The sequence below is a fragment of the Dermacentor variabilis genome, chromosome 6 (genome assembly GCF_050947875.1).
Source record: "Dermacentor variabilis isolate Ectoservices chromosome 6, ASM5094787v1, whole genome shotgun sequence".
NCBI lineage: Eukaryota > Metazoa > Arthropoda > Arachnida > Ixodida > Ixodidae > Dermacentor > Dermacentor variabilis.
In genome coordinates this window covers 75,169,765-75,313,943 of record NC_134573.1, presented here as the reverse complement: position 1 = coordinate 75,313,943, position 144,179 = coordinate 75,169,765, and the positions used below count along the sequence as shown (strand labels likewise).

General features: G+C 47.8%; 4 protein-coding genes and 1 pseudogene across 5 annotated transcripts; 2 read left to right on the top strand and 3 right to left on the bottom strand.

Annotated features, from left to right (window-relative positions):
- Positions 1-41,330: 41,330 nt before the first annotated feature.
- Positions 41,331-45,824, bottom strand: LOC142584225 (uncharacterized). The gene is made up of 2 exons (XM_075694381.1): positions 45,761-45,824; positions 41,331-44,584 (listed from the first exon to the last, which is right to left on the bottom strand). Exon 2 carries the CDS (start codon positions 44,582-44,584, stop codon positions 41,906-41,908), a length of 2,679 nt encoding a protein of 892 aa, XP_075550496.1. The 5' UTR covers positions 45,761-45,824; the 3' UTR covers positions 41,331-41,905.
- An 11,515-nt stretch (positions 45,825-57,339) lies between these two features.
- On the bottom strand, positions 57,340-67,189 carry LOC142584875 (endothelin-converting enzyme 1-like). Its single transcript, XM_075695193.1, has 3 exons — positions 67,042-67,189; positions 66,561-66,718; positions 57,340-60,984 (listed from the first exon to the last, which is right to left on the bottom strand). Exons 2-3 carry the CDS (start codon positions 66,561-66,563, stop codon positions 58,360-58,362), a joined length of 2,628 nt encoding a protein of 875 aa, XP_075551308.1. The 5' UTR covers positions 66,564-66,718; positions 67,042-67,189; the 3' UTR covers positions 57,340-58,359.
- A 22,364-nt stretch (positions 67,190-89,553) lies between these two features.
- Positions 89,554-125,699, bottom strand: LOC142584876 (uncharacterized). 2 transcript variants are annotated; one of them, XM_075695195.1, is made up of 6 exons: positions 125,383-125,699; positions 121,138-121,485; positions 114,718-114,816; positions 102,822-102,969; positions 99,955-100,200; positions 89,554-94,074 (listed from the first exon to the last, which is right to left on the bottom strand). In XM_075695195.1, exons 2-6 carry the CDS (start codon positions 121,470-121,472, stop codon positions 93,736-93,738), a joined length of 1,167 nt encoding a protein of 388 aa, XP_075551310.1. In that variant the 5' UTR covers positions 121,473-121,485; positions 125,383-125,699; the 3' UTR covers positions 89,554-93,735. The 2 variants fall into 2 exon arrangements, with proteins under 2 accessions (XP_075551310.1, XP_075551309.1); XM_075695194.1 differs by lacking the exon at positions 125,383-125,699 and adding an exon at positions 125,169-125,263.
- Positions 125,700-125,791: 92 nt separating this feature from the next.
- Positions 125,792-143,499, top strand: mEFTs (elongation factor Ts, mitochondrial). The gene is made up of 7 exons (XM_075695196.1): positions 125,792-126,018; positions 128,569-128,722; positions 131,555-131,683; positions 132,741-132,863; positions 137,325-137,535; positions 138,897-139,183; positions 142,024-143,499. The coding sequence occupies exons 2-7, from the start codon at positions 128,570-128,572 to the stop codon at positions 142,183-142,185; spliced, it is 1,065 nt and encodes a 354-aa protein (XP_075551311.1). The 5' UTR covers positions 125,792-126,018; position 128,569; the 3' UTR covers positions 142,186-143,499.
- Positions 128,125-128,338, top strand: LOC142586478 (U2 spliceosomal RNA; annotated as a pseudogene).
- Positions 143,500-144,179: the final 680 nt, after the last annotated feature.

Genomic DNA, 144,179 nt, shown 5'->3' with positions numbered 1-144,179 from the left:
ATTCGCGCTCATGTCGTGGCGCGTAATTTTCACCCATGGTCATTTCAATGTTTATGAAGAGTTCCTCGATTCCTACTGCTTGGTTTTTTCTGCAAATAAACGCGTTATTTTTTTAGCCAGTAACTTCACGAAAAATATCCAACTCGCTTTAAATGAAATATGCTTCTCCTACTGTCTGAGGTTAGAACGACAGAAAGCTGAGCTAGTTGGTAAGAATTCATATTGCAAAGAAGGGGTAAGACGTGCAGACACGGACACAAGAGAAGATACACACTGCGTTCGTGTTGTCCACTTCTGTCCATGTCTGCACGCCTTACCCATTCTTTGCAATATGCCTGAGCTTGCTTTGTCCCTACTTGCGCTGCCTCTTTCGAACGCAGCCGTCGGACGCGTGTTCAGCGAGGTTTCGTTGACAAAGAATGATTTGAGAAACCGCATGTCGAATGAGACACTGCAAGATCTCCTTCGCGTTAAGTTTTTTCTGGTAGAGAGTGGGAACTGCTGCAGAGATTTTGAGCCCAATGAACAGTTTCTGTCGCGTTTCAACTCTGCAGTTCAATATGGTCCAAGTGGCACTGGAAATTAATTCAAATGGGGCTAGATTGTATATTTATTTCATTTGCGTAAATCCCCAGTGTGAGAAGTGTCAACTTGGACTCTGCGCAATGTCTTTTTTCGTTCTTTGTATTAGTCAAGCAGCTTTGTATTACATCAAAGCTGCGATTGTTTCATGGTACTTCTTGAACGTTGCATATTATTACGATAAAGGCTCTGTAAATATATAAAAACTATGTTCGTCGCCAATGACAACGCAATTGCTCACCAAAGATCGGCGAGTGATTGCCTTACAAACTTCAGGATGATATCGTCCGTTTTCGTACCCTACTGCTGCGACAATTCTTTTCCCTTTAAACTATGTGCGCAGGAGTAATTGCGATTATGGCATACTTTTTACATGCACGTACTTTATGATCATTGTAATTCCTCTTGGTTCGTCTTACTAGTCATTAAATTTATTTGCTCACGCGTATTTTTGAGCTGTGCAGCGAAAAAGAAACTGCGTTCGATATACATCGTAGGTGCTTGTGGTACTGTTAATTTGTCCATATTTTATTATTTTTGCACACATTGCAGTGTTGGTTGGGCAAAGAGTTCTTGCCAGTTTGTAAAGGTATATATAGCGTTCTACGGAATTACTACTCTAATATATAGTGCTTGAAATTGTTAGACGAAGCCGTTTATTTTGCACTTTATGGAAGCCATGTGCGACCCATATGAATTTACGTTAAGTGTTGCCTAGTGTAATTACATTTCTTAATCTTTTTTTCATATTGCACTGAAAGTAAGGTGAACAGACCCCCTCGGAAATTTCGCAACACACGCATTCCTGCCTGCATTTACAAAAACTTACGTACACGTTTTCATATTGGACGAATCTTGCCAGTGAATTCGTTTGATATCGCGCAGTTCAACCCTTTTTGATGGTAACGGCACCTGGATTATTGCCAACTCCGCAACCCAGGCAGCAATTAAAATTATAAACTTTAATTCAGCGCTTCTATTATGGACCAGCAGGTCGTTCTATTTGTTCCCACTCAAACGCGAATTGCAGCCACAACCGCTGCTTCTTCGCACGAGGAAAATGCGAGGATGTTTCAAGTTTGCCCCAGAGTCCAGTGTGCCTCCAAGCAGCAGCATTTGCTGCTTACAAGTGAAAGCTACTTACAAGTGAAAAATACAAAATAGAGAGAGAAATAGAGAGAGCGGGAGCGAAACGACATGTCTGTTTTATGAATCAAGCTTAGGAAAGGCATCCATATTCTAAAATGCCTTCAGTTCGGGCTGCCTATCGGGCACTACGTCGTGACCAACCAAAGCAGATCCTCGAGATTGGAGCTAGCAATATTTTTCCTTACTCTTATAGAAAAATGCCTCGTATAATTAAGCGAGGCCTGGACTAAAGTTAGCTGAGAACGTGTCTCAGTAAATAGCAATAGCGTAATGAGAAAATCGGAAAAGAAATCCTTCGGCTCATTCTAACCATAAGTGCTGTACAAATCCACGTCTGAATGGCAGCTCCCACTACAATTCTTTACGCAGATATTGACGCCAGTTTTGTGCTGGTTGCATGCGCCGGAAATTATTTTGGAGCCGCAAATACGCGGTGAGATTTGGACACCCTCCATAGGTCACCTGCAGAACATGAAACGTTTTGGCTATGTTTTTGGCCACTTTTCGCTCACGAAAAATTTGGGTCTGGCTAGTTTTGTGCTACATCTTGAAATCATTTGGCTATTTATTGTTGGGGTCATCTGGTAACCCTGGTCTCTCCGACTTCGCACTGGGACGGCCACTCATCGTTCGTTCTCCCGAGGAGCAGCTGGCCTACGAGCAGGAGCGAGAGATCTCGTTGGCGTCACGCCAATGCCTCTGCAGAAAATCGGGCCCACGAGGCGGATCGCAAGCGGCAATGTCGGCCGATCCGGTGGCTCGTGCGGCCAAGCTAGGTCGCGAAGAGAAGCTACAGCGGCAACGGTATGCTGCCGACGCCGCGGCCTAGCGAGATCGCCAACGGCGACGTCGGCTTGAGGTTTGAGCGGTTCGGGTCCGCGAAGCGGAGCAGCGACAACTTCGACGTCAGTAAGCACCGAAAAAGAAGACCATAAACATAAATAGCATACCTGACTAAATCAATCAAGCTAGGTTACTGCGTCACAGTCCCGTTTCAAAGAGAATGCCATGAAATCATCGTCATTATTGGCATCGTATTGTGCCATTTGTCACGCAACGTGACATGCGCGTCGCGTCACGTTGATACGTGCAAACTTTTCATTGCAATTTCGTTATATTCCACCAGGTTGCACCAGGTTGCAACTGCTTCTTGCACCAGGTTGCAAGAAGCTGTTGCATGTAGCAGTTGCATGCTGCAAGTAGCTAGACCTGGTTAACTCAAGCAGGCTAGATCACTACTTGTCGCCACCTCGTCTCGAAGGGAATGCCAATAAACCATCATCATCAACAGCAGTACAGCGTCGTGGCACGAGTCAAGAAAAGCGAGAGGTGTGCCACGCAGTCTGGATACCTGTGTTTACTCTTCCGTACACGTTATGGCCCCTCCTCGCAAGGTACGAACCACTGCTGAAGAACGAGCATCGCAGAGCTACTCGCGCAGGACCAGGCAACGTCGGGCTGCTCAGCAGACCGCTGTGCAGAGAGCAGCACAAGCCACAGCTCGCCGTCGACGCAGGGCCAGAATTTCAGAGCGTTCTCATGAAAGCGACACGAAGAGACTTCGCCGCGAAGACCCTGTAGAGTGTGGTGCCGAAATTGGAGCTCCTATGGAGCCGCTCATCCAGCTTACGATGCGACTATGCTGCGTTTGAAGGCAGGCCTGTGACTTTCTTTATTCGACGAGTTCTGCTACCCTACTTTAGGCTGTAAGCAGGAGAGGACACACAAATTTACATAGCATATTATATCAAGCATCAAGAATTTTTTTGAAGCGCGACATCGCGCAGCTAATTAGCAGAAGAAAAGAAAATACAGAAACTTCAAACGAACCAACGTAAAACGTAAACATAAACTGACAGCAAAAATTACCTGAATGGCGCAAGCAGCAATCAATTAGCATGAAAGCATTGCGCTTTCGTAAATACATGTTAAGGGCACGTGCGATGAACTAGATTGGGACCCTGAGATTTTAGGTTTAAAAATATCTAAGTCCGCGCGTTTACATAAGTCTCATCAGATATTTATCTCCAAATGCGTACATTCTTTGTATGCCTGATGACAAAAGCCACAGCGGTAAAAGTTTCACGCCAAGAGGGACGCTTCCAGGCCCATCTCGCCGAGGGCCGTACGCTTTGACAACACTGCCTGAGATTGTTGTCTTTATGTGGATGACTACTGCAGCTGTATAACACTTAATTTTGTTAATTTATATTCATGTAAAATCTAAATTGCTGCCTGCCGTATGCTCCAGGGTGTCCATTTCTACTTCACCCAGAAAAAACTTGCGCATGTGGACAAGTCGGTTACCACTGGGCGAAACGTCACCATAGGGAGGACAATGTGAACAGTGCTGAATCGATTTGTGAACCAGTTTATTGTTATACCAGTTCGTGAACTAGTATACAATTTTACAGCAAAGCTGTTAAGGGCTAGTTCCCCCAGGATCGTGTCCGCGTGTCGACACAAAACTCCAGCCTTCGCGGCGCGAATACGCCCCGTGATTGACGCCTCTCTGCTACAATAAAAGGTCATTAGGTGGGCCGATCCCGAAGATAGTGAAATAGTGGGCCGACCCGCGGCGGAGGTGCAGTTCGCCAGAAGGGGGCCCACAAACAGCTTTGCTGGTCATCCATTTTCACAGAGTGGAAAGGCCTCGATTCTTTTATGCGTCTCAACCGGAACTGAATAGGAACGACATCAGAGCTGATTGAACCTAAATCCTAGCCAGTGTTTCTCTTTTTTAGGTTCGACGCCTTGATTGTGACGCAAATTTCAAACAGCCACATGCCACGAGGTTGTACGCGTATCCCCCGCTAGTCCTGTTGCACCGGTAACTCAGTCGAACTTCGCGTCGTTTATATTCCAACACTGCGTTAGAAATGCGTGTTTTAGTCACTCTTTCTTGCTACATATGCCTCGCGGCAGATCTCCCAAACAATAAAAACACTGAAATAATAAAATGAAAGTGAAAAGAACTGCTTAGCTCGTCATCTCACCTGTGGGAGCAATTTCGTGCGGTCGTAACGACGCCGTATCACGTTCAGTGCCCTCCGCTAGACACGGCACGAGTACGCTGCACGGTTGCCGGCTTGGCCCTGGATCACGACATGATCCGCCAAGCGTCGCCGCGCCAAAAGGTAGTGACTACAAGGATCGCAAGAGCTTCACCACCATCCACTCTGTTTGGAGCATTCGCAGAGGCGGAAACCAATGGCTCACTCGGCAATATACACACTGCCGTAATACAAAAGTCATCACCCACTCGACTTTATTTCCCCGGAGGTTGTGGGTTAGACACAGCTTAAGAAAGCTGCGCCAAAAGAGGGGTTTAACGCAAATACATTTGAGTATTGAGATATTGCTGCATATTGAAGGAACCCCGGAGGTCGAAGTTACTTTCACAGCCCTCCAACACGTGTTTTACTGCTTCTGTTTTCCTTTGCGATGGTAGACCAATCAATCAATTTGCCTCGGGAGTCTGCGTGATGTCGCGGGGAAAGAGCAGAAAAAGCATCAAATTATTGTACTTGGGAAAAGCGAAAATCATGCTACCTCTTCCAGAGCCTTCTTGACGGTGAATTTCAATGGCAGATTCAAATAAGCAGTTCCGTTGCAACATTTGCAGCTGTATTTGGCGTGAGGCTGCTCCAATGACAGGCCAAGAGCGTGTTCCGGGAAAGACCTATAGAACAGCTTTGGAACATACATCCCTGAGGCCCAGCCTAGACTTCCTTCAGAAATGATAGAACCGACCGCTACTATCTCAATGACGTGTTTCCTTGGTGTGTGATATTTCTCTCCCTGCTCGTCTAGTGGCCGTGCGGAAGCCGTGGGTGTAACAATCGTGGACAACGCGTTTACGTAATACTGGAATCCCGCGTGCACCTTGGAGACCACGGGCATCTCAGCTGAACGTGTGCGCTTTGCTATCACATGCCACGACAAGCTCGGAACACTAATTCTGTTGTCGGATACTTGTCGCAATAGGGCAACCCGCTCACACCTGGAACAGTTTTGCGCAATGACGGGAACAGCAGCATTCTGTGCGCATCTCAGTGAAGGTTGTTGTAAGGTGCGGCAAGCTTTCCGCAATCATGTACCGGGCATCGTTACGCCAAAGTTGTTGAGAGGACTACACTATCGCACCCATCTGCCTGCCGCTGTCAGATCGGTGCCGACGGTAAAGGTGAGGCAAGATATTCTTGTCTAAGCTGTGGGGCCCAGTACAGGTGAGCTGCCTTTCAATACATGCAGCAGCGTCCAGACAGTGGTTACAAGTTTAATTTGTCCTTTTCCGCAACTCCCGTGTGTGCTAGGAATATGATGGTGGTTGTCGCATAACACGAAAGAAAATTCAGACACGGCATATCCAAGCTTTCCCTAATTTCGCGTGAATAATGTCTTGTACCTAACGTGTCAGTGAGGTGATCGGACCGGTCGGCCTTTGCAGTGACGTCATTCAGTGACGTCAGTACACAGCACTAACCCATTCTCACCGACAGAAAAATTGTGCTGTTTTTTGGGGAAGCTACAGTCTAGCAGCCAGTACACGGTGAGCGGGAACACGCCGTGCCGAAAGCGCATGACAATGCCGCAAAACTAGAGGATCACGCAGACAGTGAACAGCGAGACAAAGGTGATGCTGAAAACACTTTCAAGCCTACGAGTTCCATCGACGGCGCTTGCGTTTATAAACTTGGAGCCCTTGCTGTATTCCAGAACCAAGCGCTCACTCAGAGTTGGCTAACCACTTCGAACCTGCCACTTAATTTCACCCTCAGTTCTTTTTTTTTCTTGACTATGATGTTGTATGGGGTTTTGCAGTGCAAGGGCCTGTGATGGACAAAGAGCACTAAGAAGTGCTATGACGTAGTCGATGCTCCGGTCAGTAGCAAAGGGTATTTGTGACATGGCTGTTAGAGCCCTAAAGATATTCGCTGTAAATAGCGTAAAATATTATATATGTGCATTAAAACTATGACGAGGGCATGTGAGGTGTGATATTGACATAAAAGGTAAGCTATGAAGGATGATACACTAAAATATTAGCGCCAGTAGCGCGGCTGTCTTTAAACACAAAGGCGTGAGGCACGTGCTATATACCAAGTGGTGCTGTCGCATTCTATCGAAACACGGAGGGCCGTAAACCTGCCATCACGACTACTACACTTGTAAGGATTACGACCAGTCAACAAAAACTTGTAAGTACCATACGGATGCCCTATACTGAGTTGGAAGAATATTACATCGGTTTGTCGAGATTTTGTTGTGAAGGGTCAAAACTCATCCTTTCCTGCAAAGCGCCCCGTTTTCGTATTAGTAATTTATAGCCAACACATTATTTTTTTCACTTCTAGAACGGGGCTCCGAAAGGAAGCCAGAAAAACAGAACCTGTGTGATGGAGTAACTTTTACAGACCGGTTTCCCTCACATATGACCATTACTCCAGACATGAGAATTTTTTAACCACACGAGCTCCTCCCTACTTTCCAGATCACTATAAGCACCATGCCACAAAAGCGGCATGGCGCAGTATTACCGCACAATGCAGTTGCTGTGGACCGTATCTTTGTGGCAAGATCTATGGTCGACTCACCTGATTGCAGCAACACTCCGCGTGGAGACCTCTTCGGCCAACTTACTGGTGTCGCTGCTTCCGTGTTGCTTTAGCGCGTCCAGCAGTTGCTTCCGTTCACTGCGGAGTACGTTGGGTGAAATCATTATGCAGCTCGTAAGGAACAGGATGAGTGCAAAACTTATTTAGGGGGCGTCATCTCTGCCACTAGGTGAAAAAATGTTTTAGCAAAATTACAGGTTTTCAAAGCCCAAAAGCATTTTGTTACGACTAGTTGGTTCATACTGAGCAGGTAACGTATTGGACGAAATACGCGGAGGGAGGAAAGAAACAGGTCAGAGCGCACAGCCTGTGCTCTGCCCTCTCGATTTCCACCCCTGTTCGTGCATTTTATGCAGTTCGTTACCCGTTCAGTTTAAAACGTCCATTGCAAGGAAACGTGAAACCACGTCAACCATCTTGTTTCAAGTATTGTAGACCAAGCAGGAGCAGCCTCGATACAAAAAAATATAGGTTTCAAATAAATGTTTGGACACCATTAAAGCGGTAGAACCCATCTCATGATGCCTGCCGACGGTAATGCGTTAGCACTAAATCAATATAGTAACACAACGCATCACCGTCAAAACGAGTTATTTATAAGACACGGGCTGCCGCGGGGCTCATCTTTTGCGCTTGCCTAAGAACACGGCGACATCCAGCGCCGTCGCCTCGAAGCCTGCGCGTGTCCTCCGAAATGCGTGGCGCACCAGTGCATGCAAACGCTGAAACGCGTCAAGCCGCAACCGGGCTCCTCCTCCGCGCTTTTGTCCGGACACGCTGCGCCATCTAGTGGCTCTGCCGAGAGGTCCGCTCGTGGGCCCCGAGAAGAGAATCCTGGCGCGCCGGTTCATGCGAACGCTGAGAATCGTTCCCTCACTTTGAGCACACTCAATGCCACATACTCAGTGGCCCAAGTTGGCGAGATGTTCATCGAAGAACGACACACACCCAGTGCATTCATGGCGCCGCTCGCCGAGTGTTTGCGTGAAGGCGTTCATTGAAAGCGGCACATGTCCAGGACACTTGTGGCGTAGCCTGCTAATGCAATTGGATGCTGTCCTTGGGGAACCACTGCCACGTGGGTTCGATTTCGCTCAGCGCATCGGAGAAATTTAGGTGATCTCTGTCGTTATTGAAGAGTAGCCCATTCCCAGTGGCGCATACCTAGTTACCCAAGATGGCGTAATAGACGGTCATTGAAAAGCAGCCCGAACCATTCCACCGTGGACTACCCAGTGAGCCAGGTAGGTGGGAAAATGGCACATACCTCCCGGAAAAAGCGTGAATGCTAATGCATTAAAACCTCGTTAAAATCTTTGGTACCTAAACAAGAAAAAAACAATTAACCACTCGCCATGAACGATCCAGAACACGGGAAGTTAACCAGAACGGCTCGGCTTTATCTCCATCAGCGGGCGGTGCCCGTGGCGCAGCAAGCATCTCGGAGGACAAGGTCTGAGATTTGAGCCATGTCTCCTAGGCATCAGCTTAGGTCCTGGACGTCAGTCCATGACCTAAGCTTAGTCCTGGACGTCAGCTCAGGTACTATGTTGAAAAGCCACTAAGAATATGAACAAACTAGCTCTCCTGCGCCTTTACCAAGGTAGCCTCAATTCCCACCGTGTATCGTTTCCCTTTCCTTCATCATAGGGCAGCAAACCGGACGTGCCTGGTTGGCCTCCCCGCCAATCCTCTCCTCCACCGCATATACTACATATCTATATTTTTTTCAAAGTGAAAAGTTACTGTAGTTGTCCTATGAAGGAGTATTGATATATATTTTCAAATATAAACCCTAGCGCACAGTTCTCGCATATATGGCCATATTGCTTAGCGAATAGCGGATTTCGTCTGCTTTTTCGAATCTACACTGTTCAAATTTGTAAAGTCATCATGCATGTACCTATGTCCCATTGTTGGCGTACGCGTGTGTTGCGAGTGAAACAGAGTGCTAACACATGAGGGAAGACGTAGAAAAAACTTACGACGAAGTGCAGCGTTGGGATCTACCGCACTTAGACCACGTGTGCTCGTGACGTTGTCAAATAAGCATTGGCCTCGTGATTCTCAGAAGGTGTGCTCGCTGTGCTTGGGTCACGTGTGTAGAGTGGGTGCTCGGTAGGTATGGCTTGAGAAGATAGACGTGGAAAAGAGAGCGCGGCCATCATCCGATATCGAGATCATGTGCAACTGAAACCACTCAGGTCCCCACCGTTCTGGAGATAGCAACCAAAGCAGCCAACCGGGCATCGCTGAGCAGGAGTGAGATACGAGGTCGTCTAGCATTCGGGAGCTACCAGGAATCAGCAACCGAAATCCAGAGTAGCCATGCGAGCGACAACTGTAACACGCCACACGTGAGCATGTACGGGAGCCTGAGACGACCGTTAAGCAGCCCTGATCCGCGGCCGCAGTACACGTCAACGCCGCCTCAGTCTCCGCCACCTGCCACCCACATTACCTCAAGCTCTCCCTGGCACCACCATCGACAGCCAACAGCACAGGCCACACAGCACCTGCTCGTCTTAATCTACGTGAGCCGATACATCGTGGGTGCGTTGAGCCTTTGGACTCGTAGGCTACATGTCTAGCAGTCACGTATAAGAACTCGTAGAAATGCGCATTATGGCACAGTCCGTGTCGTTAGATCGTTGTACTAGGTTCATGGATATGTTTTAATCGTGCCATTTTATTTTATTACGCTGACAATGAGTGCCCTCTTTTGCGTCCTTCCCTCCACGCACCGCAACTCAGTAAAAGAACCTGGGCTAAACAAACCTATGCATTATGACGTCCTGCTACTTTTTCGACTGGTTGGCTCTCGCACTTGCTGCATCCACGTGCTATCCTACTGGCAGATTGTGACCACCAGCTACCGCAACATCACAGCGTATTGCAACCGTTGCATTGTGAATGGTAGCTGTATAGCTGGGAGCATGTTTTCGCAATTGAGGTACTTCCAAGGCCAGAGAAGCCTAGGATCGACATAAATTCTCAAAAAGCACACCACTCATCTTTAGAAGCATGGCGTTGTGCACGACTTCTGCGTTTTCTTTTTTTTTATTGAATAAAGCGCAGAAAACAAAGCAAACACGGGACCGCAGCATTATTTCTGATTTCGTTAAAAGCTGTAAATATTGCCTGCCGATGAGAATTGGCAAGCTGTACTACGAGGACATCGACAAGATAGAAAAGCTGGAAGTCGCACTGGCTTTTGATGCAGTGGTGGCGGCGCATACCCTTAGTTTATGCGGGTTTGATGGCTCAAAACCGAGTAAGGCCATGCTGTGCCAGCCACAAGATATAAAGAAATCACATTTTAAAGCAGCGAAAGCTCCGTTACTTTAGTCTGTGAAAAAAACCGGCATCTTCTAAAAAGCTCAATAAGTCAGTGAAGGCCACTAGCGGTGGAGGTGGTGAAAAGCTTTTATTGATGAGAAGGCCAAAAGTAAAAACCACTTAAAAAGCGGTGATCTGGGCTGTCTTCAGGCTGCCCGTTGTGGCGTCCAGGCCATGCCTAGTCGCGACGTTCTCCGCCCAGTTCACCAGCCGGAGTTGGATATCCGCCTCGGTGCTGGACAAAGCATCCTCCCACTACTGCGGATTGGTTAGGCGCCAAGGGGCTGGGGGCAAATGTGTTGAACAGGAGAATAGGACGTGAGCGTAATCGGCGCGGGAGCCATCACATAAGCGGCAAGCCGGTGAGTGCGTTCCTGGGTAGAAGAGGGCAAAACGTGCGGGAGTAAGATAGGTATGGGCCTGAAGATGGCGCCATAAGTGTTGGTGGGTCTGGGAAAGGGATTGGTGCGGAGGGGGAAGGTAAGACGAGAGAGGCGATAATGCGGCGTGATATCGCGGTACGTGAGGAGCGCGTCGCGCGTATCCATTCCTGGCGGGAGTGGGCTTGCTCGGTCAGTCGAATCTCGAGCGATGGAATTGGCCGCCGCGTTACCAGGATGCACCGCGTGAGCAGGCACCCAGATGATTTGGATGGGGCGAGAGGAAACGGCATCGGAACGCAAGATTCCGATGGCCGGGTGTGCCACCCGTTCAACCGCGTAGTTCTAGACTGCAGGTTTGGAGTCGCTGAAGATGTACTTCGCGGAGGTTTGCGTGATGACAAGGGCAATAGCTGCGTCCTCGGCCTCGACAGAGGTAGAAGTGTACAGTGAGGCAGTAAGAGTGGGTCGGAGAGAATTGTCAGTGACGGCAAGGGCATGTGCTGGGTAGCGGCGGGACGGGGCACCATCTGCGTAACGGTGCTGCGAACGGCAGGCCACGGTGACCTGCCGTTCGTATTGACACCAGAGTGCGGACGCTCGTGCTGCTCTACGGGAGAGGTGGTGTTCTGGATGCATATCTTTAGGCAGGGGATTAACGGCTAGGAGGGGGGAGACATGGGACGGGATGGGCAGTATGTGAGAAGAGGAATAAGAGGGGAGAGGTTAAGGGTGGAGAGAAGTGCGCGACCCGGGCGGGTGCGGGAGAGACGGAGGAGCTGGGCCGTGCGAAGGGCTTCCGTCAGCTCCGTAAGGGAGTTGTGGACGCCCATCGACAGTAAACGAGCCGTCGACGCAGATGTGGAAAGGGAAAAGGCTGACTTATAAGTCTGGCGATAGAGGCTGTTGACTTTGTCTTCCTCGGTACGTGAAAGGTAGAGGTACGGAAGAGAATAAATGAAGCGGCTGAGAACAAAGGCCTGGACTAGGCGGTGGAGGTCGCGTTCGCACATGCCGAGGTAGTGGCACATGCCGAGGTGGTGGTGGAAAGTGTGGTTATAGTGTTTGTGAGTCGAGTGACGAGGGTGGTGTGCTTGCCATTGAACTGAACAAAGGATGCGGAGCGTAGAGACGAGAGGAAACGGTGTGCCGTCAAGGTAGACGGTCAGTGGGGAAGGCGACAGGGGGGCCATCCGCCCAGGCCGAAGGAGCAAAAGCTCCGATTTGGTCGGGGAGCAGCTCAACCCGATGGCCCGGGCGTGAGTCGCAACCGCGTCCACACCTGACTGTAGAGTGGTCTCCATGTCGCCAAGATTGCCGGTGGTCACCCAGAGGGTGATGTCATCGGCGTCGAAAGCAAGACAGAGCTGGGATAGCTCGTAGAGCATGTGCCAGCGGGAAGGGGGTGATGTTGAACAGAAGAGGGGACAAGAGAGAGCCTTGGGGGGTACCCTTGTTGCCAAGGGAGAAGGAAGGAGAAGAAAGTGGGCCGTATGAGATTTCGGCTGTGCGGAGCGCGACGAACGCGGTGACGTAAGCATGGACATCTCCCTCCGTGTCGGGGTCCGACATGGAGGGAGGAGAGAGCGTCCAGGGTGGCGGTGTGGTGCACGTTGTCGAATGCTTTAGTAAGGTCCAGTGCCAGGATAGCTCGAGTGCATTTGTGGTGGGAGGGGTGCAGGACATCCTCGGAAAGTTGGAGCATGACATCTTGTGCGGACAGCTGGGGACGAAAATCGAACATGGAGTCCGGATTTAAGCCATGATCATCCGAATAGGTCTGGAGGCGGGCCAGGATAACAAGCTCGAACAGCTTGCCGAGACAGGAGGTGAGAAAGATGGGGCGGAGGTGTTCAAGCGCAGTAGGTTTGCGGGGTTTGGGGATGAATGAGACACGTGCATGTGTCCAGGAGGATGGAAGAGTGCCAGCCTGCCAATGTGTATTGAGGAGATCAGTAAGGGCTTCGAGGGAGGGCGTATCTAGGTTGTGGAGTGCCTTGTTAGTGATGAGGTTCGCCCCCGGAGCCGAGGTGGTACAGAGTGTGAGTAGCGCCGCCCGAACCTCGCCCACGGAAACGTCCGCCTCAAGATCAGGGTTTGGGGAGCCGGAGTAGGTGGGAAGCGGAGTACGTAGGTCGGTGCAAAGGTAGTGGTCCCGGACGGCCGCCAGGAAGTCAGTATCGGTGAGTGGGGAGGAATGAAGGAGATGGGAAATATCCTTGCGCTGGGAAACTTTAGGGAGTGTAGGATCTAGCAGCACCCTGAGAAGCGACCACGTGTCGCGGAGACCCAGGTTGCCTGCCATGCGGTCGCAGGTCTGGCCCCACTGTTGTCTAACGAGAGAGGCGCAGTGCTCCTCCATGTCTAACGCGAGTCGGGCGAAACGGAGGCGCAGGCGGCGATTGTATTTCTGAGCCTACCACCGGCGGTGGACAGCGTGATAGGCCTCCCAAAGGTGCAGCAGACGGCTCTCTGCCGTAGTGGAGTGTGGTGCTGTAGGGAGTGTGGATGTGGCAGTGTGGACGTCCGCCAAAAGGGTCTCGGTCCAGGCAGAGAGATCGGTGATGGGAACAGAGGAGGAAGTAGAGAGACGAGTGGAGCGAAAGCGGTCCCAATCGACTATCCGGGTCAGACGAGCAGAGGCGCGAGCAAGGGAGGGGAGTGGGAAAGTTGTGCAGAGGACGTAGTGATCGCTGCCGAGGAAGACCCCTGTGTTTGTCCAGGTCGGATTGGCGGCATCTTTGGCGAGGGTAAGGTCCGGATTGGTGTCTCGCCGAACACTAGATCCGATCCTGGTGGGGCAAGCGATGTCATTAAGGACCGAAAGGCACTCGTTGTGAATGAAAGTCCAGAGTGAGTGGCCTTTGCGAGTGTTCTGGGGGTAGCCCCAGCTGATATGTGGGGCACTGAAGTCGCCAAGAACGACCAGGGCGTTGCGGCCAGCGCAGGACAGCGCTCTGTGGAGGACGAGGAGGATAGAAGCTGAAGGGGCTGTGGGAGGACTGTACACATTGAGAACAAAGAGGCTTGTCTCAGTGCGACGGCGAGGAAGGATTTCAAGGAGGAGATAGGCACAGTCCGAAACGTCCAACTGGTGCTGCACGGCAGCAAGGTTGCCCTGCACCAGTGTGGCAACGTTTGGGTGGACCCCAGAAGAAGGATGGAAGGAGGTGTAGTCGCGGGAGTTAGGGGTTCCTGGTGTGCTAGGACGGAGGAGAGAGTATCGGGAGGGATGCTCTGGAGGTGAAGCTCCAGGGTGTTCCGCTTGCTGCGGAACCCCCGACAGTTCCACTGCCAGAAATTAAGGCGCGTGGGGTGTCTGGCCATGATAGATGGCGGAGTCCCCAGACAGAGTTGGGGTAGGTGCCGGGGTGAGTTGGGCAGGGAGCGACAGCTGTGCGACGGTGGCCTCAGTCGCGCTTTGGCGGGTCTCTAAGGCCGCGACCCTGGTGTCTAGGGCAGTAACGTGTGATTCGATGGCGGCCACACGGGTGTCGATACTGGCGACGCGCTCCTCAAGTCGCGCAAAGCGGGCCATGACGCGCTGCTCAAACGCCTCCAAGAAGGAGATTGTTTGGCGACTCACGTTACGCTCGGGCGTGACGGGGTCGGAGGAAGTGATCGGCGTTTGAGCGGGGGGCTGCGGTTGGGCGAGGAGGCGCGCGAAGATGCAGCCGAGGATGCCGTATTCATCGGCTCCACAGCTAGCGCCGGTGGCTGTGGAGGTGCGGGAGCTGGGGAAGTAGGAGGAGGGGCGGGGGAGGACAGACGCACTAGCGCGGCCTGCAGCTGGAGCGACAGCTCCTAAATTTGGGCTGGGCAGCGATAGTGGCCTCGAGGGCCACGGTTCGGGGGTCCGACGTGTGAGGCTGCGGTTTCCAGCTTACCGGTGATGTGGTGGTGGTGGCGGGGGCGTTGGACGCCTCGGACCTAGGCAGAGGCGAGAAGGAGACGGAGCGGTGGCGGCTGGCAGACTGGGCACCACGGGAGACAGAGTGGCGGCGGGGGCGGGAAGGCCGGGAGGTCTTCAGGATGGGCACGGTGGGTGGCGCTGGTGGGAGAGGCTGGTGCTTGGAAGTGGCCGGTGACGATGGCGGGCCATTCCGGTTGAACCGGAGCCCGCACGGGCGCGAGCCCGTGACGTGGGCTCTCTTGCACAGGATGCAGCAGGGGACGCAGGTCGGGGGCTCGACTGGCTTGTGGGCCTGGCCGCAGCGGTGACAGAGGGCGGACTTGGGTTTGGTGCAGACATCCGCTCGGTGGCCAGGAGCCCAGCAGTTCGTGCAGGCCTCGGCTCTCGGGGGGAACGGGTGGCAGCGGTAGACCCCGCAGTTGAAGACGATGGTGTGGGGAGGGTACAAGCACCGAGGAAGGTGATAAGGATTGATTGGGAGCGCCCCATCTGGCGTGCGTCAGCGATAGCGTAGGGGGTGTTCACGTTCATCGATTGGAGGTCTTTGACGATCTCGTCCTGGGTTTGGGAGTCTACTGCGTTGTGTGTGATGCCGCGGAGGGCGTTGTCGGGTGCGGCCATGTTGGCACGCAAGGGGTAAGACATGGCACCCAGGCGGAGTTCCGAGACCCGGAGGTAGAGGCGAGAGCGTGGCTCAGATGGGCTGCTGACAGTAAGGGAGTTGTACGGATTTATCCGTACACGGTCGGCGGTGCGTGTGGTGGTGTAGTAGATGGTGGCATGAGTGTATAGGATTTGGAGCAGGGCTCCGTTAGTGGTTGCGCGGAGGTCAAGCCCTCCTCCCGGTCTGAAGATGATATTGAAGTCATCCGCTGGGAGGCGAGGTAGGGGATCGTGACGACGGAGACTGTTAGTGCAGGGAGTCTTGGGTGATGGCGAGGCAGGCGGTGGCGAGACGATGGACTGGTGGGCCGCCGCTGCACGGTGTGCTTTCACGGCACGGACCCAGCGTGAGTCAGCTTCAAGCTCGGCAGGGCTGATGGAGGTGTCTGCGACTTGATATTCCATGTCGACGTGCGAGCTGTAGGCGGCGAAATCGGGCGGCGTCGACAGCAGGCGTTGCGCGGAACGCAGCTCCCGCGTAGGCAGAGTCCGATTCAAAAAGGCGGTCGGTGGGAAACGGCGAGAAGGCCGCTTCCCATATCCATAGAGCCCAGCGGCCTAATTGACTGCAGCGCACCAAGCCGCCGGCGTTAATACCTCAACCGCACTTCCGGTTTCGGTTTTGTGTGGCCGCTTCCCATACAACTCCCGACGATAGCGGCCCGGGCAAGGGCGGTCGGTGAAGGTCGCGTCGTCTCGGTGGTTGCGGAGCGCGCCGACTACAGGTGCGTTCACTTCGGCTGACGGATTGGAACTCCGCCACTAGCAGATCGTCTCCCAGTATTGAGGCGGGGTGTAAAGGCATGTGTAAGTTATAGAGATTCTGTAAAAGCTTCCGTCTCTGTGTTTCAGTATGTGGACATGTCATAATAATGCGCATTACTGTAAGTGGTTCATGGCACTTCTCGCAAGTTGGCGGGTTTTTTTGTTTTGAAGTAGAAAATTGAGTGTCAGGTGTGTGCCCAATTCAGAGTCTACATAGGCTCACCTCGTAGAAGCGTTACTGGTGACTGCACGACTTCCACTCGCCAAGCAGGGGTTTTATTGTGTGTAACTTGTTATTTATGCAAGACTTTAATGCCAGGGCCTTACAAATCGCTCGGATACTGTCTCTTTGCGGAAGTGTTGTTTGCGTTATGCATTCGTGTGCTGCCATGAACGCGCATCTATCTGCTGTTTCATTCCCTGGTATCCAAACATAGCTTGGGACCCAGCAGAATCATATGGTTCTTCCGCATTTATTATAGGCCACCATGTTTGGGATATCGCCAAGCAGGGGTTCAGACGCGGAGTTAAGGTTTAGAGCTTTGAGTGAGCTCAACGGATCGGTATATGTGATAACATTCATTTGCTTGTCGGTGGTAATTTTATTACTTCCGTCCATGTCGCATAAACTTCGGCGGTAAAGACTGAGGAAAAATTAGTTATCCGAATGCTATTTTCTAAATTTTTTGTTATGACTCCTACACCTACATATTCTTGTGTTTTAGAGCCGTCAATGTAAAATTCCAGCTAATCTTTATATTTTTCTTGAATAGCTCAGTACTCTTGTATTATGTGTTCTTGTGGAATGCCTTTCTTCTTTAGATGTGTTATTGTCCAGTCACATAGCTATGGAAAGTTGCACCATGGGGACAATCTTGGTGGCCTTTCAACAACCTGCAGGATCTCATGAGGAACATCATAAGTCTGACAATATTCTTCGTGTCGTAAGATAAGTGACCGAAACATGTTCGATTTGTCTGTGTAGTGCAACCATGATTTGCACTGTGTAACGATGCTATAGCATATATGTTGTGGTGAAGACTGAATTCTCAGTACATAGGAAAGTGTAAGTAGTGCTCTGCGGTGCTGTAAGAAAGGCTCAATGCAGTCAACATATAAACTTTGGACAAGCGATCTTCTGTAGGCACCGCTCGCCAGTTGTAGGCCGAGATTATGAAAACTGGATCATGTCGCTTGATGTATGACTGCCTAGCTGCACCATAAGCTACGCTACCGTAGTCGAGGATGCTACGTACAAGGAACGGTATATATGTAGTAGACAAGTTCAGTCAGATCCCCAGTGCTTGTGCGATAACACCTTGAGGATATTTAAAGCTTTATTTGCTTTAATTTTAGTTTTGTTAATGTGGGCCAGGAAGTTCAGCTTTGTGTCAAAAGTTACGCCTAAAAATTTGTGGTCTTTGACCGGCAACGTTGTACCATCTAATGTGAGAACTGGATTGCAGTGTAACCCTCGCTTCTGGGAGAAGAGAACTGTAACAGTTTTGTATGTTGAAAAACGGACTTCATTTTTGTCAGCCCAGTGTGTCAGATTATTTTTATTTGTAGTTGTCTTTCGCAAGTGGGTAGATTTGAGGCCCGGCAAGCCACTTGCAAGTCGTCGACATATACTGAGTGCATAACAGAGGATGGGATGATCTTATTAAGAGTTCATTTTGACTATGAAGAGTGTCCTGCTCAGAATGCAACCCTGTGCAACGCCTTGACTTGGTCAGTGACCGCAATTTCTTCATCATCATGTTACCTGACCTGACGAACTTTCGTCGAACTCTTGACGTCATCGCCATTTTCCTGTGTAAATGTGCGTGAAAGTATTGTGCCGAGACGCACCTGAAATATTCTCTTGGCCATAGAATCAGATAGACGGTTTAGCATTCTGCCACGAACTCCCAAGTCAGCCAGGTCTCTTAAAATTCCATACCACCACGTGGTATCATACGCTTTTTCTAAATAGAGGAAAACTGCGAGACAGTGTTGTTTGTGTAGAAACGCGTTACGTATTTCACGTTCTAGTCGTACGAGGTGATCAGTTGTCGAGCAGCCCTTTCTGTATCCGCACTGGTGCATGTCTATCAGGCTTCTTGATTCAAGGATGACTGTGAGGCTTATGTTTATGATACTCTCGTAGGATTTGGCTAGACAACTCGTTAGTGCAATGTACCTGTAGCTGCTTGGGGATGTTTCTGGCTTACCTCATTTCAAAGAAGGCACTACTACTGCATTTTTCCAATCTGTAGGCATTACTCCAGATTCCCATATCTTGTTGAAAATATTAAGAAGTGTTTCTACTGATGCTTGGGACAGGTGTGCCAGCATTGTGTAGTGGGCACGGTCAAGACCTGTTGCCGTTTTTTTTTACCGGCAGATAGAACTCTGTTCAATTCTTGCATTATGACGACGTTATTATAAGGTTCATTTGAAGCGCCAGTAATGGACAGTCTCTTTCTCTGCCGACTCTATATATTTAAAGAATGCAGAGTACTTTGCTGAGCTGGAGACGTTGTAAAAGTGTTCACCTTATAAACTGACCTGGTCCTGTAGTGTTGTTTGTGTGCCTGGACATGTAAGTGTATGATGTGTACTCTCCTGTGAATTTCCTCACCTGGTGCCACATTCGTTTTGATTTGACTGTACTATTGATTGAAGATATGTATTTTTGCCATGATGATTTCTCCGCCTTTCTTCTAATAAATCGTGCTTTGGCTTTGGTCTGTTCGAAATTTAAAAGGTTGCTATAATTCGGGTAACTCCGTAAGATTCCCCAGACCTTATTTCGTTTTTTTGGCTTCGGTACACTCGTTTGTCTACCAAGGATTTAGCTTTTTGCGCACAATACCGGATAACTGGGGTGCTGCCTTTTCTGCCGCTGAGATTATGACCTCAGTTATTTTTTTAAGTTCGTCAATGCTTAGTTCTAACGAGAAGACAACTTCCAGTTTCGCGTTCTTCATAAAAACCGGCCAGTCAGCGAGCTGCAATTTCCACCATCGTGGCCTAGTGACTAAAGTTGGTGGTGATGATAAAAGTTTGATGACTGCGGGCAAGTGATCACTACCATATGACCTGTTGAGGGCTTTCCATTTAAGATCATTAAAAAGAGATGGTGAGCGAAAAGCTAAATCTAAACAGTAAGTCTGAACTGAAGGGCGGTGCACCTGAAGTTAAAAGGCAGAAATCATTACACAGAATAAAATCTTCAACCAGCTGCCATCTTTAGTTACTTTTGACATTGCCCCAAAGAGTAGAGTGAACATTAAAATCTCATAATAAAACAAATGGCTCCGGTAATTAGCTTGGTAAATTTTTTGAGTGTTTAGTAGTAAAATGGGTGTGGGTTGGAATATACAGTGAACAAATGGTGATGGTTTTGTGAGCTAGAATGGTAACAGCAACGGCTTCCATGTGACTGTTAATGAGAACTTCTCTAGTTGCAATACCACCCTGCAGAACAATGGCTGCACCACCCGAAATCTGGTTTGTCTGAGTACGATCGCGCCGTACAACAGTGAAACCTTTTAAAATATGTTTGTGCTTTTCGCCTAGGTTTGTTTCCTCTAAACATAAGGGCACAAGAGAGACATTAAATAGCAGGTCTTTGATGTCACCTATGTTATGTAAGAGACCTCTACAATTCCAGTGGATAATAAAAGTCATTATTGAATAGGAGATAAGAAAGATGTTAGGTGACATAGATCTAAACAAGTCTGATACAAAGGAACGACAACCATTAGGTTATCGTTTTCCTATTTGGAGTGGTTATTGGGACCCTGTCCCTCTTTCCACGCTCGAGAGACCGCTTGTCCTTGGGCGTCGATGACCCCGGGGTTCTTATGTCGACCTTCCATCGCTCTCTCTGAAGCGCTGGAGGACCGAGAGTTGGGCGCCGAAGCACATGTCTCGGGCCTTGGGGTTCGTTTGATTTTAGGGCCCTGCGGAACTGGTGTTTGCAGACCCTTCGAAGAGGATGGAGCACCACTAGTTAATTCCTCCACGGGGGCGGGAGGGGTCACTACGGGACCACTGTGCCTGTGCTCGGTGGACTCCTGAGGCCTCTGACGCTGCCCCCATCTTCATCACATCGGCATAACTACGTCTCGAAAGGTATGATAGTCGCTTTCTGGCTTCAGCTTGTATTTAGTGTTCTGTGAGGTGAAATTGTCACGTCGCCAATGCTAGTAAGTTCCGAGAGCTGTTGCTCTTGATCTTTGTCATTTAGTTCTAGGACGAGGTCCCCCCTAGACATTTTTGAGGCTTTGTATGGCTGCCCGATCATGTCTATGAGGCACTTGGCCACCAAGAATGGGGAGAGCTTCCTTACTGGTATGTTGTTTTCACTGTGGACTACATAGTACTTGGGAAATGATGGGGCGTTGCTCCGTAAGGAGAAATGGAACGGTGCTTAGGTGCGGCATCTTTTCAGACTCCGATCCTAGACGACAGAAGTTTTCGCTGCCATAAGAAAATGTGTTTGTTCGGCCACCGCGCCGACCGCCCACCACGGAGCCCAACGAGAAGACGCGGCAGAGCTTGTGTACAAGCCCCCACGAGGCCAGCCGTGCGCCGTCACTATAACCGAATATGGTGTACCCAAGGTAGGAGAGCCACACCAGGTTAGCCCTTGCCGCCAAGGTGAAAGGAAGTAAATGGAAGAGAGAAGATAGGAAAGGTCAAAAGTGAAAGAGAAAGATGAAGATTTCAGGAGAGAGAGACAGGAAAAGGCGACTGCCGATTTCCCCCGGGTGGGTCAGTCCGTGGGTGCCGCCTAGGTGAAGCAGAGGCCAAAGAGGTGTGTTGCCTCTGCCGGGGGGCCTAAAAGGACCGAACACCCGGCATCGGCTCGACCCCCTGGATCCCCCTTTCCCCGAACACGGCTAAGCCGCGCACGGCTACACGCGGGACGGTCCAACCCTCGTGTGCTCGGGAACATGCTGTCGCAACGCACCAAACACCTGCTGACGCCCCTGCGGGTGCGGCGCATACTCTGATGAACGAGAGAATAAGAGACAACCGTCGAAGGGTTCCATGTTAGGCTAAGTTGACAGCAAGAAGCATGGGAAAGAAGGGCGTAGTACTCGCGTTTCTTTGTAGCAATTTGTTCAACGCGCTGCTGCGAAGGTTCCGTTATTGTGCGAAGTCACGATGACATAAAACACCAGTCACTAATATTTGGCGGCAAAGTGCAACATTGTTCGTGGGCTGAAGGTGACACAATAGTCTGGATTTGTCTGCTGGCACTGGTACCACCAGGCAAAAGGCTGTCAGATAAAGCGAACATGTGCAGACGGTGGTTTCGTTAGAGCATTCTGCAATGCCCCTCACCTTGCGGGCCATAAATATGCTCTTCTAAGCTCGCTCCCCTTTTCCTTCTCAATCATTTCAGAATTTCCCTCCCCCAAAGATAAGTGCAATCTGCATGGCATGTCGAAAAACGATCTTTCCTAGCATCCTTCCAGTGAACAATGTATCAAAAGGTTAAAAAGTTCTTGCACAAATAAACTTGTAAATAATATTGTTCTTAGACGTTATTATTTTTCTGGAAGTCTGCGCATGAGTGCTTACAAAACGTTCTCAGTTCTCAGCCTTCTGCGCACAACAGTGTGGCAGATTCAATTCTAGGCATGTCACCAGCGATTAAAAGAAAGACAACGCTTTGGAATGTCAACCGAGGTCGCCACTATAATTTAGCTACTTTCACCTGAATGAGAAAAAAATGCAATTAAAAATTGGGCAGATATAACGCACATCCTGAAATCAAAAGCAATTATTCACAGGCTATGAATATGCTCCACTCGTTCCTGCTGGCGCGTATGCATGTGCTTTCGTGCACCGGTGCAACGCAATGGGACACACGGGGAGGTCATCCGAAAGACCTAGTTGGTGTTCGCACGGTGTAAGTGTACGTACGACTGTGACCTGATGGCTAGAGCATCGGGCTGTTTGGCTGGGGGACCGAGGTTCGATCCTACCATCGGGCACGTAATTCATTTTTTTTAGAGCGCAGCTCTTTGGCGTCCGTTCCTGGGTTTCGCGTCGTCGTCGGCGTTGTCGTCGGCCTCGTAACCAGCTCCGCCCCCCTTTCATCCCCCCAGCGCTAGCAGCGACCGACTGATACCGCTGGATGCCGCTGACGCCGCTAGAGAGTCAAGATAACGTGACTGCATAGAACACCGTCGCCGCCATGCAGAAAGAGGAGGAAAGGGTCCCCCCCCCCTGTTCTTGTGTGGCGGATAGGGTGCTCTTCAGTTGCCGACGCGCCGGTTATTTCACGTAGGCCCCGGCACGTCGACGAATACGTGACCACCTTCCCACGGCTAGACCTGGTTCTTAGCGCTGCGGAAGCGAGGGTATCATATTGTTTGTGTCGGCATCGGCGGCGTTGTCCCTGAAACCAACTCCGCAGCTGGGGTTGACTCACTATCGGCGTCAGCGGCATCAGTCAGTCGCTGCTATCTCTTCCCTCCTCCCTTTATCGTGTTGTCCGCTTGCTGCGCGCGCTTCTGCCCCCATCGTTTGCCGCTGGGTGTACACGCCGCCCCCCTCCCCCCTCTTCCTGCGAGTCTCCGGTTGTCAAAGCGCCGGCTCGAACTTAATTCCTTTCTTCGCTCCTCCTCCAATGCAACCCCTGTGCGGTGGCAATCAGAGAGCCAGATCGGTGGCGGCGGATCTGTATATGTGCACCGCCCGAGCCGAAATTGCCGCTGCCGTTCGCCCTGTGCGGTGGCAATCAGAGAGCCAGATCGGTGGCGGCGGATCTGTATATGTGCACCGCCCGAGCCGAAATTGCCGCTGCCGTTCGCCACTGCGAAATTATCTGCCAGTTCTTTCTGAGCCATGAGCGAGACGACCGATGGAAGTCCTCCGTCTGCTGCTGCTGCTGCTGCTGCTGCTGCTGCTGCTGCTAAACGAGCTGCCAGAGCAGAGGCCCAGCGCCGTCGCCGTCAGAATCCAGAGGTGCGTGCCGCCGAAGCAGAAGCTTACCGTCGCCGCCGTCGAGATGATCCAGGAGTACGGGAAATATAAAAAAAAAATTCTGTGATAGCGCATACATGTGTTGCTCGATTTCTTTGCCTCAGTCTATCGAAAAGGTGAAACAGCTTATTTGCTGCGCTCAAATTTCGCATTAGGAAGTAACGTAATCGTCGGTAATTTTTTTCGGTGGACTATTCAGGGCTATTCAGCAAGACAAGCAGCAGCACCCACCAGTCACGGTCAGGAAAGTATAGGAGGCTTCGCAAAGTAACATTCGCTTTATAGAAATATACATCGCTAAATTCTGGCCACTGTTGCTAAGGGAATAAGCTATGATCGCCAGTATCGCATGCAGGAAAGCATCTCGCTCATGACAGGTCCTTTATTGATCGATGGCTGTCTGTGGATATTATGGACACTTAAGCTGCGTCAATCTGTTTGTTGTGACAACTTCAGTACTTATTTTTGATCATTGTAACCAGCCCGGCCTAATCCTGAAACATGCCCTTCCGTATGTCCCCACAGTACACGATCTACAGAAACCGTCAGCATGCCACTATAATTTGTCTATAGAAAACATTCGAAATAATTGGTCCCACTGGTCTAGTGGCGTACTAACGCGAAAGGTAAGGCAGCAGAAAGAAATATAGAATTGCTGCTGATGCATTAATAAATACTGGCCACGATGCATCCACCGATATATCTGTACCTATTCTGCCATTGTTACCCTAGTGCGAACGCTGGCTGCTTAACGATTTAGAGAATGAGTGACCAAACCAAGCCTTGTGACTGTTTGCTCACGTGTTTGTCCAAGGCGTGTCGTCGTCCTTGAGCCCGTCGCTCTTGAACCGGACGGGGAACTTCAGGTTCCGGCCTCGGCTTGAACGCAACACCGGCATGGCGGGTCGATGCTTGCTTTTCTTTTTGCGCTGCTTGGACTGCGGTGCATCCGGTTCGGCCGCAGATGGGCCGGGTGCATCGGGAGTGGCCTCATCCGGCGGTATGTCAAAGGAGAAGTCAAGTAGCTCGACTGGAAGATCGAATACCAGATCGTCTACACTGTCTGGTGTCACAGAGGCTGTTGCGGTGCTGGGCACACTGCTGAGGTGGGCCATCGCTTCGCCAGATCTGCAAAAGCCGGCCCGCCACCCACACTATCATCAGCCGCAGCAACAGATTACTTGTCCCCTCAATGACAATGACAGCTCCTAGCAATCTCCAGTTACCCCTGTTTTGAGCAAGCGCGCTACATCCTATGCCTGCGAACATCCTGGTCACATCACGTCACCGACTTCTGTGTCAGCCTCGACAGCATTCTTTTTTGGCGGCCACTGCGTTGCATTAATAGACAAACTGCCAAGTCCCCTATGCATAGACAACACTACAAGTTCTGTAGACGTGCACAACGCAACAAAACAAAATAAAAGATACATTATCCGGTTGTGCTGTTGTATTCGTTACAGATGGCACATGGGAAGGTGCAAGAGGAAGTGGTCAGCAAGCTCATTAACATGTCTGTTTAACATGTTACGAACGCTGACGCAAACAGACAATAAAGCCAGGGAAAGCATGGGTAAAATTAACCTATATTTAATTGGAATGCAGAAATAATAAGGCAAACGGAAATTAAACGAGAACTTGTCATGTACATATCCCACATTACGCTTGCAGTGCTTTACTAATAAAGCTACCACGGCAGCTCTTCTCCCATCAACTTGTTCATTTGTGTATGGGCACAATATAAGTATGGGAGTATTAGCCTAGCTGCAGCGTCACACGCAGCCATGAGCGCAACTGTAGAACATCCTCTAAACCGCAGCCATCATGTAATATTGGGGGGAAAGTTGAGTTGACGGCAGCACAGATGCCACAGAGTAGCTTAATCATAGAGCACAGCTTGCGTAAGCAAGGTGTGTTCGTCTCTCAAAAGCGGCTACTTGGCTTACCCTGCATTTTCTTGTTCCTATTTCTACATTTCTATTTTTGGGGCAGTTAATTACCACTATATGATTTTCCTGACATCCTTGCCTCTTGTCGTCATATGGTTAATAACATGGTTCTTATGGTTCTTATTCTTGTTCACTGTTTAACATCCGTGCTATATGTATTTAATAGCCCGACATTGAGGCACTGTGTTAAAGCTACGTCACGGTGTTAAAGGTAAGAAACGACTTAAGTGTCGTCAGGGTATATGAGTTCGTTTGTGCACGAACAATAAACACGATGTAATTCAAGTACGCAAGATTATTCGCAAGCACAGCGTGTAACACATTAAAAACCGAAACATATAGCGAGCCTAGAGATCGTATAGAACGAATAAGGGTAGTACATTTAAGATCGTAAACAGTTTCTTAGGGTCCTGTAGCAATGGCACGGACACTGAAAGGCGGGGTGAAGTATGGACGGCTACAGACGTCGATGGGGCAGCACCAAGATGTCACTGAGCAACCCGGAACAATCCACGCCATGACGACAGCTGTGGCGATGACGCCGGTGGAACGCAAGCCGGAAGCCCTACTGGTGTTCGCCAGCCGGAGCTTGGGCACAGCGCTGGAGACGCTGGGTTCACGCTGGGTTCATCTGCACACTAGGGAAAATAACACCCTTCTATATCGAAACACCATTTCTGCATCCCTACTTTTTCTTATAATTTCGAAAAGCAGCAAATCAGCCTTAGGGGATCCTCTCGTTATTTTCAAGTTGCTAAAAGGGTATATTGTGCCAAACATACACCTTACAGAATTTATGGGCGCAATGGCACATCACCATCCTCACTTACTAGAGTCTGGGTCTGAAGCGCTCCCGTTAAGCTAAGCGTCCCGTTCCGCCAGTTCTTTCTGCTCGTTAGCTCTGGTATAAATGCTGTACAAACCTGCAGAAAGGTCGAAGACACCTACCCGCCGTCCAGGTCGCCTGTTTTACGCGCGGCTCAGAACCTTATTGTTCTGGCAGCACGTCTTCCCACTCTTAGTATTTGCCCGGGAGCGAAAGTGTCGGCCTATATGCAAGCGATGGACAGAAGACGGTCGCTCAAAAGATGGCCAGAGGTAGGCAGACACGACAATAAGCGGACGGGTGTATCTTCGCGCGTACGCAACTCGGGGCTTCCCGGTAAGCGCTGAAATCTTTTTTTTTTCCTTTTAAAGCGAAAGCTTTACTTGCCGCGAACTTGCGATTTCGCCGTGGTGGTGCTTCAAGGAGGCATATGACGTCACAACGCGCGCCTCGCCGCGGATATTTCTCTCTCTCTCTCTCTCTCGCACCCTAGTCACTACTGCGCATGCGCCACTACTCCGCAGCACTACTGCGCAGCACCGAGCCACAGGTGTTCCGCCGCCGCCGTGTGGTATGGCGTCACACCGCGTTCCTCGCCGCTGCGCTCGCCTCCGCTCGCTTCGCCAGCTGCGTCGCATGTCTGATAGAATGTCGGGGGATTGAAAAGGAGAGATCGCTTGCGCCGCCGCTACAGTTGAGGAACGCGGATTCACCTCAACAGGCCTTCCTCTCAAAAAGCCCTGTTGCTGCAGCAAGATATTCAGACATGTGAGAAGAGATACAATTGTGGACAATAGTTCCGAAGATGTGTGAAACCATACAAAAAAGAAATTGGTCGATAATTCGACGCGAGGAGGAGGAGGAGAAACTTTATTATTGCAGAAACTGTTGCGCGGTTTATTCCTGGGTGGTTCCCTCTGACAGGGCTCCACTGGCGATCGCGGCTAGCCGGGCCTGGTCGAGGGTCGCCAGTTGGCTTCCCAGGTCCAGTTCGGAGAGTCTCGCCTCCCAAGACTACGTAGTGAGTGTGTGTGTTGTGACTCGTGGCGAAATTGCGTCGCCCGGACGGTCGGTGCATTCGTGTGTTATGTGCGCGAGTGTCGCTGTGTGGTTGCTACACCAGGGACATGTTCGGGACGTATAACTGTCTGGGTAGATTGCGTGTAGACGAGACAAGTGTGGGTATGTGATAGTTTGCAGGCGGCGCCAGTCCCTTGCCTGGAGTTTATTGAGAGCTTTGTGTGGGGGAGCGTATTGCGTTCTTCCGAGACGTTGGTCCTGTAGTATTTGTTGACCTGTCGTTAATAACTCGTGTGTCGCTCGTCGGTCTGTCGGGGGCTGAAGAGCGGTGTGGTCTGCCGCTCGGCTAGTGAGACCTCGAGCTGCGCAGTCCGCCTCTTCGTTGCCCCGCAGGCCTTCGTGCCCGGGGCACCAGACGATACCATGGGTCCATTGTAGTGTGCGACCCAGGATTCGAATGGCTTGTATAGGGAGTGTTCCATTCAGGTATAAACGACAAGCCGCTTGTGAGTCAGTAAGGACACGGGCAGACCTTCCCTTGTTCTCGGCGTCGCGAAGTGCGAGAGCGATTGCTGCTGCTTCTGCTGCTGCGCTGCATGTGGCGCGGATGGAGGCTGAGGCTACCAGGTTCCCCTGATTGACAACGGCGATGGTGTATTTGAGCCCGCAACGTGGCGACGAGGGATACGGGCTAGCGTCCGTGTAGTACGTATCCGGGTCTCTGAAACAACGTTTGTGCAACATGCGGGCACGCGCTGCTCTTCTCTCCTGATTGTGGGTGGGGTGCATGTTCTTGGGGATAGGGTCTACTACAATGTTCTCTCTAATGTGGTTAGGCAAGAGTTGTGTTTCTTCTTTGCAGTACTGAGGTGTCAGCGTGTACCCTAGCCGTTGAAGAAGGTGTCTTCCCTGTTGAGTCTTGTTGAGGCGCTCCCTCTGCGCTATGAGCGTGGCACTTGCTAGCTCCTCAAAGGTGTTGTATACGCCTAGCGCTAGTAATTTCTTTGTGCTTGTGCTTGACGGTAGCTGTAAGACCGTTTTGTACGCGGTTCTTATAAGAGTGTCCATGCGTTCTGTCTCGCTTTTGCGCTTGACTTGATACGGTAGCGCGTACGTGACACGGCTGACGACGAGGGCTTGTACCAGTCTTAAGGTTTCGTCCTCTGTGAAACCATCTTTGCTGCGCGCTACTCTGGCGATGAGTGATGCGGTGCTTCTTATAACGTGATTTAATTTCTCTGAGGCTAGCTTTATGCCGTTGTTCTCCTGGATGTGCATACCTAGTATGCGTGCGGTCGGGACGCGCTTTATAGGTTGCCCGGCAATCTCGAGATGTATTGGCGGGGCTCGATGTTCCTTAGTTTGCTTAGGCCGGAGTTGAAGGTACTCCGACTTGTGTGGGGCACACCTCATTCCTGCTGTGGTTAGGTATGACTCGATGTATCCGATAGCTGCGAGTAACGTGTTTTCTCTGTCGCCGTATGAACCCTTGGTTGCCCATAGAGTGATATCGTCGGCATAGAAGGCACATCCGAGTTTTGGGATGTTTTCCAGTTGTAAAGCAAGTTTTCGAAGTCCGATGTTGAAGAGGAAAGGAGATAATATTGACCCTTGCGGAGTACGCTTCTGCGGTAGATCATATATGTCCGATTGTACGCCTGCTATGCCGATGCGAGCTTTGCGGTGCCTGAGAAAAGCCACGACATAATGGCATACTCGCTCTCCGCATCCTATGGCGGCGAGGCCATCTAGGATGGTTTCGTGTGCTATATTATCTAATGCTTTTTCTACGTCGAGGGCTAGGAGTATGTTGTTGTTGCTGCCCGGTTGTGGGTTGAGGACCTCTTCCTTGAGGAGGAGGAAGACATCCTGTGATGACACGCCTTTCCGAAATCCGTACATGCAATTGGGGTGTAGACCATGTTCTTCCATGTGTTGTTCCATTCGAGTGAGTACAATTCGTTCGAGAAGCTTGCCTAGGCAAGACGTAAGCGAGATCGGTCGTAATTGATCGAGCCTGCGCGGTTTTCCAGGTTTGGGTATAAGGACTATGTGAGCTGTAGTCCATTCCTCGGGTAATGTGCCGCCCGGTGCCCATATTTCTTCGTTCAGCTGCTTTGTAAGGGCTCGCAGGGTTTCATCGCTTAGGTTTCTCAAGATGGCGTTGGTGATTCCGTCGGGACCCGGTGCCGTGTTTTTCTTGAAGCTCTGTGCTGCCGCGTATACCTCCGCATACGTGATGGGTGCATCAAGTATCTCGTTCGGAGCTCCCGGATATTGAGGGTATGGTTTCGGATGCCCGGTCCGGATTCCCGTGTACGTTTGCTGGAGTTCCTGTATGAGTTCATCCTCGGTTCCCGGATATTCGCCAACGAGTTTTTGTAGGGTTGTGTTTGTTTCTGTTTTGGTATTTGAAGGATCGATGATGCTGCGGAGTATGTTCCATGTCTTTTTGGTGCTTAGCGTGCCTTTAAGCGAATCGCAGAACGTGCGCCAATTGTCCCTGTGAACCTTCAGGGCATAATCGCTGGCCTGTTTAGTGACGTTTGAAATCCTAAGTCTAAGTTTGCGATTTAGCTTCTGTTTTCGCCATCTTCTTGTGAGGCCTCTGCATGCTTCCCATAAGTGTATTAGATGGTTGTCGATTGCCGGCGTGTCGGTATCGGTTTGGTACACTTTAGTGTTGGCGTCATATAGTTCTTGATGCGTTTGGCCCACTCCTTGATCGTGGTTAAGCGGCCTTGATGTTCCGGGAAGGGCAGACTTGTATCTAAATCGAGCTGTTGCCTCTCCCTAAACTTAGGCCAATTTGTAATTTTGGCCTTCCCTAGTGGTCGGCGTAGTTTGGCCGAGGCGCTGGTGATTTCGATAATGTAGTGATCACTACCCAGTGAGTCGTCTAGGACCCTCCAGCTTGTTCCCACGGTATCGTTGGTGATGGTGAGATCAGGGGTCGTGTCCCTGCTGGCACTGTTTCCTATTTGAGTAGGCGTACCTGGTACTGTAATTAGTGTGTATTCGCGGCGCTCTATGGCTTCTAAGAGCTTGGCGCCCTTGGTGTCTGCTTTCGAGTAGCCCCACGTGTTGTGCTTTGCATTGAAATCTCCGGTTATAATTAGGCGATCGCGGTGCTCCAGCATTCCCTGTAGGTGCCGGAACAATGACGCGAAGTCAGCCTTTCTGTCGCGGGGGGGGGGGGGGGGGCACTGTATACGTTGCATACGACTTGTTTAGGGCTTCCCTTCTTGACAGGCCATATCGTGGTGATGATATGTGGGATTTCCTCACCGGGGAGCACTGTGAGGGTTGTTGCCAAATCTTTGCGGACGAGCGTGGCCACCCTACGGTAGCTGGGGTCGTACTGTATTTTATACCCCATAATTGGCTTCGGTTGCTCTCCCGCCTCTTGCAAGCAGATAATATCCGAGGGTACTAGCACCGCCTGTACGTATAGCGAGAGGGATGCGTGCTTGCTTTTAATGTACCTACAGTTCCAAGACCAGATCGTGATGCTTTCGGTTTCTATTTGAGGTTTACGGGCCATGATGGGACTTAGAGGGTATTGTGCTGTCTGTGTCGGAAGTTAGCATGCTACCGTCATCTGTCTGAGAGGGTATTTCGCTACTTTTTCGTTTACGCTTGGGTTCCTTGGTTAGGGATTCGTTAACGTATTTCTTTAATTCTTGGAATTCCTTAAAGAACTGTTGAAATTGTTGCTGTATTTGTTGTATTATTTGTTGTTGTGATTGTTGCAGTGCTTGTTGCATTTGGTCCTGGGTTACCAGGTTGCTCTCAGACGGTGAGTGCGCCTGAGGCTGCTTTGGCTGTGTTGTTTGGGGGGAGGGGAGCAGTTGTGTTTGTAGTGGCGGATGTCCGGTGAGAGTGCTTAGCTGTGGTAATTGAGATTGTGGCGATCGCTCACAGGTCGCAGCGTGTGCCGATTCAAGCATGGCTACTCTTTTCATTAAAGTTTCGATTTTGTGCTCGTAGTGGATTAGACGCTGTTTTTGCTGTCTATTTTCCTCAATGACTCTCTGGTATTCTGGATTTTGTGCGATCGGTGTGGATGTGTTTCGTGGCTTGGGAGAGACGACTTCCGCCCAGCTTACCTCGTGTGAAGGCTTCTGCTTCCTTGCCAGAGGCGACGGGTTCCTTTTGGGTGTCGGTGGTGCCCGATGCTCGCGGCTCGCTGACCGGGAACGGGAGCGGGATTGGGAGCGGGAGCGTTCCTCAGTATTGACCGGCCGGCCGCGAGTGTCCGCCCTGTAGGTCTCTTCTTCGTCTTCCGAGGCGAACCATCGTGGGGCTTTCGACTTCATCGAGGCTGATGATGGTGTGGGTCGGGGTCGAACCGGTTTGAGTCGCTGCTTGCACGAAAGGTCACCGGTTGGGTGAGCCTCCCCGCACGAGGCGCAGTTTGTCTCGCATTTGTGTATAGGTACCTATACCTTGTGTATAGGTAGGACTACAGCTTGAATTTAATTATGGGGTTTTACGTGCCAAAACCACTTTCTGATTATAAGGCACGCCGTAGTGGAGGACTCCGGAAATTTCGACCACCTGGGGTTCTTTAACGTGCACCTAAATCTAAGTACACGGGTGTTTTCGCATTCCGCCCCCATCGTAATGCGACCGCCGTGGCCGGGATTCGATCCCGCGACCTCGTGCTCAGCAGCCCAACACCATAGCCACTGAGCAACCACGGCGGGTAGGACTACAGCTTCCTTTCACACCACTGGAAAGACACCAGTGCTTAAGGAGGCATTGAAAATAAAAGCCAACACTGCAGCAAACAAGCGGGCGCAGCCTTTAATAATAAAAGGAAGAATCTCATTGCGCCTAAATCAAATTTGGGTTTCACCTTAATAGCTGCGAGCATGTCAAATTAAGTTACGCTAAACAGAGCTAATTCATTCCAAACATTAGGTACGGCACACGAAAGTGTGACGTTTGAATGGCCGTAAGATGCAACGCCCTCCGTTGGGCCCTTAAGGTGAAAGGAACTGGCAGCATTCCTCTTCACTATGCCATTAACGTGTTATGCGATACAGGTACTACAAGATGGCGTAAGAACGGGCGCCGCATTAATTTGGACCATCGCAGTTTGGTTTGGTTTTCTTCAAGCGCATCACAAGGGTTTTGGCATTGAGTCCTAGTTGGTTTGCGGAGGCTGCAGTCAGGATATGGACATACGACATCGTGCTCACTAGCGCAGAACTTCATAGCCACTGGGACACCACGCGGGGTACCGTGGTAACGCAGGTAACTATAAGGAAGCATTTTACAACTGCGGAAATGCGAGCACCGCCCAGGACACTTACACTACACCTACCATGGTAACACCTACCATGGTAACGCCAGTAACTATAAGGACGCATTCTACAATTGCGGAAATGCGAGCACCGCCCAGGACATCTACACTACGCCTACCATGGTAACACCTACCATGGTAACGCCGGTAACTATAAAAACGCATTTTACAATTGCGGAAATTCGAGCACCGCCAAGGACACCTACACTACACCAGCAATCGTGACCTCGGCTCAACACAGCTTCGAAGCATTAGCCCCGTCAGTGACAGGCAGGGCAAAACACGGGATCTCTGAGCGCGTGGCAAACGGCATTCGTTGGCCCTTTAACGCGGCAAGCGCGTTCTGTCGAGCCATGTTTTCGTTCCTCCCCAGATGGTAACTGCCAAGTGGAGTTGTACGCTTGTAGAGGAAATAAAAGATGTTTACCACCACCACCTCATGACTGACTTGAACAATGCGCGCAAACGAGACACTTGCTTTGCACCTTATAAGCTTCGACTCACAGCGCAAAGAATGTGAACTAAGGGGCTCGGCAGCGTTTTGCTAGCTGGCGTATCGAAGAACGCATGACTTAACAACAACTAAGAAAAAACGTAACACGTTGCACTGATCGAACTAGGACCGCCATTGACGCACATGGTAGGGGGTTACACAAAAAAAAGCTGTAAAATCGCTTCTACGAGGAACGAAAATTTCGGCTTACTTGGAACCGCCGCAGGCTGCGAATGAATCAATGAGCTTGGTACGCTGTCGCTGTTGCGGCAGAGCACTACTCACCAAGCTGCTCAAACGGCGGCATTTGCTCTGCAGGACAACTCGGCCCTCGAAACGCGTGATCAAGTTAGTGCGCATGCCCAGCAAGAGAATTTGCTTGCTGAAACTCTATGGCTTACTGCGTGGACAACGTCACACAGGGGCAGATCATTCAACCTGTTCATTTTTTTTTAATCAGACCTGCTTAGTGAAATTGTATATAGATGCCCCAGGGTTTTATACGAGAGAGAGAGAGAAGGAGATTCTTGATGATGGGAAGGAAAGGTTGGGGTAAAGTGCAGCGCAGTAACTGTCTCTCAGCAGAGGACACCTCAACCGCGCTGCACAGGGGGTAGGGAATGAAAGTAGAGGGAGATCTTATGATGACGAAGGAAAGAATGGCGGTGGGGCAACGGACTATGAAGCGAATTGTTATGGGGAACCAGCGCTGGCAAGGAGACGCTACGCACCCCCCCCCCCCCCCGGTTTGAGTGCCCTACTATAATATGCTGACGCTGTCCGATAGGGACGGCCCGCAAATGCTGCGTCATTTTGAACGATGACAAGCGCATGCCCGTTTCAATGTTCGAGCCCACCGAGAGCGTCAGACCAAGCTCTGTCCGCGTAGCAATGAGTATGCCGGGCCGCACTTGCGCTTTTCCGTTCTAGTCCGTCCGTGCGCATTCAGGCGACGCGCTAGGCACAGGTGCCTCGACAGCCAAGTGTTCGATTTGCTCACGCGAAGTGGAAACATGTCCCGCTAAAAAAAAAGATCAGAGTTTCGAAATAAAGGTGACGCACTCAATACGATAGCAACATGCTAGAATATTAGACGAAGTGGAAGACTCGTAGCTGCAGTGTTAGTAGGAATTGAAGCAAACCTAAGCTGACTACGTAAAAACTAGGTGTTGTGCTAGGGGTCCTCTGTTTAAATCCTGCCATCGGACGATTTCATTCATGTGTATTCATTAAAATCAACGTATCTTTGGGCGACTTTACAACCACTTTTCCATATCGGCTGTTTCAGACTTCCTTCCTGGGCCGATCCCCGAGGTGTGAGCAGTCGCGCCAATAAAATTGCATCATTCTCAGGTTCGAGCTGTTATATTTTCGCACTTTTTATATTTACGTCTTAGAATATTTCAATTGAAAGACATGCCCTGTCGGTGTTTTCTTCCATGAAATTTATTTGTGGGCTGCCATTCTCAAAATTCTGAGGAATAATTTTGTCAAGAATTTAAGGCCTGGTATGAGCAACATTAGTGATAGAGCGGTGTGGCGATATAACCCGCATACACCGCACGTAATATAACACGGCGTGGCATATAGACTACACATACCTAAATATATACGTAACCTCATCGCGACGGCACCACGACGGAAATATTCGCTTCGAGTGTCCATATAAATTCTATCGCAACAAAATTACTCCGGAAGTCATCTCACGATGGCTGTCGACGGTAATTCGAATAGCAGTTGAGCAATATGCCAACACTCTGATTTCGTCCCACTTTGCTATGGCACTCGCTCGTCAAGGTCGTCCATCAGCATGGAGGCACGAAGACGACTGTATGACGCCGATCCAGTGACAATTGAATTACAAAGGAAAGATATTGGTCGAACGACAGAGGCGTGTAACGACGATGGCATGACGACAGTGAGATGTATATTCTTAAATTATGACAATAGGATAACGACGACAATGTGAGGACAATGACATGACGATCGCACGTCCAAGATGGCATGACGGCGACGGTACGACAGAGGATGCATGATAGCGTTTATGCAACGATGACACAAGGACGACGATGGCATGACAACGGCAGTATTATGATGATTGAATGACGACAGCATGATCACGGCAGAATGATGGACAAGGAAAGACGTCGATGGATGGACGAAAGTGGTATAACGACAACGACATTACGCCATGGAATGACCATACTGAAGCGGTGAAACGACAGTGCTACGATTATGGCATGACGACGACGGCAGGAAGAGAGTCACATGTCGAAGTTACAATGATCACTATGGAACGACCGCGTCGGCATCCCGATGACGGTATGACAACGAATGCACGACGACGACGACGACTGCATGAAGACGGTGAAAGGGCAACGATGGCATGACAAGGGCATGAAGACAATGGAATGGCGTTGCGTGACGATGTCTGCATCACGATACCCGTATGACAATGGCGTGACGACGACGACACGAGAGTCGGATAACGAAACTGGAGTGACAACAATGGCACGATCGCGATGCGACAACCGCGCGAATAAGTGGGAATGACGACGATAGCACGAAGACAGCATGACGACAACGGTATGACAAAGGATCCATAATAGCATTTATGCAACGATGACACAATGATGACGATGGCATGACAACGGCGGTATTATGACGATTGAATGACCACAGCATGATTACGATAGAATGATGAACAAGGAATGACGTCGATGAATCGACGAAAGTGATCTGACTATGATGGCGTGACGACAATGGGATGGCGGCATTGAAGTGATAAGAATAGTGTAATGATAGCATGACGACGATGATATGACGACATCGGTACGATGACAACGTCATGATGAGAGTCGGAGTCGAAGTTACAGTTATGACGATGGCATGACTTCGACGGCATCCCGACGACGCTATGACAATGACTGTATGCCGACGATGCAGTGACGGCGATGGCATGACAACAATGGGACGACGACGAGTGTAGGATGACAATGACGTGGCGGTGAATGTATCACAAAACCTGTACCACGAAAACCATATGACCACGATGGCGCCACGATGACAGCATAACGAGAGTTGGCTGATGAAGGCGCAGTGATGATGACGGCCCGACCACGACGGCATTGCGACGATGGTCTGACAGTGGATGCAGGATAGCGACTGTCTGATAACGAATACATCACAATGGCAGCATATTCAAGATTTAATGACCACAGTATGATTACGATACAATGACGAACATTGACATCGATGGAACGACAAAGCCGGCAAGACGACGACGGCATGACGACAATGAAATGACGTTAGTGAAGTGATGCCATTGATAAAACTATAGCGTGACGGCGACAGCATGACGACGATGGCGTGATGACGACAGCATGATGAAAGTCGGATGACAAGCCGGAAAGACGAAGATGCAACGACCACGATGGAATCACCGTCCCGAGCACTAGTTATGTCTCATAGCTAGTGGCCCTAGCTATGAGACAACTTAAACCAGTCGGTCGAATTAGAAGGCGTGACGACGACAGCCTGACGAAAGTCAGATCATGAAGCTGGAATGACGATCATTGAACGATCACGATGGCGTCACGTACTACGGCGGTGTCAACACGAATGCATGACGATTGTATGACCACAATGGTGTGGCGGTGATGTCATGGCGAGTGTCGGGTGACAAAGTTGAAATGGCGACGGTGTAAAGACCACGACAGCGTCACATCCACCAGTGATATTGATTGATTGAAACTTTTATTAGAAGGGATGGCCCGTGATAGTGGACAATTCGGTTGATACTCTTTAACATCAACAAATGGTGCATCACTCCGGGTACCACTAAGGTTCCCAGATATAAAACTTGTCTAGGGACCTTACGTGTCAGTAAAGCGAGTGGAACATCTTCAGAGTAGCGTAAATGTTGGAACTCCGCGGTAGGGGCTGCCATTACCCTTTTTATGCCACCGCGGTCACTCCCTTGAGAGATGAACACTCGCGGAAAAAACGAGCTTGTTAACTAATGTAGTGGGAGCTCCTTGCCGTGCTTGAAACGGATAATCTAGGAGAGTCCTAAAAAATTTTTTCGCCATCCTTACACACGTATTAAAGACACAGGGTCAGTTTCGTCATCATTGCGGCCAATAATATTGATGGGGCGATGTACATACCAAGGACAACTGATTTGACTAAGCTTCGATTCACATCTCATCAGAGTAGGTGCAGGAAACCGGCACCATTTATGTTTTAGGCAGTCTTCGCATTTGCGTGAGCCACGCAATTTTTATGACAGCCAGTAAAATCTCGCATAATTCTAGATGCCATCAACTGTTTTCTGCTATTGCACCTTGTTGCCGTACATACATATATATATATATATATATATATATATATATATATATAATTCCAGTTATCAATGAAATTTGATAGGTGTTCTACAGAAGTTATATATATATATATATATATATATATATATATATATATATATATATATATATATATATATATATATATATGTATATATAACTTCTGTAGAACACCTATCAAATTTCATTGATAACTGGAATTGTACTCCCGTCTATAGAGTAACGCAGTTGGCTTTTTGCCACGATTCGCATTATATTCCTGCGAAGCGGCGTGAGGCAAGGCCTTTCAGGCCCAAGGTGGGAACGGCCCGCCTCGGGCTAGAAAACTAGCGCGACATAATGGATCTCAAAAAAGTTTTCCCATCCATTCATTCATTCATATTTTCATTTGATTTTTCATTCCGTGATCTTTCCGGATGTAAGTTTAGCCGGCTAATACACAGGCGACTATGCAAGAACACTTCGATATGACCGATGACAGGGTTCGCCAACGAGACTACTTAATTAAGATAATTAAGCAGTTCGAAATATCCGGACGTTTACTGTAGCCTTTTTTTCTTTAGGTGCATCTTGACGAAGCCGACTATTACATACGCCGCTAATCCGCTTCAGTTACAAAGATACAGTTTCTTCTTGCTTGCACAAAGGATATGAACAAGGAGCTTCAATTTTGTGTTTCGTAGCAACATCGTATCGATCACAGCGCCACGTCAAGCGTGGCACAATACCTTCCAGCGAACGCCTGCCCGAGCTCCGCTTGGAAGGCTTTCCAATGACGAAAGATCATGTGAGCGACGGTCTCCATTCAGACATCCACGTCATAAGTCGGCGCGTCGGCGGTGCGCGGAAAAGCAGTAGGAACCTTGGGAAGCTTCCTAGTGGCTCAACGCATCGATATGGCCTCTATAGACGTTTTTATTGCGATAGCAATTCAATGAAAAATCCAGGCGCATTTCTGCCGTCGCTGTCGCCGTGATGTTCTGTATAATGTCCAAGGCCGTGTGCTGTACGTGCGAGTGAAAGCTTGAGAGGGTGAGCCGGTGACCGCGGCTCAATCTCACGCGCGCAAGCGAGCAAAGCGGTAAATAACTGGCTCGAAATGCGGAGGTTGTGGGTTCGGCTCCCACCTGCGGCAAGTTGCTTTTTCATCCACTTTAATTTCCATTAATTTATCGTTACCTTACTTCATTTATTAAGCACAAATAATTTCCCCTATGTTGTCCTTGGTGTTAGTGTTTGTTCGCTTCTCATGATATGGCTTTAAAGCCTGTTATATACTAAAGGCAATCCGTCCATGAGGCCGATGACGCGGCTCACCACAGCGGTCCCTGCGGTTGGTGATGGCATTGGCTATTCACCTTATAATTATAGTACAAATAGCCAATGCCAAAGCACCTATGTTGTATTTATCAAGCTGGTTTACCGACCGCAGAGATGGCTGTGTTGAGCCGCGTCATCGGCCTCATATAGGAGACTAACGTAGACACAAAAAAGTACACAGGCCGGTTGCAACCCTCCGGCCGTGACTTCTACGAGGACTTGCGGGCAGCCGTCCTTGCTCACTGCGCCATCTCGCTCAGCCACCGCTCAGTCACAACAGCTCTCGTCATTTGAATAGTCGATTCATTGCGCGTCTTGTCGCCCACATCGCCTGCGTCCACCCGTGCCGATCGTCAGCAGGTGCCGGCCCCGGCGCCAAACCTCTACTCGGTTCGTGATTTTCCTCCCCAACTCAAAGGCAGCTGGGCGACGACTCTCTTCAAGGAAGTCACTGGGCCAAACGAGAGCGCTTTCGGCTATCCTACGAACCGCCGGTCTCTTTCCTTGGACAGTGCCGCAAGCTGTCCGCTTCCTGTTCGGGGTCACCTCATTCATCATCGAGACAGAGGCTGTTCCACCGGCTCCACTAGGCATAAATTTTGCTCTCGCAGGCACGGCGACGCCACGAGCACAACCTTGGCGATTGCTTCGATCAGCGGCCACCGCAAACATGATGCTATCGGCAATTGACATTTCACCGCAAGCAGCAGCAGGCGATCCTCCCAATGTTCTGTGCCCGCAACTTGCGCGGATGCATGGCCTACCGAAATTCTGCAGGAGCAGCTCTGACATCTGGTTTCTTCAGCTCGAGAATCACTCTTACGTCAAGAACGTGAGTCATCAACACTTGTGCTATCACTACGCAAGCCGCGAGCTGTCAAACTGTTTTCTTTCGAAGCTCCGACATCTACTAGGCCCGCGCACCTACGAGAACCTGCAGCAGGTAGTGATTTAGCACTACGGCATTATTGTTGCTGCGCCTCGCTCACAACCAACGCTGCTGGTGCTCATTGGTACCTCTCTCTCGGAGTGCGTGAACCTGACACTACCAACGACGACAGCAACTGTTGCACCTCTCTGACCGAAGCCCTAGCAAATTACGCACCAAACGAGCTGTGGCCGGACTGACCACGCCGTCTCGAGACCAAGATCTTACTGGTATCACAATACGCCGCCCTGCACAACTGTACTCGCACCTGAAATGGTGACGCAGCATGACTCAGCAAGGGCAACAGGGCACCGCGACACTCGCACTTCTTTACTGCTGCCAGCATTGCACGGCGTTCGACGACACCGCCTTCAGCGTTGTTCCTCTTAATCGCCTGAACTATCGGCACGCGCCAAGAACCAGCCAACATGCCTAAACTCTGCTTGCACTGCACGGGACAGTGGGCGCACAGACGTCGACAACGCAGGACGACATCCCTCAACGCATAAGACAATGGGCCCTGTTTCCAGACACTCTCAGCTACGACTACCAGAGAGCTATCCGCGCCCTTCGCCGCAACACCGACTTTAGCTGGACGTCTTCAGCGACGCTACGAATTGCCGCTCATGTATATGGAATTGCAGTCTCTTCTTTCTGTACGCGCGCCGTTTTGCACATATTTCAATCGCGCACTACGAAGGGGACCACTGCGGCTAACTCTTCACGCCGCCTCCCACAATTAAGGCACTCAAGCCCTCGACCTTTGCTGGGAGTCGAACCCACGCCCTTGCGTTGTGGCACAATGCCTAAGCATCGCCTGATGGTCGCCATGCTTTCGCATTCATCCACGTAGAGTTAACAAAGTACCCTTCTATTTTTTTGATGGGTCGTTAGCATTTTACTAGGAACAGAAATGATACTCAGACCCATGTCATTCACGTGTATTTCACAAGCTCTTGAAAAAAAGACTCTGCCGAAGGGGTCACTGAAGTCTGCGTGTTTCTTGCAGGGTCAGAAAAGCACGCAAAGCAATTTGAAGCGACGTGAAGGTGCACAGCAACATGTTCATTCTCTAGGCATATGCTATCAATACCATTAGAAGTAATTGCTAGTTGGCTACCTAATTTTTTTTTAAAGGGGCCTTGAACGCTTTCGCCTGCTGTCGTCTGCAGGATCCCGGCATGCTGTGCATGGAACACTCCTGACGTCATACACAGTGTGGCCTGTAACTGAGGAGGAGTTAAGGTAAGGTGTTCGAGGCAATTAAATTCGTTTGCAAAAGAGCTGCAAAAACCAAGTTTTTTAGGACATGACGGAAATGGTCAGAGGAGTTTACCCAGCGAATTTCATCGACATCCGATGAAATCAAAAAATCGCCGGAGTTGCCCTTTAAGTCACGAATTACGATCGCTTGTCGATGAATGCCTGAAATTCACGTACTTTTATGTCAAGGTGCTGGAGACTTGATTCTAAACAAGTCATGGTGATAGAATGGCGTCTTGTGTATTTTATAACGAGTCATAATAAATAAAGTATATATTAATTTTAGTTATTCATGCCATGACGGAGAAAAGCTTCGTCATTGCTTATCGGAAGGTGGCACGTCACACACTCCGTCAAACGTGTTAGTGCCTTCAGCAAAATAGTTGTCTATAGCGATACATTGTACTCGGAAGAAAAATGAAGGTGTACTGCAGGTATGACAAATTTTCAAGTTACCATATGTTTATTGTTCGTGGTCTATTTCTTGCCATCAGTGCCCCGAAAGACCGCAAATAAGTCGCGTGCATAAATGTGTACGGCGCGACTGAGGGAGCCAGTTAACATCACGAGAAAGCTAGGAGACGACACAATCACATATAGCACTGAGAAATGGCAACAGCTCGTCTTCAGCACCATACAAAAGGTGGTCATAGTGCACGCTCACTCTAACTAAAATGCAACAGTACTGTAAAATGACTGCTGCACACCTGCGAAAAGCGACAAGAAAAGAAGAAACGCTTCCATGTAGAATTAAAAGCTCAGCATACTGACGGACACCTACTTCATGGAGGTGGAAGGAGAGTTGTGAATCCCGCTGGTGTGAGCCTACGTTAGCCTCGTTCCAACAGCTCCTTTTAAACTAAGATGGCACACAAGGGTTGTTTGTAGCCGAGTACACAGGGCAATGTTACGGTTTACGTAGAGCAACAATAAGCAGCCGTTATACAGTCCGTCTGCTGAAATCGGACACTAAACGTGGTAAGAAATCGGGGAAAAAAATGCACACTTAATGTCATGCAGGCAGCATGGATTCTAGAAGAAACTGCATTTGGTTTCAGGGTTCATGGGCGATCCGGGAGCGCAATTGAAGGCAGCCTGAAAATTGGCGCTATTCTTCACTGCTTCGTTGCAACCGGCTTCCGCCGCCTCGACGTTTTTTGACGCGTGCGGTGTGCAGAGGAGATAACAGACGAGAACGAAGAACGTCTGCAGCTCATCGAACATGTGCAGGCGCAGCCGGTCTGTGCTGCGCATACTGCGAAGCGCGTCGAGGGCTATGTCCACGGAGGCGGCGGTATGGAAGATCTCCAGCTCGTCCCTTCGGTACTCGGCCGACTGGGCAAAGCAGCGAAGCTTGTGCGCGACTTCTTCGCGCACCGGCGCATTGCCGGCGAACTTGGCGAGGAGCACGCGAAGCAAGGCCGTGGAGATGAGCGTTCCCACAGTGCCGTATTTGGCCGCGTCGTTCAGGTGTCTCCTGTACACTGGAAGCGTCGCGAGAAGTGGCTGCAGTGAGACTGTCCCGCTCAAGTCGTCTAACAAGTCGTACCACTGGTTCTGCAGGAGGTTTCTGACATGGGCTGTACGAATCTGATCTCCCAAGGATGCGTCAACTTTGTTTACGGCCGTGGCAACGTACATCCAATTGTTGAGGAGCGACGAGTTGTTTGTTATCTCCCATTTCTCGAGGACCTTGTCCAAGGCCATCAGCGCCTCCTCGTGGCTACTGGCGTTACCAACACGTGCTGGTGAAGATGTGATGTTCCGGTCGGCTGGTGGTAAATACGGTATATATATGTCCCCTGTAACTTTTTTAAACAACTGGACCGTGATAGCAGCTGTCGCGGAGGAAACGAAGGACCAGTCGATGTCGCCGTTTACGAGCGCAAACCGTCGGAAAGCGAGCGGCCCCACGAGGGTCTCAACAAGCTGTACGCAGTAGGCCTGCGCCCTACGCTCTGACGAGCCGCTCACCGCTTTGCTGGCAGCCTCGTACTTGTACCAGGCTCTGGCTAATGCTTTGTCGATGTAGCGCCCCATTTGCTGCACGACGCACCAGCCCACGTAGTAATGGAGGCGCTGCTTGTCCCATACGCGCAAAAGCTGGTCGACGGCTGTTAAGTAGTCCAAATCGGTCACAAGCACTCGCGCACTGTTCGAGAGACCCAGCTTTTTGGCAGTCGTGCGCCACGGCTTGCCTCCGATATTCTTGGTGACCGTGGCAAGAGTGTCGACGGTCCCTACGAACGTGGCGTTTCTCGCGTGCGGATGGCGTTCCTCGTGCACCAAGTCGGCGAGAATGGAACTTTCCAAGTGAAGGAACTGACCGTACGGCAGGACTTCCTCCGCGAGGCCGCCGTCGCCTATGTATATGCTTTTGGTTTCTTCGAACAGGCGCTCGTAGACGCCGTCCCGCAGAAGCAGTCCGCGCGTTCTCTGCCAGGCGAGCAAGAAGCCTTCGTCCGGTGACACCTCGAGCAGGTCGCTGGCGCCCCTGCGTGACAGTGCGCGGACACGCAGCAAGGCCGCCACTCGGAAGTTGTCGTACACGCGGGCCGCCGTGAGCACGACGTCGGGATGGGCAGACAAGCCCGGCCAGCTCACTCCGCAGAGCCTGAGCTGGTCGCGAAAGGCGGCCAGCTCCTCCACGCCACGCCCGAGCACGCCGGCGCACGCCTGGTACAAGGCGACCGCGGCTCGGTCCGCGGTCCGCGCCTCGGGCCACGCTGTCAGCAGCTCTCCTACTTCTTCCAGAAACCTCCGCACGTGGCTGTGGTAGACGGACAGGTCCTGCGAGCGGCCCCAACCGTGGCACACGTAGGCGTAGAAGTTGCCGCACGGCTCTCTCGTCTGGTCCACGCTGTCCGCCAAGAGGGCCTCGAGTGCCGCGCAAGAGGTCGATGCGCATACCGGTCGGAGGCTGTCCGAAGGCACGGCGATGAGCAGGAGTGCGACGAGCAGAGCGCAGAACGCGAGTACGACAAGCATCGTGACGATGTACGCACGCACGTGGGACCGCTGCTCTTCTGCGTTAGCGGGAAGCCAGTGCAGGTCGGTTAGCTTGCTCGGAGTCGTCGACGCCGCCGAAAACTCCCTGGGTGAAATATCTGGCGCGGCCGCCGTGAGTCCTGGCTGCCTCCTGTCGCGGTACTCAGCAGACAGCTGGTCGACGGGCGACGCCAGCGTAGATTGCTCCGCCGTGGGTGGCAAAATCTTGGCGAGAAACGAGGGAATGGTCACAGCCGCAGTCGAGGTTAGAGAGGATTCTGTGCAGCTGGGAGAAGGGAGCGAGACAGCCGAAGTGTCCAAGAAATTCGCGAGGCTGCTTGAGCGGCGCTCCCTGGCAGCGAGCTGTTGGATCGAACGCCGCAAATCTGACACTCCGGAATCTTCAACGGGTACCTTTGCCGGAGATTCTGTAGTGTTTCCGTCGTGGTGACAATCTGCAGTTGGTATCGATTCCACACCATCTGTGATCGCTTGGTTGTCCCGAACATCGGTGCGGACATTCGACACTGCTGGGCTGTCACGCATTGAGGCGCGATTGGTAGGTGATAGCTGAGAGACATGTGAATTGGACACTTCAGACATCTCAGCTTCATCTGTTTGCTGTCGCAACCTTTCGTCGCACACCGGTTTCTCAGGAGGCGATCTCATGGTCTCGCTGGTACGATTGCTCTCGTGTTTTTTCGCGTCGTCAGAGCTGTCCATCTATAAAATAGAGCAAAAAGTCAATGAGACCCGTTTTAGGCATTCACAGAGAAAAATATACATATTTACCCTTACGTATTTAAGTATCCACGGCTGCGTCAGCAGCGCGTTCTGATAAACCGCTGATTCAACCTAAACTAGTGTGACAGCAGTACTGTTCTTTGTGATATAGCGAGCTTAGGTTGTTTTGAGCACCACCTAAAGAAGATGCTGTTAAATATAAAAATAATCAGTTCTCTTTCTGTATTTCGGTTCAATTTATTCCTTCCTATTCTATTCATTTTGCATGATAATATAGGTACCAATCTCAGATATCGAATATTTCGGGGTAACCTTCAAGTTAACAAGAAAATTCGGCAAGACGAATGACAACAAAATGTAAAAATATCTTGCAATATACACCTGCCCATCCTTCTCGCCATAATATATAGGATAATAGGCTTGCTTGGACTATTCTAGAAACCGTCTGGTGATTATGATCGCTTCAACTGTTCTACTTTGTCTATGAATATACCACATCATCCTATGTCTAAGCTTCCATGAAGATGGACATCATGTGCAAAAAAAAATTTCGAACAGTCCATCCACTAACAACTAATTGTGTAATTGATCTTAATGAAAACTTTACGGGACATGATAATTTTGGAAACTTGCAGAAAATAGTCGTAAAGGTGTAGTTATTTGTTTCTACATCTGCAACTTGCAAGTGGCCGCGTAAATTGAGATAACTGTACTCGCACAATATTCGTTTAGTTCAGCTCACTGCGCCGGTGGCAGTACGAAGCGTAGCGTCCAGTCCAACTCCCGTGCGCCCCAGAAGGTAGACGTAAAATTAGGATTCGCCGCACCTCGATACCGCGATATCGCCCAATAAAGCGGCTCGCCTCGCCCCATATCGGCTGAAGTGACTAAGCGTATATTGCCAATCGGACGAAGCACAAATAGGCAATCGGCAACGCCTTCCATTTTACGCCGCCCTTCCATTTCACGGGGAGGTTAGACCACGTTTCCTTGAGGTTTGGGCATCCTTTCCTCCTTGAGCTGAGCTACAACTGAAGACTGCCACCCAATAAAATTTACCCGGGAGTGGGTATTATACAAACCCGCTTGCATGGGCACCGACGTTCCTCACAACACTGGTACACAAGCGTAACTGCAAGTTAACAGGCTACTTACTTTGTCGAAGAACAGTCGTGGCTAACCCTGAGACTTTGCACTATAGGAACGCAACTGCTTCTTCTTCTTCTACTTCTTCTTTTTGCTGCCAGTTACCGCGCACATATTTCGATTTGGAGATCTATCTTTTTATTCATTATTGAACTATTGGTAATGTTACCAGTACACACTAGGAATATATCGTGCCCAAGAAAATTAGGAAAAGTTATATCTCAGAAGACCTGCGCACAACCGTTTTGAGATTTTCCCGCGACTCATTCAGAACTCGAGTCATCAAATGCATCGTTAGAGCTCGCGGAGAGAAGTCACATCGAGAAGGACAACCGTTTAGTCAGGTTAGGGTGGCTAGACCTGAGAGGTGTGAATAGCGCGGAGCAGTTCCTTTGTCCGGAGGTGTCGTCCTGCTCGCTGCCTCCGCTAGGGTGAGATAGGCCGCAGCGGCGTGATGCGCCGGGGACTGGTCATCAGTCGAGATAGGCAGGAGGCGTTCTTATATTCGCGAAAAAAAAATAAAACAAGGAAGTGATTGATAGAACTGGAGTCGTTACATACATAGGCTTCCGTTCCACGTGATCTTGCAGAGCTCCTTCGTGTTAGGATGTCGTAACTATAAAGCTTGACTTAAAAAAAGACAGAAGAAAAATGACAACCATTCAACTCTGTGAAGATGAAATGGCAGCGAAAGCTGACGACCGTCAAAGCTCTCAAACAAAAAGCAAAGTGCTTTCGCTGCCATTCCATCTTCACATAATGGAATGGTTGTCAATTTTGCGTTGCGAGTCTGGCGTCGTTGCTCGTTTGGAGGTGCCCGGGCTAGCGATTGTCGTTCAGCATCATGGGAACGTTGTTCATCGGTGGTCGTTTCACGCCGGCGCCGTTTACATTCTCGTTGCTCTTCCCTCCGGCGCTCCTCCTACGCATGTTGTTCTTCGGGTTTACGAACTATACGTGTCCGCCCCATCGATAACGCAGCTGTTTAATGGCTCAAGCTCCCTTAATAAATGACTCATACCCCCGTAGACGCGGCCTCGCAATTACGATGAAAGAAGATAATTCTACGCTGGAACGATGAGCGGCGACGAAGCCAGCTGTGAAAGACGACGACGCTCGCGCCATTGCTGCTGGTGAAAGTTTTTTGCACAATGGAGCCAGCTGATCGAGCTCGTGCCCAGCAGATCGAGCAACGCGAGTGTCTTCATTCTTAACGTCAACAGTTTGCCTGCAGATAGGAACAGAGACTTTAATGCACTATTCCATTCCGCAATCAGGGCAGCCAGAAACGCGCCCCTCTTAATTGCTGGGGACTTCAACGCTCCGAACACGGAATGGGGATGCGACTTTAACAGCAAGAACGGCACAAACTTAGCAGATGTGCAGCCGATTTTAACCTCACGCTTGTTACGGATCCTAGGTTTCCCACTGGAAGGGGTAATTCGGTCAGTCGAGACACAACGCCAGACCTCGCATTCTTCCCAAATATCGAGCGCACGCGGGATAATCTCCAGGAGGACTTGGGTAGTGACCACTACGTTCTCGAAATCGTGGTGCAGGTCAAACCGAAACCTCCGTTCAAATACCAATACGTCGATTGGGATCTTTTTCGAAAAATCCGAGCCGAAACGGCCCCCTCAAGCGAATCCTTCAAAGATGTAATTGCCGATCTTATACCGTCAAAAACGTGACCAAAGAAATTAGCACGCAACCTGAAGTTCCCAAAATGGACTCGCGGTTAGCGCATCTCCTGGAAGCTAACCACGCTCTTGGGGAGAGGCGGAAAATGCAGAAATGAAATCGCCGACTACGAGCAAAACTAACGTCACTAAACAAGGAAATAGAGTTGTATTCCAGACAACTGGCCCTGCAACAGTGGGACGAGACGTGCAACAAAACGGACGGTCACATGAGAAGAGGTAGTAAGTGGAATCTGCTTAAAAGCCTCCTCAACGACAAACAGTCCAGGAATGCGTTAAATCTCGCCATCGATAGGCTCATACATAAGCAGGTCACCTCGGACCTCACAAACGATGTGATTGTCAACGACCTGGCGCGAACTTACCTGCCCCTCGAGGAAGGAGGTTCGCAAGGCATAAACGCGAGAGCGGGTTATACGGGGCTACACAGGCCAGGATTAGACGAACATTTGACAATTTCAGAAATCAGACACGTACTCTTAAACTTGAATGGAAGATAGGCCCCGGGGCCAGACGGGGTCACCAACAAGCTCCTCCGGAACCTGGACGACAAGGCCATCGAAATCCTAACGGCAGAGATAAACGAGGTGTGGAGCTCGGGGCAAGTCCCGTCGGAATGGCGCACCGCCAAGATGGTGCTCATCCCAAAACCGGGGAAACATCTGCACATAAATAACCTCCGTCCCATCTCTCTAACATCGTGCATTTGCAAAGTGGCCGAACATGCAGTACACAATCGAATCGTCGAACACATCGAAAAGCACGAACTATTTAGGCATAATCTAATAGCTTTTAGAAAGGGACTCTCCACACAGGACGCAATGCTCCTCCTGAAAAGATCCATATTGACACGTGTACTTATCTTTATCGGGCGACCACGTTTCGCCGCTTAAGAAATGTAATCGCACAGCGCGGCACGCGCCTGCATGTATCCGAAGTTTCTGGCAAGTTATCGATGCTTCTACCCGGCTGTCTGTTGTCGCCGAACCTTGTGTTATCTGATTTCATCGCGTGACGCGAATGGTGTAGAACTTTGTGGAAGGCACGCGGGTCCGAATGATTAGTCTGGAACATTCGACGACTGCTCTATAAAAGCCGACACACTTGACCCGCTGATCAGATTTCCGACGATCGCCGACCGTGTTCGCCGCTATCGTTGTGCTATAAGTGTAGCCTGTTTTGTGGGCACAGGTTCGCCCAATAAAAGCTAGTTTTGTATTCCACCGTACTGCTTCTTTCTTCACCGTCACTACCACGTGACAATATTCGACAACGAGACGCGGGACGTACTAGGTATCATTGCACTCGACCTCGCTAGGGCTTTTGATAAGGTGGCTCACGAACACATCTTGAACGAAACTTCCTATCTCAACCTAGGGCTGAAATTCTTTAATTTCACTCTCTCGTTTCTATCGGAAGGGACAGCGTTCCATCGAGTGGGCACAATCTCGGGCGGTCCTTGCGAACTGGGCAACTGCGGAACCCCTCAGGGTTCGGCCCTATCCCCGCTGCTGTTTAATATCGGCATGCATAAACTCTCCGAAAGGCTGGCCGCACTCCCAAAAATAGGCTACGCAATCTATGCAGACGATATCACAAACTGGTCCCAGGGGGGATCTCTGGCCGATCTAGAGGAATCTCTCCAGGCGGCCATAGATGTAACGGAAGAATTTCTTACATGCACGGGTCTCAAGCTGTCACCGACCAAATGCGAACTCCTCCTCTACAGACAGTCAAGGCAGCGCGTTAGGATCCTCGAGCCTCTGGAAACGCTGCCAGTCGAAATTACAACACGAGAAGGGCACCCCATTCCGAGGGTGAACTCCATCAAAATTTTAGGACTTTTAATCAACGCCAAAGGCTGCAATGCAGAGGCTCTAAACAAGCTAGGCGCGCAGGCGCAAAATATACTAAGACTCATCACTAGAATCGCAAGCAGGGGGGGGGGGGGGGGGGACTCAGGGAGGACAACCTACTCAGGGTCTTCCAAGCTTTCTTCATCAGTCATATTATTTACACGGCACGGTACCTCAAATGGAGCAAAATCGAAAAGAACAAACTCGACAAGCTCAGTTTATTGCACAGATCTCCAGGCGCCATGATATAGGTTCAGAGTCCGTTGCCACCCCTGTGCAGAAGCCTTGATTATTTGGAGAGGCGTCCGTGTACAGGATCCAGTCCTCGGTGTTGTCCCTGAGGTGTAGCGTTCGACTTTATCGTCTTTCTGGTTGTGTTCCTGCCCACCAATTTCTAGGTATTGCGTCGACGGTAATACAGTCTAGCGTGTCCCACGGGGAATATTGTTGTTCCCTGTCTGGGCATTGTGGGATATCGTAGCCTAGATCACGCAAAAATGCCCGTCCCTGTCTAGATAACTTCAGGCGACTAAATTGTGCCTCTTGGTGGGGTTGTTTCAGCTCGTCCAGTTTAGGCAGCATTGCCATCTCATCAACTCAGTTGGATCGCGAATATGCAGGGATGCCTGGTATAACTCTCGTTATCTGCCGCAGCATGGTTTCAAGTCTGCCCTTTTGTGTTTTGGTGACTTGCAAGTGTGGAAATTGGTACATTATACGAGGTATAGCCAGGGCCATGGTGAGCCTTCTGAAATGGTGCTCTTTGATACCTCTCATCCTTTGAGTTGTTCTTGTAAGTGGCCTCCTGACTTCATGGAGCTGCTGAATTGTTTGCCGCACCCAGACGTCCGTCTTACCATTGTCCTGCAGCCAAAATCCCAGGACCTTGATATGCGTTTTTCTCGGGATAATATCTTGGTTCACTTGCAGCGTTATGAGTTTTCGTTCCTCTTCTGCCTGCTGTTTTCTTTAGTTGGTTACCACTATGTGCTCACACTTGGTACTGGACCGGGCGAGGCCTCTTTCTTGAAGATTTAGCGCCGTGACATTAATACCTATTTGTATTGTCTCTTCAATTTCAGCTAGTGATCCTCTGCTGGGACCCAGAGCGTGATAGCGTCCACATCTATTGTAAAGGGAAGGTCTTCTACACGCCTCAAGAGAGTTGGCTGCTTGCTTAGTGCTAACGAGAATAGTGTGGGTGAAAGAATCGACCCTTGGGGTACATCTCTTCTCATGTACCTTCTTTCGGACTCTTCTTTGTTGACTTTCACGGTAACTGTGCGGTTTGTAAGAGGCCCTTTTACGTAGTTGTAAAGTTGTTGTTGGTTGCATGGTTTGCAGTCCTTCGAGTACCGCTTGGTGCGTAACATTATCAAATGCTGCTTTGATATCCAACCCCTCTATGGCTCTGAGTTGACTGATGCTCTGTGCTCTATATATTTCTTGTAAGGCAAGCATCGCATCCTGTGTGCACATGTGCTCTCGAAAGCCAATGACTCGAGGATCGACAGAAGTGCAAGATTTCTGCTGCCATAGGAGTCATGTAAGAACCGTTCGTTCCATGATCTTTCCCGGATATGATGTTAAAGAAACGGGTCGCACGTGGCTAACGGTGCTTGGGGTCTTATTGGGCTTTGTTATTGGGATCACAGTAGCCATTTTGCAGGTCTCCGGTATGTCACCGAGCTTTCCTAAGATTGGTTGATGATACCCTGGAGCTGTTCCAGTTGTGTGTGCATGGCATATTGCGTAGCATCTTGTTAGTGATGGCGTCCGGTCCAGGTGCCGTGTCTTTGCTTGCATTGATAGCTGCTTTAAGCTCTGCAATTGTAAATGGCTGGTCTGCAGGTACATCGCCGAAATCTTGTATGGATGGTAGTTGTCGCTGATCTTTCTGTAAGGTTGCCGAGGGGAAGAAATGGTTGTCCATTTGTTCTGCGAGATCATACGCTCTGATTTCCTCCCTCAATTGGATTGTTTCCAGGTGGTTCTTTCTCCTGGGTTGCCCAAGAAGTCCCTAAAAAAGCGACCAGGCTCGGCTTGTGGGCATGTTGTTTCCGGCTCGCTCGAATATCTGCATCCAGTCGTCAATTGCGAGTTTGTCGGCGTATTCTTGTGCCTCCTTGCTGATGCTATCTATACGGGCTTTTAGGCGCTTGTTCAGCTTGTTCTTTCGCCATGTTCTGAGGAGCTTGTGCCTATTGTCACATATGTTAAGTAGGTTCTTTTCTTTTTGCGGATGGTCTTTAGTTCTTTGTACTGCCTTGGTTGGGCCCTTGTGCACGGTGCGTAGTGTTTTCGCCCATTCTTCCAGGTTATCAGTACGCTGCCCTTGGAGAAGACTCCTGAAAGCACCCCAATCTGTGATATTTGTGACTGTAGTGCGATTTCTTTTAGACGTGCATTGCTTCTGCGGTGTGGGAATGATTATTTCTATGACGCTGTGATCACTACCCAACGTTTCCCCGGTGTTTTTTTCCCTCCACTTCCTTAGATGTCCGGCCCGCAGTCAGGTTTGGGTTTGTGTCTCTTTCCACAGAATTTCCAATGCGAGTGGGAGTTTCTATGTCATTCAGAAGCGTTAGGTGGGTATCACTTGCGTTTTCTAGGAGCTGCCTTCCATTTGGTGTACTATGATTGTATCCCCACGCCTCATAGTGACTGTTGAAGTCGCCTACCCATAGCAAGTCCTTCTTGCTATGCTTTTTGAGCAAGCTCGTCCATGCTTAGCGATAGGCCTCTCCTATGGGAGTACGGTAGGTGTTAATAATGGTTACGTCGTATCGTTTCAAAAAACGGCATTTAATCAATACGCTTTCCTCTTCCACGTTGTTCATAAGACTGAGGTTCTCGTGTAAGTCCGTGTGTTGGTTGGCTACCAGTGTCATTGTCATTGTAGGATAGCTAATCTGATCATCATAAATTCGCCTTCGGGGCTAGTGTGTAATACTTGAATTGTGGCAGACCGTGCAACCCGGTAGGGAGATCGGTGTATTTGTCTCCTGAGGAATTATTACGTCCGGCTTATGAGCAGCGCGTGTTAGGTATTGTATTAGAGAATTCTTTTTACGATGTATTCCTCTACAATTCCATTGCCATATGGTAACCGCCATTTCGTGTTGTGAGTTACCTTTTCTGTTATTAGTCTCCATAACTGCTAGAGTGGCTTTGTTTATAGGGGTGCGCTTCCTCTCTTGCGAGAAGTCGTTTTGTAAAGGTTCGTTGTAAAGGTTCCACGCTTTGCGTTAGCGCGGCAAGTTGTGTAATAGCAACGAGTTATTTTTGCGTTTCCGCTACTATTCTGTCGTGTTCTACATCTTCTTTTCTCAAATCTACTTGTTCTTTTCGAATTTCTGCTATTTCTTTGACAATGCAGGCAAGCGCGCTGTGCTTGGTTGTTTTGAGGGTTCGGTTTTGCTGTGTTCTTGTATGCAGCTTTCCTGACAATGATTCCTGCCGTGCATGCGACTGAGTGGGGTTATGAAGCGGATTAGTTTTGGTTTTGTCGTCAGTACGACCCTGAAGAGTTGGAGCTGGCGGACTTACCTCTGCCCGTGGCTTACATGTTCCCTTGCCTTCTGCACCACCTTGTTGAGGTTCCTTGTTTGCCTTCTTCTTGGCGTTGTTCGATGGTGGTGTAGTGCCCTTGTGTGGTTGTTGCCTACTGGGGCAAGGTAGGCTACCGTAGTTTTCGGAGCGCCTCAGAACGTTCTCAGGTGTTGGTTCTCTCAGGCAATCGAAGCGATTCTGTGTCTTCAGCGTTGGGTAGTTGGTGTCGTTTTTCGGTCGTGGCATATTGCGGTATGCTTTCGGGTGTCCATTGCTGGTGTTTTCTTTCCTAGACGTGTGTTGCTTGCGTTTTTCTGCCGCCAGTCTGGCAATGCGGTCTCTTGACAATCGGGTTCTCTTGCCCCACGAGGTCTACCGCAGGTCGCACACTTCATTTCGCACTCGTGCAGTGTTCTGTTCGGTCTTTCGTACGGTGGGAATTGAAGCCCGCATTGTTCACACCACACAAGATTCCGCGCATTGGGGTAGACGTCGGCTCGATGCCCAATGGTGAAGCATGTACACTGGACCGCCTTGGGATGGAGTGGCTGTATTTTGGTGACTGATCTCCCAAGTAGGGCTCTCTTGGGTAGCTCTGGTCCCTTGACAGTGATGAGTATAGCTGTTGATCGGCCCAGTCTTCTCGCTGCTCGAAGTTCGCAATCTTCAAGAGTTATGACTGTTGTCAGTTCGTCGTCCCGGACGTCAAGCAGGAGCCCTTTAACTACACCCATTGCGTTGCCCGGCTCATGCGCCACGTATGCTGTTATTTCGTGTTGTTCCCCTCCGAACTGCAATGTCTTGAGTATGGCGAGCTTCTGCATTGCAGATTTCCGCCGGCTTTCCGCAACTGCAAGGCTCTGCAGCTGTCTGACTTGAGTAATGAAGTACCGAGATTCGGCTGTCGTAAGTCCAGCTGCTGCCGTCATGGCAGCGCTCACATGGTAGGGCATGGCTTCTGTTAAGTTAACCTTAGTCCCCATCGGCAGAATGACGGTCTTGGGCTTGGCGTGGCATATCACGGTTGGAATAGTGACGAATTCTTCCTCACCGTTTCGATGGTGCGGTTCCATGGTTGCCTCTTCGTCCATGACGCTTCAGGCGTCCACCTGCCCAGCCACCGGTGGGGCTCCGGCGGTTAGGGTTAGCGACTTCTTTCACACGTAGTCTTTGAAAGAGCAGCCATAGAGCTTCGAGATACGTCATTCAACTCACCCCAAATTGCGTCCTGAGGTGCCAGTCCACTTCGCGTTGCTTTGTGCCGAAAATGGCACCAATGCTGTTGATATTTCTGATGTTTAAGGTAATTTCAACGAAGCCGTTCCGTCGGACGTCTTGTCACCTCTAGCCGGCGTCTTGGTCTCGCCGAGCCCACAGGAGTATGTACCATTGAGCTTGAACCCTTTCTGCACTATCACCAGGATAGGCCCACATGATGATTTTTTTCTGTTGCCGGACGCCTAAAAACACTACGGAACATTAGTCATATACAGCTTTCGCTGCAAAAAGCTCGGCGACAGCGTTTTATAACTTCATGCAATTCGAGGCACGGATCGTTGCTTTAAAGAGTCCCTTTTCCGTGCTCTGGCATGCAAAGAGCAATTTGCAAGTTGGCAGGTGGCTATCAAAATGGTGGGCAAAGTTCTACAAGATAATTCCGCTGTGTGTACCCTATAGAGAAGGTTCAGCAGCAAAATGGGACTTAACAGGAAGGTCTAATGCTACACTTATTGACACGGCAGAAGCGACCGTGGAACATATGCTGATTACAGAGAAAAACGTAGCCATGCTGTCCTTGTGTACTGTATTTCAGGCAACATGACGCGACAGCTGTTTCTCCCAACAAACTGTAAATTATGCAGAGATGACTTCAATGTTCCAAGGGACAGACAGGGCCGCAGCGGAAGCGCCGACTGACGTATTCAAGGTCGGATCTTGGAGGGCTTCCGTCTTCTGTAGTCGTCATAGTCACTGTGGGACTTGATTCATGGTGTCAAAAGGAGGTTAACATACATGTTTAGCACAATGTGCATGCATTCAGAGATTGTAAGCAACCTGCATATTGCAGGTAATAGCGTGCCGCTAATTGGCTGCCAAGAACTGCACAGAACTAACCTGATGAGTTAGTACGTGTGCTTTTTTAATCACAAGGATTCATTTCCTTCTTAAGGGGTTCCACCAAGCAGCATCTAAAAAAATCACTGCCCAAGGACTCTGTACACGCTTCTAACCAGCGAAGCTGAAGCGTGCGGCCCCAGTGTTTACCACTGAATTTATCCCGACGTTTCCTTAAACAACGGCTTGGTAGGCTGCCGGATCTTCGGTATGCAGTGACTACTTGCGCTAGGTTGCACGAGCCCGTTCTAGTGCCAGGGCTGCAGCGTCGGCACGGCGTAGACGAGCTCGTTCCCCGTTCGGCTCGCCGCGTTGCTGATCGAAAGCTGCCTGCTCCTCAGGAGTGCGTATGACCATTTCGCAGCCGGAGAGAAACTGCTGCGCCTGCGTTCGGCTGCGACGGAAAGCAACGACATCACTACTGGCACAGCTAATTCAACACCACCTAGATAGCACAAGGCCTCTTCACTCCGATCCATGACGCCATGTTATCTGGCCTGACTGCCATGGAATCTAATGGGGATGCTACCGAGTAGACAACAGTGATTTTGCCATCAACGCTTTCATCACGCCAGCCTTGTCAATGTAAATTTTGAGCCAGGTAGCGTGACGTCATGGATCGGGTAAACAGACCTTGTGCTATCTAGGTGGTGTTCGCTAATGACACGCCTCTCTTTCTTTCTGTCTTTTTTTCTTTTGCACATTCACATGGGGTTGCGCCGCAATAGTTTTCGGCGTACAGGCCACCGACAGTCGGACAGACGGACTGACCAATCGGCGAGCCATATACAGCTTCGCCGTAAAAAGAAACGAGTTTCTAAACGTGCTTTTAATAGCTCTGCATGACAGGGAGTTTTCATTTTACAGCGGAGCTGTATATGGCTAGGGCAGAATAGAATTTTCGTGCCTACACACAGAAGCTATCATTATCAATGGGTCATACCAGCATAATGAATGGCTCATACCCACGTAAGCACTAATACTCCCGTAAGCAAGCAAAAGAAATTCGGCAGCATGTTACAATCCTGTAACGCGTGAAGGCGAAATCCTGCTGCACAATTGGTAATGTGCCGTCTCGCATCGTTGCGTCGCTCCTTTCACAATTCGGTTTCTTCGGCTCGTTTTCGACGCTTAACTGCGCCTTCACGCGTTGGTATAGCGGGGTGAAACTCGCGTCAACGACGTTTCTCTTCAACTTTGCGTTGGATTCTCTCAGCAGGGAATTGAAACTTATGCTGTTCTATGTGTTGTATGGGTGATTTCAATGAATGTATGCACTGTTCGCTTCACTTTGCTAAGCGCTTGTAGCCTCAGCCTTACGGGGATATGAACCAGTGGAAGATCATGTGGTTTTTTTTTGTACCACTCGACTATAGACGCCGTGTTTCTGTATGTTGTATGCGCGATTGCAATGAATGTATGCACTGCATGCTTCACTTTGATGAGTCCTTGTAGCCTCTGCATCGCGAGAAGGATAAGCTATTGCATTTTTGGCTTGCTTGGAGGGTACGACCGATTCCTGATGATGATACTTGTTGTATCATTTGGTCGGATGGCGCGTTTTTTTTTTTCAACGTCATCGGGGATATGAGCCACTTAAGGCTTTCACCTTAAAATGCAATTGCCCAAAGCCCCGTAAGGCAGAGGCTACAAGCACTCAGCAAAGCGAAGCGAGCAGTGCTTACATTCTTTGGAATCACGCATAAAACACACAGAACAGGAGGTCGAAAACTTTCATCGGCTTCCTCGAAGAAACCTACTCGTGTAGTGTCCAGAATGAGCTGCAATGCGTAGGCCACGAGCCATTAGCACTCTCGAAGAGCAGCTCACTTACGAAGCACAACGGCGCGGACTTAGACGAGAGTACGACGACGGCGCGCGGCCGACGCCACCGAAGATCGTGCCCGAGAGGCCGACCGTAAGCGGCAGGCCAGACGGGAGGACGCGTGTCGCGAATCGCAGAAGGCGGCGAAAAGACGTAAAAGTCTCGTTGATGTCGAAATGTTATGTCAAAAGGTTCATGGCTGCCCGCTTTGCGTGTGTGAGTTGCGATGACACGACACCTCTGGTCGCTGTCGGTGACTTCAATGTGGATGTGTCGGGATTGAAAAGGGAGTGACTCGCACGTTTCGTGTTGGAGACAAGTCGCTTGCGATGCCACACCGATCCGGCTCCACCGACCACCCAGCGGCAGAATGCGTTTGCAGTTGCGAGTACGCCGATCAGTGCATATCATAGCGACCACAAAGCCATTGTGACCGTCGTTATAAGTGAGAATGAGTGACGCAATAGAGATACCACAAGTTTTTTTTTTTTTACGACGATGTTTACAGCTCCGCTGCCTTCGCATGGTGGAATGGCGTTGAATTTTTGAACCATTTGATAATATAGTACAAGATCGCATGTCTGGTGGGCTAGTTTGCCGTTTGTCAATGCACTGAAAATGACGCTGTCGATGCGAGCGCACGTGGGTGTAGCTGACACTGTTTAGCAAGTGTATGCTTTCAAATAAAGCTAGTTGCGCGTTGGCGCTTTCCTGTATTTTTCCTTCATTGTGCCTTCATCGTTCGCGCTGTATTTTGAGGCGTTCTTCAAAAAAGCAGAAATTGAGCCTTAGGGAATAAATAGACTGTCCTTTCGCGCATTCAAGATATTCGGTGACTGCAAACAATAGCTGTTTAGCTAAAAAACACCTCGCCTTCACAGCAACTTATAGCGTACTAAACTCGTAAACTGTCGTGTTTTGTCTTTTATGAATGCCAGGATGAAATTTATGTCACTTTTGCTCCAATTTTATACCTGATAGAGCTAAGTTGACGACTATAAATATTTTAATGCTACTCCAGAAACATTCGTCTTTGCGGATTCGATTCGAAGACCGAATTGAATTGGAGAATATTCGAATTGTTATTTGTAACGTCTGAACATTCGTGCACCCCTACTTCGTACCATAAACAGCAACATATTGGCCATGTCATTCTTTAAAACTGTCGGTGTGTCTGAAGAGAGGAATAACAGGACTCGTGCCCCTCTATTAGTGGGTGTGACATCAATTATGAATCGATTGTTTATGTTAGCGATGATGCAAGATGTTCTCGAAATTCGTTTGCTCCAAGGGGGCTAGGCGCACCATGGGTCATCAAGTGCCCAAAACTATACACAAGCAGCAATGATAGCTTGAGGCTGCAAGGTAAACTTGTCAGAATGCGCAGTTCACGTATGGGAGCAGCAGTTATCGCATGTGATACCGCACCTAGTAAAATTGCAGTTATTACACGTAAGCGATTTATGATTTAGAGTCGACAGCTCGAGTCCATTGCGTAAGAGAATTTGAAAATTGCGACGTGGGGGTACATGTAGCACTTTGAAAACGCCACAGGGGTCTCTAGAAGAAACGGCACCTTTGGTCCGGATTCATTAGCACCCCTGAAGGACATTGGAACGCCATGGCGAACTCCGGGCTGTTCTTGACAGCCTCGTTGCAAATAGTTTCTGCGATCATGGTGTCCTCGGATGTGTTAGGAGTGCAGAACAGGTAGCACATGACGACAAAAAACACCTGCAGGCTGTCGAACATTCGGAGCCGCTGGTGACCGCTGTGGGGAAGCGACCGCAGCGCCTCCAGTGCAAGCTTGACAGACGCGGCGTGGTGGTAGAGCTCGAGATGGTCGCTGCGATATTCGGCCAACTCGGCGAAGCAGCGAAGCAATTTCAGGGCCCGCTGAGACAGGGTAGGGTAGCCCGTGAGCTTGGCAAGGAAGAGCCGGAAAATTGAGGTGGCGAAGAGCGTGCCGAGGGTGCCAAACTTGGTCGTTTCGCTCAAGTGCCGCCTGTAGACGGGAAGCATCGCGAAGAAGGGAGGAAGGGTGAGCGCTCCACTTTGGTTGTCGTACAGGTTGTACCGCTGCTCCGCTACGAGGTCCCTGATGTACGTGGTCGGGATGCGGTCCCTGAACGTCGCGTTGACGGTGCTCATGGCAGCGGCGATGTCCATCCAGTTACTGAGCAGCGACGAACGGTTGGACAGGCCGTACTTCCCGAGTGCCTCGTCCGCGACTCGCATGGCGTCCTCGTGGAAGCCGAGGTGGAAGTCGGCCGTGCTCAGTAGGCCGACGCGGCCATTCAACGGCATCACGCGCACCAGTTGATCCGAGACGGCGCTTACCACGGAGCGCACGTAGGCGTAGTCTTCGGCATCTGTTTTCCAGAGGATGAAACGACCGAAGGTAACTTGCCCCACAAGCTTCTCGCTGAGCTGCATGCACTCTGCTCGGCCGCGCCATTCGCTATCCAGGTCCGTTCCGGAGTTGGTCACCTCGTAATCGTACCAGCTGCTGGCGAAGTCCTTGCTCATGTAGCGCATCATCTGTTGCACCACGCACCATCCCAAGTAGTAGTGGAGGCGCTGTTCTCCTAGCGTAGTAAACAACTCGTCCACCTTCCTGATGAGCTCCAAGTTGGCAATGATGACGTGCGCGGTTTCTGAGAGCCCTAGTTTCTCAACGACCGCACGCCATGTTGTCGTGGGAACATTCCTGGTGATTTGAATGAGGCTATCTATGCGGCCGAATTCGACTTCGGCGCCGGATTTTCCCCAGTGTACCAATGCCTGGACAACGGCGCTCTCGGCTTTGAAGAACATTTCGTAGCTCGGCGCTGCGTTTGCGAGTCCCTCATTTCCGGCGTATTTATTCTTGGTCTCCTCGAAGAAACGCGCGTAGGAGCCAGAATGTATGAGCCTATCGCGCGTGCCCTGCCACTCCCGCAGGAACGTCATGTCTGGCGCTACCTCGAGCACGTTTTTCGTGTTGCGCTTAGAAGGCCGTATGCGCAGCATAGAAGTCACTTGAAAGGCAGCGTACATCGAGGCCGCTGTGGCGACGACGTCCGGCTCGGCGGACAAATGAGGCCATCTCACTCCCGCCAGGTGGAGCTGGCGGCGGAAGGAGGGCAGCTCGTCGGTGCCGTCAACCTTTACGGCCGTACACGTCTGGTAGAAAGCAGCAACCATCTGCTGAGCCGTCTGTGCCTGGGAGGGAACGAGCACGCGCGCGAAAATCCAGTGCACGTCTGCCAGGAACTCTCGAAGGTGGCTCCGGTAGACAGACTGATTCCGAGTCTGCGCCCAGCCATTGCACACGTGCGCGTAGAAATTGACGCACGGGTCTCGAGTTTGGTCGACGCTAGCAGCCAGCAGGGAGTCCAGCGCACTGCACGAGGCCGTCGTGCAGACGGTGTCCTGTGAGCCCACGGGAACAGCGAGCAGCAGTACGGCGGTGAGTAGCGCGCACAGAGCGAGCACTGTTACCGCGACGGCCACGTAGGTGAACAGCAGCTCCCGCTGCTCGTCGGCGCCGTAAGCGACGAGGGAGCGAGACTCGAAGGTCTTGGCTCGCACTGCCGCGTCTGAAGAGAACGGTTCCGAGGAGGACAAGATTCCCTGCTGCGTAGAGTGTCTGCGGTAACCATCGGGCGACATGTAACCTGCGACTGGTCTCGTACTTAACTGATTGTCGGTAGGCCCGGCAGGCGATATTCCCTCGCGAGAGCCTACCGATTGGCCAGCTGGTGACACGGGATACGTAGCGTCGATAGAATCTGCAGAGGCAGGTGACGCGATTGTGGGTGAGAATCCGCTATCTCGCTGTCGGGTAGTGCCTCGACCGAAGGTTGGGCTCCCAGGCGCTGAGCGTTTAGCGCCACGACGAGGATATGGGACCCCCTTGTCCTGCGCCAACAGTCCCAATATCTGGGAACGCGAGTGATGCGGGTCCCGAGGAGCAGACGCGGTTCCTTGCAGTGTGTCTTTTTTGGGGAGCGGATTAACAGCCGAAGACGACTTAGCCTTGGGGCTACCGTTGTGCGTTTGCCTCGGATGTCTGCCCTTGCTCGCTTTGGCGCCCCCAGTCATCGCCTTGGTAGAGGAGTGAGGAAGAGACTCGCTTGACTCGCAGGTGGGCGGCAACTCGTGCTCTTCAGTGCCGTCGGAAACAGGGATGATGTCTTTGTTCTGCAAATGAAAACAGAGTTGCGCGGTTGCTGCATGAAACTCACAATAGTCGAAATCTGTTACATTTTAGGCTTAGCGCAAATTTATCAGATTAAAAGTAGGAAGCATACAGAGCTTAATAAGAATGTCGCTTTCTTTTTTCTACTCGGCGACCAAATGTTGCGTGGAAAGGACTGATTCTTTCATCACCGATGCTCTTGGTGGAAACAGCTAAGATAGGATGGAAGATTACGCACCGAGACTTTCCGGCTTCAACAACAATTAAAGGTAAGAATAAGGTTCAGGTAGGGGCCAACTCCGCTGCGCCGATTCAGATACATGTAAAATGCAGAGGTGCTTTTATGAGGCAACCTCTGAACCGATTTGACAGAAGAAAAATGCACGCGCAATGTTTACGAATCCGCAGCTCTTCACCGGAATAAGATATCGCATTTCTGCAAATGCATCCGTTAGAGGCAGTATGTAAGGACGGAGCGAAACTAAAAACGAAATAAAGACGATATTTTTGACGGGAACGGAAACTTAACCGAAATGTTGCTTATTATTTTGTTTCGGAGTGAAACCGAAATATTCTTAAGCGATTTTTTGTTCAGAGGGAAAGTCGGCAATCCGAAACAACCAACGTCAGACAACGTCCTAATTAGCGAGTATACCTCAGGGGCCCACATGAGTGCGTATTGAAAGGCAGGGCTAGTGCGAGCGATAGCCGGCAGAGTGCTCCACTATTCTAAGCCTGCCGCTCGGTGTACTAGTGGATCGGCATCGTAGAAAAAAAACAAGGCTTGCACGCTGAAGAGCCTATAGTTTCGTTTTATACGGGTACAACGCTTTGTTACCTAAGTTTTATTGTTAACTTATATTCGTTAAAGTTCCTTTTATAGGAACAGCGATCTCGCACTTCGTCAAGCACACTCGATGACGTGCTTCTTCTGAGATCATGCTCAGTGCCTTGGCTCAAGGCACTAAGCATGATATCAGAATTCGTAATTCGCTTATTGAGAAAAATAAATACTACGTTTTTATAGTTGCTTTGCTTGGAGAACTTTTGCGTGCGAATCAAGACAGTTATGAAGCGTTAGAGATATTTTTTTTTGTTCCGGAGCAGAACCGGAACGGAACGTTTTTCAGTGGAACAAAACTAAAACCAGAAGGAAAAACATTTCGTTCCAACAGCCTCGTTAGAGCTACTAAAGCGGGAAAACTTGATGTGACAATTGTATTTTACGTGAAATTGTAACACTGTTTATTTGGATATTACATTACAACAGTCCTACTCCCATACTAACGGTGTAATTGAGGTCCACACATAATACACCAATCCTTTCCACTTTCGATCTACCGTAAGGTGAAGTTTGCAGTATTCTGATATCGTTTTTAAGTGCTCAATTGTAAAGCTCCAAACTTGATAGTATCTTTTCTGGGAATTCGCAATCTTCAACAACATTTAATAAAAGAACTACCGCCTTAAACCGTAAAATGCGGCAGCCTGTTACACTCATCTAACACGTGAAGGCGCAATCCTGCTGCACATTCGTAACGCGCCGTCTCTTATCGTCGCGTTGCTGTTTTCGCAGTTCGGCTTCTTTGGCTCGTTTTCGACGCTTAGCTGCGGCTTCGCGCGCTCGTATACTGGGGCCACACCATAGCACCAACGACGTTTCTCTTCGACTTAACGCTGCATCCTCTCAGCAGGGAATTCAAACGTATGCTGTTCTATACGTTGTATGCGTGATTCCAATGAATGTATGCACCGTACGCTTCATTTTGCTCAGTGCTTGTAGCCTCTGCATTACGATATATGGATGAGTCATTGCTGATGACGATCGTTTTTTTGTTCTTGTTTTGTTTTTTTCACGGCGATCGGGGGCCATGAGCCACTTAAGGCTTTGGCCTTAAAGTTGGTTTTCAGCAGCCACACGTTTCTACTTTCTTTCTTTTCAATGCGAGAAACCTCGTTAAATTTGGTGCAAATGTTCCCAAAAGGAACAATTTCACCTTTCCCATTTATTTAGACGGAAGACCCTGGATAAAGCTTACTCATAAAGGGGTCCTGAACCACCCTTCGGGCTTGACGAAAAAAAGAAACTCTCCTCGAGTGACACACGCTGCTATGAACATCTCTGCAAAACTTTGCAGTCGATCCTGGCGCGTGAAGCTGACAAGCGCAGCGTCAAGTCACTTTTACCTCAAACACTCTTTTTTCGAACAAGGCTTTCTCAGGTTTCGAAGCAGCCGGCGGCTTGCATATGTCGCCATATGCAAGGTTTTCATAAGCAGCTGATATTGGCTCATGCCTAACATCAGTCAAGAAAGGCGTTTGGGTGAGTGCGCTTGTTCTTACTGGTACTGCGCATATTTATTGAATCAGTTTATTAACCAGGCTGAAGTAAGCGAAAATCTGCGTTTCGAATTTCGATAAGCATTAGGCACTTCCGGAACTAAAACTATCGTACTATGGCCGACTATCCAACCGCTAATGCTCGGCCGCACTAGCCCGCCATAGGAATAAAATGTTGGTCACACTGTTTATCAGTGTTGTAGCCGTCGGGTCTCGCTAATTTTAGTTTTTGAACAGCCAGCTAGCCTCAAAACACGCGAAAGAGGAAGCTTTAGCACGGGGAGTCCTATGTGGATACATTACATGGGAAAGGAGAATTTCTTGTAGCAAGCGGAGTTTTTATTTAAGCCGTGAATTTTCGTTCGAAATGGTTGAATACCTCTAATTCTTAGAAAACGAAACTATCAAGTTTAGAGCACGAACTCAGCAATGAAAAATGAAATCGCTTTTCTGCAAACTGCATCTAATACATTTCGAGAGAGCAAAATTGGCGGATTATACATGGCTCTCAAATATACCACAAACATGTAAGTGGTACTTTCGCAAAACTCTTTAACATAAGATAAGAATTGCTGTATCAAATTTTTCCGCTGCGATATGTTTCTTTTTTGTCTTTTTTTGCAGAGTTAGGGATTTGTATATTTTGTGCTATTCTTCTAACTCACAAGTTTTCGACAATTTCCGTGACTGTAATTCATCTTTCTCTCTATTGCAACAAATTTCATTAAAATAAGTCCACGGGTTCTGTCATCAAAGCGTTTCTGAGTTTTACATCTGTTTGAACGTAAAACCCCGACCGGCTTTCTGAACCCCACTCATGTATGCATGTATGTATGTATGTATGTATGTATGTATGTAATAATAATAATAATATTTGGGGCTTTACGTGCCAAAACCACTTTCTGATTATGAGGCACGCCGTAGTGGAGGACTCCGGAAATTTTGACCACCTGGGGTTCTTTAACGTGCACCTAAATCTAAGCACACGGGTGTTTTCGCATTTCGCCCCCATCGAAATGCGGCCGCCGTGGCCGGGATTCGATCCCGCGATCCCGTGCTCAGCAGCCCAACACCATAGCCACTGAGCAACCACGGCGGGTCATGTATGTATGTATGTATGTATGTATGTATGTATGTATGTATGTATGTATGTATGTATGTATGTATGTATGTATGTATGTATGTATGTATATATATATATATATATATATATATATATAGAGAGAGAGAGAGAGAGAGAGACTAGCGTCTCTCAGTGGCGCAATATCCCTTCGTGTAATTGTCTTCTATAATATGTATAGTCCGACAGTAAGCGCTGCTGCGAATGACTGCTATTGATTCTGATTTCGAATGAATCCGACTTGGCCTCATTTCGGCGGCTCAGTGAATTATGCGTATATTTATGACCTCTGCGTGCAAGTGGGGATGTTTCCATCCGAAATAAACGCTGTAAATTATTATAAGATGATCTTTTTCATGGGTCGTTATAGCACTGCCTACTGGAAAGAGAAGAAGTACTGAGAGGCACATCGTTCACGTACATTTCAGACGCCTTATCAAAGAGACTCCGCCGAAGGGGTCACTGAAGTCTGCAGATGTCTTTTTTTTCAGGTTCAACAAAGGATGCAATGCAATTTGAAGCCAGGCGAATATGCAGCAATATATTCATTCGCTAGACAAAGGCTATCCATACTATTAGAAATAATTGTTAGTTGGCTACCGCCCATTCTCTTTAAAAAGATACGACAAACTTTGTCCCGTCTATATATTTAAATAAAGGATAATGCCAGACAAGGCCTCGTTCAAAAAAAAAGTGTGAGGAAAAGGTGACTTCGCTTGTGAGCTCCACATCCCGCGAACGACTGCAAAGTTTGGCTGAGATGTCCATAGCAGCTTGTGATACCCGCGGATAGTGTTTGTTTTTTTCACCAAGCCCGAGGGGTCATTCAGGACGCCTTTAAGATGAAGCTTTAGCCGTGGTCTCCGATCTAAATGCATAGGCATGGATAAATAGTTTCTCACCGCAGCCACGCACCAAACTTCGTGAGGTTTCTTGCATACAAAAGGCTAACTCAGAGTTTAGCGGTTGTAATAAGTGGATTCTTTATTTAGGCAAATAGCTTTTATTAAAAATTGTGGAAAATCGCTTAGCTTTAGAAAACGTAACTGTCAAGTTTCCAACTCCAACCCAGCAATTAAAAACATATCACGATTCTGTAGATAGCATCTAATACTTCTTCTAAAGCGTACAAGAATAATGCATCATACATAGCTCTCATATCGTTTTTCATGGCTGAGTTAAGAAATTGCAAACGTGATAGTTTTGTTCATTAAAAAAAATCCATTTTCAATGACATTTATTAAAACATCTACATCCTAAACCAAAAATTCGCTCCCAACAGTCACCCGCTTTTAACGTTTTGTCTTGCATACGACAAACGTCGCCAAATTTCATGCTATGGCTGCCGCAAAAAAGAATTTCCTCTTTCCCATATATTTAGATAGGAACCCCCGAGCTAAAGCTTCCGTTTAAGTGTCTGCTTGGCAAGATAGCAGCCAGCACATACCATGTACAAAGATGTAGATACCTTGGGTCACTGCGAGGAGCAGCTTAAAGAAAATTTAGATAGATAGATAGATAGATAGATAGATAGATAGATAGATAGATAGATAGATAGATAGATAGATAGATAGATAGATAGATAGATAGACAGACAGACAGACAGACAGACAGACAGACAGACAGACAGACAGACAGACAGACAGACAGACGGACGGACGGACGGACGGACGGACAGACAGATAGCTAGATAGATAGATAGATAGATAGATAGATAGATAGATAGATAGATAGATAGATAGATAGATAGACAGACAGACAGACAGACAGACAGACAGACAGACAGACAGACAGACAGACAGACAGACAGACAGACAGATAGATAGATAGATAGATAGATAGATAGATAGATAGATAGATAGATAGATAGATAGATAGATAGATAGATAGATAGATAGATAGATAGATAGATAGATAGATAGATAGATAGATAGATACTGAAGTAGGCTAATAATGCTCATTGCATTAATACATAAAATGAGCATGACCAGCATATACTCTTTTAAGTGGCAAATCGTTCATTATATAGACGCGGGAATTCTATAAAAAACTGAAGACGTGGTTACGGAGCAAATATTAACAACTTACAAAAATATATATATCAACGATAAGACCCACCATCTCAAGGAAAAGTGGGCGCAGCCAGAGAATTGGTCCGCCAAGTGCTAAGGTGCCATAAGAATCACTGAAGATTTGTTGATGCCGTTCAGAACATCTTCATGAGCTCTTGCTTGTATTCGCGAGAAGCCTCTTCCATAGGTGAGTCGATAAGCCACCTAGAGACAAAACGTCAAGAAAAAAAAAGTGCTTTGTACAATAGCCCTAATTAAAAGAGGGCTGTAAATGCCCTCTGAATGAGGGCGTTGGAAACACAACCCTTCATAAGGTTGTCGCTGCCCTTCCTGTATGGAGATAACCTTTCTTTCTCTATGAGAGCCATCGACACTTGCCAAACCAGGAACTGCGAGTGATCGACTTAACCCGAACATTATATTTTGTCGATAACCATCATTCGCAAGTGTACTAGGGCCAACTTGGGGATAATTATGCGGATGGGGAACCAATTAGGTGCGTTCTCACAACGGACACGTCCACTTACCTTCTTTGAAGAACGACGTGGCACTTTGCGCCTTCCAAGAACGGTGGCAATTCTTCTTCTTCCTTCTTCTTGATTCGAGTCCCTCATACCAGCAACCACTTCTTTTTTTTAATGCCGTTGACTCTGCTGAAATTATGCGGCTATTTCGTTTCTGTATACGTCATATTTCTTTGTATTCTTCAAAATGCTTAGACGGAATAATGATAAAGGTTGAGTGTTGCCTTCCGTCTGCTAAGCGCCCTGGAATTCTTTGCAAGCTTTACAGGTCTTGAAGAATGAACTGCATTGACGTTTCCTTAACTTCGCGTGTCTTCTTGATTATGCACTAGTATCTTAGCATGCTGTTCAAAGCGGCCAATCTCAATCCGGTAAATGATTACAACTAGGAAAGTTCGTAGTGAAATGATCAAAAAGCGAGACGAGTTTGCAATTCATGCTGGCAGTGAAGAGACACCGCTGCTCTTTGTCGACTGGAAACCGATACAGCCGAAATAGTTCACAACACGTACGTACACCGTGGCTAGTGATACACGCCGCATGTTGCGCAGCCGAGAGAAATTTCGGCATACTGTAGTTAGTGTTGCACCCAAAGGCTACTCAGTGGTTCCCCGGTGACACTGTTTGAAGTGTAATCACGTAATGTTCTAGAGCAAGCTAAAACATCTCCATATCGCTTGGTAGCACGTGACCCGCCACATATTCAAGCAGTGCCTCGCCAGAGAGAAGGAAAGGCTAGTGGCGCCACCTTTCCTTCTCGCCAGATTCTTCGCCCCACCAGATTGTGTAGGCAGTGCCGCAATCTATGAGCCGTAGGCATGCTATGGCTCATAGATGGCGTGGTTAGTGCCGCGGAGCACGGGCACGCAGGGACGGACCGATACGTACAGCCACTTGCTTAGACGAAAAGGGAATGCCCCTCCTTTATTGGGCCCGAACATATATACACACACAGGTCACAGAGGGCACCACACTCTGGTGGCAGCCTAACAAACAGGGCTGAACTGTGACGACCTCTACATCTACCCCCTTGAACCTTTGAAGGTCAGACTAGAGGGACTGAAGAAGCCAAACGCGTCAAAAAGTTTCACAAGTTCCAACGGCACGGCAGAACAACAGGCCGGCCGTAACGTGTTCGTGTCACACTGTCACTGCGGTCCCTGGCTGCAGGGGACTGTTGCACAGACTGTCCGAAGGGGACCGTTGATTCCACGATGTTGGCAGGCTGAGGTTCCTGATAGCGAACTTGCTGCAGTGGTGGTGGTTCCTCTTCGGAGGCAGTAGGCCCAAAAGGCAGTAGGTGACGCCGGTTGCGCTGTAGGGTGCCACCTCGCTCCATTTCGACCACGTAGCTTCTTGGTCGTTGCCCCGGACTGAGGACCGTGAGGACACTTGATCAGGTCGCACCCAGGCAGGCTGACCTGTTTGGAGTGGCGGTAAGTCTCGAGCTCCATGATGCCTGTTGTAGTTGTCGGCCTGCTTCTGCTTGTAAGCCATGTCCTTGGCGACGACGTCTTTCGTTGGCGGCCAGTTGGGACGCAGCTGGGAGTCTTGCTTTGGGACTCTGGTTCTGAGTTGACGTCCCATCAACAGCTGGGCTATACTAAATCTACTATCGATTCCTAAAGTATCCCGATAGCTGAGCAGAGCCAGATGAGGATCCTTTGACTTTCGAAACAGGTCCTTGATTGTACGCACCATCCTCTCTGCCTTTCCGTTCGATTGAGCGTAGTGTGGACTGGTGGTCCCGTGGTTAAAGCCGTATGATGCTGCAAGCGCCGCGAACTCTTGCGAAGACAACGGTGGGCCATTGTCTGACCTGACTTCTTGCGGGATTCCATGGCGGGCAAAGATCGATTTGAGAGCGTCAATGACTGCCTGAGCTGTCGTGCTCCTCAAGGTCACCACCTCAGAGAACCTTGAGTAATAGTCCACTACCAGGATGGACGTCTGGCCGTTGAGGTGAAACAAGTCCATTGCAAGGAATTCCCAGGGATGTCCAGGTAGGGCCGCCGTGGAGAGCAGGAACTCGGTAAAGTTCACGCGGGTGGAAGCACACTTTTCACAGTTGGCGACGAGAGATGCGATGTCTGTCGAGATACCGGGCCACCAAACTGACTCCCGAGCTAGGGCTTTGGTCCTGTTGATGCACTGATGCCCTTCATGCAACAGCGTCAAGACCGCTGGTCGAAGGGACAATGGGATGGCTATCCGGGCGCCTTTCGGCAGAACACCGTCGCAGACAGAGAGCTCGTCTGCCACAGAGGCGTACTTTGAGAGGTGCTGTGGTAGCTTAGTTTTTTGTGACCAACCATGCTGGCAGTAGGAGGCGAGAGCCTTGCACTCGCCATCGGACTCTTGTGCCTGTCGCACGTCTTTAGGGCTGAGTGGCAAGACTTCTGACATGCAGCCGACTAGCTGTGCTGCAAAAAGTTCGATAGTGTCTAGAGGAGCTGGTGGCTTGTAGGTGATGCGCGACAATGTATTGGCTGTGGCTAGCAGCTCTCCTGGCATGTGCATAACCTGCAATGCACTCCATCTGTTCAGTTGCTTTTGCTGATCTGCACTGAGCCATGCAAAGCTCCTGAGGGGTCGGTGGAAGACACCTTGGCAAACGCTCATTGCCACCATCATGAATGCTGCGAGTGTGGCTGAGTGTGCTTTTCCATGTGCAGTTCCTCATCGCCACCACAAGCACAGACACACCACTAGAAGTGGTTGTCAATTGCATATGTCCACTCCCTTATTGCAGTGCAGCCAGTACTTCTTTGTGTAGCGATCATTTACTTCCGGAAGCCTGTAATAGAATTACGAACAATAAGTGCACCTTGTAACGGTGAAACATATTTGTAGCAGAAACACCAGGAAAGTCTTTGTCAGCATGATAGTCTGGATACGTGATTTCTTTCGCATATTTTAGTTCAACTGTTTCTGTCACACAAACATGTCCCTTAATTTTTGCCACATGCCATACATCAAGGTAGTGTGTGATGCTTGCTTGGTACAATCCCATTTGTGTCCAACGCCTGGGTGGCGGTCTGTAGTGAAGCTTGAAATTTAACGCTGTGATCATTCAAGAACGCAAGTCCTTGTTATACTTTCATTCTCCATTTGACTGTTTGATGCCATGCTTGACTCTACAAAATGAAGGAAATGCATTTGCATGGTAACCACTTGCTCGTGTCAGAAAGGAGCTATACAAATGCAGCACCTAGATAGGGAAAATCAGTTTAGAGGTAGAGGTAGAGGTAGAGGTAGTGTAAGGTGGCACAGTCAGTGTCCCTGCACCTGAAAACTTGAATGGCCTTTGTGAATTTGGCCTTTGTGAATGGCCTTTGTGAAGTAATGTACAAGTCCTCAATTTTGCACTGTTGCCGGAAGAATCGCATCTGCCATCACCACAAAGCTGTATGCTGCCTTCATCAAAGGATGCTGTGACACTTTTTTGATGTTCGTTTCAGACCTGTAAGAGTGCAAAATTTCCATCTCAGCATATGAATTGATGTCTCTTTTTTCGCTGTGAGTAAGCATGTTCCTTGCTGTATATACAAGCTCTTGCAACAGTCTTGTTATTAAGCTTATATCGGTAGCCAAAGTGGCCACACAACCTGCTTAATGTCTCGACAACTAGGCTAGAAGGAAAACTTGGGGAAGTTGGTAGTAATTCATGTTTTCAAAAGTAACAGCACTCAACGAACACAACAGTTCCAGTGTCGTGTTCGTATTTGCTTATGTCCTTGTCGGTTTAGCACTGTTTCTTTTCGACAACTAGGCTTCTTTTTCTGTTTTATGCAGCATTATTCTTACGGTACTTCACGGACTTTCCGGGGCTATTTATTTTGTCACGTAATAGTAACAGTGGAGAAAGCAGCACAACTGTGAATGACAAAACGTTTAGTGAGCGAACCTGTGCTCTCTAAAGCAGGCTACACTCAAAGCACAACGATAGCGGCGTACCCAGTCGGCGATCGTCGAAAATATGATCAGCGGGTCAAGCGCGTCGGCTTTTACGCCTGAGTCATCGAAGGTTCCAGAGTAATCGCTGGTGCCCGCGTGTCTTCCAGAAAGTTCTACACCATTCGCGTCGCACACGCAATCAGATTACACAAGCTTCGGTGACAATAGACCACGGGTAAAAGCATTGATAACATTCGAGAACTGTCTGTAAAGGTTTGGACAGCAAACCTGTCCTGGCTCGTTAGGTTCTGTTTGTCAAATACATGCTTTGTCTTCCAACAGAGCTTTCACCTGCAAGCGCGTGTATTACGCAGATGCATGGGTACATACATCTGTCTCTGCTGCCTATCTTGACACTGTTGCAGCGCTAGGTTATGTATCGCACCCGGCTCCATATGGTAGCGTGACGGAGTCTTTGAGTTGAAGAAATCGGAAGCTCTGAAGTTGGCAAAATAGCCAAGAGGTTTACTGGCACTTGAACAAAACCTGACGTATTGTTGAATAGGAAAAACCGAAAAAGATGAAGTGTTTGGCCACGAGCGTCTGGATGAGCCTCGTTCCATGGCCCAGAGCAGCTTCTTTTCTCTCCGCACCGTCATTATAATACCTCTGTTCAAACATTCCCTCCTGGCGGTAGCCAGTCACACACAGGTTCCAACCAACCAGGACGACAGCCAATAAAGAAGCACTTACATTACTGTCGCAGATTAAATATCGGACCAGCGAACCCCCCCCCCTAATTTCCAGCGGGCACAAAGGCTGAGAGAGGGTCTGGCCGTGGAAATGGGAGAGGAGACCTTTACTCCCAACTGGTCTTCTACGCTGCTTCTCAGTAGAGGGCAGGCACCAGTTCGTGGCGGCATTCTTCCGGGAAACGTCCACGAGTCCTTCACGTCGTCTCGGCCTCCCCTGGAGTGGCAACTCTTTCTTCCCTTTGTGGCGCTTCTTCTATGACGAGGAGAACTCGTTACAGGAAAATGAGCAGCGCCCAGGATCGCGCGGGAATTGTCCTCCGACTATCTTTCCAGCGTAGCTCTCGCATGCTACCCTTTGCATGTGACAAAGAGCATGTTGTCTACTGCAGTCATAGCACCACGCATAGCTTCGGGCGTTCGCATTTTCCACACCTTCTGTAAAGGTATTTCTAAGATATACAGATGATTGATTATGCGTATTTCACAGGGCTGGTCTCTCTGCTTTCACAGTGCATGTTAAAGAGACATACAACCGCTCAGAACATGAATCGAGATAATCCCACCGATTCCCTATCGTATTGGCTAAAATAAGCCAACTTCTTTCTCATTAAACGTGGTTTTATACATTTAATTCATCTCCAAAGGTCGCCATGTATTACCTTTGGCGCCCCACGCGGCGAAAGGATGAAGCTGCATAAGAGGACCACCACGCGACGTTTTACTAGTGTACGCGGTTACTGGTCTTTTTATTAGTATTGAAATGCAGTATACTTTTTATTATTCTAATTTTTTTCTGACTTCCAATGTGCAGATACGCCTTCGTTTGTAGTGAGTTGAAAAGTGGCGCTACCTTCGCCTTCGTTTTCGATGAGTTGGCTTGGCTCGTCTATCGACAGAACAACGACGACGGGGGCCAGCCGTAGGCGTAGACGTAGGCGTGTACTTGGGGGAAAATGCGCTGCAAATATAAGAATTGTATGTACAACAACGCGAACTTATTGCACCAGCTTTTTATTTACAAAAGTGGTTGAAAAGATCAATATGTAGGTTGTTAAGCACATTTACACTCACTCCTGTGAAAGCAGAACGATGGGCGGCTTTTACAGTTTCCGAAGTGGGCTATCGACATCGCTCTCACTCCTCAGCGTTGCTGGAGGAGGGATGCTTACTTTTTAGAGGCTGCTCAGATGGAAAAATTCTGCTTACTAAGTATCCACGCGTTTTTGGAAATAACCGCTTCAGATGTAAACACTACCGAGGGTGAGCTTTGCGCTGCACCATAAAAAACGAGGTCCTTAAAAATCGGTTGTCAGTCCCTTTAACAGTGCGGAAAAGGCAATTCAGTTCACCGTCGAGCAAGAATTAGCATACTGTTGTGTGAAGTGTGCAGTTTCTTTACGTTCTTGTCAAGCGCGGTAACAATGGCCTGTCACTCAATGTCTGTAGAAAGTCTGAGCATACAGGCCGGTATCTGCATTGTAACTCGGTACATCCGCATTCACACAAAATGTATGTTGCTGCTACGCTGTTCCAGCAAGCAAAAAGGCGATTGCGCAAGGCAGGAAGACTACACGCCTGATGCCGCGAACGTTTGTGACGATCTAAATACCTGTGGCTGCCCTTCATTCTTTCTGTCCTCAACACAGAATAAACTGTCGCACCCAGCAAGACAGCCGTTTACATCGGCTCCGAGGAAGCGAGTTGCGATTCCCGATGTCCCAGGCACAAGTGAGGCTATCGTTCGTATCATGCACCGGTACGACGGCGGAACTGCGCATGTGCCAACACAAAAACTAAAGTACGTTAAAGTCAACGTAAATGCTAAGCTGCCACGTGAAAATTTCCCCAGTATATTCTACGTCATATCTTGCGGTCTCTTGACGCAAGTATACCAGGGAGACAAGTGATTTCAATAAACGAGTGAAATAGCACGAGTACGTCGTCCGAAAGCGGCATGTAGACTCGAATGCCCCTGCTGAACATACGAAGTACACAGGCCACCATACTGACTTGGCAAGCACACTTGTTTTATCCAAAGGAGCCCACGTCACGCCTGCATCTAGAATCCTATCACATTCATACCATGGCGCACACGCTGAATAGAAATGACGTGACACTTCTGACGATCTATACTCGCTGCTTGCGTCACTTATTGAAGCGTACTTAAATGTGTTGTCTCTCTGTCATTGATATTATTGTGAACAGGGTACCCGTAAGGGGAGTCGGAACGTCATTAAATTTCAGTTTTACAGCAAAGCTGTCTATGGGGGGCTAGGATCAGGACAAAAAAAAATTACCAACCCTTCCCCTACCCCGAAATGGGGGTAAGCGAAGCTTGTCCTGCGTGCACCTGACCTTCGTCACGGTTAAGTAACCCACAGTTAAATGTGGAGGATTGCCTTCGGCCTCCCGCTTCCTCCGCTCAGGATCTTCTCGTTGCTGTCGGATTGCCTGGGCTCGGGCGGCTCTAACGGCTGGATCTGCGCGCCGACGGCGAGTTCTTTCACGGACGAGTTCTCGCCGCCGCTCGTTGAAGGCTGCCAGTTCCTCGGGGGAAAGCACTAACCGTGGCCGACCCATACGTTTTCTGAGCATTAACTCAACGGCAACGAAGTCGGTGCAGCGCGCGTGAAGCCCTCACCCGCCCTTATCCTCCCCGGCGAGAGCGAAACGCCTCTGATTTGTTGCGCGCTTGGCGTGAGCATGCGCCAACGCAGCTGGAACCCTTGCTAATGACTCACGCTCCGGCGCCGGCGCAGCTGTCAACTCATCAAACCGCCCTTTCCCGCAGCTGCTCTGCTCTGGGAGCAACTGGGTTTTCTGCGTGACCACGACGCCACCGCAAGTTGTGAGCCAACACAAGCTTCGCTTGAAAAATGTGTCCGAGATGTTGACAAAATGCGCCGGAGCGATGAACGCGGTTGCCCAAACGCTAGTCTGTGACGACGTGTGTCGTCATAGATGACACGCATCGCGGTAAAAATGATACTGAAATTGGCTGCTAAGACTATCCTATCATTACGCCGAGTCTCATTTAGTTGTCATAATTACGAACTTCACACTGAAGCTGTAAACGTTACAGAATTCCCGTCTGCTGTCAATACATGGCCGTCTACGGAGGGAGTACGGTTACAGAAAACGGCTGTAACTCTTGTTTTATCAAAACTATCCCGAAACAAATTATATGAAAATTAGCCACTGAGGCGACTCTAATATTACGCCGAATTTCATCTACTTTTCATAATTATGTAGTGCACAGTGAAGTTGTAAATATTGTGTAATTCCCGTCTGCCATGCGGCGGTACTTGCACACGTCAATACTTCATAAAAGAATAAATTAGTCCACAGTGAAAAGATGCATCGTCGTCTGCGTCCTTCAGTAATCATAATAATACTAATAATACCTATATATACATAGATGCGTCGATTGAGGTAAAACACCACAGCTTCGCTGCTCGTCCATCTCCACAGAGTGGAAGGGCTGATGATTTTCGGTCAGTGCATCAATCCACGTTTTAGAGCGCGGCTCTTTGGCGCCCGTTGCTGCGGCGAGCGTCGGCGTCGTGCCTCGTAAACGAGCGAACGAGCACAGCGAAGGATAAAAGCGAACGCGGAGCGCAGCGGGCGATCAAAGACAGCGTGAGCGAAGAGAACGCGAGGAGGGAAGTGGAGGAGGAGGGTTCAGCTGAACCATGAGGTGGAAAGCGGAGGAGAATGGTATAGCGAAACGTGAGAAGAAATGCGTAGTGCCGCGCAAGACGGATTGCGGCGACGATGTCTACGAGATGGCGCCAGAGTAGCGCGCGTCGTTAGGGTACCTCAATGTACTCGCTCGGCTCAGCTCCGTTCGCGGGGGCGCGCGCATCGAGGCACTCTACGCGTCGTCTGTTCACCAAAGCGCTGCCTGAGTAGAGGCCTGTCTGCGGCGGCTGCTGTGAATCGCGTCCACGTGTCAGCCACGCGCTGCCTCTTGCGGGTCTCCTAATTAGTGAGGCAGTGGCACCACACTTCGCTTCGTTTGGAACGTGCCGCACGAAAGACTGCCCCTGCCAGCCAATATATCGCGAATGGAAACACGTGTAGAGCTGCACTCAAATTTCGCATTAGGGAGTATCGCAACCGTCGGTGAACTTTTTACCATTAAATTATACTGTATACTTTCAATACAAATCAAAGTTATGAAGGAATAAAACTTGTATTTAGAGGAAATTTCTTTAAAAATTTTATTTAATGAAAACATATTTCACGAGTACATCACACGATGTCTAATACAGGGCGCGAAGGAAGACAAGTATTGAACAACGAACGTACGAGGGAACGAACATATAAGCAAGCGAACGAACGAACGAGCGAGTGAGTGAGGCATCAGCAACAGGTCCATGGTGGGCAGTCATCGGCAAACAAGTGTAAAATATGCCGATTCTCCTACCACGATTTGCCACATTAACTCGCTCTCTCGCCCTTGTGACTAACGTTCACGTCAAACAGCCAAAAACGATGCCCAATTCATCATGCTATCGCTCGACAACGGCGTCAATTCAGGGGTGGAATGCGTCAAAAACCTAGAGCTTACAGCAGGCGGGAGCGGGCGTGCCTCCGCGTACTGGCGTCTGCGTGTGCGCTTGTGTCACTTGAGCGAAGCATCCTCCCCTTCTCTCTGACTAAGAGGACGTCTGACGTAGGCCAAAAAGACGGTTGCACCAGGCCACAAGCACAGCTAGGCAGGCGCGTTCATTCTCGGGAAGCTCCGAAATGCGACCACCGGCAAAAAAAGCGACATATTTCATGAGTTGCAATGGCACAGCTTCGCCCGCAACGACCGATGTCCACGTCAGGTATTGACAACTGAACCCCATAACTGACTCCTTAAATTAATATAGAGTCATATACTTTGCGGTAGCATTGCACTCTAAGAACAGTTTACACCCTTTGGCATGCCCCTTCTGCCACACAACGATAATCGTCATCTGCCTCGATGCGTTTCCTTTCTTTAACGCTGCGAGACTGGAACTTTCCAGTAACGAACGGCACGCGCGTTATCAGCATAGAACAGTTTACACCCTTTGGAGTGCCCCTTCTGATAAGGCGCGTGCCGTTCGTTACTGGAAAGTTCCGGTCTCGCAGCGTTAAAGAAAGGAAACGCATCAAGGCAGATGACGATTATAGTTGTGTGGCAGAAGGGGCAAGCCAAAGGCTGTAAACTGTTCTTAGAGTGTGGTAAGATACGAACACAACTTTTCCCGCCATTTTCGTCTTCTATGTTACGGCTACAAACCACGTGCTACAAACACGCGTAAATTCAGATGCGGCCGCTGTTCCCAGATACACAAACTTACTAACAAAAAGTAGCAACGCAAATTTCGCTGCGCAGTTTACAAAAGGCTCGTTACTTTTTTTCCGCTTGAAGCAATCCGCAAGATGGCGCAACGGCACTCCGACAGCTAAAGCCCCTTTACCGAAAGCTAGTAAAAGACGATTGGAGGTTTGGTCGCTTTGGTGGCAGAAAACTAGAGAGACCACAAATCACCGAAGCGTACAAAAATAAGTTCCCAGTAATGGTACAGAAAGTTTGATGCTTGATAGAAACGGTTTTATACTCAGACACCGACATGGCGTATCTGTCAGGTGTGCGTGCGTGCGTGCGTGCGTGCGCGTGTGTGTGTGTGCGTGTGTGCGTGTGTGTGTGTGTGCGCGTGTGCGTGTGTGCGTGTGTGTGTGCGTGCGCGTGTGCGTGTGCGTGTGTGCGTGCGCGTGCGCGTGCGCGTGCGCGCGCGTGTGTGTGTGTGTGTGTGTGTGTGTGTGTGTGTGTGTGTGTGTGTGTGTGTGTGTGTGTGTGTGTGTGTGTGTGTGTGTGTGTGTGTGTGTGTGTGTGTGTGTGTGTGTGTGTGTGTGTGTGTGTGTGTGTCGCCATACCCCATTTCAAAGGGTATGCTCATAACATCCATCCAGCTCTGCCTGCCACGCTGCCATGTCTTGTCGGCCCTCTAATGACTGCAGAGCAAGCTAAGCATGCTTCGCTCCGCGACTATTAGAGGGCGGACAAAAAAAGCGACGTTACCCGCCGTGGTTGCTCAGTGGCTATGGTGTTGGGCTGCTGAGCATGAGGTCGCGGAATCAAATCCCGGCAACGGCGGGTGCATTTCGATGGGGGCGAAATGCGAAAACGCCCGTGTACTTAGATTTAGGTGCACGTTAAAAACCCCAGGTGGACGAAATTTCCGGGGTCCCCCACTACGGCGTGCCTCATAATCAGAAAGTGGTTTTGGCACGTAAAACCCCATAATTTTAAAAAAGCGGCGTTTCCAGTCAAGAAATGATAAAAAACAAGCTTAAGAAAACTCAGTTTTAAGAAAACTGGCGCCCCAAACTGCGTAGATGGTCCTGCGAGATATGTGGCCAACTTGATGCTGTACCAGAATTCCTCCGTTCGAGTCAACATTCCAGTTGCTTACAGTTATCTTACAAGCTTACAAGGTTATCAAGGTCACAAGCGGTTTTCATTTCTAACCCAAGTTCATTCTACTCTGTTCATTGGCCCCGTTATCGGCGACCGCAAGTTATCTTGGTACAGTCGCTGTTGGCCTTACTTCAAGTACACATGCAAAATATAGTTCCCAGTACTGATGCCATTTTCGACAGCATATACGAGGTGTTTCACTTAACTCCAACCAAGGATGTTGAAGGGACTGACAACTGGCCAAAATGCGTTGCGAGACGTTGATGGAAATGAAATGACTTAGATTTATAGTGATAGAATCCAGCACGCTGTGCGCGATTTATGTAGGAATTGTAATGTTAACTCGACAAAGAAAGTCTCAAAAGCCAGTAAGTGGCGAGACCTGGCGGTGAAATCTTGGTACTTCGGATGTATTCTATGAAATTACCGTACGTAAGTCGGCTGTTATGAATTACACCATAATTATTGCTTAACATTGCAGCTGATATATTATTAGACACTCGCGTATTATTCTGTGCTTCGGAAATCAAAAACGCACACGTGGCTGCGGCAACATGAACTCCGTATCACGTGTAAAGGCGTCGTTTCGTTTTCGATCCCATTGTTTTCGTTTTGACTGGTTATATACCAAAGCAGTTGGACAAGAAAACATGAAAACACCTAGCTATTATCGCAGACATCATTTAACAATTCGGAAAACATGAATCGCAGGAACATCGTCTTGATAAACAAAATCCTACTTTGTTACAGCACGGCCACACTTGTCTGCCTCTCCTAATGCCGACGTACAATCGCTATCGCGCTCACCTATCATCGTTTTCAGCATGCTTCCAGTGAACGACTACATCCTCACTGGAGATCGAAAAATTCTGAAAAAATGTTCCAAGGCGTTTAACAGGTTAGCGCTTCGTGATTAGACACTCTGACCGGTAAGCTTTCCATTGCGTTAAAAAAAAATGGGTGCCATGAAAATTTGTTGTCAGTCCCTTTAAATAAGTGGCTAGCCGCAGCTGAAATACAATAGCGCACGAGCGCAATCACGTGCTTCTTTTTTTTTTTCGTACTTCGCGGGCTTTCCTTCAATGCCGAAACAAATCGCCACGCAGCATGTACGTTGCCACAAAAAATTGGATTGGTCGTTTCTGAACCCCCTCTACAACGCAACGAAACGCACCTCGCCCTACAGTGAATAATTAAAATTTTTGCATAATTGATCTTAATAATTCAATAATTAAGCGGAATATAAACAAAATACTCTAAGGAGCGCCACATGACGGCAAACCATATGCTGTTGGTTTCATTCAGCTGCGGCTAACCACTTCATTTTTAATCCTTGGCATAAGTTACGTGGAAAACACCCTGTATATGCTAAGAACAACAATTCGCTCCCATTGCGTATTTTGAATGGCCTTCTGTAAAATCACCTTAACGAATTTCCACCCTACTGTGTGGTTGCCAAAGATGCAACACAAGTAAGGGAAAAGCTGGAGTTGACATTCTTTCTGCTCACCTCGACTGGGCTTTTACCTTTTACCTTTTTTTTAGCTGAATTCCTGGCAATTGTCTCGGCCGTAAAAACACGAGTCCGCAGCAGGTTAACACAACCATCGTGACTGACTGCCTTTCAGTTTGTGCGAGTTTATCGTCACCTAAGAATTCTGCTTTATGTAATCTGTTTTCTTTTTTTTTTTTGCGCTGATGCCAAATAAGACGTGCCATGTTCGCCTTGTGTGTGTACCTGGACGTACAGGAATCTGTATAAATGAGTGTGCCAATTTCATTGGCCTTGTCATCCACGCTATAGACCGATATCCTTCATTTTCTGCCTTTCTTTTCACTATACTCACAACCAGCTGTTTCAGGCAGCTCCTATCATTGAAGTGTGCTGGATATTCCACCCTTCTATCGATGTTTGACTTCCGGCATTTATATCGCCCAGTGCGGATCGATGCCTCTCACGTCGATGTGAGGTTACACTGATTAGTTTCCTATGCAGAGCCCCGCCCCTGCATTTCTGTCATCTTTGCTTCTAGTGTAATTAATACGAAACCATACGCCATTTTCTTCTTGCCGCCGTTTAACCTCCTAGCGCGAAATGTTCCTTTAACTCCCTCTCTGTGATTTTGCAATCTCATTGACTATTCAAAATTTATTATTATGTCGAGCTATTCACAGGGAAATTACCAGTTCACCCTAAGTTTATAGAAGCATCAAGCCAGTTACGTTGCTGGGGTTCTAACTCTCTGTTGAGATATTATCACATGTTTTAAGAATTGTTTTTACAAATATGAAAAATTTTCTCATTTAATAACTATTAAGCTTTTCAAAAAATCTTGGTAATATGAATACTCATTTAAGTTCTTATTTCTGTGGCCCATCCCCCTCGTGGGTACGTGCCATGTTGAAAAGGAATCAACATAAACATGGCCTTAATATGGTTTCGAGAAGGCGAGGATATAACCAGTCTTGGGAAAACATTTTCTAAACGTATTAAATTACCATATTTAATCTGACTGCTCGGAGGTCAGAAACCTCGAAAGTGGTCATAAATCTGCTTAATCTGATGTACCCCTGAAAACGACGTCTTTAAGACCTTGTGCGCTGTCTGGATTGCCGCTTGAAACGTTATTGAAAAGAACTTAGATCTGTCTCCTAAACTGGGTGGCTCACTTGGCCTAGAGGCCCCGCTAGCAATAATGATTGCGCAGCTACAGTTATACCCGAGTTAGCCTCTTGCAGGATATGCATGAAAATATTGACGCAAAGTTCGGTGCCCACTACAGCCGCCGGTCGCCAGCGTGAGGGCGATGGACAGTCAAGCGCGCCCTCCGAGTTTCTGACATCATTAAAAGAAGACAATCGTTTGGCAAGCTTGTTTATTAACTTCGTACAACAAAGTGCCACTCACAGGTCTTCAACACAAACCCATATTGTTTCGTGGGTGCACACTAATATGGCCGTGCATTGTCACACATGAATTCATATGTAATGCAGCACCGGAACGCTAGCTGTAACGGTGCGAGACTAGTTGTTGTTGTTGTTGTTGTCCTGAGTGGCCGTGGCACATACCCACAGTGGGGTATGTGCCATACCCACTGGCACATACCCACAGTGGAGACTAGACCACTGTGACGACGTGTGCCGACGATGAAGTTAACAAAACCCACGCTGTTTACCTAGCTGCCGCGTTCCTCCAAAACTGACCTGTATACGAGCCCTCAGTGCCGAGGGCCCTATTTGAGGCATTAACGGTCTTAGCGCAGCAAGTTGCAAATGTAGCATTTTGACCCATTTGGTGCAGCTGTACCACCCATCTCGCTTCCTGCATGGATTTCACTGAACGTCTTTTTACCCTACATTGACTTACTCTATGTATCGTCGTGTCCCAGGCTTTTGTACGACGCTCGAACATCGGAGCAAATACTCCGGAAGATACAGAAACTTTTACTTTTTCATTATCATATCGTTTACAATGCAAGGGCAAAAGGAGCTGCGCTGAACGTGAACTCCAGCTGGCAGTCTGAGCAAGCGCCGACAGCACCTCTGCTGGTAGGAAGCTGCGAAGGCTAGCAGCCACTCCATAGTTCGTCATGACGACGGGTCACATACGGAGATCATAAACGCCGTCACCGTTTAGGATCCCCATTTGTCGCCTTGTCGTATTGCAGGAATGTAGTAAAACATGTCCATCTCCTTATGTTCAATTTTCTGGTTGCAAGCCAACTGTTCTTACCCATGAACCACGGGACCTGTATTGAAGAAATAGCAAAGTGGAAATGCTATGCGATTTCTGACAGCAGCTGTTTATTTATACCAGACGTGAATGCATACCTGCAAACTTGGGGGCCTCGAAATTCGATATATTAGTCAAGCGAGGGGGCGCGTGGGGCGGGCCGGAGACGACGATGGCAAAAGGGGAAAAAAATTCGTTCTCTTTTTTTTCTGGGCCACAGCAATGTCAGAAGCAGCTCTGAATGGCTGCCGGTACAGTTATGAGACGTCTCGGTGCTTGTACTGCGGCCGGAAACAGCGCGTGCGTGCGTGTACAATTAAGAAACACGTACTATAAGTCCCATGACAGTGGCCCCTTCCCACTCCTAATATTCTTCGCGCAACAAGGCCGTATTGCGGAGAAGCAGACTTAAGGGAACCGGCCATTATGAAGCCCATATTACACGTTTGCTTCACGCACGCTTCTCGACGCGTGTCTCGAGCTAAAGCGAACCGAGTTAGGCCTACACTGCCTACAAACAGACAGCCCGGATTTCAATCTGCCTTAGGCTAGCTACCCAGCCCGTAACGGCAATCACGATGGTGCTGTGCTGCATGATGCGTTTTTTTTTTTTTTTTAGGTGGCGTTCGGGCAGCTTTTCGGGAGACTTGTGGTTGTGCCCGTATAATCGGGAGAATTCGTAAGAATTCAGCAGTATTCCAGATAAATATGAATAATTGGCAAGTATGACCGAAAAGACATGCTGTCTGTTCTTGTAGCTAGATTACAAGCTGTTACCGCACTAACTCCGGCTCCTGATTCGTTGCGGAGCATGGAACGGAAAAGTTCAACTTGCGAACTAAGCTCTCAGTGCTTACCTGCATTACGACACCCCGACTCCTCTACGCTGTCGCCATTACATCTCCTTTGCGCTTAAGAGGAAGCTTTAGCTCTGGAGCTCCAGTCTGAATAGTACGGTGCACTTGTCTCAAAAAAGCATTTCTGAGCTTTTACATGTTGCACAGTTGAACTCCGCGATAACGAAAACCGGAGACAAATAAATTATCGGCACAACACATAGGATTGATTATTTGCATTTCGTATCTATCAACAATGAAACGACACTGAACTGCAATCTCGCATCAACGAAATTTGCCTGAACATTATACCCCACAGTACCTACCTGTTTAACGCTAAACAGAGTAAAAAAAATTCGGCAGAACCCGCCTCACGGCAACTGTCGACGGCAATGCGTTAGCGTTGAATCAATATAGCGACGCAACGTATTACCGTCGTCTAAACGAGTTACGTATGACGCGTGCACGTACTGCAGCGGGTCCCCTCTTTTGCGCGTCCCTAAGAATGCTTGGCGCCATCTAGCGCTGCCGCCGCGAAGTCTGTGCATGGCCTCCTAAATGTGTGGCGCGTCGGTGCGTGCAAATGCCGAGAAACGAGTCATGTGGGCTACCGGGCTCCCCTCTCGCACTTCGGAAGGGTGGATGGATGCTATGAGCATCTCCTTTGAAATGGCGCGCAGTGGCTTGCGCCACTAAGCTCTCTTTCTTATTTAGCCTAATGCCTTACCTATTTTTTAAATGGGCAAATCATTCCCACCATCAAACATTCGCATTTATTATATGGAACTAAAATTTGTTTTCGTACTGCTCCGTTTGTCGCCTCCCTACTTTTTTGCCACCGAACCTCTATGTCGCCTTTTACTTATCCCTAATGTGAACATGTTTATTTTCTCTCTACTTTCCGTGAATCCAAGGACTTCAAGGAGGCCAGCGGAGCCTAAACTAACAGCTGGGTAGATATCTTCACATCCAAATACATGTTCTATTGGTTCCCAGCTTAATTTACTGCAAGCATATGCTTCTTCCTTGGTGTACCTCTGTTTATAACTACTTATTCTAAAGTGTCCTCATTTCACTTCGAAAATTAAAGAGCTTCCCTGAGTAATAATTTCTTTTTTTTTCTTGATTTCGTTTCTTTCTGAACACGCTGTGCCATCTTGTGGCGCTGCCAAGCAGTGCGTGCGTGGTCTCCGAGATGAGAAGCATGGTGCCTGCAAAAGCTGAGAATTGTCCTCTCGCTTGCCGCAGATTACGTCAGCGTAAAAGAGGTTCGTCGAAGAGCGGCACATATGTGCACATTGCCACATGCTCGGCGACCCAAGCACCAGGAGAGCTGGTTTCGAACCCTGTTCCCTCAGCCCAGCAACCCAATGCGCTACCCACTCGGCCACGAACTACCCAGTGACCCAGCTATGCAGAAAAACGGCTAGACAGAAACACAAATACAAACACAGCCCCCGAAAACTGCACGATGTGCGCAAAGAATGCTAATTACGCTTTAAAAATTGCTCAAATGCACTTTCTCCCCACATAAATTGTGCAAAATACGGTCACACCACGCTTGCGAGCCGCCACCCGCGCGGCGTAGGGAGGGCGCTAGCATCGAGGCACCCTAGCCTTCGAGAGGGAGAGCTGGGTCGCGAAAGTGTTTATGGGTGCGTAGGTGCCTCTTCCTTAAGCTTGCATGGAGGCAAAAGCAGCTCGTGGGGTCGGCCTTGACAAAGGCCCAGTGCGCCGCGGTATCAAAGCATGTGAAGGGTAAGCTACACTCCAGCAAGCACGGCGCAGTTTCGCTACGCGAAAATGGGACGCCCATACAATCTAGCGTATGGTTTAGTCAGCATGACTGGCAGCGTTTGGCGCTGTCGGCACAGGAATAGAACATGTTTTTATTTCACGGCAAAGTCGCTAGACCAGAGTGCATCGTGTGCTATGCCACCTCGGCACAAAATTTGAGCGCTAAAGTGCCAGCCGGGTTGAGCACATGCGGAACATCACGACACTGGATTCACTACAGTGGTTTTTGAAACCATCACCATAACTAACCTATGCACAGGGTGCTGCCACGATCCTTGTGTTGACACGTGTGCATTGTTTACCGTTTTTCGGTGACCGCTTTCCGCCAGCTAATCATAGTAGATAGATAAATTATCGCTTAATCAGTGCGAACGCGCCTACGTGTCCGAAATTTCCTTTGTTCAATCAGATTGCGTGTGACGTGAAACATTGGCGCAACTTCTCGAACATACACGAGCACCAGCAATTATGCTGAAACGTACGAATCGTGCACAAGTTAGCCACGAGATCGAGCAAAGTTGCGGCCTGGCTGAACCACAAATAGTGTGGCCTCCGAGCTTTGTGCACTGTCTTCCGCGCACCTGTAAATAGGCAGGGCGTAGCACACAAAAATGTGTGTGCAATCCACACATAGCCTCCCAGATTTGCGCATGCACAAATCTCGGAGGATATGTGTGGGTTGCGTCGCTCATGGTCTGCTACGCCCTACCTGTTAACAGGTGCACATAAGGCATGCATACCTTTAAAGACCATTTCTTTTGTGGTTGAAGCACAGCCATAAAAGCTTATCTGCATTTTTGGACGATGTACACCAGCATTTAGCCTTGCGCTGTGGTCTTTGCGCTGTAGTACGATCAACTGCCAATGTCGAGCGCAAGATGTTCGACTATCGGACCTACCATTCACCGCAATCATAACAATTTTACTACCGCATTGTCATATAAAAAATCATTTTTTAAATTAAAAGGATGCTCTGTTGGTGTTTTGTTTCATGAGATTAGTTTGTCGGCTGCCGTTCTCAAAATCCTGAGGAATTATTTTGTCAAGAATGTAAGACCTGATATGAGCAATTTTAGTCATAGGATGGCGCGGCAATATAACCCACATAAACCGCATGTCATATAGCATCCATATACCTAAATGTATACGGACCCTCATGGCAACGATGATGGCAAAACTTTGCTTAGGCTGTTCACATAATTTCTACCACAATAAAAATATTCTTGTCTGAAGCGACCTGACGCGATTCTGCTAACATGCTGTCACTCACAGTGGCCTAGCTTGTTCAATTGAACTCATTTTAAGTGTTTGTGCTTACAAGCGAAATCTAAAAAAAAGAAAAGAAAATGAAGGGAGACGTGTGCCTAAAATTTGTTATGTAAAATGTGCACTATCTTGCCACTTTAACTTCACCGTAGAGGGATGCTGACTTTTTTAATAACAAGTGAAATATTCGCAGACAGTGCAGTAATATAACGAAGTTGCACAGCAATTTTCACAGAGCAGGCGGAATGCCAGCAAAAGATGCACAAAAAGCCCAGAGGAAGTGCCAAAATGTACATTGTTTGGTCGAGTGCCCATACTCCCTTGAATGGCACAATTTGCGCTCCTTCTAAGTTAAAAAGGAAGTAGGTGCATTTCGGCAAAGCGTGCGGCATTGGAGGGCAAATCAGTTCACTGCAGTCAGCACGTTTCATTACCACAAAATCAGGCCACATCGTTCACAGCGAAGCGCCGCCATGCACACTTCAATGCGTGCCGCCAACCGCCTACGGTGCCGTGTAGGCCTGTAGCTCGACCTCACTGGGAACAGCCGTCGCGCTTGGCGAGCAGATCAGATTTCGGCGACTAGCAACTGTGCCGGGCGCTATCGTCGTGCTTCGAACGTCACTTGTCTTTCCAGGCACAAGTTTGCCCAATAAAGAGGTATGGCAGCCTTGTCTGTCGCCACCATGTGACAACACAATCGAATGAGTCCGAAAGACTAGTCAGATTACATAAATGACGTGATTACTATACCTATACGCTCCTGACACTGCCCAGGCGGCGCGTCCGAGCAGCGATCGTCAGCGCCTCTCGCGGCACCTTCCGTCAAAACTGACACTGACGGACCACGCTACTCACGCGGATCTGCCAACGTGATTGCATGTTCATGCTTGTTTTGAAACGAACAAATGGCGCAAGTTTTGCTATGTGGTTTCAGGCCAATCTCAAAATTACACGGTCGGATACGCCCTGCCATTCGTCGTAAAGGGGAAAAGATCTACGTACGCTGCCGGGCACGTTCACAGCGTGAAAGAAGTCGCCGGTGTGACTGTGCTGGCGAACTGTCACTCCCAGCAAGGCAAACACAACAGCAGCGTACCTCTGGCCTGAGTACACTCAACTGTCATATTATGCTTTGATCAAGCAGCTCAATTGAGTCTGCAGGCATGGCTGAGCATATTAAGCGTTACGCGTAGGTGTTCTTATCCAACCATTTGAGTTACCGTAGACAAAATGTGTCCTTCCGTGGTGCTGTTTTGACACGCTTGCAAAGCCTCATTTACCAGAGATGATAGGCGCCATATCCTTTAGAATTATTAAAAGGCTCTTTTAAACAACTTGCACAAAAATGGTATTAGACTGCTATAATGCTCTGCCAAGCAACTGCAGTACTTTGTTTACACTCTAAAACAAAATTACACCCTTTGGGTTGTGTCTTGCCACAGAACAATAAACGTCATCTCTCTTGTCCGCATTTCCTTTCTTTAACGCTGCGAGCCTGGTACTTCCCAGTAACGAACGGCATGCGCGTTATATGCATGACATATCATTCCCGATAGGAAAGTAGCTGGCGCGGCGTTTTCAAGAAAGGAAACCCAAGCAAGGCAGATGACGATTATTGTTGTGTAGCAGATATACACCGCAAGGAGGGGGGGGGGGGGGTACCTTTGTTTAAGAGTATACAACTGCCGATGCACCGGCACGACCTTGAGCCGCTCCAGCCACCAAGACTCGGGTGGCCGTATCCGGCAACCTGGACCCAAGCAGAGCCACACAGCGTGAAGTGCTCAGCGACTCACGCAAGCCAGAACACCTGCAGCCACCACGCAGTACGCTTCGTGCAGCAAAATAGCTCTTAAAGATATGGACAATTTGCAAAACTATGTAAGTAGGCTGCCCGGCAAGACTCTTTGTCGACCAAAAGCTTCAGTCTACTGACTACAATAATTTCTAGTGCGATCCTCCAGGAAGGAAGCGCGAGCACAAAACCACGGCCGGCCAGGAAATCTGTAGAGTCGGAGAGCAGGCAGCCCTGCGCGGCCGTTACAGCCTTTGACGCAGCAGTACCGCCGTCCCCACGCTATGTTTTCCTGGGCTGTTTTCGATGTCTTGCACATTTGCCATCGTAAAACAGTGGTATGAGAACGTTTGCCCGCAGGACGGTTGCGCAAGTGGTTCAGAAGTTTCGAATCACACGCGGTCATAACAACAATACGTGCGTCAGCAGGATTCTACGCCGTCGACTGAAGTTATATCAGTACCAGAGTTGCGCTTTCGACGCTACAGGTGGCGCGGCCGTCGCCGGGAAACTCCACTGTCAGGAGCGTATTCCATTGTATCGATACGCGGCAATGCCGACTCTTCACTTGTTCGCAAGCTTTTGTGCCCATGTTACCATATTTATTCGAATGTAAGGCGAGCTTTTTTTCCCCCATGATCCTTAGACTCCCAAGTCGCCCCCTGCCTTATATGCTTCAGTTACTGTTTCAATATGGAAGCAGCAGTGCCACATTTCAGGCGATCTGGATTTCACACGGCAGCACAAGTTGTGCCAACCAATAAACCTTGGCAAGTGAGTCAGTACCGTATTTTTGCACGTATAACCCGCACAGGAAGTTCATGAAATTTGCGAGCAAAAGCGGTGTGCGAATAATACCCCTGTAAAGCAGGCGAGTTAAGTGTACTTACGGGGAATGCACTTCGGGACCTTGAGTTACACTATAAGCCACGCCGTGCTTAGACAGGAAAACAAAGCGCCCTCGTAGCAAAAAAAAAAAAAGAAAAAAAGCGGCAGACTAAAATATTTTTTTACGATGTAGATTAAAATAAAAACTTCTTAAAAGTGATTGCTTTAGTTGCATTATAAATACAAAACAATCTTAATCTATATTTGCTCAAGAAAAAAAATCAAATATCTATTATAAGTGTCGCAAGTCAACGCCAGCCAAGACAAATGCCTAGCCAATCCAGACAAAGATGGTGGCCTAGCCAATCCAGACCAAGATGGTGGTGTGCGATGAGGCTGTATTTGATCCTGCCAGAACAGAATATCAGCGAATTCTGCTCCAACTATTTTGTCAAAAGCTGCTCAACAACGAAAATGAACTTCTGTGTCCTTTTTCTATGCATTACATTTTGTACCGTTGAAACCGCTGGTGACGAGGCTACGCACTCGACCAGCAAAGTGCGTTCTGTGAATGCACTCCGACCGGAGTGCACGCTTCTGCGAGTACACTCCGCTTGCACATTTAGATTTGGGAGTGTGCACTTAAAACGGGAGTGACACTTGCCCGCTTGGCAGGGGTATTATACGCGAATTTCACCTTGAGGTGCGACTTCGCGGCAGCACAAATTTTGCCTCGTAATGTGGCTTCACAGCAGTGTGGCGAGTGGCGCCGTTAAGCTACTCCCTAAGGCAAAATTCACATATACCCTACGCTGATTATGAGGGTTTTTGATCATTCAGCATTTCAAGCAATACTTGCAGAGTCTGAATAGTTAGTTGGCTGCTCTGTATCACCTTTTATTTGTGTGTACACTTAAGTTCTTTTTCTCAGGTCCCCCAATTACACAGTCACCTTATAACTGTGACGGCCTTATAATCACATAACTACAGTAATCCTGTCAGTTACAGATAATGACAGCGGATATTTACAAAGAAACACAAGGTAAGCATGTAACAATCATTTCCACAGTATCAGCAGACTTTCTGGCCACTTTACAACAAACTGTACAGGACTTCCAGTGCAACTTCTTTCCCTCAATGAACAAACGAAGCAAACAAACGGAAGTTTTATTTTGTCTTCAAAAAGTGAGTGTTCAGGACAGCATAATGGTAAATACTTAAGGCACAGCAGTACTACTGCCTCAAACAACAAATAAATAAGCAACAGAAATAAACATGCCTTCAATATTTGCTCGTTCTTTGCATGATCTCCATGCAAGATCACAAACAAGTTGTGACACACTTGTGCAAGCTCACTGCACTTGGTGAGCTGACTGACATGAGGGAGGAACAAACACACGCAGAGCCCACACAGGGTGCCCAGCCCTGTATCTAGCCTCTGCATTCGGTGACAAAAAGAAAAGGTAAAAAAAGACGCATGGGTAGGCATAATGGTGTTTCAGCATAGCACGGTCAGTTATTGCCACGTGTAATCACGAGACATCACCTCAGTCAAGTATGTGTGATTGGTGCCTTGCTACTATAGCACGCCAAGGTGAGACACTACCTCTACCTCCAAAATACTAGTATGTAGCAAAACCACAACACAATGCATGTCGAAAACAGGCCACCTATGCATTCACAAGCTGCAAATGCCATTTGGTGTCTGCTGAGAGCATTTCAAGCTTTGATAAACAAGTTCAACTTTAGTGTTGCTGTCCTGCTCAGCCTTCGTGTGTGCTATCTTCACATATACTAAGGAGCCAGAGCATTGCTTTGCACGGGATGCCACATATGGTATTTCATGCTTCTGCAGGTTCACTGCATGATGTCTGCAGCTATGGTGACAATGATGTGTGCCTTACGGCAGTGCGGTGGCCACCCAGTTCTTTAAAACATTTTTGTGTGTCTGTTAAGCACCTGTGGTGTTTTTTACTCCTTTGGGGTGACGTGGAGCTAAGCCCTGGGCCAGTGACAGAGCCTCAAAGATAACATTCTTAACTTGCACATAATGCCACTCAAATGCTGGAGGCTTCAAATGCTGGAGGCACAAGCATTCTTGAAACTGTAAGTAAGACATTACACCTTCATTTCACCTTGAAGAGCAAACTAGAAGCAGTTACAGTGCACTAGAATCCAAAGTAGTAGCCACTGCTTGTCATTCTCCTTCGCCTAACTACAATGAAACACTTAACTCCATTAAGACAACAATGTTGCAAGTGGTAACGAAGGTGTCAAGGGGAGGGGAGGGAGCGGGTCATGGTTTGCCACAAACCGCGTCAAAATCTCTACAGAATTCAAGGTACAATCGACAATTTAGAAAACCGCTCAACGTAGGTGCAATTTGTCGTTTTACAGTATTACCAATGCTGATAAAATGAAACATGGGAGGCACGCAAGCAACTTGTACTGGATTTCTGCAAAAGTAAATTTGGCTCAAAAGTTTCTTCCATTGCCAAGGCATACTGCTCGGGTCGTTTTTTTTTTTTCTCAGACAGGATGATCCCAAAATACTTAAATCACAAGGTAGACGAGTTGGTGCTAAGCCACTGCTACAAGCTCAACAACGCTTTGTTCAGCATTGCTTATGAATGTACCAACGAAGTTTGAGATAAAGGATGCAAACTTCCGCAGTTCTCTGGAACTACATGAAAATAAAGTGATAGAGTAGAGCCGGTCTTAACGAGCTGCATATCAATATTGACATCTACACGAGCGCACTAGAGAAAATTGCACAACACAAGTTCTCTAGAGCACTGAAGACTGATGCGCACGCAATAGTACGAAGCCATCTTCCCATTGTACTCCTACTGTTTCAACTCAACACGTTTACTCATGTGATGGCAGCATCTCTTTCCTCTTCGCGAATATTACAAGTATGCTCTATAAGTCTCTGAATTTATCATCCACCATCAATTCGTGCTCAGGATCGCCACTGACACTCATTGAAACCTGAATTGATGACTCAGTGCCCGATCTGCTGATTTTGAGTACCTAGTCTGCGTTCAAAAACTATTTCAATGTGACTCAAAGCAAATAAAGATGTGGCGGTGTTTTGCGGACTGTTAAAGAGCAGTTTAGGGCCACGTATGTTTCAACTGATACATCTTTAGAATCCATTATGGGTCACGACTAAACATAATTTCAGGTTCTTACATGTAGGTGCATTTTATGAACCCCTGTAAAATGAGCAGCACATTTTCAGAAAAATTTAAAAGGATTCTCAATATAGTAACCAGTCACTTTTCTAACTATGCTTGCTCTCAGGAACTTCAACTTTCCAGGTATTAATTGCCAATGTTGTCTGTTGCAGCAACCCTACCAGGGAAGCAATGTTTTCTTCAAACTTGTCTGAACTTTTCCTTAAGCCAGCTAATCACTTGTCCTACACAAATGACAGCTTCATCTGCTAACATTCTCAGCCTAATACTAACAGATGAGCCTGAATTTTTCTTTAACTTTGCCGCCTGCTAATAGTTTGTCTTATGACGACATTACTAACGGCGGCTTCGCTGTCTTATCTACTAGACACCGAAATTACCAACAAGTACATAAGATGTTACAATACAAGGAAGCTAACTTTACTAGACTGAGCTTAAAATGCAATCTGCATTCTCTAACCAATTCCTTGGCATCTATTCAAAGAGGACAGTTGAAGATAACTGGATATGGCTCAAAAATATGCTCATTAGCTTGATCAACACATACATTCCTCTCAGCAAAATAAAATGTTGCAATTCCATGCCCTGGTTCAGCAAGCAGCTTTGAAGCCTATTCAATGAGGAAAAAAAAGTCTGTAGAAACACCTACAAAAATGAGAACACCTTCTTTGCTAAACATGAGACATAACTTTTTTTTTTTTTTTACAAATGACTTTTCTTCCCTCCTCTCAACAAACCCATGACGTTTTTGGCAAAAGCTAAAACTAAGCACCCATCCTCTAACAGCCATCCAGCTAACCACTCGTCCCGCCTTGTCAAACATGCACTGAATCATGCGCCTCCATATATACATGACCGCTCGCACCTTACACTCGTTCATCCAAAAATAGAACAAGCTTCCATCAGTCGAGATCCTAGATGAGGCCTACCCAACTTATAACATTGAAGCTGTGCAAAACCATGCCATGAACATTATTTTTCCGATCACTCGCATTACTCTAGCATCACGGCACTAAGAAGTCACTTATGAAGCTTATGAAATTTATTCAAGCAACGCAGAGTTGCAAGTCTTTCATAAACTTTACAATCCCTTTGCTTTTTCTGATTGGTTCTTTGATTTCCCTGGGGCCATTCTCCTTCGTCGCTATCACTTGTGTGTAGTTAATTCATATTATGCACTGAAGAGGATTCGAATAATCTGCCATCACACATCTCTCCAAAAGGTACCAGGAACTCCTGCATGTTGAGCACAGAAGCTGGTTGTCACCTTTGCCTTTTTTTTTTCATGTTCTTTCCTATAACGATTTATATTCATCTACATTTTTGATGAGCCACATTTATGCTATTTGTTATGCTTAAATACAGATACCGACAACATGCTTTTTCTCACAAATGCCTTTTTGTGATCAATGATCACAAAACATGTGCTGATTAATTATGTGCTGATTAAACATGTGCTACATGTGCTGTATTAATTAACTACCAAACTTTCTCCTTTCTGCCAGTTCAGTTTTGCATTTCAGTGAACGTGTGCTGTTTGTATCGTTCTGTCTTATACAATTATGCAAAGCAGGTCCCCTTTCAGCCGTGTGCTAGGGGACCTCCTTCTAAATAAGCACCCCAATGCTTGTATCTGTTTACAAATAAATAAAAATCTTTCTTTAAAATATATATATATACGTGTGTGCAACTGTAGATACTGTAGATAAAGTGTAACTTCTACACTTTATCTTTTGGTGATCTGCACGCTTCCTTAATAGACTTATGATTTAACTATAATACGCTTGCTATTTCTTTACTATACTGTTTATCACACCACATGAAGGTAAGCCTACCCCTCCTGGATGTAACACCCTCTCTGAGGATGTTTATGGGTATTTTTAAATAAAAGCGCAAGGCTGCATGCAAGCACACCAAGGCACATGCAAACTGGATTTGCTCACATTCACAAAGGCTGACCAGGACAGTTAATCGTGCAAGGAAGGACCGTCACAAAGCTCTCATAATATTTGTTATCTGCCCTTGTTAGCACTTCTCATGATAATCATGTCTGGGAGCACAGCATATGTTGTAACGGCCACATGTCATGCTGAAACGCATGCCTCGAAGACAGCTAGGACACTGGCAGCATCAGTTCTTCCAGGGACGAAAAGCCTCCAAAGGTCGGAGCTCCCCCTTTCTACGACCCGAGGAGGCAGTGGAAGTGGATGGAGCCGCCCCCGACTCGTCAGTCTCGGCGCCCCGGTGCCGGAAGGCGTTCCTGGCCAGGTACTCCTGGATGGTGGGCCATGGGCCCTGGATTACAGCCGGGGACATCTGGAGCGGGTTCCACGAAGAGCGCAGGCCGTCCTTACGCTCCTTCATGCTGGGGAAGTTGAGATGGATCCGGGCACTTTCTTCAGATGGTGCCGACTCGGACTGCGCCGAATTCTGGCCAGTGGACCTTGAGTAACCATCGGCGGGTTGTGCCTGCGCAGTATACGCGCATTTCCAGCCTTTGATGTCGGGTATCAATTTGATGCAGTGTGCAGTGTTGGATTTGGCAGGCCCACACTATATGAAGTTTGTTGCGCGACAATAAAGTTTCATTATGTCCGAAAATTTCCTCTTAAGGTACAAAGATGTCAAACTACAGTAGTTATGTAACTGCGCTCTCCGGAACAGAGGCAATGGGCAACCAGCAAAGCCAACCCACATGCATTCAGGCGTGATTCAACTGCTGACCGCTGAGAGGTCACCGCTGATCACTCACCAGTGATGAGCCTGAACAACTGGGCACCTTAGACACGAGACTGGAGGCAACTTAAAACACTCACAAGTTTAATTACCAGACAATTACGCGAGGGACATGAAAAGGAGAATAAACAAATTACACGCAAATGTGCAAAGCTTGGCCAAAACTGGGATTGAAAACAACCCAAAAATCACATACGAAGCGAACAACAAAGCTTTGAGTTTCCGTGTAACAAAAATATGTTTTTTCGTATATTCAAATTACAATCCACCGCTATCGTGTCTGTAGGTTGTGTGTAAGTCGTATTTTACGATTTTCAGCGGCTAGCCACTGCTACAAAGTTATCACTCAGTGCAAGACATGCCTTCATGCATCAAAAGTTTCTGGAAAGTTGAGCTGATTCTACAGCAACAGAATGTTGCCTGTAATCGGATTGCATGCACAATGTAAACAGTGTGGCACATTCTAGAATGTACGTGAACACCAGCAATTACGCTAGAATGTGCGATAAGTCATGTCCTATACCTTATTCACTCGCATAATGATCACACTTTTTTTTCTATAAAAAACTGATGCTAACGTTGGGGTGCAATTATTATGCAGTTATGAGTAACGATAATTTTTAAAAGTAAGAGGTTGTAGTTCTTATGATGGCTACCGTGAGCATAACTAAAAGATCAAGTTGAACAAGGCTTACCTTCGTAACAAACACAAACATTCTGTATGCACTACATGAATTGTACCTCGCCCTTTTATTTCTCTCATTCAATCCCTTTGACTTGGCTCACTCTTATTCTAAGTCGGGTTCTGCACTGCCGTCGCAGCAGGCTTCCCCTTCAGAAGGTGCACTGTTATCATTGAAGGCAGCATTGCAGTCCCGTAAAAAGTCATCTTAAGTCCCATCCAGCGAGTTCGATACCACGGTCTTCTCGTAACTCTTAACGACCACCTCATCCGAGATTCTGCTCTATGCTTTCAAGATCCAGATAAAAAGTAACTCTACAGACAGCTTTTTGATTTTGCTGATTGGCGTCAGATCATGCTGTCCTGTGGCCATCCACTCTGCATACAGCTTTCAAACATTCAAGGACACATCAAGAGGCTGTAGCAGTGTCGTGAGGCCGCCTGGAATAACTGCGATGTCGGTGCATACTTCCTTCAGCTTTGCCTGACCGCTATCCACAAGGTGACCCCGAAAGCTGTCCACCAAGAGGAGCAAGGGTAACAGAAGTCTTCAACTTCTCCCATTAAACTCCCAGTCTTTGCCCCAAATGGTCTTTATTCAATCGTCCATAAGGTCTACCATCATCCAAACCGTTTCGTGAACTTGGATGTAGATACCACATGGAAAGTATCCCTTCGGAAGTTTCTTACATGTTAGTGTCACACAAGGAGGCAGCTTTTGCCCATCTGCCATCACTGCCAGCATCATGGTGCATCATTTTCTGCACCCGACATCTTGTCTAGGACACTTCAGAAACTTTTCTCGACAGTCGTGCTTTAAGACATGTCGAAGTTCAGCTGAGTCTGGTCAGCATTCCCTATTTGGGACAAGAGGAAGCCTTTATCTTGGCGGATCATCGTGATAAAGTGGTGAAATACCATCAATTTGTCTTCATGGGAAGACAGGAGCCGCTGGCATGACGACGTCCACCGTCTCAATGACAACCCATTCCATCGCGTCAAGTGTGTCGTCTATCCAGAGCTTGCACGGAAGTCTTTTGTCACGATTCCCTGCTTGCTCGGAATTGCACACACCTGATTTCGTATCATTTCCAGTGATACAGCGTGTCCTTCTTTGCAGAGGTACCTTACATATTCGAAGGCCTCCATCTCAACTTGCGGAAACTTGCTGGTCTTTGGTACACAGAAAGCCTGGCGTGTAATGTTTGTTACCTTAAGCTTGTTTTGCTGACTTCTCCAGGACCAGACACGAATCTCGTTGACACCGGAGTGCCTGCTGGCAGCACGGTTGCCATGCTTGAGCGCAAACTCGATAACCCTTACTTGAAGGCAGCCATGTAACCATGTAACAAGCAAACAAACACCAAGCACCGTGCTCGGGGATCGCAGTAAACGCAGTTGCCACCTTGCAAGGTGGCGAATATGCGGCATTATCAGGAATTATGGGAACACATTTGCTGCGGGATGACAACCAGCCAACCAACCGGAGGTCACTGCTATAGAAGTATGGGACATCAAAACAAAAATGGCGATAGACGGAGCAAGGTACACGTACGGTAGCTACTGTACCAATTTCTTTTCGCTCATGAGTACATTACATGTGTAGAAATGGTATTATTAACGTTGGCAAGTTACTCGATTTGTGGCGTTAATGTAGTGAGGCCCACTTTGAGGAGATAGAAATCGAGACTGCCATGCTCAGCTATCACTGGACATGGCAACATTTGTGGACATGCTGGGGATTTTTATACCCTGATACAGTATGTTTTACTAAGGGTGGGCAAATATTCCATTTGTAATGTAAACGGCGCCGTAAAGGTATACACAATTTGGTAACTTAATATGATACACTTCTCCCATGTCTATTTAAACGTGGCTACTGCTGTCGCCGCTCGCGATTGGTTACCTGCCCCGAGTACCATGCACAGCATAGTCGGTAAAGTAAATGTCCCTCATCCCTTTCGATACAGGACAGGCTCTTTAAGCGCCACAGAAAAACTAGCAATCTTGTTCAGTTTTAAAGTTCATTATGAACACTATGCATTTGTTCGTGCTCAGTTCATGTTGCTCAATGTCTTCTTGCAGCGGCCTGTGAGATGTCAAACTCGGCTGCTCATGTCGGTTTGACAGATGCAGTCAGTTTGGTGAGTCCTGACAAGTTGTTTACGTAGCATTCAATAGATGGTGCTTGGCCTTCAGGCACAATAATTGTCAGCGGAACCAGTAGACAACCCTCGCAGAAGAAAGCTTGGGGTGGGATCATCAGGTGAGTAAAAGATATACAACTTTGATGAAAGAATTTAGGGGTGCAATGATTATGCGAGCGCGACCATTATGCAATGAATACAGTAAACTGCCTACGTGCCTGACCCGTAGATCAGATTTTAACGACCGACGATGGCGCTCGCCACTATTGCTATGCTTTCAGTGTTACTTGTTTTTCTCGCCGCAAGCTCGCAGAATAAGTTTTGTGACTTGCAGTTGTGTCGCTATCGTTCCTCACCATCACTACAGCGTGGCAATGGTAGCAGCGGTTGTTTCTTGCTCAACAAGCAGAGGTAAAAAACTGCAATCACATCTACAGTAAAACCTCATTACTACGAACACCACATTAACGAACTTTTCAGAAATCCCCTGCGGACTTCTTATACAGTGGAATCTCGATGATACGAATCTCACGGGGTCACGAGAAATATTCGTATGAGCCGAAATTCGTATCATCCAAACAATTAAATCTAGCTGAATTAAAGAGTGAGAGGTGAACTCACTCAGGCACGCGTACGTAAAAAGCATTTATTTCTTGAACAAAAAGTCTCTAATGTCCTTCTGCTTTTTTTTCTTTGTCAGGTCAATTAGCAGACTTTGTTCAAATCCATAAAAACGCGCGCACGTGTCGTCGCTGATTTCATCCGCGGCCATAGCACGCCTCAGAACTTCGAGCACATGCAGCATTTCAGCCGCCGGTGGTGATCCTTCGCCGTCGCCCACGTCTAACACAAAGAACGCGGCCTGAAGTCGGGGGCGCAGCTGCGCATAGCAACCGTGACGTCACAAAGTAGCGGTAGAACGAGCGCGCGGGCGTCGGCGGTGGCAGCCGCTCCTTCGTCAGACGTCTCATTGAAGTCGAGTGAGTGAGACCCATAGTTCCGAAGCGGCCCAGTGATAGCGCGCCAAGCGGTTCGGGGAAGCGGCAGCGGACGCCGGATTCCCCCAACATCAAACGCCAGAAGAACAAGGAGCGAATACGCATGCGACGAATAAACATGTCACCAGATGCGAAAGCAAGGGAGGCAGAACGGAAACGCCAACAGCGACTGATGAGATCGCCGGGTACCAAAGGCAGGAAAGCAGAACGAAAGCGGCAGCAGCGACCAGCCATTTCACCGAACAGCAAAGCCAGGGAAGCGGAGCGCAGAAGGCAGCAGCGTCTGGCTTTCGCCAAGCACACTTTCAAATTTACAAAGTATCTTCGGTAATTTTCGTATCAACCGACGCGGGTCGAAAATTAATTCGTAACAACTGTTCTCTAGCACGTTGCAAAGTAATGGGGCTCGGCCGGGACCACAGAAAAATTCGTATCATCCAGAAATTCGTATTAGCCGCGATCGCATCATCGAGATTCCACTGTAGTTTCAATGTAAAAATATTTCAGTACTACAAACTTCAGAATACTGAAACTTTTCAGAGTAACGCTCGTTATTCAGTTTGCCTGTAATGTTAACAATGCCCCAGTACTACGAACTAATATTCCGAAATCTGGGGATTCTTACATTTCCGTGTATCCTTCATGGCAAACAACAGGGTGCAGAGAGCAGATGTCGCGCCGCTTGGATTCAGAAAACCCGAGACGGCGCCTGAGAAAAAAAGAATGCGGGCGAGCGGAGGCAACGAGACACCAGCTTTTGCGAGCATGTACTCCGCCCAGAGAAGTGTCACCTACCAAAGGAGGCGCGTCTCTTCCTTCTCTCACCCTTCTTTCTACGTGCACCTATTTCCTTCGCACTTCTTTCTGCGGCCACACTAGCTATGCGCGCCGTGAAATGTAACCTCCGTACTCAAGGGGATGCCACACGGTCGCAATTTGCACTTTCCAGACGGCGTCATTTACACATGCTTGCACTTTGACATAGTTCAGGTGTCTGCCTCGAGCGAAACAGTTGCATGTCCACGGCAAGAAATGTGAAAAACAAACCAAAAGCAAGAAATAGCATTTGGATGCATCATGGAACTACTTTTTTGTCTAGTTTTCTTGGCATCAGCATCAGTTTTGCGCACGTCACTCTTATTATACTGTGCTTCGGTGGTGGGTGGTGGTGGAAGCTATGGAAAATAGCAACAGCTGGTGCCGGAAGCCAACAGCGACGTTTCCGTGGATAGCTCACATGGTGACTACTTATGAACTGAGAGGGTGATGGGTGGAATGATTAATTTTGGGGCTTTCACTATAACAATCTTTCAGAATAATGAACAATTCACGGCGGTCCCCTGAAGTTCGTTACATCAAGATTTCACTGCATCAGGATTCCTCGATTCAAGAAACTGAACTGTCCTGTTATGTACCATGCCGCCAGGAAGCGAGCGTCAATGTCAACAGAAATTCTCTCCCTTTGCCTCAATCAGCGTGCACAAGCAGTGTTCTTTCAGGCAGCCAGCGACTGAGCACACATGGCTGCTTTTCTAGAACATCGATGTGTTTTTCTAACGCAACTTTGAATGATCAAAAACCTGAAACTAATAAAACTGAATTGCATTCTTGAACAAGAGTGTCTTTCAGTTTGCAGTTTCTGGGCCCTGCACTTCGTGCATGCCTTCGAAGCACGTTTCAGTCCCGTCTGTTGCCTGCCGGTAGCCAAACACAGGAAGGTGAATGCATGTGCCTGCAGGTGCACGTGTGTGACCGAACGAGTCACTGAGGGTAGCACAGGACTCACCGCAGCCCAGAGCAGAGCCTTCTGCAGGGCTTCCTTCTCAGCATCCAGGTCGAGCGTCCCGATCATGGTGCCAAGGGTCGACAGCAGACGACCCAGCAGCCAGAGCTCGCATTCTCCCAGGGTGGCCGGAACGTGGTTCTCCATCAACTCGCGCATCACCTGGTAGAGGTCCTCGAATTGCGGCAGCTCCCCAGTGGAATCCTCCATGGGCTCCGGAAATGGCTGCCGCTCACATGCTGCCACTATCTATACACACAGCCATCAGGGGAGAGGAAAGCCCAATGAGTGATGCGGTACCCCAGCAATGCAGTTGACACATGCGTTACACCAGTGTATGCTACAGCCACCATAATGCTTCTTTAAAGAGGTCCAAAACACATTTTTGCTTTGGACCTCTCATCCAACCCTGATTCTGGAAAGGTGCAAGAATTCCAAGTATTCCTGAAAATACTTTCTGAAAGGAATTTAGTATGAATGGTCATACAAAAAATGTAATGTTTACTTTCCTCATTCCCTTTCAACACATTGGTTCCTCTCAGCCAAGTCAGCATTGGCCGCAATGCCATTCTTATCATTCCTGCTTTTGTTTTGCAGCAAAGGTGATAGGGAGACATGAGTCTTAGACCAAACATTTTTCTTAAATTCTTATTCTTCAAGTTATGGTGCTGAAAACTTGTACCTAAATGCAATGTTGAGAGCCTATTTTCAATATAAGGTCCATTTTTGTTTATACCTTCGGTTCTAACTTCCTGCAAGCTCGCTTTAATTATTTTTCTTGAGAGGTTTGCAAAATATCAGTTCCTCAGACGCCACTAAACAGGGCATCAATGGCTTTTGCATGACTCAAGGAATGCCATAAGACCAACCTTATTGCTACCCTAGAACAAGAGTTGCGAAACTTTGAAGTTCAGCTCCAGGAGAACACTCTTTCAAGTTTGCACAGGAACCACAAGAACATTTCTGTCTAAGTTCCTCATCGTCCCTTTGTTCTTCAGCCCTCTCATTTGAGGACATTTGCTGGTCCTCAGAAGGTAGAACATATTCCTCCTCAGCACCAAAATTATCCTCAGATTCACTGAACTAATGAGAGGCTTCTTCCATCAAACATACACCAAGAAAATCTGGCAACCCTCAGTACACCGCACCACAAAAGACATGCACTTTTTCCAGCAGGTTTGTCATTGAAAGAAAGTGTTGTCCTCATAAACAGGTGCTTTTGCTGTGAAGTATAGTTATCAATGGTAAAAGAGTTCCCGCAAAGTTTCACAAAAAACACAAACACACACAATACGAAACAGCACACACCCCCGTGCACATTCAGCGACATCTGACGGGAATCAGTCTCTTCGCATGTTGGGAGGGGCCTCACACATGATGACAGAGAGTTATTAGACTCACATGGCCAGTGGCACCGAACTTCCCACTAGCCAGCATTGCGAGAAACGGTAGGACTGCTGCTGCTTGCAGAGCAGTAGCTCTAACTGGGAATTTGCGGCCACAAGTGGCAGAGGGTTGACTTGTGCCTTCTCCTGTTATAGATTGACGAATCTTGCCCAGAGCGAGCTGCTCCTTGCCGCCTGCATTCTGCACATCAACGAAAGTTACACGCAGTCACCATCTCATCCGGCTCCTTCAGAACGCCCGTAAAGGAGTGTGACGCATCCTGTGACGTCACGTGGTTGCAGCACCACCAGGACCTTTATAAGCGCCGGCCCGACACCCTCCACCTGGGATTTGCGGCCACGAGTGGCCAATGGTTGACTTGTGCCTTTTCCTATTAGAGGCAGGCCATTTATCTGGTTAGCCAAGTGGCTGCTAATTTATGTGGCTGTGAATTGTCACTCTCTGTCCCTCGTGCCATAATGGGTGTCGAGGTGTGCATGCACTGTGCATGCACTGTGCCTAACAGCGCGTTCGAATGGAACAAAAAACAAAACAATGCTTTGGACCGGAATGATAACGTACCCGAAACATTATTAATTTTTTGTTTCGAAGTGAAACCGAAATATTTTTGATCGGCTTTTAGTTCAAGGGAAAGTCAGCAAATCCGAAACAACTGACGTCCGGCAATGTCAGAATTAGCGCGTATCTCAAGACTCCACATAAGCTCGTATCTCAGGCAGGGATAGTGCGGGCAATAGCCGGTCTAGTGCTCCACTAATCTAAGCCTGCTGCTCGACGAACTAGCAGATCAGCACCGTCGAAAAAACCCAGGGCTTGCGCGCTGAAGAGCTTGTCATTTTTTACAGGTACAATGCTTTGTTACCAAAGTTCTATCGTTTGTTTATGTTCATTTATGTTTGTTTTATCGGAACAGCGATCTTGCATTTCGGCAAGTACACTCGATGAGTTGCTACTTCTGAGATCATGTTCAGTGCCTTGACTGATCATGATAATAATTGATAATTGTGGATATGATAATTGTGGACAACATGATAACATGATAATTGTGGATATGTACAGGCAACTTGGGCCCACGTGCAGGTGTTGGCTGCTGCCTTGCCAAGTAGACTTCGGCCACTTGGCAAATTGCCTACTAGGCTAGCACATACCATTGACACAGGGTATGTGCCAATGGGTATCTGCCCATTCTTGGCCAATCACCCCCAAATGAATGTCCCACTACGACACAAAAGGTTGGCATCATACATCCCCTTTGTCTTCATTAGGCGAACAGCCACAGACAGCAAGAGTGTACTCGTGTCATACGCTACCACAGCTACCTCGCCAACTCGAGCAAGCTTCCAGATTTACAATCCAAACACTGCGTTTGATTTGTGCGCTTTGTTTATTCCTTCTTACTACTTCTGCCTCGTGGCAAATCTCCCAAATAGCAATAAAAACAACTGCTCAGCTCATCATCTCACCTGTGGGAGCAATTTTGTGCGGTCGTAACGACGCCGTATCACGTTCAGTGCCCTCCGCAGAACACGGCCCGCGTACGCTGCACGGTTGCCGGCCGGGCCCTGGATCACCACGCGATCCTTCAAGCGGCGGCGCTCCAACAAGAAGTGGCTGTGTGAGGATCACAAAAGCTTCACCGACATCCACTCAAATTGTAGCATTCACAGAAGCAGAAAACAAATGGTCCGTTCAGAAATATACACACTACCGTAACACCCGAGCCATCAGCCAGTCCATTTTGCCAGAGGGTGTGTTGTTGTACACCTAGCCACAATGGCTGCGTCTGAACAGGAGTTGAATGCCAATACACTTGCACACATAAATATTGTTGCATGATAAAAGAAACCCCAGAGAGACGTCAAAGTTATTTCACATCCCTCCGATACGTTTTATTGCTTCTGTGTTACCCTAACGACAACGAAACTTTTTTTATTTTTGATCTATGGTAGACACCTAATAAATAAATAAATAAATAAATAAATAAATAAATAAATAAATCTGCCTCAGATAGGAGTCTGGGTTATGTCTCAGGGAAAGAGCAGAAAAGGTTGGTAATCCAAGCATCAAATTATTGGACTATAACACTCAGAAAAATGCAGGTCATGCTATCCTTTTCAGAGCGCTTTGCTAGTGGTGAATTCCAATGACAGAGTTCGAGGACTCTTTTTCTTTTTTCCTGGCTGCATGTTCTATGGCAGATACGGAACAGTTGGTGATTGGAGACCACTCAGAGGAGCAGACTAGACTGCTGTCAAAATTGTCTGAGCCAATGAAGAAATCATAGAAGTTCAGTTTGTTACAGACAGATTGTCACAAAAACCTACAAGTCGCTCGCCGATCCGGCTGCCAGGAGCAAGCCGACGGAACACAGGGGTCCGCTTTACGCTTCGCCCTGGCCTACAAGCGAGAGGTCTTTGTGCAACATTTATTTGTTCAGGGTTGGTCAGCCCGAGCAAGGCGCCCGTGTATCGGTGCGTCGGCAATCACGAAGCAACCCGTTGAAGGGGGATAACAAGCATTTAATCATACACAAAACTGATCACGGACAATAAGGGAACAAAGAACTCAAAGTAGGAACGAACAGAATTGGCGAGAAGCACACACAATTGGAAACACGACCAGAACATACAATAATCAGGCAGGGTTACAACAACAGTAAACAAAGGAGTTTAGAGGCACAGGAGTCATTGAGAGTTAACAGAACAAAGAAGAAGAGGACAAGCCGGCGGACAGACCATATCGGAGCGCGGCGAAGAACGGGGACGGCTCGTGTGGCAGTCGTTGCGGCGATGGCTCGAAGGCGGCGAGCCCGGTGCGATGAAGCGCGCGCCTCGCCGTCAGGAATTCGGCCCCGCACGCCGCAAAGACTCACACAACCTTCTTCGCTGCCTCTTTACAACCGACTGTCCCTTCCCACCGAACTGCTAACGAGCTGGCGGAGGGAAGACGCTGGTTAAAGACAGCGCTGTGCCCAGTGGTTATTTACGGGCATTTTTTTTTTTCTCGGTGCCACCGAAGACGGCATGCGCACTGTCGATTTATGGCCCGGCCGTCTCCGCGATCCCGACCAGCGGAAGCGACCGAACAGTGGACACAGGGCGCACAACTCGCTTCACCGTGCGCTCTGCCTGCTCCACTCTGGTAATCTTACACCGCGGCCAAGCCCCGACTCCGTCGAAGGGGACAAAGCCGCCTCCGAAGAACAGCCGCTTGCGCGGCTCACAAAGCCGACCATCTCCAGATGCCCCTCGACCCTGGGCAGTCCTCTCCGCCCTCTCTCGCGGCCTCTTCCCGTAGCCTCGGAACGGGATGCCCGAAAAACGCACTCTAAAGAAATATATATATAACATGGTTGGCGCCGGTCTGTGACACTGCTTCCCGCTCAAGAATATTACAGCGTAATATTTTACTAGCCACAGGCCAGCGACAAATCACACACAATAACAACAGGAAACCTATGAGCGTCGAACGTCAGAGCAGGAATGTACTCTCAAAACTAGTGTAGAATCTACGGACGCACAGGTGGATATGCACACTTCACGGTTGCATTGTCCAAAAAAAAAAGATAGTCCAATCCCAATGGCATGAGGATCTGGACCCAGTCTCATGGGCACTGTCAGTTCTCTGGCACTGTCAGCTGACGCGCACCCACTGCACTCGCGAAGTCCACAGTATTGTCCATACTAAGAAGCACATGATAACGCACGGCACAAAGACAGCAACCACATCGTATTATATCATAGCTGCACAAAGCTAGACCTAATGCCTCCATACAGAACACATGGAAGAACATAATACAGAACACTGCATGAGGTCGTCAGTGGCATGGATACATAGAAGCCCTGACGTTGAGAAAAACAAACATCATTATACAGTGATAACAACATGCCTCCGCGAATTAGTCTATCCGACTCATATAGTCTGCTCCTTGATTAGGTTTTCCCGGCTTACGTTATCTGAATCCTCCGACACCCAAAGGTCCCTTAACGGTCTTTTCTCACGAGCTTGCGATCTCGTCACTACGGCGTTTGCATGGTCACCATCCAAGTCTGCGATAGCCGAGCGCTCGCCTCCAGCAGTGTCGCACTCCTGCTCAGCGCTAATACTCCTTGAGGGTTGTACTTCTTTTGAGGAGGGCACAGTCGCGGCCATCGTATCCAATCTCCAGTCGAGATCCGGATCGGCGGCATTTCTAACTCCTTCAACGTTGCCGAGTACCAGGTCATAAAGGGGATCCTTCATACACTTCGCCCGAAGGCGGCCCTTGAAATAAGGTGTGTCCACGCTGATCCAAGCCTCTGGAAGCAGGAGAACCGACCGATCGAGGAGGTACACGGGAGAGTTGGACCCTATGAGGTCACCATCCTTGACCAGACTCCTCCTTACTATCACTGTGTTGCATCCAGTGTCTCTAAGCACCCGAACCCTTTGGTCACCAACCACCCCGGTGACTACTGGAAGTTTCTCATTAACATTTACGGGCTCATCTGTCAGGCCCACGCCAACGACCGGGACCTATTCCCCATTCTTCAGCTCAACGTATCCGTTCTCAATGCACAACGACGCCGATTCTTCTGCCTTGCCTTGTGGCTTGCTTGGACCCTTCTGCCAACACTTCCAACTAGTGTGCATCGAGTGGAGCAGACGACGACACGTCGTGTGTCACTTGCTGGGCAAAAGTGAGACCCAGCGTTTATTCAGCACTGGTTTTATACACGTTGTGAACAGGCGGGTAACGCCCTTATCACATGGGGGCGTATCGTGCCATGAACACAGAGCGCGCTGCATGCTGAGCAGATTAGATACAGATTACGATACATCCCCCTTCGTAACGAAAAAAAAAAAAAAAAAAAAACTTAGGACAAGGAGCGCTTTTAGCTCGGGAGAACAAAAAGAAAGTTAAAGAATCACTGCACATCCAAAACTACAGCAAAGATCAGAGCACTGAATACAGTCACGGCACTTGTTGAAAGTTCGCGTCATACATTAAGCGCCGAGGTGGTCTGCGTTGTCTTGTAGTCCTTGGAGCAGCTGCTTGTTGCGGAACTGTCGGCACAATGCTCGCTGTGCTGTTTGGGTTTTGCGCCGCCTCTGGGTCGTGTTGTGTGCTGGCAGGGGCAGCGTATTCTTGAAAAACACCTTCGTCGTCGTGAGGAGGACCGCTAAGGCGAAAAGATTCTCTGGTTGGCAGCAGATGCTCGCGGTTGCGTCGCAAGAGTTGCCCGTCTTCAGTCATGACAACGTATGACCTTGGTTGACCAGACGACTGAAGAACCCGAGCCTTTCTTCTCCATGATGAGGTGTCTTTTATTCTGACCGTTTCGCCGTTGTTGAGCGGTGCGAGTGGCCCTCTTGAGTAGTCTGTTTGCTGGCGTTTGTCAACCCGCCGGCTTTGTCCGACCTGAACGGTTGGTAGAGTTGTTCGCAGCGAGCGTCCCTGTAATATTTCGGCTGGTGACCAGCCGCATTCCAGTGGAGTTGACCTGTAAGCGAGAAGACCAAGCCAAAAGTCTTGTTTAGCTTCAGTTGTTTTCTTCAAGATTCTCTTGACTACTTGTACCCCCTTTTCGGCGAGTCCGTTGGAGCGGGGAAAATACGGGCTTGAGGTCACGTGTTTGAAATCGTACACTTTTGAGAACATGGCAAAATCTCTACTGGAAAATTGAGGCCCGTTATCAGTGCATACCTCTACAGGTATGCCATATCTGGAAAATATGGCACTTGCTGCATCTACAGTAGTTTTTGCTGAAGTGTCTACGAGCTGTTGGACTTCGGGAAAATTCGATAGGGCATCATAAACACACAAGTAGGACCGACCTGCGTGGCTAAAAATGTCCATGCCGACGCGGTACCATGGTTGGTCTGGAACCGGACGCATAATCAAAGGCTCTTGCGGCAACTTGTAAGCGTACGTTTTACATACAGAACATGCTTGTGCAAACGTCTCGATATCAGTGTTCATTCCTGGCCAGAACACCAGGCGCCGTGCCCTTTCTTTGCACTTGTTAATTCCCATGTGGCCTTGATGAGTTCTGGCCAACATATCGCGCCTCATACTGGCCGGAATGACAATCTTACAGCCTTTCAAGAGAACCCCTTTTACTTCCGATAGCTCAGCGGCAAAAGGCTTGAACGGTCCTTCAATTGGTTGCCCGTTCTCCAGGTGCTTTAGCACAGCGGCGAGCTGCGTGTCCTTTCGTGTCTCGGAAGCCAGTTCTTTCCACATGGTTTCGCTGACAAGAGAATCAACCACACTTACTGCGTGCACTTCGACGTCGTCGTTGTTGTTGTCTGCGTTATCTGCTGCGCCCTTAACGGAAGCCCTGGACAGCATGTCCGCCAGTAGGAGCTGTTTTCCTGGAACATAATGCATTAAAATGTCATAGCGTAGCAGACGTAAAAAAAATCGCTGCAGTCTTGGCGGCATGTCACCGATCGCCTTCTGTGATATGGAGATCAACGGACGATGGTCAGTCTCAACGACAACCTTCCGCCCATACATGAAATGGTGAAATTTCTCGCAGCCGAAAACTATGGCCATTGCTTCCTTTTCAATTTGTGAATAGCGTTGCTGCGTATCAGTAAGCACTCTGGAGGCGTACGCAACCGGTTTCCATGCACCGTTGTGATACTGCAGCAAGGCAGCACCGATTCCGTTTTGTGACGCATCGCATGATAACCTGGTTTCTTTTTCAGGGTCAAAAACTGATAGCAAGGGCTGCTTGCTAAGGCTGTCGCACAGCGCTCTCCACTCTTTTTCGTGATTTGCCGACCATTCGAAAACAGTGTCTTTTTTTAGCAAGCTTCTGAGAAGCGTTGTCCTTTCTGCTAGTGTTGGCAAAAACTTTCCAAAATAGTTCACGACACCCAGCATGCGTTGAACTGCTAGTTTATCACTAGGGGGTGCCATCTGCAACATGCACTCAACATGGGATGCATTTGGACGGATTCCTTCTTCGTTTATTACGTCGCCCAGGAATTCAATTTGTTGAACGCCAAACTCGCACTTTGCTGGATTGAACGTAAGGCCCGCACGTTCTGCCGCTTCTAGCGCTGATCTTAGACGTTGGTCGTGCTCTTGTTGGGAATTGCCCCACACGAGTATGTCATCGACATACACTCTAACGCCAGGAAGCGCGTCAAAAATTTCACTTAGGGTTTGCTGAAATACTTCGGACGCTGATGATATTCCGAAAGGCAGTCGCAAAAATCGATAGCGGCCGAAGGGTGTCGCAAAAGTGCATATCCTAGACGTCTCGTCATCTAAGGGAATTTGGTGAAACCCTGCGTTTGCATCTAGGCGAGTGAATACTCTTGCGCCGGCCAGCTCGGCCTCTATGTCTTCCCGCCTCGGCATCGCGTAGTGCTCGCGCTTGAGGCACTCATTTATTTTCCTGGGGTCCATGCAGACTCGCAGCTTCCCGTCTTTCTTTCGTACGATAACAAGGGGACTCACCCAGTCTGTTGGCTCAGTGACTTTTGCAATTATTCCGGCTTGTTCCATACGTGACAACTCCTCCCGAAGTGGCTCCTCTAAAGCCAGTGGCACTCGACGAGGTCTCTGAACCACTGGCGTGGCGTCCTTGCGAAGCACCATGTGGTATACTCGTTTGACGCAGCCGGTGCCAGTGAAAAGGTGACGAAAGCTGGCAACCACTTCTTCAGAGCTGTTTTGCGACACGCTGTTCACGCGTGAAATCAGTCCCAGGCGTTCACTCGCCTCAAGTCCTAGGATTGCTTGGCGCCCCTTTCGTGCCACGAAAAAGCTCAGCATGGCAATGCAACCATTTAAAGAGACTTCGGCCCGCATGACGCCAATGTGTTTGATTACATCTCCGCCGTAGGAGCGTAAAATCGCGCTGCTGGGGTACAGGGGCGGCTGTGGGTTCATTTTGGCGTATAATCCATAAGGCAACAAATTTGCCTGCGATCCCGTGTCAACCTTTAACTGAACTGCCACGTTCTTGATTTGGACTTCCACCGTCCAGTCATGCTTGCTGGACACATTCTTTGCGGATACGTCGAGAATCTCGAAATCGTCTTGGCCGCTTTGCAACTCGCCAACAACTGCCGTCGCTTTACAACATCTGGCAAAGTGGTTTTTCCGCTGACATCTCCGGCACGTTTTTCCAAAAGCAGGGCACCTTCTTGGGGAGTGTTTTCCGCCGCAGTTTCGGCAGTCATAACGTGTCTGTTCTCGGTTTTCGCGGCTTGTGCTAGTCCTGCTGATAGGATGCACTTGGTGTTCCTGGTTCCACATTTCCTTATGAGTTGCTGATTCTTCAGCTGCTTTACAGGCTTGTTCTGCCTTCTGCAGGGTCAAGTTGTTGTCCCTGAGGAGCTTTTCACGTACCGTGTCGTCATTTATCCCGAACACAATTTGGTCCCTGACCATCGATTCCGCCAAAGCTCCAAAGTTGCAAGCACGTGCTTGATTCTTCAGGTCTCGTAAGAAATGCTCCACTGGTTCGCCAGCAGCTTGGATTCTTCTCCTGAACATATACCTCTCGTGAACCTCATTGGTCTGTGCAATGCAATACTCATCAAATTTTTTCACCACTGTGGCATAGTCGTCGTTCTTCTCGCCTGCTGCAAACGTGAAGGTGTTAAAGACTTCAATGGCCTCTGCGCCCGCGACGCTCAAAAGCAACGCTGTCTTCTTGGACTCAGTCCGAGGCTTTTCTGCGACCTCTGACGCCGTGAGGAAAATTTCAAACCTTTGTTTGAAGAGCTGCCAGTTCTTGCGCAGGTCGCCTGTTGTAAGGAGCGGCTCCGGTGCTTTGAGGAAATCCATTTTCCGCGACAGGATCGCTGGTCTTCACGCGTCGTGCAGGAAGTGCATTGCCATGCTATCCCACTCCTGACACCATGCATCGAGTGGAGCAGACGACGACACGTCGTGTGTCACTTGCTGGGCAAAAGTGAGACCCAGCGTTTATTCAGCACTGGTTTTATACACGTTGTGAACAGGCGGGTAACGCCCTTATCACATGGGGGCGTATCGTGCCATGAACACAGAGCGCGCTGCATGCTGAGCAGATTAGATACAGATTACGATACATAGTGTGGCCGCTTTTGCCACAATTGAAACATTTCAGAGGTTGGTTGTTGCCCTCCGCTCTGTCTACGCGACAGTTTTCAGCTCGATGGCCGATACGAGAGCAAAGGAAGCATTTCTGCACCTCCTGATCCCTCACCTGCACAGCTGACTGGCTCCTGTCTTTCCTTTCAGCTCTTTGTTCCGCATCTGTTGTAGCTGACGGCTCTTTCCCCGCAGCTGGACGTCTTGCGAAATTCGGCCATCCATGAGCGTCTACGTAATGCTCCGCTCTTTATCATTTCTTGAAGAGTAGCATCTTTTTTCTCTTTTAGGAAGAGTTCCAGTGGTGCCGCGCAGTTTGAAAGGAACTGGTCCTTCACCATCAGCTTGAACAGATCCTCGTATGCCTTCTTGGTGTTGGACAGCTCAACCCAGCGCTCAAGGACATTCTTGAGCCGAGTAACAAACTGGGAGCACGTTTCCCCGTTCATAGGGGATGCACCCTTAAACTTTTCTCTAAACCCTTCCTCGGTCATTCTAAAACGTAGCATCAATGCTTGCTTTAACTTTCCATAATCCGTGCAATCTGGCGCGGACATCCTACTGAAGACACTCAGTGCCTCACCGCTCAAACACAGGCTCAATGCAGTGGACCACTGGTCTCGTGGCCAACCTTGACCTCGAGCAACGCGCTCAAAACGCATCAAATACGCGTCGAGGTCATCACGTTGCTCATTGAACACAGGCATAACTTTGTGCGGGTTCACTTTGTTTCCCGGCATAGCCCCCCTCTCTTCGGACCCGGACCTAGAGTCCGTTTCCGAGGAACTGCAGAGTTGCTGCCTCAGAAACAACACCTCCTTTTCTTTTTCAAGCAGAGCCATTCTTAAGCTGGACTCTTCTCTTTCAGTCTCGAGCTTTAATTTGGACTCCTCCTCTCTCATAGCCTTTTCGCGTTCAGCTTCTTCCCTCCGCCAAGTGCGTTCTGCATTGCACTCTTCTCAACGTCTAGCTCTCTCTTGCTCTATCCAGGAAAACAATTCTTTACCTTCGAAGCCGAAGCTCCGTCCCTGATCAACGAGTTTATCAAACTCGGCCTCTGCCATCGTGCTCAAAGAAACAGTGGACTTCTTGCCACTAGCACGACCCCTCAAACGAGTTCCTTCGGATCCTCAGCACCGACACACGGCTGACCAAGTCCTGTAGCGGACACCAATTATTGTCACAAAAACCTACAAGTCGCTCGCCGATCCGGCTGCCAGGCGCAAGCCGACGGAACACAGGGGTCCGCTTTACGCTTCGCCCTGGCCTACAAGTGAGAGGTCTTTAGGCAACATTTATTTGTTCAGGGTTGGTCAGCCCGAGCAAGGCGCCCGTGTATCGGTGCGTCGGCAATCACGAAGCAACCCGTTGAAGGGGGATAACAAGCATTTAATCATACACAAAACTGATCACGGACAATAAGGGAACAAAGAACTCAAAGTAGGAACGAACAGAATTGGCGAGAAGCACGCACAATTGGAAACACGACCAGAACATACAATAATCAGGCAGGGTTACAGCAATAGTAAACAAAGGAGTTTAGAGGCACAGGAGTCATTGAGAGTTAACAGAACAAAGAAGAAGAGGACAAGCCGGCGGACAGACCATATCAGAGCGCGGCGAAGAACGGGGACGGCTCGTGTGGCAGTCGTTGCGGCGATGGCTCGAAGGCGGCGAGCCCGGTGCGATGAAGCGCGCGCCTCGCCGTCAGGAATTCGGCCCCGCACGCCGCAAAGACTCACACAACCTTCTTCGCTGCCTCTTTACAACCGACTGTCCCTTACCACCGAACTGCTAACGAGCTGGCGGAGGGAAGACACTGGTTAAAGACAGCGCTGTGCCCAGTGGTTATTTACGGGCGTTTTTTTTTTTTTCTCGGTGCCACCGAAGACAGCATGCGCACTGTCGATTTATGGCCCAGCCATCTCCGCGATCCCGACCAGCGGAAGCGACCGAACAGTGGACACAGGGCGCCAACTCGCTTCACCGTGCGCTCTGCCTGCTCCACTCTGGTAATCTTACACCGCGGCCAAGCCCCGACTCCGTCGAAGGGGACAGCGAAGCCGCCTCCGAAGAACAGCCGCTTGCGCGGCTCACAAAGCCGACCATCTCCAGATGCCCCTCGACCCTGGGCAGTCCTCTCCGCCCTCTCTCGGGGCCTCTTCCCGTAGCCTCGGAACGGGCTGCCCGAAAAACGCACTCTAAAGAAATATATATATAACATGGTTGGCGCCGGTCTGTGACACACATTTGTGTCTAGAGTCAAACCCACTTATAACAACACCGGTCTGAACAATACATTGGATATAACAATGAATAGCCGCAAACTTTTGTTTGTGTTCTATGTTACAACAGTCAGCTTAGCACAATGCTCCCATGCCATGTTATTGCTTATAACAATCAAATCTGGTTATTTGGTGTGTCCGTCAAAAAAAAAGAAAAAAGACACAAAATCCCTGAAAAAAATATTTAAGTGGCAATTTAGTGGCAAATGCGAAAAAAATGCACTAGCATTACAACGCACCTCTTTGAGGTCCCAGATCCATGACTGAAACTGCGTTCACCACAGCTTGCAAAGTGCAACTGATAGTGGTCCAGGGCCGACCACAGTCAGTTGCACTATCTATCTATCTATCTATCTATCTATATATATATATATATATACCTTTCAGCCTTCCGATGCCAGTGAAGTTGACTCAGAGGGGTGGAAAGGAGACTGGAAGAGAGCTGGCAGAGCCCGTGGGTGGGTATAGTGGCTCGTACTTATTTTCTTTTTCCAGGACCTCGTGTCCCTTTCCTTTTTGATGCAGACAACACGCAGTAGACAGATTTATTTGTTATAGCCAATAATGTGGCACGGGAACATTGTAGTGAGCAGTTTATTTTACCATAGAACACACTCAAAAGTTCAGCTTACCACAGCTGCTCCCTGTTACATTCGAGGACTGTTAAAACCGGCAATGCTATGGGTTCGAATGTACTTCTTTCTGTCTAATGGAAATGTTTCGATGTCTGTCCCCTCTGCCTTTTTTGTGCAAAACAGCGATAAGCTATAACACTTGTCAGTTATAACAATGGGATTTCCTTGGCACTTCAATATTCTTAGAAGTGGGTTCGACTGTAATATACCAGAGTCCTTCAATACTTCCTACCTGGTCACGAAACTTCTGCATAATGCTATGGGAGAGCTTCAACAGTGCCCCCAGTGGACACACCACGGCACTGGAGCAAGTAGTGGGTGGATTGGAGCAGAAGCCGGATGGACGCCACAGGCATTCAATTGCACACGCTTACTATTGTGCAAGGAACGACTGCCTGTATTGGTGTGCAAATATTGTCGACTCAACGTGCAAATTGCCACCATGTTTCTGTACAGTGTTCAGAGACTTAAACGTGAACAGTTTCGAAACAACTACAACGCCTCGTTCCATTTCCAGATTCAACTGCGTTCTCAACAGCAGTTCAGTTCATGATTCAAATTGTACACTTGGACTATTCCATCGTTAGAAACAGACTACAGAGCAAGTTCACGTTGCACCTTTATGTAAGTGCACGTAAACAAACCTGCATTTCAAACTAACAAAGCTAACCAACTGGCCTGCCTCTGCAGTAATGCCATGCAACTTCAACGTAATCTACTGGTCCATCAGTCCATAGCACTGCTACCAATTCTCTCTGGCAGAAAAATCATGCCATTTTGTGGGGGAAAGTGCAGTTTGTTGGCAGCCGTCCCGATAATGCTTCATAGTGTCACGAAACAAGGGGATCACGCTGGCAGTGAACGGCAAGACGCAGGTGATGCTGGGAACAATTTCAAGCCAACATGTTTGCCAACGACGCTTGCTGTTCCAAACGTATACCTGGAGCCTTTATTCTATTCTAGAACCAACTGCTTACTCACAGAGTTTGCCGAGCCCTCAGAACCTGCCACTGAAATTCACCAGTAACTCATCCTTTCCTAGAAGGCACCTTGTTTCTGTATGAGAAATTTAATGCTAATATTATATTTTATTTCTTCATTTCTTCTTCTCTGGAATAGGATTCTGAAGAAATGTGAACAACCTATTACATGCAGTCACTTTCCCAGACATGTTTCCCTCACAAATGAGCAATTACTCCGGGCGTTTGAAATTTCTGTAACCCCACAAGCTCCTCCCTGCTTACCAAGTTGAATCGCTATAGGGCACCGTGCCACAAAAGCGGCATGATGCAGAATCAGTGCACAATAGAGTTTCTGTGAACCGCCTTTTCTTTTGCGAGACTCGTGGCCAACTCACTTGACTGCAGCAACGCTTCGCGTGCGGACCGCCTTAGCCAGTTTGCTGACGTCACTGCTTCCGTGCTCCTTCAGCGCAGCCAGCAGGCACTTACGTTCCCTGCAGAGTAAGTTGGGCGACATCAGCCTGCAGATCTTGAGCAACAGGTCGAATACAGAATGCATTCAAGGGCTGTAAGCACTGATGAAAGACAATTTTTAAAAATAAGGCAGGCTTTAGTTCTTTGATGGACACAGCAGAAGGAAATATCACTTCGTGTCTCAATCATTACGGGCACACTGCACATTAGAAAGGAACCGCGCGCACGGTGCGTCCCGCCAACAGTCGCTTATTCGCCGCTATCCCTCCGATGGCATGCCAGCTCTCCAGCTTCCCTGCAACTCATGGCAGCATCTCACGGCCTTCTCTAGAACTAGCCTGAGCTCTGCGCTTGCAGTACTCCTTACAACCACGCAGTCCTTACATGTTTGTGAGATAGTATTAGTAACAAAAAGTCAAATTTAAAAGCTGGCAAGCACTTTGTATGGGAAAACGTGCGACGTATATGTCCCACTATCTACCTAGGCCATTTTCATCAACAAGCACATTACGTAGCCTGGTTGCCTGCTGCTATCTCCTCAATATTGCGTGTAGAATGATCAGAAGCAGCCTGTGTGCATTAGTGCATACTGAGCAAGAAGCATGTGCATGTTTTGAATGCCTTTTTTTTTTCTCTCCCTCTCTCTCTCTTTACTGCCTTTCAAGGCTACCCAGTTTTACAGCAGTTCTCAGAGAACAGATGCTTTTAGAAAAGCCTCCAAGGCTATGCATTTCAATGAATAGCTTTGTAATGTGTGCACAAAGCTAATAAATTGATAATCTACTACTTCTAAGTGCAGGTTATGGCCAATTGAGTTGCTCAACCTCACCCAAATCATAAAAGCATGCATCTGTCCAAAAATGTTCGTTTCTTTTTTTTTTTAAGTGATTGAATGCTTGAGGAAATGGGCTCAGGCTGTTCCCGTTTCCTTACTCTAGTGCACAGAGTAATAAGAGAGACAGGAGCGCCGACTATCCTCCTCTGGATGAGACAGATGTTGAAACGCTGGTTGTTGGTTCACAGCGCATTCACCAGATGGCGCCACACATGGGAGAAAACTGGGGCAAGGCAGGGGGGCTGCTTCAATCGACCTGCCTTCTTTTTGCATTTTTCTTTTTTTTTTCTATGCTGCCACCATTAGCTGGCTAGCCTGTCATACCACAGCACTGTTTTTTTTTATTGTACACGCTACGTGGTTTTCTTGTGCACACTGTTTGTGTATAGTCTGTCTTAGCAATTACTGACGTTCCATGATAAAATGTGCCAACACAAAAACAATCAAGTCCAACTGCAACACAAAACGACACTCACCTTGTTTCATCAAGAAATGCAGAAAGCACAAGAACGATACATATTATGGTTTCATACCTGCTTTTCAGGTACACAAAATTGGATAAAATGCATGCATCTTTGTTTATTGCAGCTCTCATGACACACAACCAGGCAAATATCAAATTAATTGGCAACGTAAAGAAACTAAATTGAACCTTCACTAAATTTTAAAAAGGAAAAAGAAAAGTAGACAATAGAAAGCGAAAACAAGTTAAGCTCGTTTGCATCTCGAGCACTGGTAAAAGATGAAACAGACAGTTGCTGATATTGGTCGATGGTAACGGAAGGGCAAAAGCAACACTTTAACAACCATTGAATAAAAGAGCCAAGAAATTGTAATGAACCGCGGCACAGATTCTATATTTTAGGCAACTGCAGACTACATTCATGACTATTTCTTAACAAGAAACTATGCACACATGAACTCACCCTCGACAGTTTCTTGCAACAGTATTCCAAATCCAAAGAATTATTATCCATGTTTATGTAATGTCCCGCAACAACGATAACAGCACGCTTGACGCAGCACAGTAGCCGCGAGTTGACACACACTACAAAAACCATGCCAACATTATCGTTATTGTAGCACAGTCGTATGGGTTGGGGTCACTTCGAGGGTTCCCACGATGTATTATCGGCTCCTCCACTCAAGTAGTCAAATAGGTGCAATGTCAAAAGCTGAGCCACAGACCCTGTTTTGGATAAATGCGCTGTTCTGCACACAACTTTAAAGCTGGACGATACAAACACCAAGCAGGGTGCGACATCGGAGACATCGCCCACAGAACGATGACACCGTCTAGTGCGAGACCGCCTCGTCTGCCCTTCTCACGTTTGCTGGGAGCCATGGAAAACGGCAAACATAATCGAGGCAGCCACCAGGATTTCCAGCGTGATGATCATCCCAGGTGATCATTTCCTCTTATTTTTTTTTTTTCCTCTTGAAATCCGTGAGCCTTATGTACAGTAACTTTCAAACCGCACGCCCTCTTAAGCTCCCACAACAAAGGAGTAGCACCATCACTACCTTTAGGCGTTTTCACGTGTGGCAACTTTTTTGCTCCTAGCTCAAAGGCTTCCAAAATGTGCTCGCATGCTCAGTGTTCCCACATACCGGTGAAGCACGCACCTCAAAGACTACACGCGGACTTGATGGATGCGCTGCTAGATGATACAGCATGTTCATGCTAGACCCGAAAGTTTTATTTTGACAAGAAATTAAAGTTCTGTCATTAGTGTGTTGCTAGCTTGGAATAACACACTGTAAGCATAGCGTGGTCATACCATGCTAGCAATGAAGTGCAGCACCACTTTATAACGTAACTGCCAGACCTTTACTGAATGGTGGTCATCACTTCAGGCGACCACATAACTTTGTTTGACTGAAGAGTTAGAACAGCATTTACTTAACACTTTCCTGACCACACCTATTTCCATCGAGAGTACATTATCGATGGTCACAAATTCAAATTTTGCCGCTCTTCGAGTGCTGCTGTACAGCTGCTAGCACCATCTAATGGTTTAAAAAGAGACTATTTTATCGATTTCGTTTGTGTGTTTCTCTTTTCTAAGGCGTGAGGATTTTTAAAGTGCCATCGTAGTCAGGGTAACAAGCTCTCATAGTTTCAAAAATGGCATCAACATTGCATGCCACTACTCCATGGAAATGACGCATTTCGGCGGATTCCGATGCACCTGGACTCAAATTTCCGGATGATGGTAGCAGCACATACTGACGAATCACATACTGATTCGTCAGACTTTAGTACAGACGGCGAAAGTGTGTCAAACCACCCCGAAACGTCAAAAGGCACCCGCTGGTGATTTTCACTTTCTTCTCGGACCATTTCATCGCTGCCGCACATTGACCTAAGTATATCCTATATGCTCTAAAGGTCACAATTATTATCTGCAGGGTGTCAATAGCATTCGGGCAGGACCGAACGATGGAACTAACGGATAGAAGTGGACCTTGGCATCGCACTCCATATTGCCACACAGCACTTCGAAGGGTGCGGTGGTTCACTAAGGCTAATGTTTTCCCATGCATCTAGAAAAATTTTGTAAACACAGAGCTTATATTTGACGTAGTAGTTCTGAAGAAACCTGCAAGGTGGAGCGAAGTAATTAATAAAGGGAAAATCAGACATCCACCTGTTCGTAGCAAATGATACAAAGGAAACCCATGCGGGTTCCTCGAAAGAAAAGCCTCGCAATTGAAGAAAAATTCGTCCTGGTCCGGGACTCCAACCCAGGACCACCGCCTTTCCAGGGCAGCCACTCTATCATCTGAGCTAACCAGGCGGCTAGCAGATCGCAGGGCGAAGTCGAATTTGTCAACAACTCGAAGAAAAGGCAACAGTTTGACGTAATAGCTCTGCGGGAACCTGCAAGGTGGAGAGAACAAACTGTTGCCTTTGCTTCGAGTTGTTGACAAATTCGGCTTCGTCTAGCCGCCTCGTTAGCTCAGATGGTAGAGCGGCTGCCCCAGAAAGACGGTGGTCCCAGGTTCGAGCCCCGGACAAGGACCAATTTTCCTTCAACTACGAGGCTTTTCTTTCGAGGAACCCGTATGGGTTTCCTTTGTAGCATTTGCTACAAACAGGTGGATGTCTGATTTTCCCTTTATTAGAGCTTATATTTGCGAGGTTATTGCATATGGCCCTTCTGCTGAAAATGTATATATCGATTTTTTTTATGCTTATTTTGTGCAAAGCAGCATTGATGTTTTTATCAATGTTTTTTACTTTGTTACATTTTTTAAGAACCCCTTTCATACTATTTTAAATAAATATGTTCTTTGAAATTGATACTGTCGGAAAGATAACTCCTTCCTCTACAATTTTATATCATACACTTTAACATCAAACATTTTCTGTGGCAGGAAAAAAAATATTTCCTAGACAACCCAAAAACTACCAATTTTCCCATGGTCACAAAAAAGTTACTCTATGTTTGCCATTACTTCTAAATTACATTCAGTTTTCCTCCTGAAATAATCTCCTTTTTGTGAATGAGTTAAAAGGCACAGTGAAAACATGGAAATACTAGGACTTGTCTTGAATATGGCTTGGCCTAAAATGTGGTAACGAGTGTGCAAAAAAAGGGTTTCTTTGAAATTAGGTCTTCATAAAAAAGCCTTGGATCTCTAGAAAATACATCTTGCATTTCTTGCTTGCTTAAATTATCACTAGAAAATGGAGAAAGTGAAAATAATATCAAACCTTGTTCACAATCGACTCAGAATGTCTCATTCATTTTGCAAATATAGCGACTTGCTAGTCATACTGTTCACATTTCAAGTATAATTCTAACTGCACACCTTGGTAAAACACTTAGGTCTTAATTACAATGTTTTACATAGTAATAACGAAACTACTGCTTTACGTGCCATTTTAATGCTAAACCATCTTGACAGATGCAACACCACTCAATAGACATGTGTCTAAGGTGCCCTGGCTCTCTAAGAAAGACGCGAATTAAGAGCCTCTTTTTCCCAGCATTCGCATGAATAAAACAGCACTGAGTCATGACTTTTCCCTCTACATGATTGTAAGAAACCCCAATGTTCTGGAAACCCCTGTGGGTTTCTTGTGTAGGTTCATGCTTCTCTCATAAGGATGAGAATTTATCCTTTTTGTGAAACTTCGTGTCAGTATCGATGCTCATCATGCCAAAGTCATAAACACAAGACTGAAGAGAAATAAGCAAACACCTCAATTGATGTCGAACCCAACGATGTCTCAATACCAACACTCTGGCAAGCTGCGTCACACAAAATGTGAAAATGGGAGTTGCGCCGCCTTTCAATGCAATGAGTGCAACACTCTCTGTATAATGCAAAATACAATAATAACACAGGGATCGAAATAAAGAAGAACTATGTTTCTAGCATTCTGAGACCCTTACAGGTTCTTTGTTCACAAAAGGGAAAGATGTTGGGGCATGGCTTATATACACATAAGGCATGGTCCACACTGGCATGGCCCACATACATGTTGTCATACACAAGGCACGGCCCAGCCTATCTCGCTTTTTGTGAACAAGGAACCCTTGTGGGTCTCGGAAACATCAAACTGCATTTTTTTTTTCCCTGTGGCAAGTGCCTGCTTACTAGCAAGAAAAAGAAGACAATAATAGACCAGCATCGAAGGGTTAGAAAAGAAAGGAGGAAGTAATAGCTAGTATCTTTCTGTTGCAAATGTTGTTCTGCGCAAAGTCTCAAGCAAATAATAATACACTAGCCATAGCTATTTACTGCTTCAAGCTCTGGCTGAAACTGTAAATTTCTTCACGAGCTGCCGATGATGCAGCCGTCTGAATTTGTGCGCAGGCAATGGTGCCAGCTATCAGATGCAATGAACCTATACAGACTGATGACCCAGTATGAGAGAATGCTGCAACACACTTTGTCCGGTACTAAGATACTCTCCTGAGTGCACCCAGCTTCCTTCTCAATCAATTTAGGATTTTGCATGCACAAAAACAAGTGCAATTTGCACACTTCGTTGAGGCAGGATCATTCCCAACAACATACTAAAGAACATCGCATTAAAAGGTTAACATAAATTATGCAGAAATATTGTTAGCAGCTGCACTGCCCTTAGAACAAATTTTGTTTAAGAATTAATTTTTTGTTTAAATCTGTGCATAAGTGCTCACAAAGCGCCTTCAGTTGTCAGCGTTTTGTGCAGAAAAGCAGTGTGCAGTCAGCAGTGAACAGCAGAATTCAATGCCAGCACATCATCAATGATTTCTTTTAAATGTGCTCTGGGTATGATAACAGACATACAGAGGTATCAGGGGATGCAACAGAGGTAACAGAGGTACTTCTGTCTGGGTGATGAAAAAAATGTGATTACTGCTGATGCAGCAAAAAAACGCAAGCCATGATGCATCGACCGATTATATCTGTTGCCTGTTCTGTTGCCACTACTCCAGTGCAAATGCTGGCTGCTTCACAGTTTGGACAGGACTGAACTGACCAAGCCTCATGAGTGCCCACTCACGTGACTGTCCACGGCGTGTCATCATCCTTGAACCCTTCACTCTTGAACCGGACAGTGAACTTCAGGTCCCGGCCACGGCTTGAACGCAGCACTGGCATGACAGGTCGGTGCTTGCCTTTCTTTTTGCGTTGCTTTGGCTGCTTGGGCGCCGGCGGCTGAACACCGGATGGTCCAGGTTCATCGCGAGCTGTGGAGTCCGACGGATTTGCTTCATCCGGCGGCAAGTCAAAGGACAAGTCAAGCAGGTCAGCTGGAAGATCGAAGACCAGGTCATCTTCACTCCCTCGTGGAACAGAGACTGATGATGTGCTGGGCACATTGGTGGAGTGCGCCATTGCTTCACGAGATCTGCAAAAGCGGGCACGACACTCATTCACCATCACTATCACTCTATTAATGTGATTAGCATTCTGTAGATACTTCTTTAGGCAAAGAAAATTTAAGTGGGCAAAACGACAACTTGCCATAAGTGGTAACCAAACCCACCGCTCATCAGACGGATAAAGTGATGGGCAATGCATAGTCTTTTGGCGTTCTCAAAACGCTTGCACTCCTGTATGATGGAGTTGACTGTATTGCAGTCCTTGCAAATGAGCAGATTAAATGCATCATCTATCCCTTTTAAGACGTGTCCCACTTTGCCTGACTCCGTCATGTCGCCTTCCGCTTTGCGACAAAGGGCCAGTATATCCTGTATATAACAAAGGTAGTGCTCCGCAGATGTTTGAGCACGTGACGCCAGCGCCTTTTTCGCTATGGCCATGCAACCAATAGCCTTTCCAAACAGATCCCGCATCTTTTGCTTGCAGGAATCTCAACTTCCAATTTCAGCTTCATGATTCCCGAACCAAACCTCTACTGTTCCTTGTAAGTGAAATATAACATTCAACAACATGACCGTATTGTCCCATCGGTTGTTTTTACTTACATACTCGTATATTGCCAACCAGCCTTTAATATCGATGTCACCAATTCCTCAAACGTGCGTGGATCTCTTTGCTGTGCAAGGACAACCGTTGATGTTGCCAGTGCTGAGGAAGAGGCCGCCTATTTTGCCATTGTGGAAAAAACTTGTGAATATCTTTATTGTTTGTGTCTGTGACTGTATGTGCTATTTCTTCATTCCTGTAATCACTGTGTATAAAATATTTATCACCCAGCACTTGGAGTAGCATGCCGTGCAGTCAGCCAGGCTAACATCTCTATCTTATCATTAGAGTTTGTATCTCTTTCTATGTATTTCACTATGATAGCACTAAATCATTTTCTTTTTCTCAACTTCAGTTGCAAGTGAGACTGTCGACCTACCATGTGTACTTGGGTGTTATTTTATCAGGGAATCAAATTATCATTTTTTCACTGTTGGGCACACTTCAAAGGCATTTGTGACAATCTTTTAGCAAGCAGTCATGAAGCAATAACATTAAGATCAAAATCAAGGCAGAGTTTCTGGAAGAGCGGTGACATACAATAATCATCAGCCTATTTTATGTTGAATGCAGGACGAAGGCCTCTCCTTGCAATCTCCAATTACCCATGTCCTGCACCAACCAATTCCAACTGGCACCCGCAAATTTCCTAATTTCGTCGCACCACCTAGTCTTCTGCCGTCCCCTACTGTGCTTCCCTTCTCTTCGTACCCATTCTGCCACCCTAATGGGCCAACGGTTATCTAATCTGCAAATTACATGACCTGCCCAGCGCCATTTTTTTCTCTTAATGACAATTAGAATATAATCTATACCCATTTGCTCTATGATCCAAACCGCTCTCTTTCTGTCTCTTAAAGTTATGCCTAGCATTGTTCATTCCATCGCTCTTTGCACAGCCCTCAACTTGTTCTCAAGCTTCTTTGTCAGTCTCTAAGTCTCTGCCCCATATGTCAGCACCGGTGAAATGCACTGATTGTATGCCTTCCTTTTCAATGATAATGGTAAGCTTCCAGTCAGGAGCTGACAATGTCTGCCGTATGCGATCCAACCCATTTTTATTCTTCTATGAACTTCCTTCTCATGATCATGGTTCCCTGTGAATAATTGACCTAGGTAAACATACCCCTCTACAGACTCTAAGGCTGACTGGCGATCCTGAACTATTGTTCCCTTGCCCGGTTATTCATCATTATCTTTGTCTTCTGCATATTAATCTTCAACCCCACTCTTACACTCTCTCTGTTACAATAATCAGGAGGTTATGAGGGCTTCTCTTCAACTGACACAACAACATCCAGCAAATGCTAGAACTTTCGCAATCACTAAAAGCTCCAGTCATTCAGGACATAGCCCATATGAGGCCCTTTGCCACAACTAATCACGCATCCATAAGTCAATGTTGCCATGTCAATGTAACATGCCAGCACAATCAAAACTCCTGGGTGTGCCAAGCATTGCCGACAGCCAAATAGAAGGATACCGCTTTTTGGCTGTTTAACGACACATGTCGTTAACTGTGAAGTTAGTTAGAGGCAATGTAACTACTGCCAGTCCAGCTGCTCTCTCTCTCTCTGAGGGAGAAGCCTAGCACGCAGGCGATCCAATTAAGCGATCGCTGTAGGGTGAATAAAAACTATTGAACCTGGCACATTCAATTGTTATCCTGTGAGAATGGAAACTAACACGAATGAAACGATACTCCACATGTACCAGTGGTGGCACTGGTACTCTTACCATCTACAGGCCTTATGATCAGCCTCTAAAATCCAAGAACTATACTTCCACGAACTGGTACAGTTGTGCCCTGCCTCTCAATCAACAACAAGTCATGTCTTAAAGTGTGACGGTGACTCTGTTATAGAGAGAATCATTTAATGCCCTCAAGTGACTATATGCCACAAGGGACAGAACTTATTATAGGGATAACACTGGGAAGGCGGGAGATGTCAATTCAAGACGACGAGCGAAACGGGAACAAGGTAAAAGCAGGAGCCAACTTTTTTACAAATGGACTTGTCTTTTTTTCAAGGCAGGCCTTATTACAGAACTTATTATAGGAAAGGCAGATGTTTGCCTGAGCCAGCACGCTCCGACCTGCTACTCTGCACAGGAGAAGGAAGAATGGGGGCAAACATTGACAAATATTCTACCAATTCAAATGGATTTATCTATGACGGTTCCTGTAGGTAGTCATAACCGCTATTTATCATGAGCCGAGGCTAGAATTCGAAGTTGTACCCCGGTCACACGGGGCACTTGCGACAGCGATCGAGCCTGATCGGGATCTCATTGCTCGATCGTGATGGGCTACCTTTGGCAGCTTGCGCAAAGCAGTCAGTCTAGATCGAAATCGCCCCGTGTGAACGGGGCATTACAATGCCAGCGGCCATGACACTGTAAATACTAGCATGGGGCCGACAGCTCTAGTTTGGTGCCTGAAAATGGCGTCTGTGAACAAACGGGCTCGTTCAAACTACTCGAATAGCACTCGCGCCAGCGAACCTTAGCAACTTTCGTTTCTTCGCTAAGCCCGGAGGATTGGCGGTTAAAATATTTAAGTGATAGATCAAACAGACGAGACCAAAATTAACTGACTGCGCAGTATGCTGGCAAGTTTTCCGAACTTGCTAGCGGGACGCCGATTTATGCTGCTCGTCATGCGTTCCGTGCCAGGAAAAACGCACCACTAAAAAAGCTAGTTTTATTTTTCTAAATTTCTACACAGCTTCGACGGCTTCATATACATGCGCAGGCTGTATATGCAACCAAAATGTGAAATGAAAAAAAACAATACCTGACACGCGTGGAAAAAGCAATCGCGCGTTTCTCCACATTACTTGTTGGGCTACCACATTACGTAGTACGCACCTTCAATTACCAGCGCGTGATCTCTTTCCTGCACGATCAATGGTCTGGTCTGATGCCTACATCGGGCGGCAGTAATGCGAACTGATAGACTCGCCGCATCTATCTTTCTTTTCTCACACTACCATGAAAATTGAATGTGAAGACTTGCTGATGGAACGCAACGGCGCCTTTGTATGCAGGCGGGCCGGCTATTCCACGATTGTTTCGTCTTAATTCTACTACTGTACTTACACACGGCGACAACGTTGTGCAGTGCGGTGCAACATAACCAAGCGCGTTCATTTTTCACGCGCTCAGCTGCTGAATTCGCATAAAAGTTTACAGAGTGGCAATCGGACTTCGCGCGCTGTAGCACCGAAGCCGGGTCTTGCTTGACACCCGAAACGCTGGTTAAACGTATGCACGGACAGAGCTGAATTGATTACAAAGCACTCCTTTCACTCACCACAGTCATAAGTTACCACGTCCAGAGGAGCCTGTTAGGGCAATATCAACTAAATGTCCAAGAAGTTTCCGTTTGCACCAAGGATAGTGCGCGTCAGCCCACATGCATTCGGCACGCGTTCTGTGGCGAAACTTCGGCGCTTCGTTGTATTCTGCCAAGTTCTGTGGTTCTGCTCACCAATTTTTCGATAACAATTCCTTCAAATACGACTATTTTAGGTGATATGGGCGATACAAACCATTGCTCACACACAGTGGCACCGAGTTTTATTTCAGAACGTACAGATAAAGCAAACACAAAGAAACGAGACACTTTTTTTTTTTACACATGCATTTCTATTTGCGCCATGCCAACGCCATCGTGATCACTTCGATGCGCTTGGCAATGCGTAGCCTGCGTAACGTTAGAGTGTTTGGTTCTGCTGACTGCTTTGCCCCCACTTGTAGTGAACTCCTCCCTGCACGCTGGCCTTGCCGCGCCTGTGACCACATGCGTTTTCGGTACTTCGTTTCGCTTCGTGGTGCACCTTACGGTTTCCGTGCCAAGTGCGACTGCGTTGCGTGCTCCATCGCGTAACGCACCCGAGGGCGTCGGCGCTGAAAACCCGGAATTCTTGGCAGGGTATTAAAAACGCAGGTGAGCAGACGTGGGATGCATGTGCGAACCACGTTTCATTCCGTTCCGCTGTGCCACCTTTCATGAAGGCTTGGCAGCGTAGACGAAGTTCTGGAACAGGTGTATGAAGTCAATTTGACCAACAAACACTTGTCGGTGTCAAGCGCGCGCTGGCTCAGTTTTCGCGTGCTGATAACCGCTCGCTCTCGCTACTCTGAAGACCCGGCCGCATCCATAAGCAGGGAACAGAGTTGCCTCCGGGCAGCGAACGAGCTCAGGACATTCTCTTCGAAATCCAAAAGGTCGACTGATGTTGCGCCGTGACTGAAGGTTCGGCGAAGTGTTTGATAAACCGACGCACTCTCTCTTCATTTGTGTTGGGAGATCAGCGAGTTGCCGGCAAAAAAAAAAAAGTTTAGTTTTTAATAAACATAATTTTGATCCCGTTACGACATGCGTTGTTCACTTACGCTTTAAATCGTAGGCACACTGTACGCACAAGATGCGCTTTCGCCCTTGCTTAGTGGTAAAGGACATGTACGTACCCTTATATGTGCGTTTATTTAACTGCCCTTTTATGGTGACCGGGCATACCTTTCTCGCGTGTCGCGTGCGTGCAGCGGTGTGCATGAAGTGTGAGAGCACGTTAATCGCGACCCTGAGAACAATATATATATATATATATATATATATATATATATATATATATATATATATATATTATAACAGGTACTGCGCCATGTAGCACAATCTACACCAGAAGTAGCACTGTTGCCATGAAGCCTTCATTGCATTGGCACACTATAATACCAGCCGAAAAGTATACTACATTTTATCAGCCTGTTTTTATGTGCAGTAATAGTGCGACTAGCATTACCTTGTTGCTGTATGCATCCCAATTTGAGGGGATGTTCATGATGCATATGTTCTGGTTGAAATCGTCAGGTGCAACAAGACCATCGTGAAGTGTGGCAACATGGCACAAGGCTGTCTTGGTTGAAAGGGACACAAAAACGGCCTCACTGAACTGGAAAAGTACTGCAAGAGAGGCTGCTTCTAAACTGGTTGGTGTCTGTAGACTAAATTAAAACAGTGGAGTGCAGTGGGAACATCACGAAAGGGGCAGACACAAACAGCCTGATGTCATTGTTGCCTTTTCCCATCAAAATTTCATTGCATTCTGCTGTTTAAGCAAAGTTCACACAAACCAAGCAGCTTGGAATTTTTGTGGTACGGACATCTGCACTTCTACCCGCCATGGTTGCTCAGTGGCTATGGTATTAGGCTGCTGAGCACGAGGTCGCGGGATCGAATCCCGGCCACGGCGGCCGCATTTCGATGGGGGCGAAATGCGAAAACACCCGTGTACTTAAATTTAGGTGCACGTTAAAGAACCCCAGGTGGTCAAAATTTCCAGAGTCCTCCACTACGGCGTGCCTCATAATCAGAAAGTGGTTTTGGCACATAAAACCCCATAATTAAATTTTTTTTAACATCCGCACTTCTGCCTAAAGCACTGCACTGCAAAGATAAAGTAATGCCACAGAAGCTGTGATGGTTCAACATACTGGAATGAACACTGTGTGAACGCTTTGTGGCTGCCACGTCCATATGACTGCCGCTATTCACAAGCATCACCGAGCAGCACTTTATTGACATTGTTACCTTCACATCCCAGTGTATCGTTCAAGTGCTCAGTTATACATGTAGACGTGTGCACACATATACACACAAGGCGCCATTAAAAAGACTGCTATGACACAAAAAGAATGTCTTGTTACCTTGTTATCATTTTGTGGACATCCTTTCTGGGTGCATTATGAGACAGACAGATACACATTTAGGGAAAAAAAATGCATTTGTTACGTAAAGGAAAGGTAAAAATCACGAGACATTCCACTCTGTAAAGGTGGACGACCAGTGAAGCTGTTTACCTTATGATACAGAGATGAAACGGAATTTTGAAAATAGGTACGAACTCGTTTACTGTGATTTTTATATACATTCGTATGTACAACGAAACCGCTTCCCCGAGGAGCCAGAGGAAACTAGACACGCGTGACGTTTCGACGGGAATGCCACCATGGCAGTGTGGAAGTAAAGCAAAGGAGATTTGCAACGCTTGGAACACCTTCAAAGAGAGGGCAGAGCGAACGTAGACATGACTGACACAGGTCAAAGTGTAGTATCTGTTCTTATCAGCTTAATATCTGATATGGGTTGTATTTGGACTCAAGATATTAAACTTATTTTTGCAAGTTGGCGGAGTGCTTGAAACCTGCTTCACCTCCACCGCGGGTCGGCCCGGTATTGCACAATCTTTGGGATCGGCCCACGGTTTTTGGTCTATGGACACCAATCCACTCGAAACTAGCCACATACAGCTTCACTGTTAAAATAATCTTACTGTATTCTTGAGCTCTTGGTTCATTGATTCTATAATCGGGAACGAGTTGGTGATCATGCTGGCATATTAAGTTGCAGTTTTAGGAACTAAATGAAATGAAAGCTGTCATCATTAGTGGTCTCGTGGTGCTTGACCTTGAACGGCACGTGGTGTCCTGGCCACAGCATGTTTGCGCAGGTGGTGACACGATGCCTGCAGACATGCGCCTCGCTCCGGGCGGTGGAGAAGACAGCCCTCATGGAACTCCGCAAGAAGACAGGCTACACCTTCACCAATTGCAAGAAGGCACTTGAGGCCACCAACAATGACATCAAAAAGGTGATTCGAAGATGCTTTATTGTCCAGAAAGATCAGAGATCAGGGAAGTAACATTGAAAGTGAGCACAGTCCTCACTACACTTCTTTAATTTGCACAAGATGAAAAACATGTACATACACACGCACACCATTAATGTAATACATGTGAAGCTTGGAGACTATCCTTGTGTGATAAGTTCCCTGTAAACCCGCCGTGGTTGCTCAGTGGCTATGGTGTTGGGCTGCTGAGCACGAGGTCGCGGGATCGAATCCCGGCCACGGCGGCCGCATTTCGATGGGGGCGAAATGCGAAAACACCCGTGTGCTTAGATTTAGGTGCACGTTAAAGAACCCCAGGTGGTCAAAATTTCCGGAGTCCTCCACTACGGCGTGCCTCATAATCAGAAAGTGGTTTTGGCACGTAAAACCCCAAATATTATATTATAAGTTCCCTGTAAGTGCCATGCACTTACGAAGAGCCTAGCACACAGACATCAAAACTCTTAACAATGTGCCTGTTCTTTGTTGTTTGCAGATGCATGCACTGTTCTTTCCTTATTTTAGATAAAATTAAATGAAAAATAAACATTTCCTTTGGATATTTGTATGTCTCGTACTTAAAAGGTTAATAGTAATTTTATCAGTTTACCGAGCAATGCAGTGATGTTTTCAAAGCCACTGCCAGGTGTGTCATTCCCACTGTAGCAGCAAACTGATAGCTTTTGGCAAGATAGCGCAGGCCACGGTGCATGTCGACAACTGGTAATGTTAAAAAAGAAGTGCTGCTTTTCCCACACTGCTGATAAGCAGTGTGAGAAAAGCAGTGCTGATAATGCAGCACTGGAGGCTGCGGGCTTACATATGTAAAAAGTACTGTTAGCTTCTTGTTGGCACTTGTAGGCAATGTATCATCTCAGTTCATCTGCAGCTCCTGCACACACACGACTACAGCCAAACATTTGCATGTTGAAACAAGTTATTCAAAGCACATCAGGAGCGTGTTTCATACCTTGGCTTGTGACAAGAACAGGCTATAAACTGCTGTGCTTTTATGAACCTGTATTATTGGGGAGGGCAGAAGATATCATGTGGCACTTTTCCTGTGAAAAACTTGGTACTTACATTTGAAACGCTATCTCCTGCTCATTCTTTTTTTAGAATGTGTCCTACAGCATGTGTACATTTTCCACTGCCTACATATCTGAGTTTGTGGGATAGGGCCTTTTGCGTGTGTTTTTGTGTGCTTTTTTTTTTCTGACTTTAATCTCTTCTCGTCTAACACAGCTTGAGCATCATGGTGGGCATCCCACCAGGCAAACGCCTCCAGTTTACATTAAAGAGCCTCTCTTTATTGCTAGGCTAAATTGTTCCGCTGTTGGGACATGAAACATGCACAGCAATTTCACAGTGGCATTGCCAAACCTATCCTGCCCTTACTGTATTTATAGGCATAATGTTCACACATTTTTGTTTTTGAAAAAAATTGACACGAATTTGGGAGATGTGATAGTTATGCTGCAAAAATGTTCTAATAGGACGTTCAAGATGCTAATAAAAAAAAATTAGTGTCTGTAAGTTGGGTTTGTCATGCCAGTCACAATAAAGTCAAACAAAATATCGCTTCCAAACAGCATTTATCTTTGTAATAAGAGCACAGGTTCTACGCAAGCAGAAACTGCAAATGCCCTTTATTTGCAGACATTACCTGAATCTAAAGTCACTAACGAAAAATATAGTCACCCTGGCCCAACCTATTCATAGTCAGTGCCAATGCTGATTTCAGAACAAGCAGATGAGTGTCACTGCAGCAATTTTCAATGGTGCGATGATTGCTCGAGGAAGGAGAAAATCTAAACTTTGATGGCCAATGCGGGGGCTGCAAACATTACGCAAGTAAATACGGTAGGTCATTTTCTCGCTTAGGAAAGCTCGGTTCACAGTATTTGAGGCTTCGGCTAGGGATTATGGGACAACACTTGTCCCCACAACTCGCTCTGTGGGCAGTAGCACTCAAAAGCACATCAAGAGTGCTCTCAAGAGAACAGGTGTGTTCCAGTTGGGGAACAGCAGCAGGATGGCTGTCATCCAGTGGTAGAGAAGTAGTAGTTCCACTGCACCAAGAGCAGCCCAGAAGCACTATGAGCTGCTTTCATGTTAAAAGGGGAGCACAAAAGTCTCAAATGCCTGTTTTTCAACCGGCATGTTTCGGTCACTTGGTGCACCTGCCCTTGCCCACCACCCTCGCACCAGATGTTGGAGTGCACGGAACATTCCACCAACAGAATACATAGTCTTGCTTGCACTGCAGAGCTGTTGTACTTCTCCCAACACTTCCAGACCATTTCACCCTCTGGAATGTGCTGTAACTATTTGTATTGACAAACTTCTGTTTGACTGACTGTGTATGAATCACTATCACACATTTATAAGACATGGAAAATACTGCGGTGTATGCTGCGTAATTGGCTATCACACAAACGTAGAGCTGCGGCCTTGGCTATGGAGCCGCACCTCAAAAAGGGGAATGTGAACCCTGCATGGACATTTCTTTTTTTCTTTGCTGTGGTGTCATTCACCACCATGCTTTCTCTCTCCACGTTGTCACTTACCCCTCTCCCACTACGGCGCACCTTTCTCCCCTGCGGCACTTTCTTCCCCTCCTAAATCCTGCACATTGCTTCTGCTCATGGAGGGCGAAAAATAATTTCCAGTGCATATCTATGGTGAGACAGTGCCTAATATGCTAGTGTTGTAAAAGCATGCCTGTGTTTGCTTGCCATTCCGTGCCGTGCAACCTTTGCAAGCTTTGTGAATGCAATGAAATGACTGTCAACACTCCTGCGGGTGACACAGGCTGAGAAGTGGCTCGCCGACGAGGCCAAGAAGTACGGATGGGCAAAGGCGACGCAGTTGCAAGGTCGCCAGACCATGCAGGGCCTGGTTGCCATCAACGTGGACGGGCCCTTTGCAGCCATGGCCGAGGTAAGCTGTAACTATACGGCTTGCATGTTGTGTGGTTTATCGTACAAACAGAGCAAGCTTCTTACCATAGTTGCCTTCCAGCCTGCTAAGGCGCTCTATTACTGCCATGCTTTGCAGCAGCGGTGGTGTAATGAAACTCCTCATGAAATCAATCAATTCAGGCAGGAGCACGTTGTGAGATGTTTACATAACAATTTTATGAGGGAAGCTGATCGGGGAAAGGGTGGTAAGGAGAGGTGTATGCATGGAGAATTACGGCACATGTCTAAGTATCAGTTTAATGAATGAATGTTTGATGTTTAATGGCACAAGGGCCTGGTATGGCCAAAGAGCACCGTGCTAGTTTTAAGTATCGGTTGGCCTGTTATAATGAAAACAGAATTTCTTTAAATTGAGCTTTATCAATGTGAGGAGGCTTTCTCCACTTGTCCGTGCAGTGCGGCAGGTGCTATGTCCACAAGTAGCCTTTGCAATTCGTTTGCTAATTTACTAAAGTTTGTGAATTCACCTTTCAGTTACTGGATTGAAGGCCCATGTTGCTGTGGTATTATTGCAGCAGGGCGCTGCAGGAGGCTAGAGCAACTTATGTGATTTGCAAATACCATTTGTTGTTTAGATATTCACTCACAAAAATTCTCCTTTTCGATTAAACCAGTTGCACTAAAGTGTGGTGTATAGTTCCTTATCAGGAGTGTACTGTCCGCTGTTGTTATCATTGTATCAATAATGGAAGCCAGGCTTAAATTTCTTTTTCTTAATGTTTTTGGAAGATTCAGCCACACCATAAAATGTATGTAGAAATGTAGTTTACATTAAACATTCTTAATTTAGGCAAGCCAGCTTTTGAATTCGATTCCTTGGATCAAATATTCCCTTTGTTTAGAGCTATTTTTGGACAAGCCTCATAATTTATTTGAATCTGTAGCTGCCTTGAAACATTGTGCTTGGGTGCTCATAAAATTCAACCCTGTTCATTGCGCTTGAAGAGCGGATAAAAATGCCCCCGTTTTGTCGCTCTTGAGGTAACGTTCACTTGCCCTTTGCTTGTGGCATGCAGGTGAACTGCGAGACAGACTTTGTGGCTCGGACCCCAGAGTTCCAAACATTCGTGGAACAGCTGGTGCGGTCATGTACCAGCCACGCCAAGAAGCTGCCCTCCCTGGAAACCTCCATCATGAAAGTGAGTGGTAGTTGCTGGCTGGGCTTGGCTAACTGTGGGGTCAGTTGCTAAGCATGAGGTGATCATTTTTATTCTTGAACTTGAGTAGGTGCATGTCAATGGACATGCAGATTGTACTGTAGAATCCAGTATGAAAGTGGACAGCTCGTTATTATTTGAGAGATGACCAGTGCAAAGATGCAAGTTAAAGCTTTGCTGACAATCACCAAGTTGTTCTGCTGTGTAACAATCTGCTCCTTCTGAAAAAAGAAAAACAAGTCATCTGTTCTGCGGTTCTTCATTTCAGTGCGAGGACAAGGAGATGTGGTGGCCTTGAATGCTAAGGTATTTCTTAGACAGAACAGCTTAGAATGTTAAAAGCAACACACAAACATGCATTCAACAATACCATCCATCCTGTCTGCAGAAAGCCATCAGTGCTATCAGTGGTGGCACATGTGCATGCTGCAGAAAGCAGATGCTCATCTGCAGGCTATGTGCATATGTTGCATTGGCTGCCATCATCGTCATTAAATGATTTTAATATTCTAGGGTATTACAGACCAAAACCATGATCTGATTATGGGGCACCTCGCAGCAGGGGACTCTGGATTAATTTTTACCACTTGGGTTCCTAGCAGCCTAAATCATTATCAGCAGCATATTTTTGCTGGAAGAAACCTCCAATTACTCCAGTTTTGCGTTGCCCGATTTGAAGTTGCACCTGCAGATTTCATAATTTCATCAACCCAGTTAATTTTCTGTCGTCCTCGACTGCACTTTCCTTCCCTTGGCAACCATTTTGTAACTCTAATTGTCTCTGATTATCTCCGTACTTATTACATGGCCTGCCATTATATGTGCAATTAAAGAGTTTTATGGTGCCCTCAGAAAAGTATGGGTAAATTAAAATCTTGTTAATTAGACCCTGGTTAATTCGAAAAATATGATAATTTGGACTTGCCCTCTGGTATCAAAAAATGTATGCATTATTTATTGTACCCACACTCTCGTTAATTGGTTGGAATTAACACATTGGTTAATTTGGAGAAACCCCGCAGTGCTGCAAGTGTTCGACACAAGATAGCAAGAGCTGCACAGGTGGCATTAGCATTCAACTGAAACAAAGTGGCGAAGCCTGTGTCGCCATAGACAATAGCACGAAGAGCACCAGAATGGAAAGAACCACGGAGGAAAGAAAATTTCTAGTAGAACCCACCTCATAATGGGTGTCAGCATTAATGCGATTTGCATTGAATCAGTGTAGCAACACACTGAATTGTTAAATTCTTTCACTTTTGTGTACAGTATAAGTCCGTTAATTGGACTCCGGTTAATTCGATTTTCGGTTCATTCGATCCCGACTGAAAAACCCGGCCAGTGCTCATACATTTCTATGGGCTCAAACTTCCGTTATTTCGATCCCAAAATTGGCCATAGGCAGATAATTAGAACTCGATTGGTCAGCTTCACCGCAGTACAGCCGTGTCGTACATTGCCGTGTTGTAGATTGCATACGCAATCTATTGAGGTGAAGCCTACCAAAAATAGAATCACGGGACGTAGTACGCGTTTCTTCATCATGCAGGCGCATCCGCGCCATCAACGATACGAGCACCTAGGCACCTAATAAGCATGCTGGCAGCCATTCAGAGCTGTTTCTGGCACTGCTGTGGCGATTTGAGCCCTCGTTTCGCCCGCCATGAGTGTCTCGTGTATGAGGCCGCATGCGCGCGTGCGCGCACGCGCCCTGCCTCGAGAAGCAGAGAAGACCCGTCCGTGTTTTGGTAAGGCTAGAGTAAAGGAAGCCGAGGGGATGTTTAAAGCCAGCAAAAAGAGCGAGGGTCTTTCCAGAACTCTGAAGGCCTTGCCAATAAACTTGTTAGGCGTACGTCTCTGTACTCCTACTGTCACCGGAGACGGCGCATTTACGTGTGTAAATTAAGGAACACGTGCTTTGTCCCGTAACAGTAGCACCGTCCCGTCCCCCCTCACTTAGTATGATTCACCACATAGCTGTACTGTACTGCGGCGAAGCTAACTTTAAAGTCGAATACTGTCAATCAACACGGTGTTCCGGCGTTTTTTTGTGCCATTTGTTCAATTCGACCCGCCAGATAATTCGGCCAGTTTCGTCTGGCCCATCAGGGTCGAATTAACGGAAGTCGACCGTAGCCGACTTCAATTCTTAGTAACTCAACGCTTCTCATTTAATGCACGCTCTGGTACCATTTTGTTCACTTAGTTTCTTGACATTTGGCTGTTTTGTTGCGGACTTTTTCTCTTCTCTGAGCTGATTTATTCAGTTTTCTATTACCGTCATCTTCACTTCTTTCCTCTTGTTCTGCTTGCTATCTGGGCAACTGTCCAGATGAATATATCCATTCTGGAGGACTGGCCAAACATTTTCACATAGCTAGTGTCAGAAGCGCAGTTGCACATATTCAATGGTCCAAATTGTTTATTCTTAAGTTGTATATTTGGGCACGTATTCTGTGGCACATACCCTGTGACCCAATTCGGTGTCAAAGAATTTCGTCAACGAGCAACACATAGCCAGTGTCACATACTCGGCGACTCAAGTTGGTCCAGTGATTGATTTCAAACCCGGTTTCCTCAGCACAGCAGCTTGATAATCTGTCCATTAGACAATGGTCTACCCAGTGACTCAAGTTGGTGGGAAAACAGTTAAAGACATAGACACCGTAAATTGTGTGAAGTATCCGAAGAATGCTAATCGCAATAAAGAAACTTTTCTTTTGGCCACTTGAATTCATTGTTGGTGTTCAGACATGCGATTTTTATTTCCATACCCTGCAAATGAGGTGGATGATACCCTCTAGTTGTGTGCTGACATTTACTCCATTGTTGTATCTTTAAAGGAGTAGGATGACTCTACCAGACTTTCCAAAGAAGCATCATCCCTTCAGGCTTAAGACAGTGGAGAAGAGCTGTGAATTGAGTCGTGCATTTCCCTGCAGCAAATGGGTGCAGGTCCATATGACCTTGCGTTGCAACCGTGTAAGGTGCTTTGTTGAATACCAAGGCTAGCACAGACCTGTGCAAGTGCTGCTTTAGATTGTAAAGGTGTGCGCTAGTCCCCAATCTCTACCTCGGGAATTGCGGGAGTTGCTATCTAAATACAGGGGAAATAGAAATCATTTTGTTCGGCATTCACCACACCAGGTCCAATCAAATTTGTTGCATTCAAAAGAGCAATGTTGGACACCATTGACTGTAGGAAGAAGTTCTTTTTTTTTTTTCATTTTTGTCATCAAATTGTTTTTACAGATTTTGTTGAAAATTGCAAAATTAAGAAAACACTGGAGTTGACCTTAAAGCTCTAACTCAGACATAAAAGAAAAATGAGACCGCTGTTACCTGTCTCACAATATCACAATTCTGTAAACTCAACTTTTGAAACCTCTAAAGCAGACAAAATTGACATGTTATGCATTTCTCTAAGTTAGTGTACCACTGTATTGTGAGTAGGACTTTTGCGAAGCCCTCGTTGGTGTTGTTATAATTTCACATAATCTGTAAAGTCGTATCAACTTTCTCCGCTTTTGATGCTTTAACAGATGCAGCTTACAGAACTGCGGTAATATTGTGTTTTCATACAGATTTATGGATCTTTAAACACATTGCTTCACATTTCTCGAAACTTACTGATTTTTTGGCAACATTCATTAAATTTGTGAGACCCTAAATCTCAGTTATTTCTGCAGTTGGTAGAACTCAGCTTTATCTCTTGAATACAACCAGTTTCACCCTAATCATCTCAGTGGAGCTGTAAAGAAGGCATATATGCATTTACCATGTATTAGATTTGAAAAATTTGACTTGACCCTGAAGTAAAGCCGTCTCTTAGAGGCCAAGTGCAAGGAACCATTAGACCACGAAATAAGCAATATAGAGTGGACCCCATGCAAAATTTTAAGGTTGAAGTATGAGAGGATGCATCACAAAAAGCCAGCAAGAAATAGATGCTCTTGATGCCAAAACTGGGGGAAAAAATGCTGTCATCGCCACCCGTCGGCAATGCTGCAGAACCAATAAACTTGAAAATCAGAAGGGCTCCTCCGCATGACCTCTGATATTAGACCACACCCATGGCACTCTGGAAATTCTGGAAGTGACGTGCCAGGATTTGAGTTGTACCCGCTAAGCACCAGTTGTACTCATCATCTGCTAAGGTGCTTCTGAAAGGCTGTTAATAAGAAAATTAAGCCGTTACCAGCCCTGGCATCTTTGCCAAGATTGCTTCAGTAGTGTAAAGGCTACTCATCACCAATTTAGCCAAAGTTAACTTTCATTGCAGTTGGCCTTTTACATTTGCTTGGCTAGAAAATGCCAAAACTGAAGAAACCCTTTGATGGCTTGCCCTGGTCTCTCTGCCACGCCATGCACACCAGTGTAACGAGCTCTGCCATTGTGTGCACTGTTGTGTCAACAAAACATGTCGTCTGCTTGCGTGATCAGGTGCGGCTGGGCACCAAGGAGCTGGAGAAGCTGCGCATCAAGGATGGCCACACAGTGGAGGAGGCTCGAGCGTTAGTCGTTGGCAAGCTTGGCGAGCAGCTGGCCGTGCGACGAGCCCTGTGCCTGCGGGGCGAGGCGGGAACCACACTGCTCGCTGGTTACTGCCACCCGCAGAATAGCCAGAATGGAACAAAGAAGTACCCCTGCTTCGGTGAGCCTGATGCTGTGCACGTGCAAGCAAGCAGCAGTAGTGCGCGTGACCTGGCGCAATGATGACCGCGTGCTAGCACATGAGTTCTGCTTTTATTGGCGAAATTTCTTGCTAAGCATTTGGAGACACAGAGTTGTTCCTCATGACAGGGGTGCACCACAAGTGCTTGGTGGCAGATTATTAAGACATTTCAACAGCCGTCATGTTTGCCTTGTAGAAGCAACACAACTCTTTTTGAGTTTTATAGAGTTTAAGAACTTTGCAGGCCATCGACTTAATTGCCATTGAAAATTGCCTGAGTGACAGTTATTACCAAACAAGGATTCGTATATATTCAGTTTCAAAAACCACTTTTTCTGAAGCAGTGAGATGGAACCGTAAGTACGAGCCATAAAGTACATGGAGGCGTTGTGGATCACGCAAGCCCTTCACAGGTCATGTTGTCATGTAGTGACGGTGAAGAACCATACATAGCAAGAACTGTGAGTGAAGAAACTAACTCTTTACTGGGCGAACTTGTGCTCAGAAAAACAAGTTACACTCAAAACATGGATAGCGGTGATCACGATCATTTATCATTCAAAATGTGATCTCATGGTCAACTGCATTGGCTATTTATACATGACTCAGTGTAGGTTCTAGTGTAACCATGCATTCTAGAAGGTACAACACTATTCTCATCGCACATGCACTCTGATTGCACAAGGTTCGGTGACAATGTGGACAATGGATAGAACCGGCAATAATACACAAGGGACTTCTGATGCAGAAAGGTACGTCTTGCGCTTAACGATAACACTGTGACCAAGACTTGCTAGTGAAAAACATTCGTCGCAGACATAAACAATTTATGGGCGTGTCAATATAATGTTTGCTTATCCCAAAAGCTCCCTGGATTGCCATTTGAAACCCACTGTTCTAAGCTTTAAAACTTGGAAAAGTACTTTCAAGTACTATTAGCAATAGTTGAATTCAGTGCAGTATAGTCTGTTAGTAGGAGTTTCTTATAAAGAACCATTCAGGAAGTAAACTTCTGTAATGACATGGACTAAAGTCTTTTGACACAGCAACATTTTGCTGTCAAAAGCTGGCCTAATGGTCTTCAGCCATTAAGAACGCATGAATGTGCCATCATTGTAAAAATCCAAGGGTTTATCATGGGCTTGCATGTTTGTATCTAGAAATGTGCGTGGAAAAGCTTCATTCTTACACATACGCTATTTAAAGACAGGCTGGTTGTTTTTGTTAAAGGTAACCCTAAATGATAAACTGTGAAAATAAGGGCATCATTACTTTTTTTTCTCCAGTTGCTCTTGATCATAACATTCTAGACTATTCCAATGCCCCTGTGGTCTTTGCAGGTCGGTATGGTGCCGTCGTGGCATACCGGGACCTTGGCGATAGTCCGCTGAGCGAGGATGAGGTGGAGGAACTGGGGCGCCGCCTGTGCCAGCAGGTGGTGGCACTGAACCCAAAGTCGGTTGGCCTGCTAGACGACTACCTGCTGTTCGAGAAGGAGGAGCAAAAAAGGATCAAGGAGCAAGAGGAGAGGGAGAAGAAGGCCAAAGAGGAAGTGGCTGAGAAGAAGGAGCCAGAAGGCAGCCAAGCAGCAGAAGACAGCACACCAGCATCGGAAGAGCAGGAACAGGTGTGCAGGCCAACTTCTTCATGTCTCTTGTGGCGACAGCTTTTATGAACTGGTATCGCCTGGGCATTTCGGGCACCCTCAAAGCGATATTCGACTGACTCAAAAATGAAGTGGGCACCACACTACGGGCAGATAAGAGTGCCCGTTAAGTGGGTAGTCTTTCAGTCAATGGAACTGTGCGGAGCACCATCGGAATCTTGAAGCTCCACAATAGTTTAGGGATGCATCCTTGTCCTCAGCCTATTTACACTAGCGCACCTTAAGCAATGCATTGAAAAAAAGAACAGAAAGAAACAGTGCTGGTTCTCCACTGAAAAAAAATTCTCAGCAAGCAGCCTCAATGTTGCCAAGTGCTCAAAGAAATTCAGTTCCAGTTGGGAAAAAAAATGAATATGTGACAGCGGCCTAGCTAAAATATTAGAGTAATCCTGTAAGCATTTAAAGCATTCTGCATAAATAAAAATTTTCTTTCTATGTATTTAGGTCATCTTTTTCAGGGCCGATTACGTTCAGTAATGCAAAATTGACAGTAGTGCCGCAAGTACCCGTGTGAGGTCATTGAGACACCTCAGTGGCAATACATCTCGCCATATAGCAGAGGAAGGCTGCTTCACATTTGTTATTTGATGATATTAAAGGCCACTGGCTTGATACCCCTTTATAAGTGCCAAGCACGAGGCCTCAGGATTGTTTCTTGAAGGCTCATGATTTAGAGAAAGCTTTTAAAAAGTGTTTTAGAGAAAAGTGACTTCTCACTGCGCTTGCAAGCTCCACATGCTGCACACGAGTGCAAAACTTGCCTGATATGTTCACTGCAGCCTATGCTAACCACGGGCTGTATTTTTCTTCCAAGCCCGAGCAGTGGTTCAAGGACCCCTTGAAAGAATGCATACCGTGTCCGATGACGCTGGCCCCTTTCCACTTTTGGTATGCTTCGCTGCAATACTGTACACTTGACTGCATAACATTGCTGTATTGTGGTGAAACTAAATTTTGGGAACCAGCATTATGCGACGCTTGACCCTTTATTTATTTATTAACGCGACAGTGTTAAGGAGCTCGTGTCGCAGAAAAGCCGGTGTCGTCGACGTTGGCCGTGAGCGAAAAAATCCCGGAAGGAAATCCATAATATAAACAACTTGCAAGATGGGCTGGGTGGGAATCGAACCAGGGTCTCCGGAGTGTGAGACAGAGACACTACCCCTCAGCCATGAGTTCAGTGGTTCGAAACGGAACAAAAGCGCCTATAGTGAATGCGGTGTTGCCTTAGAAACGTGCCGTAGAATGTTATACTGCGGTGTATGTCGGTAAAAGCAAGCATGTAAATTACAGAAGTCGCAGTTAAACAAGTAGCGAAGTACGTTTCTGCTACATTTCTTCTACGCTTGGCGCACACGCAGAGCCATCTTGCGGCAAACACAGAAGACCCCCTTCTCGCCATGTATGGCGCTGCCCCGACAGGTGGCGTGCCACTCACCCGCTTCTCCACTTCGTCTCGTTTGAGCGCATTGGGGCCGTGCGGGGACCGGTGCAAGGATGCCCCAATAACCTTGTGTTTAATAAGTTTTCATTTATTTATTTATTTCATGTACTTTCAAGGCCCGAAGGCATTACAGAAAGGAGTGGAGTCGAAAACAAAAGTAATGCAGTAAAAATACAAACAAAAAGTATTAACAAAAATATTAACAAAAGGCATTCTGAACAGCGGTCTTGAAGTTGGTAGAGTCGGTGACGAGTGCAATTGATGCGGGAAGGCGATTCCAGTCCGTGCTTTTCCTAGGGATGAATGAGTCACTGTACCGGTTTGTACAGCGCAATGGCACCCATTGGCTGTGGTCATTGCGGGCCGAAATATAAGACGGAGGGGCAAGAAGGGCCTTGCCTTACTTCCCATGTTTTTAAGCCATTGGCGAGGATGATATAGGCAGAGTCGGCACCATTGTTGATAGCAGCAAATCCTTTTAATGGAAAACACGGCAGCGAACGGTAGGAAGCTTGGTAGCGAATGTCGAAGCATTTAGGCCTTGCATTGCCACAGTTGCTACGGCTGCCAGTGGATCGCTGTGTGAGAGCACTGATTCAATGCTCCAAGATAATTAAAAAAGTGGTGGCCGTGGTCACTTCGATTAATGCTGTTTCACACCTGCGGTCGTGTCAAAAAGTCTGGAAAATCGGACAGCGAAAGTTTTCAGTATCCAAAATTTCAGGCATTCTTGTACATTGACTCTGTGGGGTAAGTGCCGGTGCCAATCAGGCATCTGCAGAAACCTGTACTTGGTTCTACTGTAATCTGGGGATTTGACTTAAGGGAACCGAAATTTTACCAGAACATTTTATAAGCTTATTGCGAAAGTGAAAAGACAGTGCTTTGTATTCATAGAATCAAACACAATGTTATCATTTCAACTAGGAATTGAACTTTTAAATTAATATAAGTTGTGTCTGAAACGACATGACACTATGAATTGTGATTACAAATCATTTAGTTAGCTTTTTCAGATGTTCATTAGCATTTTGATTCTATTCACTGATGCAGAGTATGGCCCAGCATGGCCAGGCTGGATTGCACTTTTACAGGAGGATAGCTTTTTCCGGCTCCAAATTTAGGGGGTGCAGCTTATAAATGCATAAACTCTGCAAATATTTTCTGACAGATTCAATTTTGTAACTTGGGTGCGCAACTGCACGGTACATGTATGTACGAGCAAGGTTCAGTCTTGTTCGAGGTGAACTAGAGTCATGGATTGCCCAAGCTTAAATTCAATGCGTGCCCACTGTAGTGTCCTTGTGTTGATGATCACTAAAGTGACCTTGCATGCAAATAAACAAATTTTGTGCAGCCACTCATGGAGGAAGAGGAGGAGGAAGAAAGCCGGCTACTGTTCCAGGACTATGTTGTTGACCCCACCATCAAAGTTGGCCATGTGGTTGCTGAAAGCCGCATTGACATCATGGACTTTGAACGTTATGGCTGTGGTGAGAGCACTGAAAAGAATGAGTAGCTCTAGCTGCCCAGCGCCAACATGCCAGCTCCGTGTCTGTTCAGACCTGCACCGTTGCATCGGCATCTCAGAGCATCAGCTTGCGCAAACCTTCTCTTGATGGCAATGTTGAATGACGTCCAGAGCCTAAAGGTTTTGGTAGACATTTCCCACTTAGTGCCTTCTCTCTTCAACGCTCGCAGAGTCAGCTGCAGCAACACAAGGTTGGCATGTGTCGATGGCCACCACCCTGAATGTTTCTCATGAAGCGGGCAAAAGGGATCGCTGCTTGTTGCCTCTCACTACTGTGGCAACAGGCTGCATTTCTTTGTTGCGGGCATGACTAATGCAGCCGTACTTCTAACAAGGTGTCTTGATACACTATAGGACATAATCTGGTGCCATCTGGTGGCTGGTGATGAAACTAGTGGAGCGAAAGGACATCGCGTGTAGCAGAAGACATCTTAGAAATGCCAGAGGACATTTTCCATCGCCACCTGGTGGCTGGCGATGGAACTGGTGAAGTGAGAGGACATCTTGTGTTGCAAAATGCATCTTAGAAACACCAGATGACATCATCTAGTGCCACCTGATGGCTGGTAGTGGAACTGGCGGAGTGAGGTATGCCTATTTCGGGAGCTGTAGATATTTCATGCAACTGTAATACTTCAGTGCCACGAGAAATCATTGTGGTGCCACGGGAAGGAATTGTGGTGCCACCTTGTGGCCGGTGGAAGAACTTGGGTAGAGTGAGGGGTGGCAGCATCGACATGTTGCGCTCGCAAGTGGCAAGGTTGTGGCTTGCATATGTTTCTTGCATCGTACCAGTGATCTTGTAGTGTTGCAGCTCTTTTTGCCTACTTCACAATGCATTCTGGGCTGTGCTTTATGCATGCTTCACACGTGGTGTGGAATTTTTGCTAATGTTAAATGAACACCACGTTGCTGGAACTCCTATAGTTCATCTATTGTGTAGTGAATGATCAATTGCTCGCAATAGTACTACTTTGCGCACATCTGTCGTGGCACATTAGCATCATTGTTCTCGTATGTAAAGCTATGTTGTGCATGTTTCGGACACCTGCAACCATTGCAGCAGTGTTTCTGATCTGTAATTCATCTTGGATGCCTTGACCGGCATCGGTATTTTTTCGTTATCTACGCTATATCTGCGATTATTTCACCGTAGTTCTCGTCTGATGTATAAATTATATACTCTCTTAATTTGAGCTTAAGCACTACGTGTTGTGTGCAAAATGATATACCTTGACACTACGGGCCCATCATATGTGCATGCTGTATCATGTTGAATAATAAATGATGTTGCAGTCTGTTTTCTTGGCGTCTGCACTGCATGTGCGAAAAATCTAGTGCCTTCGCAGGTCTCTGTTGAGCTTTTATTTTCTTCGAGTGCTCATGCTGGCAGTGGAAAGTAAAATGCTGCCCCCGCTCCACTACAAAGTCATTTGAACAAAGTGGCTTCTTTGTCGTTGTGCAGCCAAGCTGACTGCACATTGCTCACGTCTCTGAGAGGCATGCCTTCGACAAAAACTTGAAATCAATGCATTTTTCTGCAGTGCCTGTGTGCGTAATTATATGTCAGGGTTGACCGTAAATGACGCTCTGCTAAAACTGTCCATTACCTTGGCTGCATACTGCAAAAAAAAAATTGAGGTAAGTGCCCAATCTATCTCACATTTGGTAAGAATAGCACACACGGTTACATGAACACTCTAACACCGTTTACTACATCTGTAATGGATACTTCCCAAGAGCAGGCCAGCTAGGTATGCAAAGCATTACCGACAGACTCCTCAGAGAGAATGTGCTATGTAGTGAGGAGTTTATGACTACCAGTTAGAGCGTGACAGGCATCCATGGCAACACCTAAAATGAAGGCTTCTGCGCACCAGTCTGTGGTCAAAGAGAGCAGGGCAAGGTAGGCAAGATTCCGTGTCGCTCGTTCGCTCGTGCATCCCATGCTTGACCAGCAAGGTAAACTTTTTCCATCATGC

Coding starts and splice junctions, on each gene's coding strand:
- mEFTs (XM_075695196.1), top strand. CDS start 128,570: ATGTTTGCGCAGGTGGTGACACGATGCCTGCAGACATGCGCCTCGCTC. Junction 132,864..137,324: donor TGGAAACCTCCATCATGAAA/GTGAGTGGTAGT, acceptor TTGCGTGATCAG/GTGCGGCTGGGCACCAAGGA. Junction 137,536..138,896: donor AAAGAAGTACCCCTGCTTCG/GTGAGCCTGATG, acceptor TGGTCTTTGCAG/GTCGGTATGGTGCCGTCGTG.
- LOC142584876 (XM_075695194.1), bottom strand. CDS start 125,203: ATGTTGCACCGCACTGCACAACGTTGTCGCCGTGT. Junction 121,486..125,168: donor GCACAACGTTGTCGCCGTGT/GTAAGTACAGTA, acceptor CCGCTTTTGCAG/ATCTCGTGAAGCAATGGCGC. Junction 100,201..102,821: donor GCACAAAATTGCTCCCACAG/GTGAGATGATGA, acceptor CTGTGTGTATAG/ATAGTGGCAGCATGTGAGCG.
- LOC142584225 (XM_075694381.1), bottom strand. CDS start 44,584: ATGGACAGCTCTGACGACGCGAAAAAACACGAGAGCAATCGTACCAGC.